Here is a 144,179-nt window from a genome sequence, read left to right as displayed (position 1 = left end):
TATCGGTGGAGACTCACACCCTACACTGGGGGAAACAGTACAAAGATTATCGTGATTCAGACTTCAGGCTTTTCTCCACAAATAAACAATGTGAGATTATTGCGAACTTTGCCTAAAGTCAGCATTAAAGTAAGGGTATAGTGATTTGTTCTAGAATGTTTTTTTGTTATGGTGGTTGAAAGTCTCCTCACATCCTGTTAGCAAACACTAATTTAAAGTGATAGTTCACCCAAAAATGAAAATTCTATCATCATTTACTCAACCTCAAGTTGTTTCAAACCTGTATGAATTTCTTTGTTCTGTTGAACACAAAAGAAGATATTTTGAAGAATATGTTGATGGAAAAAAAAAATACTATGGAAGTCAATGGGGTTCATCAACTTTAAAAACCATAAAACGTTTGTCCAATCATTGCATTCGGACCTCAGTGCACCCTGCTCGTGCAGACATCACAAATCATCAGCGTGTTTCATGCGTGTATTAGATAGCCGTCAGTCACCGAGCACCGTCCGCAACCGAAACAGCAGCCACCTTTACAGTTCCCCCTGAACCAAAACAACGAGCTTATGCTGCGTTCACACCATAACTAACTGTAATGTGGAAGAGATGGAAACCTGTGACGTTATACTCGGAGCGGTTAGTGAATCGTGACTCGAATTCGTTTCAATAGCAACACTATCACCACCAAAATGAATTTGCAGCAGTTAGATGGTACAGGTCAGTGCTCTTTAAGTTGTTTAATGTTTATTATATTGTAATGTAATGTGCTTTGAGACATGAGGTAGTTTAACGCCATCCCTCATCTCGAGACGCTTTGTAAACTCTGCTGTACACGTTCGTGTCTTTTGAACGAGGCGTGGCTTTCGAGGGGGAGGGTGGGATCTTATGCTTTCAAAGCTAGCTCACTATTGCTAGCCGCTCCAAAAATTGCCTACCCTATCTATAAACGGAAGTTGTGAACGTCTTCCCTATTGTGACGTAGGCCCATATTCAAGTGAAATGGCTTCTCGGACAAGAAAAACAAATGCAAGGCGGGACTTGATTTTGTCCGTCAGGAATTAATTGGATCGTTGTGGTTTGCTATCGCTGTGATCTCATGTGAGTGACAGGTTGTCCAGCCGTCAAACTTAAAAACACATCATCAGAAAATAAAAGAGATGTCGCTGCAAGAGGGAGAAGTTATTTTGATTAATGATTACGAGGGCACATTCATTTTTCAAAAATAATGATGTGCATGGATACATTTCTATAATAAATACTGCAAAATTCTATACAAAATAAGAATTGTCAATTTTGATTTCATGGTGACTTTAATGCTGGATGGTATTTACCATGAGATTTTTTTTTAATTGTGGTAATCAAATAGGGTATTATTAATAATTTAAATATGAAAGGGTAATACTAACTATTTTGAATTTTAACGTGGGTTACGTCAAACTGGTAACTTTCTTCCCGACTGCTGAGTTATAACCAGTTCCTGTTGTGATGAAGTCAAGCCGAGGTAATGCTTGCAGAGCGTAATGCTTCTAAAACCTAGTGAGCTGCCTTAGTGCTTTACTGCCAAACTTGGCAGCTGCTTTCTAAAACAGTCGTTGAATGTGCATTTCTTCTGGTGTCAGTCGCTTCCAATTATTTTAGCTGTACAAATACGTTATGCTGTTTGAAATTAGTCACGTTTTTGGCTTTAGGTTTATGCTATCATATTATTTGAAATTATTATTCTAATCACAATAATAATAGTTTTACAGTTTACTACACTTTGTTATTCCTTTAGTTATTTACCTATACCGGCTAATGAATTCAAAGGCTTGCACATTCACAGGAAATAGTGGATAAGTAGCACAAACAAAAATTGGGTAAAATAATAAAATAAAATATAATAATCAACATTTCTCTTGCTTCAACTCCAACGCCATCTTGGAGGTTTTTTTTTAAATCCACTTGTCGTAGTGTATTCTGCGATTGCATTCTTCATAAAGGACTGCCTACATGTGATGCCGCCTTCTATTTTGGCTACAAGTTATCTTAGAAGACAACATGATTAATTTGGCTACTTGGAAGTACCTTGTTGTCTGAAGCTGCCTACAATGTCCTAAAATGCAGATTTTTGAAGCGTTTTCTTGACTCACCCAAGTGTGCGCAGGAGTTTTGAGGTGCAGTCTCTAGAGGGAACGTCTGTCCCATGCTCCAGCCCCCTATAAGGGCCTCTGTTTGCAGCTCCTGCCCAGGTGCAACCCAGTGAACAGCAGCAGCAATTCAGGATACCCAAAGTCTTCTGCCTTTCCTTTTTTAGTTTCAAAGGACTTGTTTCCTGTCACCGAGTGTTGCTCTCATGTTTCTTTCCACTTTCCAACTCACAATATTTCCAAGCTCCTCTCTTTTCTTTGAGTGGATCTCATGCCAACTACCTTTCTTTTCTTCCAGTGTCCTTCAGCCCTCCTTCTGCAACTCTCTCCACCCCCTCTCCCTCTCTCACTCCACTATCTCTCCCTCCACTTCATTAAAGGAGCTAGCAAAGCAGATCAGCGTAGACGCCAACGGATGCCTATCATTCCTTAAAGCAGAGGTCAAAGGGCAAATTGAGTGTGTGTGCGCTTGCGTATGAGTTCTAATGAAAAGCAAAGAAAAAAAAGAGCAAAGGATTAAAGGGAAGTTCTGCCAATGGAGGGAGAGATAGTATCAGCTGGGCAGACATTTGACTTTGTGGTTATGGAGAATACAAAAAAAAGAGGAACTGACATCTGAATGATTATCAAAAATACTGATTACTTAAAAATGAACACATCACGTTAGTCTATTTTAAATGAAATGTGAAATTTCACTGACATTACAAAGAAAACCTTGGATAACCTTCATTGGCCACGTACGCACTGCAAAGTATCAGTAGTGTGTGTGTGTGTGTGTGCTGAACATGACTCTCTTCCGAAATTGCGATGATTGACACCATAGCAATGTTATGGCATCTAGTATGTTAGTATGAAAACACATAAAATATGTGAATGAATTGAAATATATGACATATGTTTAATTATGAAATATTATGAAAATTCTGTCATCATTTACTCACCCTCATGTTGTTCCAAACCCGTTAAGAGTTTCGTTCATCTTCGGAACACAAATAAAATCTAAACGATTTCTGTCCCTCAATTGACAGCTTTAAAACATTTATAAAGAGGTCGTAAAGCTAATCCAAATGAATTGAGTGGAAGATACACAGTCCCTTTGCATGATGAACAGATTGAATTTAGGCTTTTATTCAAATATTAAACATTGATCAGTGAAGATAAACAGAAGCTAACCCATAGTGCAAGAACAAACCTCATTTGCTCTTGTGGAAGCTCATACGTGCTGCGTAACACACGAGAATGAACCTCCTTTTACCATAACTGATGTGTGAGTTGATGAATGTTTATATGTGAATAAAAGTGTATATTCATTTATATGAATAAGGAATATCTTCATTTGTTTTCCGAAGATGAACGAAAGTCTTACAGGTTTAGAACGACATGAGGGTGAGTGAATGATGACAGAACTTTCATTTTTGGGTGAACAAACCCTTTAGAATATATTTAAAAATATATTTAATTTATTTATATATATATATATAATTTATTTCTGTGATGGCAAAGCTGGAATTCTTCAGTGTCACATGATCACATCACATTGTGATGATTTTTATGAATAGAAAGTTCAAAAGAACAAAACTTTTGTAACAACATAAACGTCTTTACTGAATTAAAATTCTATCTTACTGACCCCAAAACATTTGAATGCTAGTGTAAATTTTAGACTTGGAATATTGTGGACAAGTTACATAAACTACTTTTATAATACTTTTGTGTCCTTCGCGAAGCTTGAAAGCTCCAATCCATTCATTGCAATTGCATTGGAAAAGAGCGAGCAGCACAGTCTTCAGCATTTCTACTTTTGTGTTCCAAAGAAGAAAGAAAGTCAGACAGGTCTGGAATGGGGAGTAAACAACTAAAATTTATTTTTGGGTGAATTGTCCCTTTAAGATTGATACTGAAGTCTTTCCCCTAAACAAACCCTCTCTTTAACTCGAACATTAAATCTATTAGTATACACTCAGTGATCAGCGGATCTGGACTCCTGCCCTCTGCACGGAGCAGAGGGTAATACACTTCAGCAAATCTTCATCCACAGGAATTCCAAGAATGCATTTTTATCCAGCAGAGTACATTAGCAGAGAACGGGAATGTGGATGTGTGTAGCTGTGTAACTTGACTACAGAAGATCGCACTCCTAATCCCATTTTCTACAGCCAGACATTACTTCTCATTCCACAGTGTATAACAAAGCGATTCTGTCCCAAACCCCTAAATTGAATTGATGTGTATAAAAGCTTCTTTTAGATGGGAAACCTCAGATATGGACCACATCCTCTCTGTGATCAAGAATACTCCAGATCTTTGGTCACCATGCATGACCATGTGTGATGATCATGCAGCCTGAGGGCATGTTCTTGTGTTCAAACACAGCCAGATGAATTGCAAAGAATATAATGATTCACTAGATTTGACCTAATTTCCTTTCAAATCTTAGGAGGATGTTCATTTCAAGAGATCAGGTGTACATTATTGGCCCTTCATTAGTTCACTTCACAAATCAATACCATCAATAAAACGCTGCATATGTATAATCAGGTGACTTCATCCACAATTGAAGGAAAGTAATTCAGGCTCCCCCTCTCTCTTTACATGACTGATGCTTTTGGACACGAGCATATAGGAAAACTTATCAGTATCTGTGCTCTCAACATTCATCAGAATGAATTTTGTTTAATAATTAATAAGGAATAATCTCGAGGATGAAAATTTTAAAACAACCTTCATCTTAACTGTCGACCAAATAAAAACAGCAACACACCAGCTAGTAGGGTTGTCAAACGTACCTGTAAAATCAGTACCAGTCTTTACAAAAAAAAAAGGGCTTGACTGTACCAGCATTTGTGTAGCACTGGTAGTACAGAGGTATACTTGTTACCCGCTGATAGACGCAGCTTTCAAACGCTCTCGTTGGTGTTTGTTTGAGCGCTCTCTGTTTTTCAAGCGTTGACCATTGTAGCCAATCACAATCAGTTGAGCGCGTGAAGGCAATGGCCTTTCAGGGGTGTAGCAAGTTAGTCAGAATCCATTAACACCGCTGAAAATGGTTTTGTTTTGTTCAACACGAGCCACACACTTGCGAAAAATCCAGTGAGCTTGCGCTTTAGAGATTGACAACCTTAGTGATTATAAGGGAGGTCTCTTATCTTGCTTTTTGTTTATTGCCCATCCACATTCACCTGAATACAAGTTTAGTTTTTCATGCTGCTTAGTGCTCTGCAAAGTTTCTGAATTGGCAACTATTTAAATGCACTATTGAATTGGAAACTGCGATGACTTGATGAATGGACGAGGAAAAAAAAAAAAAAAAAATGGGACAACAGTTTTTTCTCTGGGACTGAAATGGATACTGAGAACCACACAATTTTACTGGTTTTGGTACAGACTACAGACATTTTGGTAATGTGACAACCCTACCAGCTAGTTTATTGTTTATAGTTCAGCATGGTTACTGAAAGGGATAGTTCACACAAAAATGAAAATTGTACATTTTGTCGCTGACTCATCCTCGTGTTGTTTCAAAACTGTTTGACTGACTTTCTTTGTATAACACAATGTGACAAATGTTGTTTGGAGCCCAACTGGAAATGGAAATCCACAAAGAAATGCAAGCTGTTTATGAATGATATGAGGGTGAGAAAATGATAACAAAATTTTCATTTGTAGGTGAACTCATCCATTTTAAATATCTTGTTACAGTTTACTGTTGAAAAAACCCTCCAACTACCTTTCAGAAGTTTGGGCTTAGTATGTTTTTTTTATTTTATCAAAAGTGTTGTCCAGCATAATAGAATGATTTCTGAAGGATCATGTGACACTGAAGACCGGAGTAATGATGCTGAAAATTCACCTCTGCCATCACAACAATAAAATACATTCTGAAATATAGAGATATAGAAAACAGTTCATTCAAACAGTTCAAATAACATACAGTCTTGGTGAGTATGAGAGAAATATGTGTATAAAAGAAGTGCAACTTAAAGTGATGTGATTAGTTGACAGACCCAATGCATTGACTAGCAGCAAAATCGACTAGTTGATTTAAACTCCAGTTTATAGATGAGAACATGATGTAAAATAGGGCACTGACACATCTTTCAAAATATTTGAACAAAAAAATGTAATGTTGAGGCTTCGATGAAGTAACCAAGAACCAAGAACAAACAATCCTTTCTGCTTGTGGTGCAGGAGCTATGAAATCTCCAAACCACACGCTGAACTGGGGGCAACAGATACAGAAAAAGCAAGAGGGAAAAACTGCAATGATACAACAAAAGGAACAAACTATAAAGCAAGTTTTATAGAAGAGGCAAGCAAAAATAGCTTTGCACTACATGGTTCCGATATGTTACATAAAATTTTTACATCCAAGTTGGATAGATCACAATCACAAAAGAACTCTGACCTATTCATCTCGCGACTCATCTGTTATCTTTGCAACTGTTCCAAGATCAGCCCCACAATAAGAAGAACACACATGCATCTACACTGAAAAAAAAAAAAAAAAAAAAAATGACTCAGAGGATTGAACTGAAGCCCTGCTTCTCTCTGTCCCAGTTAAAGCACCTACACTGGGCACATTTCCAAAGAGAGAGACCGAAAGAACAGAGAGAGATGAGAATCAGCTTGCTGGTTCTGCCTAGACCCAGAACCTGACATGACCTGGAAAACAAGCTCTACGAATCTGTTCAAGGTAGGAACTGCCTTCATGACCTTCCTTAGGGGGCGACACAGGGCTCTTTACCAGCGTTTTGTTTCGCAAGAATCCCATTTTAATCAAAAGCAGTTGTTCTTCATTAAACTGCTCTCAAACAAATAACAAATGTTTGACTACAATGGCTGCATCCTAGAGTATAATTTGTGTAAACTGCGGTTTTGACAATAAACCACACACCAAAACGAGTTAAATCAAGATCACACATTGGTTTCTGGACCTTAATCAACGGCATCTACAAATGGAACAGTTTCTTTTCAATTATTCAGCATCATTAGTATCAAGAAAGAAATACTCACCTCGATTTTCCATTACAGAATCTGAGACAAAACGATAAATGGATCCTGTAATTAAAGCAAAACAAACAGATAATTATACAAACAGGTCCATCTTTTACAGAGCCACTCATTACTAATTATAGATAGTATGACATTAAAAAGATTTAATAAAGCAATAAGCCCCAAGAGGCTGTGCATTACAGTCAATTTACCACTGGTAAGGGGTGTTCTTAAGCATAATGCAATTCAAACTCCTTTACCCTTGGCAAAATCAGAATTCACTGTAGCAAATATATTTCAGACTGTTGCAAATATATTTCAGGTGTAGTGACAAAAGATTTATAAAAAAAAAAAACACCACAATATAAAAAAACTATAATAGAAATAAATAAAATGGGTCCATTAAAGGACACACATCTTTCTTGAAATCACCAAGTGGGAGCTTCAAAACAGAATTTATTCAGAACGATTGTGCAGACGTACAGTGATGAAGGTCATTGGTGGTCGTCCGTGGTGCCTCTGTTTGTCTAGATCAAGGGCTCAGACCAGCAGACAGGGTGCATTCGCTCATCTCCAGGGGTTTCCTGTAATATAGATATATAATATGTATAACTCACTTGATCGGAGGTCAGCTGAGACCAAACATCTCTTCAAATCCTCACTCGCTGTGATCACAGGTTCATCAGAGCGATCGGTAAAGTGTGCTATCCTCAAGTACTCTTATCGTTCTTGAAAGCTTCAGTCCAAGACTGCATCATATGCTGCGAATGATGCTTGTTATTTTACTTCAAGTGTAGTCTTTGCCAATCTTGAAAAAAAAAAAGAATTCTGTGGTTCCTACTTCCTACACTGATTAGTCGCAAGACTCACACCATTAAGGTAAGGCAAGAACTTTCATCCAACATTTTTAAAAAGCAGGTGTCACACCTCCAGGCTGCAAAATTTTTGGGACAAAACAAATGGTTCGTTTAAAACAGCACAGACGAGCTTGAGAAAAGACCAGAAGGAATGACCGCAAATGGAAGACAGGCAATTATCTGAAAGGCGCTGATGGAAAGGATAGATAACAGGCAAATAAAATGAGCGAATGTCTAACAGATGGATACACAAAACAGACAGGGCAAATCAGACTGTAATGGACTGTCAGTAGAAGGGGAGGATGGATGAATGGAGGAGAGAGCGCTAGAGATAGAAATGCTAATGAATATCTCCAGGGGCATTGATCGATTAAACTGAATGCAGACGGACAGCAGTCTCACAGCACTTTGACTTCTGCTTCGTCATTTCTGCTTCTGCACGACATTTACCTGAGCCCGGCTAATGTTGTTTGTGTGATATGTCTTATTTAAAAACTAAAAAAAGCTGGCACAAAATACAGTCAGCGCCAATCGTATACCAGCTAAAATGAAACAGGTAGGGGAACCATAGTGTATTTTTTATGTATAGATAGTTTTATGTACAGAGAGGGAAGGGTTGTCGTTGAAGGGTCAACTGCATTTATACTGTATGATCGAAACTACAGTAAAAACAGTAATATTCTGAAATATTATAATTTAAAACAACTGTTTTCTATTTGACCTTATTTTTTTTAATGAAATTTATTCTTGTTCAGCATCATTACTCCAGTCTTCAGTGTCACATGATCCTTCAGAAATCATTCTAATATGCTGATTTGCTGCTCAAGAAACATTTACTATCAACAATGTTGAAAACAATAGCGCTGCTTAATATTTTTGTGGAAACGTGATACATTTTTTTCATGATTCTTTGAAGAATCTTAAAGCAATTTATTTCACCCATGCTGAATAAAGTATTAATTTCTTTAAAAAAAATTGAAAAAAGAATTGATGACTCCGATATTGATGTATTTGCTCTGAAAAGGGCTTGAAAGGATTTGTTTTTAAATGCGAATAAACCATAATACTGCAAAAATGCTAAAATAAACAGGGAATGTTTTTCACATCGTTTTTCACAAAAATAAAAACACAAAGAAAAAATTATTTGAATAGGGATGCACCAAAATTAAAACCTAAATCCATTATTATCATAATTCGTGATAGTAAACCGCAATATTTTGTACACACAAGTAAATTAATTCAATCAACCATGTTGCAGTTAAAGTAATAAAGTTATTGGAGCTTACTGAGGCTCAATTATGCTGGTACGTCCCTTATAAAATATGACAGTCAGCTGAAGTTTTACAGAATTTGAATATGTACATTAAACAAGCAGGAAGAATGCAGTAAACATGAGACAGGCATTGCTAAAGTTAAGCAGCCTGCTTCAGCAATGATCATTATACCCTGCAGCCTCACATTTTTGAGGTTTCAGACACCAAAATAATCCTAAAACCATTTGGTTTGCGACTTCCTTGAGGGCTGTATGATCAAATCTAAAGCACACATTAGACTCAAAATAAAAAGAACATGCAAAAGAGAAGTCTTAAAGTGCCTGCTTTTGTTTTGGTAATTTAAGTTTTATAAAGAAGTTGGAGTTTCGTATGTACAATTGTGGTTAATTTTGATATAAAAAGCAAAAGGCTGTTCTTTTAGGATTAGGAAAAGAAAATATATTCCATTTGTCTCTTAGATAAAAGTGTATTGCTTTTATTGTTGTGAATGTGGACACGCACACTATAAAAAGCTTGTCTGCAGGGAGCCCACGCTGCCCCTTATGCAAATCTCATTGAGAACAACATGGTATACTGCTGCGACGATGCAGTGACCAGGCAGCTGGAATACTAATACTGTGCAACATGCTCTTCAATTCATTCCTGTGAAAAAAATCAAGCAGCCTTTCACAATATCAAAATTTATCTTCATAAATCTAAAGCTGGGTTCACACTCACTGATTCTAGGCCAAAGTCTAAAGTCTTTGATGCCAGTTTGACATGACAGCCGATAAATGATGACCATTGCGATCAAATTTGACCTCAGACGAAATTATGGCAGTGTCAGAAGTTTAGGCACAGTCCTGCAGTGTGGCTTCTCCTACGACAACGGTCAAATCAAAAACCAAAAGGAGCACAGACAACAAACCACCACTTGCTCCACACACATCATCTTCGTTTTCAAGAAAAGCCATGGTCAAATTAACGCTAGTAATTGTTTTTGCTTGCTAGCCCCCACTTCTATCCTGCATGTATAAATGCAGCTTACAGTCACCGAATGCGTCACTGATTGATGATGTAAAACTCTGGATTAGGCTTCCTGCGTGTGTCGGTTTTTAACGCGTCTTGACTGCCGTATAGTCTGACATTAAAGACAACTGAGATCCCACAGTGTGCTTGGCTTACAGCAGGAATTATGTTTGTACGGTCTGACAAACAACAGTCGTAAAGGACTACTATAACTCGTACAGTCAGTGTGCACCCGGCTTAAAGGTAGGGTATCCAATTTTCGCAGAGGCTAGCAATAGCGAGCTAGCTTTGAAAGCATAAGATCCCACCCTCCCTTTAGAGCGCTCTCGAAAGCCAAACCTCCTTCAAAACACATGAACGTACAGCAGCCATGAGAAAAGTGTCACGAGAGACTGTGTTAAACTAGAACATAACTTTACAATAATAATGAACAAACAACTTAAAAAGCACTGACTTGTATAACCTGACTTTTTTTCATTTTGCCGTTGATAGTGTTGCCATTGAAACGCATAAATTCGAGTCACGAACCACTCCAAGTATAACGTAATGGGTTTCAATCCTTCCATTGGCAATACATATATATTTAGACCACTTAACTTAGTGATTAGGGGTAGAACATATCGCAGTTGATCCGTGATCCGTATGGACCAGGTCCCACGGTTCGACACGCATGATTCATGGATTAACTGCTAAATTTAACCATCATAGAGTGAAAGTTTATAATTTGGACGTGTTATGTCTTGCCAATTTACACATTCAAACAATTTTAAACATAGAAGCAGCGGGGAAAATCGGGACTTGCACGTTATCTGTACACAGCCACACACACTTGAAGTGTGCGCAGAGAGAGAGAAGGGAGGGAGAGAGAGAGAGAAGGGGGGGGCGTTTCAGACAGCGCTCGAACACCGAATTGATTCCTCTTTCGTGTTACCTTGCCCTTGAATGGACACATACACAGTCATGTCAAAATACCCGTCTTAATAATACCCGTCTCGGCAAGTATTCTCTCGGTTATGTCATAAGTGAACAGTTGAGAAAGAAACCCATGTTTGTCAGTTTTGTCGGCCTTAAAGTGACAGCACACACCTAATATTCCTATTGTTGTCTGTGTCATTAATATTAATAAAACAACAAAATACAGCTTTAACAAAGATGAAACTATATTTAATTTCTACAGTAAATAGTGTTACTTTACATTTAGGCTTAATTATTCATTTCTGTACCTGAATACTAATAGACTTTGTAACTTTGTTATTTAGTATTTATTTTTTATTTTTTTCTTATTTAAATACTGACTGTTCAATTGTTTTAAATAATGTGTTAACTTTATCAGTTAGCCTAAAAAGCAAATTAACTGTATATATATATAACAACTGTTTCTTTTTATTTGCTGATCCGAAAAATTATCTGATCCATGGCTCAAAAACCATAAATGATCCGAACCATGAATTTTGTGATCCATTCCACCACTATTTGTGATTGCTATCAGGATGTGAAGAGACTTTCAACCAAAAATGTGCTGCCTTTAAGTTGCATACCTATGCTTTCATTTTTGATTTTGAAGCATGTCACCTTACATTCTTGTTTAGGGCCAAGTGGTTAGCATGTTGTGACTGCGGTATCAAAACTACAGAGTAATATCGACCAAAGCTATGCATTCATCAAATAATCAATCCTCCCATGTAATTGTAGTCTAGCCATTGCAACAAACTAGCTATGGTCTTTTAGGTTTCCAAGCCTAGGTATCTACATTAACTGTGTCTAGTCAACAGTTTGAATTCTCAAAACCACAACAACAAGACATTCTCCTCAAGCCATGTTATACAACTTTTACAACTTCAACCATACACTTGATGCCATACACTCTTAAAAGATTACCTTAAGTGAGTGTTAGATAACGGTAAAGTTTATCCAAGTGTAAAATAGGGAAATGAACATTCACAATTAAATATTCAATATCAACTGATATACAAACATTAGGCCTAACTGTAAAAAAACAAACAAAAAACAACACAGGAATAAAAATGACCTTTCAAAATAACTGATAAAAGGATGCCACTCACTGAATTAAACATTCAATTTTAATGAGGCATGTAGCATAATACTCTCATTGCATATTGTCTGCTATTTCACGCACTACTCTCATTCAATTTGAAAAAATGCTGCTGCTGTGGCTTCATGCTGATGGGGAATGGCTTAGAATATGTGCTGGAAGGGCAAAAGAGCCAAGAGAATGAATTGGAGACACTTCAGTGCCTTAACGGGGAGCAGATGTGTGTGTGTGTGTCTCAGATAAATCCGTTCTCACACCCCTGGACCAGATACTGTAAACTGGAACAATGTGCAGGGTACTTCCTTAAAAGGTGTATGCATGCAAAATTCACGTGTGTAGTGTTTGCGAGATGAATGTGAATATGACCTGAATGTATAAAAGCCACTATAATAATACGGAATTGAGAGTGTGGATGTTGTCATATTCCCAGATGCAAAGAGAGTGTCACCTCACAAACCTGACACTTGGTGATACCTAACACATGCTAATCCCTGACACACACACACACACACACACACACCCTTGCAGCTTCCCTCGGGACATGAAGTGTGAAAAAATGATGTAACTGGCCTATTTCTTCTTTGGGTGCTTAACTCCTCAGCCTGTGTCGTGCACCATTTAAGATGGGTGCTCAGGGAACTAAAATCCTTCATACTGTAAATGAAACATGGCAAAATAAGTGTGGTACCAAACTGTTTGGGTGCTGCCCCATAAATGATATAAAAGCAAAATAAAATTTGATTTAGATGGAAATACGTTGGAAGAATGACTTTGCAAGGTTATTTCACTAAGTTTTGCACATCACGTTGAGTGTTTCTTACCATCAAATTCAATCGCAGAGCAGGAAAAATCTGGAGGAGAAATATAACAGATGTTCACACTATTATTGAATCTACTCGTCTCTGATATCTCGCTCTCCTTCAGAACCCCTATGTGTGAACACCAAGGCCATTCCATGCTCTGAACAAAAATACTATTAAGCCAGAAACAAAACATCCAAACAAACACTTCATTTGGTTTCCAAGTAGGGCAGTGCAAAACTACATACATTTAAAATCGACTAGTCAGTGGTTTGCCTGGTTGACTAGACCTGGGGCTTTCAAACTGGGGTCTGGCCAGAAGAAAAAAAAAAAAAAAAATTAAAAAAATTCTAAAACTGATCATATTTCCCGATATTATTCACAAATTATATTATTCTATTGACAGATGAGATGAAAAAATAAATGATAGTGTAAACTTAAAGTGTACCATTATATTATTTTAAAGATGCCTAACTGTGCGTTCACACCGCCGGCGGCGAGAGCGTCAAAGTGGCCGGAAGCCATTCATTTTCAATGAGAGCCGGCGGCGAGCTCCGGCAAGGGCGGCGCGACGCGTCTTGGACGGCGAGAGCGGCGAGAAGAGTTGAAATCAAGTCAACTTTATGGTAATAAGCTATGACGCGGTTCGGCGGCAACGGCGGCAACCAGTCGGAATGTAGAAGTCCTCCGCCTGAGGGAATACGAGAGAACACAATTCTGTAAACTTTGGTTCCCACCACATTAGTTCCTAAGCAAAATGGAGGAAAAATTAATCATTTCTGTTGCGGGTTTCCCGTTATTGTACGACTTGTCATCCATGGTGTTGTCAGTTTGATTAGAAAAAGCTGCGCAACACTATTTATAGGCAACATTTTCGCGCTAGAACTTCTTTGAACTAAAAACGCTTGTTTTTTAAGCAGGAATGCAATTCATTTGCTCAAAATAATAATGATTTTGACCAATTGCAGCAACGGTTTTTGCGGCCCTTTTAAATAAAGTTTTTTATAAAATCACGCATTCTAATCTACGTCAGAGCGTCAGAGCGTCCCCGAATCTTTCTACGGCGTCGGTGACAGGGCGGCGAGAGCGAATTTTGCCGCTCTCGCCGGCGGCGGTGTGAACGTACAGTAATTTTGTTATGGAGGTCTCCTACTACAACAGTTTTACAAGCATCAAGGTCAAAAAACACTTTAATTTTCTCATAATATGCATTGCACATCACCACATTTTTCAAAGATTCTCAAAGTAACTATCTCTGTGGCTATCTTCATGGCAAAAACTGAATTACAAAAAGAGACATTACCATACCTGAACCTTAGCTCCGGAGGCTTCCTAAAGCTCAGAGATTGTACACATTGTAACGACAGCAACGATGGCGTCAATTTTGCCATATCAATTCAAGCACGAGTCAGACGATGAAGCATTGGAAGAACTAGTTATTTAACCCAAACCTCCATCGCAAGGACGACTTGAGCAGGACGCTACTTAGTTTGTCTTACATTATGAGATGTTGCAACTGTAATTCCTCACCATCAGCATTAAAAAGAGTATGTCCATCAACAAACCGATGTGTATATTTCTAATTTATTGCGATGAATTAGCGGGAACTGTATCATTAACTGTATCAATAACAGTGACACCAGTGATGTAACATTAAAGTTTGTGAAACAAATCTTGCTCCATCCTTTATCATTACTCAAAGTAGTAAAAACAACAGACAATCTGCATTTATGGACATAATTTTAGGTAACAGCGTGCCCACAGCTGATTAGCAGAACTATTTCCGTAAGACAGTAACATGATTTAGCTGGAGACCTACACAATATAAAACACAAAGCTATGTATTTTGAACACCCGGTAGAAAATGTATACATCAATAGTTAATCTAAATTCTAACAGGTTGTGATTCTGAGGAGCAAGTTGGTCCAAGTGGTATCCCATCCTTAATGGATAAGCGTTTAGTAAATTCCACTTAAACCTCACAGAGATTTGAGAAGCAATAGTCAAAAGGTTATACTGCTGTTGTATCGCTGTGGTAATTTAGCCTAACCACTGACTCTTCAAATCCACATCCTTTGGAAGTGTTTACACAGAGAATTTGCTTTTGCAGACCAGAAAACAGCGCCTTCTCAACATGTACACAACACGAACCACCTACGGTGTTTGAGGCGAGGGCGGGTCAAAGTAGACATTGTTAATGTCGCGTGCAGCCATTGAAGAGCAAATTTGTTACATTGTTTTGTTACATATATAAAATACGGAAGTAAGACTGGAAATACTAATGACTTGTTTGGCAGTTTAGAATCAATTCTTTTTTTGAGAGAGAGAGACAATAACTTTATTTATCGTGCACTTTGATCTTTCTTTATATATGAAAATAAATACAGAGCTGCCTTTATATTTTAGAAAGGGACATCCCTTGCAAAGGGAACAACATACATACTTGGTGACCCAAAAAAGTCTGAAAACCCGTGAACTACTAGACTAACACAGACAATCTGTCCTTTATACATAAGAAAATACATAAAAGACAAACAGCGAGATGAAATGCAACAGACTGGAACAATGCACAAGACAAGACGCTTTTTCTTAACACTCATGGATGATCCAAAAATAACATGAGATGTAATGCAGAATGCAATGACCAAAGACTTCTGTCTAAATCTGGATGGTTGCAGTTTTTTTTAGAGCACAGTCACTTAAAAAATACATCCAAAAGTACACCTACATAAGTAAATAATCCAACATTTAGATACATTAAACTTCACTGATCGACTAGTCAGTTGTTGGACCAATCCAAAAATGATGTCTGATGTCACTTAATGACTGACACAATTAAACAATGATGGAAATTGTATCAGAGCAGATTGCACGTTCAAACACATCCCCAAAGCTCGCTGTTAAGAGTGACACTACGGCACCACCCTCTCATGTACAAAACTAGGCCTACAACTTGACTGCCTAAGAATAGCTTAACACACATAAAAAAGTGGGTTTAGTGTCCTACATCAAGCTGCCTGTAGTACCACATGGTTGATTCTCCAAACTGACAGAAAAGAAGAAAGGATGACAGAAAGTAGAGTCCTCTTCTATAAACAGAACTTTCAAATCTAAGGACGAGTTCTTTAACTGGATGCGCCGATTCAATTACGTAGCACGGAAATGGGAGCAGCTGGTACGCTTGTGTGATCTTTAAATAGTCTCCCACCTCTGCGTGTCAAGGCTGGCTCGTGTGTTTAGTTTTGGGCTGAGACAGCTGCCGATGGATGAGAGAAAAAATTGTTACATGAACTGGAGGTCAATGGAGAGCTTCGATTTCACAAATTTTTGCCAACTGCGTGGGGAAGACAGTATCTACGGTGAACTTACAATTCACCAATGTAACCCAAACGCAATCTTACTGTAATTTCAGAAATCGCTCTAGAAGTTGGCCTACCTCTCTGGCCGAGACCTCAACCAGAACGCAAGAGCTCCGTTGATGGAACTATGAAGCGAGACCTGTATTTCCTATCTCCAGACCGCATTTAACACCCCTGGCTTCCTTCAGAATGACTGGGCAGTACTGTACGTTCCCATTCCGAACCGTCTGCACGTCATAGCCACGCCTGTCCCAGAAAAGCTCCGCTCACCCCAGGGACCAGTGGCCCACATTCCAAGGAGCCCAAAACACCAGTCCGAACCAAATTCTGCCCTCCTCTCATTCCTTCTTGTACATAGCCTAAGAAACTAACAACACACATACAACCTTGACCAAGTCATGTTCCAAGGAAAGGATGTCAATCCTTGTTTCCTAAAGAGAAACTTTTTTATAGAGTTGTAGAGAAGTCACTCTCCATTTCCCGCATTTAAGAACTTGTGACTGAATCCTGATAGCTGGCAAACTGCATTTAGTGAGGAGATCTCCTGGATACAAAGCAACTCAATCAGAAATGGATGATGTGTAAGTGGTAGAGCTGAGTGAAACACATTCTCATGGCAATTCGTAACCATTTCAAGTTTTGTTGAATCGGCGGCTAATTCGTATGAATTCATTCAATAACATTTGTTAGTTTTTTGTATAATCTTACACCCCACCAATGGTTAGGGACCATTGTGTGTAGAGACCAATCATACACTGTTTTACAGCTGGAGCACGCTTGGATTGGTTTGTAAGTAGTTCTTATGTTCAGTAAAATCACTTGTTTGTAGGCTTTTTGGACCCTTGGTTAATTATGTTTCGAAATAAATGGCAAGCCTACCTAATCCATTGCAATGGCTTGAAGACATTAATACATTAATAATACGTAAAAAAGGCAAGCTCACTTCATTTTTCCTTGTGTGTCTGCTGCACGTGTTTTGCACAAGACGCACACACCTCATGATGACCTTGCTTAATCGACCATCGTTAAGTTTTATCAAATACGTTATTATCGACAATTAATCGATTGTTGATTAATCATCAGCAGTCCTCCTAGTACAGATCACATTGTACAAATACATACAAAATCGACATTTTCTAATGAGATCAGGTTGGAACCACAATCAAGCCTGTTTCACACCCCATGCAAAAGCAGTACATATTTCAGTACCCATATTAAACAAAGGGGTCAAGGTTTGGCTGGTTAACATGGTTTGGCCCTTACGGTGCGTGTCCACTGGCGCGGTGCGAGCAGAGCGGAGCGAGCGTTTTCAATTCATTCCTATGGAAGTTGAGCTTCACGCTCGTGCAGTGCATTTTGGGATTGCCAGCGGACCGGAGAAAGCGTTGAAAAACGTCAAAGAGCGTCGAGAGCGTCAAAAAGGTTGGGCAGTTCTTGACTTTATGCAAATATCAAGCGAAAAACGCGGTCGGCAGCCAATTGCTGTGAGGTTCGGGATGTGACGTCTGTCTTATAGCGTTGCCAGCGGCACTGAGCGGAGTTTTGCCGCTGTAGTGGACACGCACCGTTACTGGTAGGTAGGTGTAATAACTACATCACCTGGCTGCAGAGAGATTTCTGGCAGACATAGCATGCTTAATACAGCAAAAAATATGGTAAAATGCACTACAATGCGATTTATCGAAACAATCTTTTACAATATAGGCTTTTATGAAGCAACAAACTGCTGAAGTAAACTTTTCACCCAGCCACTCACTATTCGTTACATCTGACTGACAGTTAAAAGCTACCCCCTTACATACTGGTGATGATAAATCTCAATGGCCAACCCCAGATAACCAATGTATAATGTACAGGTCATTATTTAAAAAAAAAATTGTTTAAATGTAGCAACCCAGAAATCACTTTATTTTCTGTAAAGCCACAGTGTGAGAGTACAGAACGAACCTGCTGTTCCAGTTACGCATACTGCTTGTGCATGCAGTGTGAAACAGACTGTAACAGAACTTACAAAAAAATATTTTTAATTCATCTAGACAATACACATTCTCATAAGCCATCAATATGCAAAAAGCAAATGAAAAGACATAATTTGCAACTTAAAGGAAATTTAGACCAGTCAATTTTTTCTATGCTCATGGCAAGAGCCAGGTTTAGTTATTTAAAAATAAAACCTTAAGACTTGGATTAACCTGGTTAAAACCCTTTTCAAAAGTATCAACACATTTCATCAACACGAATAAAACACGTTTCTCAAAGGGGTACAAGTATTCCAGTCCAGTAAAATATGATTATATGAAATATGATATGATTCAAACTTTGCTGAATTTTCTCCTGATAGTAAAAATGATGTGCTCCTTTCAAGCAACGTGTGTAAATGACTTAGACCAGTCTATCAACATCCCTCCCAAATAAAAACAATTAATGTCTTCAACATCTACACATCTCTCTGTAGAAACCATTTAGATATACAATCAAAAATATCTATTAGCCTACACCAAAGAGTTTAAACAAATGAATCTCAAACTGAAACATAACTATTTAAATAACTACTAAAGACAAAATATAACTATAGCCTAATCTTGTCATCTAACCACGATTTTCAACCAGGGGATCATTGTAAATACATAAAACAAAATTTTCATTACAATGACTCAAAGCAAAGATTTGTAAAGCGTACATTTGTACTACTGACGTTAGTTATAATGTTCATAATCAAAGTTGTTATAAAGAAAATAACAGTTTAATCTGTGGCTCCTGGGTTTTCTAAATGTCTCCGTGTCAATAAAAAACATCCCCGATCTACAGGATTCCACTAAACACGTTCTTGTCATCACTTGTGTCCTCCTTGAGATAGAATACCAATGCGAGTCAAATAAGACGGTCTGCATTAACCACACTGAGTAACAGGAATATTTCTTAATAATATTAGCTTAACAATAATTGTCCTTCACCCTACCTTGCAACCGGCAATCCATCTCAATCTTTCACTCATGCACACACCAGAGAAATTAGAGCTTCACTCGAGCAATGAATGAGTGAGTGATGCTCTGATGGAGCTCCGAGCTAATCAAGTCCTCAAAACGACTCGTGCACAAAGAACAAATCGGATGAGATCTTCCTGCAATGTTACGCAAGCTGACGAGATCGGTCTCTGCATGTGATAAGCATCGGACAGACACCGGCTCTCGTAAACGGTTTCGTTAGATTTTGAGTAACAATGGACAAAAAACAGGCGGTAATTGCGAAATGCTCACTGCGAGTTGACGCGCGTGCTCATCGCACGTATTTCAAATGGACATGGAAATGAGCGGTGGTACATTCAAAAAAGAATTGGGAATGTTCTGTCAAATTAAAATGCTGTATGTTTCCCTTCAGAAACCCCAGTCAACAAATACGCATTTGTAAAAACAGCTCTCGTGCGTTGCTGAAAAGTCAGCTGATCATCGTATATCTTTTCAGTACCTAATCCCAGACTAAAGGGCATTTGCACCGTTCGTATTGATTATTACATGCATTTAATGCATGGAATTTGGAGAAGAAGAAAAAAACAGAACGCAAGCGTGCAAAGATGATGGGGAGCATCACGATGAGCGCAGCGCCGCTACAACTTTGATTACAAATATTACCGCATTGTTTTTTTTTTTTTTCATAATAAAAAAACACACATGTTTGGCTGTATTTGTGGAGGGAAAGCCTATGACTAAAAAAATTGTTGTATGAGCACGAGTGCCTTTGTGCATAACACTTAAAAACATAGCAGAAAGCTGAGTTTTGCATTGAAACGCTTTCTTTCCAATGCGATTAACCTGCGCGTGCATCATCTGGTTAATAGGTAACATCTCTTACCTTACCCTATTACGTCTAAGGCACTGGCCCTCCTCTTCCCCCGTCTAGTTTCACTTCATGTACAAGGCAACACGGATACTTTTTCCTTACTCTCTTTTTCCAACCCCCATTGAAACTTTTGCCAAAGATACCGGAAATCGAAGGACAAGAAGTATGGTAATTGTAGTTTAAAGTTTGAAGAACCTCGGTCCGCTTCCATTGTCTGCCTCAACATAATTGACTACATTACCCATGAGTCGCTTCAGGGGAAAGCGAACCAATGCAACTCATTCCACTATTATAGTTTAAATGTTGAATGCATGTGAATATTTGGTGTATTTATGCGTTTATTATTTGTATTGTTGTGGTGTTGTAGTGAATTATTAATTTAGAAAAAAAATACGATATCTTATCGTTTACATTTCGGTGTGAAACCGAGTGCGAATCATTTTAAAGCAAAGGTAAGCAACGACAAGAAATTATTTTACTGAAGTTGACTTGTTCGCCCTGCACGTAATGTGTATTATGTATTCTAATAGAAATTAGCCTAGGCTACTGAGCCAGCAACCATTTTAAATATTTGTCATCAATTTACTTAGAGATGATTTCTTAAATGTAATATGAGACACGATATATTGGGGTAAAGAGAGTATAATTTATAACAATGAAATATAGTACCTATAAAAGTTCTTAATCTGTGGCTGTTAGAAGATATCCCCAAAACACAATATGCACTTCAGACTAACTTGTCACAAAACATCTACATTGTTTGTAATGTTACACAGTTATTTTTTAGCAATACTTACAACATTGTTTACAGTCAGAAGCAATTGGAACATCCATTTTGCCTGTGTATTTAATTTGTAATAAATCTGAAGTATATACAAAACAAAGCCTTTTCTATTTTTTTAATTCTCCCCTTCTGTTTTGTGTAGAATGTTTGGTGGAATTTTCTACCGCAGTGGGGTAAATCACTCATTTGAGAGAACAGGCTATGTGAAATTGGTATAGTATAGTGTGCATAAAAGTGCAAATATATTGAAATCAAATCTGGCATTTGTATTACATCTAAGAAGACGTTACAGAAGAAAAGCAGCAAGAGGCCTGATAATCATAATTTTTATCTGCATGTGTTTAAAATAGGTCATCATAATCATGGACCTTGCTAAATTATGCAATGGCACAAGATGTCAGTGACTTTTCAACCAAGTTTTCTTTAACACAGCATGGTGGTTCACATTTAACTACACCAAAAAGAAAAATGCAGGTTTTTCATGTAGCCTATAAGTGTTGTCATTTAAAAGTAATTCCTGTAGGGAATATATAGTAACAGAGTACTGCCATCCAGTGGACCCTCTGGAGAAGTGCTAATAAAATTGTTGCTGATAGTGTCGTGGGCCGCTCACTGACATCTAGCACTTTTGAACTTTGGGGGACCCTTGGCCTTTTCCTGATCCTGTCTCCCAATTTCTTTACTGTCCTATTATGATAAAAGGCAAAAACGGCAAAAAATAAATCTTTAAACTGTTGCTGGTTAAACTCCATTCACACAGGGAATAAACCCCCTCTTTCAAGGCTGACTTTTTATAATAAATAAATTAAAAGATAACACATAAGAATAATTTGTAAAATAGAGTGTTGAAATAAACTTGGAGAAAAACCCTGTGAAATATCACATGTTTCAGGGAGCTTTCCTGATTAATTTATTACAAATTATTTATTTTTTTAATCGTCAAAAGGAAAAAAACTTTTTTTTGCCTTGTGTCACTGGTGGTTCCAGCAGGAATGAAAAAAGCGGCAGGATCTATGTGCAGAAGTCTTTACATGGTTGTATCAACATTTTTCATCATGGGGGTGGGGGAACGAATTCTGACAGCTGGATTGTTCAGCGTCATTCCCCCCAATGTTTCTTAAACAAGGTGGTTCTAATATTTATCAAACTGATACTGGTTGAGCTCAATCCACATTGAGGATAGAATCAGCATCTTTTAAGCCACTACATCAACATCTGGGGAACGGATTCTGAAAGCTGGATTGTTTACTGTCATATTCTGTTCCCCCCATGTTTCTAAACTCCAAGATGTTCTAATATTTATCAAACTGATGCTGTTTAAGCTCCATCCACACATCATAGAATCAGCATCTTTTAAGCCACTACATCAACATTTCTTATCATGTGGGTGGGGTAACGGATTTGTTTGCGATATTATATTGTTCCCCCCATGTTTCTTTATCAAGGAGGTTCTAATATTTATCAAGTTAATGTTGGTTAATTGGCACTGTTAGCATCATGGGCAGCACGCTGACATGTACTGTTGTGCTTCTGGCGAACTGAGTTCAAGTCCCAGATTTTTTCTGATTCCATTCCCCTCTTTCTCACTAATTTGAGAGAACAGCTAGGCTATGTGAAATTGGTATAGTATAGTGTGCATAAAAGTGCAAATATATTGAAATCAAATCTGGCATTTGAATTACATCTAAGAAGACATGTTATTGAAGAAAATCAGCCAGTGGCCTGAAAATCATCATTTTTATCTGCATGTGTTTAAAATAGGTCATCATAATCATGGTCCTGGCTAAATTATGCAATGTCACATCAGTGACTTTTCAACCAAGTGTAGTGAGTCAGTTGAAATTTAATTGTGAGATAACCTCGGTAGTTAAAATGGTCAGATGGCTCAAAGGGTGGCTGTACTCGTGGGACATGAAACCCCATGACTCCATAAGTAGTTCATGCAATGAACTGTAAGCAATGTAAGCAAGAATGTATCAAATGTACTGTATGTCCAAATTATTAGGGCCCAAGCCCTGAAAGGGCGGAGGCCCTATTGTTTTCGTAAGGATTATTTTTTTTTTTTTTCTTCATTATTTTTTTTTTTGCCTTTTTGCCACTTTTGGGGCCCTTAACATGCTCAAAAACTCTTGAAATTTTGCACACACGTCAGAACCCGCGGCCATCAGGGCCGGGCTGAAGCTGGTACCGGGGCGTGGCAGGGGGGCTCGACAGCGCCCCCTGGAATGGGGTCCGAAAACTTGGTCCATAAATCAAACACGCTTGCATGTAATAATATGAAACTCAGTACACATATAGATCTCATCGGGCCGAACAACTTTCGTGCTCTAAGTTTTACAAAAGCCCAACAGGAAGTCGGTTATTATACGTTGTTTGGAAAACGCATACAATGGAATGTGAAATACTCCTCCTAGGGATTTCATCCGATCGCCACCAAACTCGGTGAGAATAAAGTCAAGACATTGAGGATGAATTCTTGCGAACGGATTTTTGATATCTCAAACGGTTTGGCCGTGGCGAGGAAACAAATTTATGGCGAATAATGGGACACAGGAAGTGTGTTATAACTTCTGCATACATTAACTGATCTTGATGAAACTTCAGCAGTGTGTTTGTTGTAAGAGGCCGATCACATGGATGTGACTATTGTGAGTCAAAGTTATAGCGCCACCAACTGGCAGCAGGAAGTGTGTCACTTTCAAAATTCTTTGAATTCACCCTCTTAATTTTACCCGATTTGCTTCAAACTTTATGTGTATAATGTAGACACACGGCAGATGTAGACCTGTGAAAGAATTATTGATATCTTAGATACTGTTGCCGTGGCAACGCATCAAACTTTAATATTCTTTTCGGATGCGTTTGAGACTCTTAGCATGCTTGAAATTGGATGAAACTCGACAGATACATCACATTTATTAGCCAGTAGACATGTGAAAAGTTTCAGAAACGGGCGTGGCAGGGGGGCTCAACAGCGCCCCCTTGAACGGGGTCTGAAAACTTGGTCCATATATCAAACACGCTTGCATGAATTAATATGAAACTCGGTACACATATAGATCTCATCGGGCCGAACAACTTTCCCTCTGTCAAGTTTCACGCCAGCCCAACAGGAAGTCGGCTATTATGGGTTGTTTGGAAAACGCTTGCTGTGGAATGTGAACTACTCCTCCTAGAAAATTCATCCCATCCCCACCAAACTCGGTGTGCATGAAGTCAAGACATTGAGGATGATAAATTGCGGACGGATTTTTGATATCTCAAACGGTTTGGCCGTGGCAAGGAAACGAATTTATGGCGAATAAGGGACACAGGAAGTGTGTTATAACTTCAGCATACATTATCTGATCTTGATGAAACTTCAGCAGTGTGTTCGTTGTAAGAGGCCGAACACAAGGATGTGACTATTGTGAGTCAAAGTTATAGCGCCACCAACTGGCAGCAGGAAGTGTGTCACTTTCAAAATGCTTTGAAATCACCCTCTTATTTTTACCCGATTTGCTTCAAACTTTATGTGTATAATGTAAACACACGGCAGATGTAGACCTGTGAAAGGATTTTTGATATCTTTAATACTGTTGTCGTGGCAACGCATCAAACTTTAATATTGTTTTTTGATGCTTTTGAGACTCTTAACATACTTGAAATTGAATGAAACTCGACAGACACATCACACTTATTAGCCCGTAGACTTGTGCAAAGTTTCAGAAACGGGCGTGGTGAGGGGCTCAGTAGCGCCACCTTTAGTCATAAATGGGGGGGGTTAGTTTTATCAACAGCAACAAAACTTGGTATGTGTATTGTTCTCATCAAGACGGACAACTTTCTAATTTACATTAACGATCTCTGACCAACAGGAAAAGAGATATTTTGGTTTGAATGTGGATTTTCTGAAGAATTTTCTCTCCCTCTCTCTGTGTCTCTGTGTGTGTGAGGGGAGGGGGGGATTTGACTATTGCTTTTATATTGTTAATCAAGGTTTCAGGGGCTTTTGGGGTCCTTAACGTGCTCAAAAACTCTTGAAACTTTACACACAGGTCAGAACCCACGGCCATCAGTGCCGGGCTGAAGCTGGTACCCGGGCGTGGCAGGGGGCTCAACAGCGCCCCCTTGAACACGGTCTGAAAACTTGGTCCATATGTCAAACACACTTGCATGAATTAATATGAAACTCGGTACACATATAGATCTCATCGGGCCGAACAACTTCCGCAGTCTAAGTTATTAGCTCCGCCCAACAGGAAGTCAGCTATTATGGGTTGTTTGGAAAACGCTTGCTGTGGAATGTGAACTACTCCTCCTAGAGAATTCATCCAATCGCCACCAAACTCGGTGTGCATGAAGTCAAGACATTGAGGATGCTAAATTGCGGACGGATTTTTGATATCTCGAACGGTTTGGCCGTGGCGAGGAAACAAATTTATGGCGAGAAAAGAGAAACACGAAGTGTTATAACTTCTGCATACATTAACTGATCTTGATGAAACTTCAGCAGTGTGTTCATGGTAAGAGGCCGGTCAGATGGATGTAACTATTGTGAGTCAAAGTTATAGCGCCACCAACTGGTAGCAGGAAGTGTGTCACTTTCAAAATGCTTTTATCAAAAGTGGGGGGGTTACTTTTACCCACAGTTACAAAAATTAGTACGCATATTGGTCTCATCGAGCCGGACAACTTTCTAATTTACAGTCATTAGCTCCGAGCAACAGGAAGTCAGATATTTTGGTTTGAATGTGGATTTTTTGGATATGTCAGACTCTGAGTTTTTAGTTACTCCTCCTAAGTGGTTTATTTTATTCACACCAAACTTTTTCAACATGATAAAAAATACATTCAAGATTATATATATATATATATATATATATATATATATATATATATATATATATATATATATATATATATATATATATATATATATATATATATATATATATATATATATAAATATAGCTGCGAGCAGCGATGAAGGGCCAAAGCCGGCGGCACCGCCACCCCGGTGCCTTTAGGTAACTAAAGGCATCGGGGTTGCGGTGCCACCGGCTTGGGCCCGTAATCGCTGCTCGCAGCTATATTTATTATTATTTTTTTCGGGAGCATGCATTTACTTTTGTAATAGTTTAAATGATATAAAAAATGTTTGATCATAACAGAAGTTTGAAGAAGCAACTGTAAAGTTTCCATAAGAATCCGTAGATTCCTAAGCAAGTGCTATGTAGTTGTGACAACAATTTAGTTGAAACCCACTTAAAATACAAAGGAGCAATACTGTTGTGATTAGTAGAAGTGCTTTTAAGATTTTAAAAGTAAAAATCAATTATTTTTGAATATCTGCTGACACCCCAAGGTTTTATTTAAATGGGTCATAAAATGGTACATGCACTTTTACAAGTTGATTGTACTGAAATGTGTGTTGGCAGTGCCTGTACACAACCATCATAAAATGATAAAAAATCCATCCAGTGTTTTTTTTTTAAATCTTCTTATATGTTTTCCCCTCTCTCAAATCAAGCCGTTCGATTTTGTGACGTCACAAAATCGACGTCCCTCCCACGATTGTTGATTGACAGCAGCGTTTCAACACAGACCCGCCCTCGCTCGTGAGCGAGCTGTCAATCATACTCCGTGCATCATTGTTGATACGCTGGAGCACTGTCTATGAGCAGAATGGCGTCTAAGCGATTGTGGTGTTCTGTTCTTGGGTGTAATAAGGAACACAGCAGTCATTTTGATGTTCCTAAATCTGAACCGCTGAAGACGCAGTGACTGAGTTTTTCTTTCGAAGGGAATATTCCCCACGATCAACGTCAATGCTTTCATGTTTGCGCGAATCATTTCACCAGACTGCTTTATAAACGAGGGTCAGTATAAAGCTGGTTTTGCTAAGAAGCTGCTCCTGAAAAAAGGATCGGTACCAACTATTTGTGTTCCTGCTGCACCTCCAGAAGAACTGAAGTGAGTGTAACATTTTATTAACCTTTATATTAATATTTATATTAATCTTTGCAAATCACTAGCACACTTCACGATGAATGCGTCTAAGGTTTACACTCAGGGTACATTACGGCATGTTTTCTATGTACGACGTTCTCAATATAATTCATAATCCCACGTTTATAATGAACAACGCGTTATGGTTATTGTGTTACAAACGGTGTACGCACAGAACAGAGGGGCGGGGTGAGCAAAGCTCATTATCATTTAAAGGCACATGCACTTAAACGGCGTGCTGAAAACAGCTGTTTTTGACCAGGTAAAATGAGTGTTTTCTTACAATACTAATGAGAATTTTTAATTAAAGTATATTACAAACTTTTAATTTAGACCCTAAAGAATCATATTAGCTTGTACAAAAATGGCATTATATGACCCCTTTAACACAGCATGGTGGTTCACATTTAACTACACCAAAATGAAAAATGACCTGAGTTCAAGTTACTCTGAGCTCTCTCACTATCCTACTTTTCTTTCTGTCTACATACGGTTCTATCATATGTCATAACCCAGCTCAAAGTTTATGACAAAAAAGTGGGATGCAAGAATTTAATCAAAAGCATTTTTTATGCGTGACACAAATGCCGTAAAAACTTCAGGAAAATCCTGCCTGTCTTCATCCAGCTCTTGATCTAACAAAATTTTGTCCTCCACCGCCACCGACATGAGATATCAGACCAAATCCGATCACCTGCTAGTTTGTTACCAAGAATAACGGTAACTCCTTCAATCGGCAACGCCAGACGCACAGCCTATTCTATTCTCTGTGTAGATGGAGCTTAACCAGCAACAGTTTAAAGATTTCTTTTTTGGGTGTTTTTGCCTTTTATGATAATAGGACAGTAAACAAATTGGGAGACAGGATCAGGAAAAGGCCAAGATTCGAACTCGGGTTACCCAAAGTTCAAAAGTGTTAGATGTCAGTGAGCTGCCCATGAGGCTATCAGCAACAACTAGCAAGCATCAGTTTTGTAAATATTATAACCTCAATTTGTTAGAAATATGGGGGGAACAGAATCCAACGGCAAACAATCCAGCTGTTGGAATCCGTTCCCCCACCCATATGATGAGAGATGTTGATGTAGTGCCTTAAAATAGGGTGATTTATTCCCTGTGTAGATGAAGTTTCACCAGCATCAGTTTGATAAATATTAGAACCTCATTGAGTAAGAAACATGGGGGGAACAGAATCTGACGGCAAATAATCCAGCTGTCAGAATCCTTTCCCCCATCCGCATGATGAGAGATGTTGATGTAGTGGCTTAAAATATACTGATTTCATTCTGTGTGTAGATGGAGCTTAACCAGCAAGATTTATTTTTTGCCTTTCATCATAGGACAGTATGTAGACAGTAAGCTAAATGGAAGATAAGATCAGGAAAAGTACAAGAGCCAACAGTGCTAGAAACGTCAACAGTGCTAGATGTCAGTGAACTGCTCACAAGGCGATCAGGCTTAACCAACACCCAATGGGAAACAATCCTGCTGTCGGAATGAAAACCTGGATTATACACAGGGAAACACTGGGGCTACACAGGATAATTAACAAGACATATGTGAAACACATGAGGACAAATCAAAAACCATGGCAACAGATATACTAAGTCAGAAAACTGAACTGGAAACAATGCAAATCAAACAAGGACACAACTCAAAACTAAAACCCAGAACAGAGGTGACACATTAATTGAGGAAGATCATTATGATTTTAGCATTTGAATAGATTTGAATTTGTCAAATGCCATCAACTGCTTCTCTAGATCCACATCAGTAATGAAGTGAGGAAAATGTTACATAAAATTGACATATTTTGCATTTAACTTCATTTGGTAATCTAGACACTTATATATTCAATCTTTTTTGCGAAGTCATGCATGATAATTTTGTAATTCACAGTTACCCAACATAACAAATCAAAGTTCATCTTCTAACAGCTGACAACGCCTTGTATGACTGAGGCAATAACAATAGTTTTAAACGATAATGATTAGCAAAACAAGGTGTTCTGCATATTGAAAAATGTGAAATATGAACTATGACAGATACTCCATTAATGTAGAGCTTCTTTTAAAAGCTTGACATATTCTAAGACAAATTTACTATTTTCCACCTGTGGAGGCTAAAGTGATATTTCAGAAAGTCAAAGACATCCAACTAACACATAGAATACAAACTTAACACAAAAATCCAAGGAGAAAATTGTAGAAGTGAGCACGACATCCATCACTGAACCACCAAAGCTGGAAGGGCCGGGATTTGGTGCACATCCTCAGCCATTCCTGGCGAGAGGTTGAAAAACTCAACCCATCAAACATGTTCCATGGAACTTCGAAATGATGGTCCTCTGTTTGTTTAATATTTCAGACTAGAACAATGGGCGATAATGTTAACATTATTTTGACCAGTAATAATCAACCATGAAAATGACCACATGCTGTTTTCCACTAGCTGGTGCCTCTCGTGCTACACAGCCTTTAGAAGCTGCATTGCTGTTTGCTAATTGCTTATATGGGTATTGTAAAGTCATCCAGGCTACTGGTTCTGCTCTGATAAAGGAGTACGCACTTTGCTCAGATCTATGAAAATAGGCCAAGGTAGAGGAAGAGGGAGAGAAAGAAGGAGAGGGAGAGGAAGACCTGGAGGAGGTGTAGGAGGGGTAGGACATGCACAAAGAAGAAGACAACTAAATCTGTGTAACGAAATTCATGCTACAATTGTGGTCCATGTAATAAACTACGGACTAGCACTGAGGGAGGTTGAACTGAGAGTACAGCCTAATCTAAGCAGGTACACGGTGGCATCAATAGGACATTTCATCAAGAGCACAGTTGAGAAACTTATCTTCTGTCAACAGAAAATCCATAGCTTACTACATATCAACAGCCTCGTCAACAACATATATCAACAGTTTTGGTATCTATTCCTGTATCATTTTACAGTAAGCTACATGTATTTTGTTTGGCCAACATAGGATTGAATGTCAAGAACACCAAGGAGGGAGGCTCCCCATCCCAACAGTTTGGGAATGCAAGAACAAAAATCAAGCGAGGCATGGTCCGGTCAGAAATCCGAGCTCAAGAGGAACAGAGGCGTTTGTCCAGAGCAGTGGAACAAGCATCCTAAGGAGCATGGACAATATGGGATCTACCCAAGCATAAGATGGGCACATGGGCAGAGTTGTGGAGACTGGAGCCCTACCGCATCTCCTTCCTGCTGAGCTCCATGTATGACACCCTTCCTTCACCGTCTCATCTGCACACATGGCGGTTGAGGGGTGACCCGTACTGCAAGCTCTGTCGTCAAAAGGCGACACATATTGTCAGGGTGCAAAAAATCTTTAACCCAGGATCACTATATGTAGCGCCACGACAAGGTGTTCCTGTCCCTAGGTGGCACAGATGAGAGGAAAACTATCACCTCCATCAAGGAGGGAGCCAGGCCCTTCACAACCAGGGCATCAGCAAAATCCAAACTGCTGCAAGCCACGAGCTCTTGGGAAATGAGAGTCGACGTCGGAAGGAGCCTGCAGTTCCCGGAAGTGGTCCACACAGCTCTTCGCCCAGACATTGTCCTATGGTCAGCCAAAGACTGTAAAATCCCCCTTAACGAAAACATCTGCTTCTGGCTGAAAGCTACGGTTACCTAAAGGGGTAACCGAGGAAAGCACCCAACATCTGCTTTTGCAGATGTATTCCACAATGATTAATCAATTAAAGGTGCTGTATGTAGGATCCAGCGGCCTCTAGCGGTGATGTTTCAGATTGCAACAACAGCGCTCGTGCGCGTGCTCAAACTCAAGAGCGCGAACTCACTACCGGCGGCCACACTGAGACTTTCAACACAACGGAGAAAGCATCACACAACATGCTGGAAACTCTTGTAAACTCCCACTGCAACATTACCATAATAGGCTACTTTTATCAGCTTGACGTAGAACTAATGCTCCATGCTCGTACCATGATAACGTTACATTGACTGTATTTTGCCGACATGTGGTGTTATCTAGCATTATTTCACTAACTATTCGTGTATCTTTCACAATCAGCAATGTCAACATAGGTCAATGAATGAAAACGAAAACGGTTAGTCAACTAGACTGGACAATTTCAGTGTAACAATAAGACAGTAGGAAGTAATATTACTGTACTGTACATGTCTGGAAATGTGTATTATAAACAATATGATAGTAGTGGGATGAGTGACGTTAGACAGTAGATCTAGTACATAAAATAAAAGTTACATCCTAAAGCACCTGCTTTTTGTTATCATGGAACAGTCTTTTGTATTCATTTCATGTCTTATGTATGTTATATTTTACCTTGCTATTTCAAAACGGAGGTCTCTCCATAATTCAAACGCTCTGCCTATGTTGATCCGTGTTTTCGTCGATCCGATTGACGTTTGGCCTGACGAGCTTCAGCAGATATATTTTTATATATATATTTGGAGTTTGTGTTGGAGTCTGTGTTGTGCTGGAGGCAGGTCGTTTTTTGGTGTTATCAGACTCCATGTCGTTAGCTGCAGTGCAGTTGCAATAGACTGTAGGCTCGGGAGCGCGCATGCACGTCACATCCGGTGGATTTCGCAGAAAATCCGACCCGGAGACTTCACATAAAAATAGGATTACTGGCCTTCAGAGGTAATAGCAAAACACGAAAAGTGGATCAATGTAATGTGTGATTACAACCCCTTCACAGACGGCCAATAAAAAAAGGATTCATTTTATAAAAAAAGTTACATACAGCACCTTTAAGTGATGACTTCGTTGAAATCATCTGGTCCTTGGCAGGTCTTAAAATGAGGTAAATACAACCTCAGATGAATAACAACACATGACATATTACACCGTGTCATTATTTATTTAACAAAAACTAGGCCAAAATGGAAAAGCCATAAAACCAAAAAAGCTTCCATAGGAATTAAGAGGGTAAGTAGCAGTAGGCACTGCGTGCACTCATCAGCAAGCGTGACCAATTCAAAAAAGCAGAAGTTCTGGCAGTTTGCTTGTCTGGAGCATTCAGGTGTGTTAACAAAATGCCAATGATCATAGAGAAGGAACTGTTGCTGCTATCAATCTTAGTAGGGTTATACGGTCATTTCCAAACAACTTGAATTATTCACAAGTGGAAAACATTCCAGAGTTGGTTGAGTAGGACCTTTTGCATTCGCTCGCAAAATTTTTGTGTTCTTTGCGAGTGAATGCAAAGTTTATTGGGGGAACAAAACCATTTGCGAGAGAACACAAAAGCATTTTTTCCCCCCTATATCATATTACTTTTCTTCACCATATCCCTTTAGGTGCTTCGTAGGTTCCACAGCTGATGTGTGCAGTTTTTTTTTATTTTATTTCCTCTAAATGATTTTTCTCTTGTTCAGTAAAGTGTTTTTGATTGCAGTCTTTTTCCTGCTGTCATTGTTTTCCTTGGATTTGCTTCTTAGTTCCACACAATTTTATGCTTTTCTTGGTTTATTCCATGTTTTATAGGCAACCTTGGTCATGCTAATACAGATTAGCACAGTTGGTTTAAAATTAATCCTGTTTATTTTAGTGCAGGACTCCATAGTCCAGGTGTTAGTAATCTGTAATTAATCTGTGTTTCAGAAAGCTATTTTTTAAGATACAATTAATTATTGTAGATTAAGGCCTACTCCTGGTTTAATTTAAACACTGTCAAGGAAACCGCCCTGTAGTGTATCAGATTGCTGATGTGAACAGTGTCATGGACTGCATGTGGATACTTGCTGAAGAGCCTCCTCCATTCTGTTCTATTAATAGCTCAGTAATAATGCAGTGACAGTGTAGCAAGCATAATGTGCTGGAATGTCTGTGTTTAGTGGACAAATTCTACCACACAGCATATACTTTTTTTCCCACAGATGTCCATTCCTAAAATCTGTGAATAATGTGCTCTCTAGGTCAGTTTTAGGCTTAAAAACATTATTTGACCCAAAAATTCCTCACAATGAAATGCCTCAAATCAATCCCAGATGTTGTATCCCCCTTGCACCTGCTGCTCCTCGTACTCAATACCCCAGGGTTCATGCTCCTAAAACGACAAAACAAAAAAAGGGGGATTCTTTGTGTTCTCACAGTTTGTATTTAGAGTGCTACCATATACTCTGTTTCTTATGCATCCCTCACTACAACGAATGACTGAAGGAGGTGAAGTTATATTGTTTGTGCTGTTAAGAGAAAATTAGCTAGTATGAACAGAGTTACAAAACATAAACAATGTGTCTTACACCCGATCTAAATACAGTCAAATTATTGATGACCTATTATTATACACTAGGGAGCGCTGGTTTATAATGTGAGTAATTTATTGAAGACATTACCAATCTTAACTGCCTCATATATCATGAGACATCCAAACCATGTTTCAGTTTCAGTTTTCAACAATTTCTCTTGGAGCAGAATCCTTGTGTCTTAAGTGATCAAATATATTAACATTAGCACCGGTACAATAATTCAAATGATTGCTTATAGTTGGTTTAAAAATTACTTTACTAATTTCAGAGAGGTGGAACATTAAAAGCAAATTCACATTGGTTGCAATTTTATTCATTTTTTGCTATTTCATGCATCTTTAAAAGGCACATATACTCAAAACTGTTTAGCACAAGGGCATCACTAGACTCTTTTTACTGGGACACGAGCCCTAGTTAAATAATAGTAGTTAAATAACTTCTTAACTGAAGTACAATCTATTTAAAATAAATCTAGAAAAACTGTTTTTATTAAACTGACAAAAACGAAATGTACAAAAAATGTATGCTTAAAGTCTTTATTAAAGGTTCTCTAAGAGATGTCGGGAGACGTTACTTCTTGTTGACATTCGAATTGTTGTCAAACAAAACGGAGGCTGGCTAGACCCTCCCTCCTCCTCCTCATCCCGTCGAGATCGTTCAAAATGTCCGGGATTCATGGTGCATTCAAGTCCTCCTGGGAAGTTCGTACGTACGAGGTGGGAAGTCGTGCTTATAACGACATGTGCGTTCAAGTCACTTTCGTCGGAGCAAAATGGCGGAGTACTTTCTCTTAATTAATTACACAAAAATACAATAAGGTTCTTAAACTCTTGTTCTAGAAAATGAAGAACAAAGAAATGTGCATCAGGTGTACTTTGTATTTTTATGTTTTTAATTAATTTATGAAGCCACTGCCAACTCATCGTTACATGTTGCATTGTTATATTATAATACTATCATATTCTGTGTTGGCAATTAGCTAACTGCACTGTAAATAGAAAAGCCTGACAATATCACAGCTAAATACTATAATACGTATTGTGTATTCCGCCATGTTAATCACTGACACGCCCCCAACTCGTAAAGATCGGAGCAGCTTTTGCTTTCTGCGGTCGCCATTCATTGTTTACATGCACACCTTTTGTTTAAATCTAACTGAATTCATTCCGATTGGTGAATCTGAATGTAGTGTTTACATGAACGCTAAACAAGTGATCGGTTGATGTGCGTTTTACCCTTGCTAAGAAAATTCCCGCTCCTCCGTGAGAGATGGGAGACCCGGCGCGTCTCAGTAATGACGCCACCGGCCTCGCGCCGTTCTCCCGCGGCCGTCAGCCTCGTCCTGCTCGCCACAGTAAACATGATGAATGGCGACTGTAGAACATAAAAGCCGAATCCCGGACATTTTGGGCGATCTCTAGAGATCCCTGGCAAATCCCTGGCAAACTCATAACGTAGGCTAAGTTAGCCTTGTTGTTTTCAACTGCGCTCCCTTACCGGTAGGCGTGGCCTCCTAAGGTAGCTAAGCAAGTGCATTCTGGGAGTTGTTGTCTTTCATCCACATAAGCCAAAAATACATTTTCTGGCTTTTCTCAGTCTAGAAAGCTCCAAATTCAAAAATCTCTTCACATTTCTTCTACTTAAATAACCTATTTTAAATACACATTCATCTTCCCAGAGGTGAAGTATCCCTTTAAGTTTTACTGATTCCTGATACTTCATTCAATGTGTAATGTCGCCAAGTTAGATAAATGCTTTTATATATTGCAGAACAGAATACAGAAAAAGAGAAACATTATCTTAAAATCGTTTTGCCACCTGAGGTTATAACTATATGTTAGCTCCCATAGGCCTACAAGGACGCAATGATAGCAAGATAACGTTAGCTTCGCGTTTCCCAGTGAGCATAAACAACGGCGGCGTCGTAAACAAATTTAGTCAAAGTTGTCAATAGCCTATATATGAACATTCAAATTCATAACAAACTGTGGGTGAAAACAACCGTTAACTTACACAAATTGTTGCCCTATTGTGAATTTGCTTGATCATTTACAATAGAGATTGATCGCTGTTAGAAACATACATGTTGTATTCACCAAAGTTAACGCTGACTGCCTAAATCTAGCTAATTACATCCTTGTGTTGGTTTTGCGAACATGAACGTCAATTTAGAAAGAAAAGTGGATTTACCTGTTCTGCAAAAACAGAGCAACTCAATGTCGGATAGTAGCTAATCCCTTCTGCCGGCGGAGTTCTCGCCACCTTTCAAAGGTTTTTCCGATGTAAATTCGGGACTTCGCGCGTTCCTTATCCTTGTCCCTCTTGCAAGTTGTTCTGTTCATCGGAACGTCGTCTCTTTGGTCGTGTGTCGGCCAAACTTCCCTCTTCATGCTTCTCTCTCCTCCACACCCCTTCATGTGTACGCGCACAACCCCCAGACCCCACCCTCAAATACTTCTTGCCAGTGATTGGCTGGAGCACTGTTTGTTATGTTTCGTGGTGCGGGTGAGCCCAGTTTGTTTTTGTTTCCGTTTGTGGAGCCTATGGTGTCAAGAGAGACCCTGTTTTTTTACAGTGTGTTAAGGGGACAGGCAGCTAGCGGATAATGAGGAGATGTTTGCTCTATGTGACAAAAAATGTTTTGGCCTAAAAAACGCGTGACATGACTTAGAGCACCTTTAGGGAAAACATAACACAAATATTAAACCATGAAGTAAAAAGCATGAATGAAAGCATACAGTGAGCTGGACAGCCCCTGGTCACTAAATGCTTCAATTGTGTGGTAGGGAGCATAACATTTCTCTTTTTGTGTTCAACAGAAGAAAGAAAATCATACGGGTTCAAAACAACAAAAGGGTGAGTAAAGGATGACAGAATCGTAATTGTATTCCTTTTTGATAGCTACCGATAAATTAGCCTGCTGGTATGTTTGCATAGAGGTGCAGTAGTGATTTATTGATAGTCGGTTCATTTCATTTACTTCAAACCCTCAAGCATTGCAGGGCTAATAAAAAAGAGAGATATTTCATCAGACACCAGACAGTACAAATTGATGGAAAGGTACTTACCTGAAAGAGAACTCTGTAATTAGGAATAACTGTTTGTTTGGGTTATTAAGGAAATAGCAACTTCCTGTTGTGGAGACTCACACATGAGCGAGAAAAGTGAAAGAGGGTGATTGAGGCCAGTGCCACAGTATACAGTATAAACACTGGCTTTGACAAATGTCCCAAATGCTTTGGAATGATAACTTGGCTCCTGCTTCCCAAGAGGGACTGTCAAACGGGGATCTGACTAATGATATATCTTAGGCAAAACTGTACCATAGGGACAAGCGACGGGTGTAAGCAGAGTCTAAAATTTTTCCTCATCTGCTAAAATTACTGGCAAAATGAGAAAACTTACTGCCATGAAAATGTTGCATCACTTTAATATATGAGTTCAGTATGGCTGTAAAAAAAATAGAAAAATAAAATAAAAAAATAGCTAAACCTCTGACAGTAAAGTTTCCCCTGAACAGTTCTTTGTGACTGAAATGAGTGACTGAATGGTCATTTCAGTTCTTCTATTATCTGAATGCTTGTGACAGTTTACTTTATGGCAATCTATGCTTTTTATTTCAGTATTTTGAAAGGTCTTCAACAATGATGAAAAGATGTAGAGTATTTTTGGTTAGAAATATATGAGAGGCTATTCACAGTTTCCACAAATATTAATTCGGCACAATTGTTTACTACATTGAAAAAAATAAGAATAATATTTCACAATTTGTTTTACTTTATTTGTGATTAAATCACACAGCCTACAACGTCGCCAATGGCCTGACGGGGAGCTACACCGGCCAAAAGAACGAAATGGCTCATAACTCCTAAACCGTTACGCGTAGGCTCAAGTGTCTTATATCATTGGGATCCTTAGCTCAAGGCGGACAAACTGCCTTGGATTTGCTCGCCCTTCAGGCTCCATTTTTGAGTAACTTGAGTTTTTTTGTTTTTAAAAACTACTTTTATGAACTACTCCTAGGTTTTTGGCTTGATTGGAACCAAACCACTGCAGAAATATTCTCTGGAGAGTGACTATCAATAATCACCAAAAAAAAAAAAAAATCTAAATTTCAATTCACGGTTGCTAAGGGGAACCAAAATATTCGATTTGACCGGGGCCCCACTTTTACTAAAACGGCTATAACTTGTGAACGATTGATTGGCCAATGGGTGGCGCTATAAGAGGGAAAAAAATCATGAAAATGGCTATAACCGCACCCAACCGTTAGTCCGATGAAAATTGGCATGCAGTGTCTTTGTCTAGAGTGCCATGATAGTCTATGAGAACATTGGTGTATCTCAAAAAACGCATTTTGTGCCATCGGCACAATGCCCTGAAGGAGCCTGAGAAGTTTCAAGCCAGCGTTTTTCACGGAAGTGGCTTCATTAGACTCCTGAATCCTTGCCGAGTCCAATGATACCGAACATGCCAGGTTTCGCCTTATGGTTTGTGTAACGGTGTCATTTAGCGCTTAAAAAACTTGCGATTATCTTCAAAACCGTTTGTCCGATTGAGACAAAACCACCACAGGAAATTTGAAAACATAGGTCAATAGCTAAACAATAATGGCCAAATGTCAAAATTATGATAGGAACTGACAAAAAAATCTATGTCGCCCATGGATCATTTTTATGCTCTCATAAATATGAAAGTATCTAAACTTCAAAACGAAACAAGATATTTACAACAAATTTGACACATATGTATGGGCACACTTTGAGGACACCTAATAAAAGTGGTGGAGACATGGTGCTATAACTGTCAAAAAATGTATTTTTCCTTATTAAAATTGCCTGCATTGGCTGTAAAATTTGTGTAAATGGTCTTTTCCATCTATGATCTAAGTGTATTTGTTTATTTGGATCCCCATTAGGCACTACCTAGGCAGTGGCTACTCTTCCTGGGGTCCCAACAAGTAAAAAATACAAAACTACATTTAATCAACAACAATAAAAAGTCAAGTCAATGAAACATACTAACCCAACATTCATTCCAAATATCAAAATCAATAATTGACTATATATTGTGCCATTAAATGTTCCTTTAAATATATTTTTTTTAAACTCATTTTTCTTGTTAAAAAATTTGTAATATCAATGGTAAATCATTCCATATTTTCATTCCTCTATACATTACAATCCGTTGTTTTGCAGTGGTTTTCGAAACAGGAAATAAAAAACATCCCTTTTATGCATGCCTGGTGTTAAAATTAGGACTAGTACTACTATACAAAAGTTGAGAGTACAGGACATTAGGAACTCTAGACACAGAAATAAAGCAGAGAGACAATCCTTCACCAGTGCATTCTTATTATATTAGCCCTTCTATTACAGTTTAAAGTGAGTCGTGTCGCTCTGTTCTGGACTATAATTGTAATTTTTCAATTAGTTATTTTTTTTGTCTTTAGACTACTTGATGCACTCGACCACACCACTGGGCAATAATCTAAGCAAGAACCATTGTTTGCACGATTTTAGAAATACAGTGTTGTGGTAAAAAGTTTATTTTTATTATTTTTGTGGTAAAAGTCTATTCAGAATGACTTTTGAGCAGCAACCTTTTGATTTTGGGTATGTCATGTATGCATCACTTGCCAAAATTGGGGCTGACTGGTAAGTTGTTAATATCTGACAAACCTCTTCCCGTACCTGTTACCATATTTTCTATCTGTTTTGACCACTTCAGCCCACTGTCTAATATAACTCCAAAAAGTTTTATTTCCTTTACCTGTTCAATAGGCACACTCTTTACAGACATATTTAACTCTTGATTGATGCAATCAACTTTTGATGCAAACACAATGCTTTTGGTTTTTACATACATACATACAACTGCACACTTGCACACTTTAAAACAAGAGGAAGATCATTGGTCTTAACCCCTTACCAGTCAGCCCCAATTTTGGCAAGTGGCATACATGACATACCCAAAATAAAAAGGTTGCTGCTCATAAGTCATTCTGAATAGACACATAACCAACATATATTTAGAAAGCCAACCCTTGAGAGTTTACAGTTCAAGACTCAAAATGAATCAGACTGTTATTAATATTGAGATATATAAGCTCAAACATAAAAACAAAAACAACAAATATTAAGAATATATTTATTAAATGTATAAAAACATTATGTGAATGTGAATGTGAATCATCAAAGATCACAGACGGCCCCAGATTATTGATGTTCAACATTCATTACTCGTTAAAACATCACACTCTTAATTTGCTCTCTAATTTTCAGCATTTATATTGAGAGAGCACAGATTGATGACAATAACTTAGTAGCAGTATTGTTAGATTTTAGCTCAGCTTTTGATGTACTGGATCATAAATTATTGCTGGATTAACTGAAATGTTACAAATTTACTTCTCATACTCTACATTGATTTAAAAGTTAACTGTCTAATGGGACAATGTGTATTTTACTGTATAATGGAAGTTATTCAGATGTGAAAGAGTCGCAATGTGGTGTGCCTCAAGGAAGTTGGAATATTTGATAAAATGTTTTATTTCTAAAGTACCTTCCTTTCACAAACCCAAGGATGCTACAGACATACCAGGAAATAACTGGATAACTGAAACAGGGACAAACAACACCATAAACAAATGTACTTAAAACAAAAGAATATAAAGGAAATGAGGGACAAATTGATTACAATACCAAGTCAGTATGCATAAACTTTTCAATAACACTGAGTAAAAAGATGGGACGAAATTCAATTAAAGTGACAATTTTGACTTGTGGTCATTATTTGTTAATTTCTTCTCTAACTTCAGGAACATCTACATCATCATACATTTCCCATGAATCAAACTGGTTCATTTAGCTGCTGCATATTGAACAATCTGGCACAAGATCGTCATTATGGGTATGTAACTGGGCATTGATCCCAGTAACAGCCATTAGATAAAAATCACATAGAGCTATAGCCTATAAGCAATTACTGATATCACGTTACTACGTAAACACATCACCTGATTATCTGGTTATCTCAATACAGTCTTTTAATCAGAGTTTTTGGATACAGAAAATTGAACCCCAAATTAACCAGGTCAGAAAGCTTCTATGAGATGCAGGGAATTAAAACAGCCAATTAAGAACACAACATTTACATTTTCTTCCTATTGTTCGTGCCTGCAGCTGTGAGAGAAAACGTGCCAGTTTTTATGCTTTCCATGATCAACCGCCGTCTACTTCATTTTGCTTCCTCTTATTTACCTCTGAGGTGCCTTTCCTGACATTCTCCTCACTCTTAATGCAGTGGCAATTGGGATGGAATGTGTAAAGGCATCCTGTTTTTCGAGTGGGAAAGACATTGAAGCTGAGCTCAAGGGAGAGATGGACGCTACAGCGGCTGCCATTGTTTCACATGTCACTATTGTTGGAGGCATAAACCTTGTGAACTTGTAATTTATTATTTGTGTGTTCAAAAGAAATGGCATCTCGGTCAAAATAAAATGAAATAGACAATTTTGTAATAATTTACTCATAGCTGCATATTAAGCATCACAAAAGTATCATAATAGTGGTTCATATTTTGTGCTGCCGCACCTTTATTCTGTGATAACTTTTCCATTCAGTGCACGGTTTACTGTTGCAACCATATCATGAGTAACTCAAGAACTAGATCAGTCCGATTCATGAACGAATCATTCAGACTTTTAGCTTTCATTCAGCTTTTGTGAAACGAATCAACTGATTAATTGAAAAGATTTGACACAAATGAATTGTTGGCTCATGAACGTGCCAAGGAGAGATGGGTAGAAGCCAAGTCAAGATTTACAGTGAATAACTTTCAAAAACCTTTGTTTGTCACATAAATCTATCATGTGACTTCAGAAAACTCGGAGTATAGTGTATGACTCATAAGAACTATTATTTAGGGCTGTCAAAAGATTAATCGCGATTAATCGCATCCAAAATAAAAGTTTGTGTTTACATAATATATGTGTGTGTACTGTGTATAATTAAATTTGTATATATAAATACACACACATGCTTTTATATATTTAAGAAAAATGTGCAATTTATATATAAAAAATTATATTTATATATAATATAAATTATATATAAATATATACAGTATGTATGCAAATATTTCTTAAATATATACATGCATGTGTGTGTATTTATATATACAAAATAATTATACACAGTACACACACATATATTATGTAAACACAAACTTTTATTTTGGATGCGATCTTTTGACAGCCCTACTATTATTATTATACTTGTATAAAAAATTACTTATATTTAAACAAGTGTCCAGTAGGAAAAAAAAAAAAACATGAGGGTGAGTAAATAATGACATCAGCTTTTTTATTTTTGGGTGAAATGTTCCTCTAAGGCAGCTTTGCTCTTAAAACATATCAGGTTCTTTTACTTGTGTTGCTAATATTTGACGATTAAAAGCAGTTTTATAAGGCTTCTCATACCAGCACAATGATGTAATGTTGAAATATACGTTTTTCTTGGTATTGTGCTCAGTTAAAATGCAGGTTATCTCACCATCAGTCATTGCGGCCCATTTATGTGGCTGCATTTCTCACACATACTAAACGCATTTAAATGAGCAGACATGGCGAGAGACCTTGAGGCAATAAATGTTGTACATTTAAATGTCTGGATTGGTATGAAATGCCTACAGCAGACCTGCAGACATAACAATGAAGTGTGCAAATGTATTTATTTTTTATTTTTCAACTTAAATGAACCATAGTCTTAGACTAAAAATAAGAATACCATTTGAGAATAAATACTCAGGATAAGGATAAGGTCTTAGATTTTTGGAAACTAGCCTTATGTGCACTGTTGGCCTATATAATCTATCATGACAGGAAGATGGAAACCAGGACTGTTCTCGCATTGCTATTGTCTACACTGTTTCTTTCCCATGCGCCTGTAGGCTTCCTGCCTAATTCACCTGTTCCATAAGAGTCTATCTTTCACATCACAACAACATGTCAATGTGTTCAAACTAATTAATTTTCAACCATGTACACACCCTTTGAGTTTTCATGCCAAGATCTTTTGTAAACCAAGGAATAGGCAGTGATCCAGGGCAATTATAGGAACCTACGTATGCAAGAGATAAAGCCAAGGATGTTTTAACATGAAGTGTAATTGTGGGCTATTTCTTTATTTTCACAAATTATCTTATAATGTCCAACTCCTGCAAATGAAACAAGACTGCAGGGTTACAGAGTTCAGTAGGACACATAATTAGGGACAGAAGAAAATATAATAATAACAGGTATTTTAAAATTAGCATTTTTTGCTAACAACAAATCTGATAGGTCATGTCAGAAAACAATTCAGAGTATATTTGAAATAGAATAAATACATCACTTATGGAATATATAAATTTCATCATAATATAAAACATTATAACAAAACCATATTGCTGATATACATAGAGGAATATATCTCTATTCTTAGCAAATTGAGTAACTTATAATGATAAATTATAGAAATGATTAAATTAATAGCACAGAATTAATCGTAAAGTTCATACATCTTGTGTACATTGTTAAATGTGCTAATGCTATTCATTAAATAGGAAAGTACTCCAGGAAAGTACTCCAGGAAAGGTTTTTTTTTTTTTTTTTTTTTGGCAAGTTTAAATCTATTGTCTATCTTGTGTTCATAACAACAGATTGAACAACATTACTTGAACAACATGACTGTTAAAGGTGTGTAAACAAGTGCACAGTCCATACAAAGTGGTCAACCTTTATATGCGGTATTCCCAGAAAAATCTCATTATTATGTCGACTTTAAAAAAGCTCCATGCAGGAAACACAAGTATTACTGTTGACCAGTATATGTTGTAATTTGCATGTTGGTTCCTAGCATGGAATGTCAGCTTGCTCTTTTTAAAATGCTCTTCCTTTTTTTTTGTTTTTTTACCAAGACTTCTGTGAGCAATCAGCTTAAACAAAAAGACTATGCTGGTCAACCATCTTCACCAGCTAAGATTTGCATGGTTGTGCAACCAGCATTAACAACAAGCATTATCCAACCTGGCCAAGAAAAAGGAAAATTACTTATCACACCCTCATATATTTTCGTTGATAACATTCCAACTTAAATGCTCCTGAATGGGTTTGGTGTTTAAAGGGATACTCCACCGTTTTTTCATATTAAACTATGTTATTCCCTTAACTAAGATGAGTTGATACATACCTCTCTCATCTCAGTGCGTGCACTTAATCGCTCAGGCGCGCGGTGACACTCTGATAGGACTTAGCTTGGCCCAGTATATTCAATGGTATCTAACAGCAATGAATTTAGAAATGACCAAACACCTCCACATTTTCCCTATTTAAAAACAGTTACACGAGTAGTTATACGACCAAGTATGGTGACACAAAATAAAACGTGGCACTTTTCTAAGCGGGTTAAAAAGGATAACTATAATGTATGGCGGAATAGCATTTTTGGGAGTACTTCGACTCGGCGCAGTAAAAAGACACGCCTGATCCTCTTCCTCTAGTGGGGAAGCTAAGCTAAGTCCTATCAGAGTGTCACCGCGCGCCAGAGCGATTAAGTGCACACACTGAGATGAGAGAGGTATGTATCAACTCGTCTTAGTTAAGGGAATAACATAGTTTAATATGAAAAAAAAACGGTGGAGTATCCCTTTAAAACGCATTTGCTGTATCCCAAGATTCCACCCATTATGGCATGACACTTAATTTATATCTATTGGTTGTCTCAGGTAAATATGTAATTAACCCATAGATAGGTCATCTTTTGTCTATCCTAAAATATTATATATATTTAATATATTATATATATTTATATATATAGTTAGCTCCAATGGTACAGATAAATAGTAGAAGTACTGCAGTTTCTCACATTCTGTGCCCTTCCAACAAAATTTGAATTAGCACTTCGCCTGTCTCTTTTATCTCTGACTGTTCAAACTTGGTGTTTTGGACTAGCAATGATCCTGTCAGATAGCTTTAGCATAGCCACTTAGCTAACGTCCTGTTTGCATTACAGGACTTCCAATAACACCTAACCCTCTTTTGTGCAGTCCCAGTGTTCAGGTCTGACTTGCCCTCAACTCACAAAGATCTCCTTCACATCTCACAAGCCTTCATCTCTCCTATTCTGTCTTAAACATGCTTCAAAGGCTCTGTTTCCACAGTACTGTCCATGAGGAACAGCGCTTCCAGATCGCAGCGTATATATGTTCTGCTGCCCCAGGTTGCACAAGGGTCATCTTTTGTTCATGTGCTCGCACTCCTATCTCTCCTCCAGGAAAGGACCTCATCTGTAGCCAGGTTTGGATGTCTTTTCCAAGGCCCTCGCTCTAGCCCTAACCAGGTTCCTGAAAAATCAGATGAATTTGCTGTAAGTAATGGTGCTAATGACGACACAATCACAGCTCTTTCAAAGAGTAAGGTGTGTAAACATGAATTACATGATTTGTGCACTGTGGCCTTACCTAAGGAAGGTTATGACGTCTGACCGAGCCCCAAGGGAGGAAGACTTCCCTAAAACCAGAACTCCTGGACTAGCATTTGGGCCGGTCAGGTGTTCTGATTTGGGTGTTTCCTGTTTTTCATGCACAGGTTCAGATGGGTGCACCAGCATGATGGCAGGGTTTTCAGAGCTTAGAGAAATGTACACAAAATTTGTCAAAATACATTCTTTGCTATAAAGGCTTCAAAATAAATACTGGATTGTTTTAGATGACTGCTATAATGGCTAATAAATCCATTTAAAAAGTGTTGAGGAAGCTACTTCAAACCGTAGCTACAAGCTAATCACAATTTACAAGCTCTTTACTATCTTTCTGGGCCTTGAAAGTGGTAATTGTGTAGGCTGTCAATGGAGGGACAGAAAGCTCTCAGATTTCATAAAAGTTCATTTGTGTTCCAAAGATTAACAAAAGTCTTACGGGTTTGGAACGTCATGAGGGTGAGTAACTAATGACAGAATTTGTATTTTTGGTTGAACTAACCTTTTAAGAGGTAAATTCATATAACCAGGACTTTCCAATGCTACATATGAACATTTACAACATTTCCTCAGTTCGCTCGGCAACAAAGTTATGTGTGCAATACAATATGACAATAACAGCACATGGTGTAAAATTTTGTCTCACTCCATTTTTTTATGTACAAAAAAATGCTATTTTGAAAACCGCTGAAATTGCTATTGAAAATCTAACAGCATTCCTATTTTTAGTAGACCAGTTCACACCGAATAAGAAAACTGTAACAAGAACTATAACAATAAAGTTTTAATGGTCATTCTAATTCTATGAGAATTATTTCCCAACACTGTCCTACGCTGGTTGGTTATTCTTACAGTAGGTTTTTTGTGGCAAGATCAATCTATCTTCTATCTGGTTGTCATATCAACAGATTACAACAAAACAACTGCATAGTTTATGAATACATGACAGTGGTTAAAAGCTGATAATGCATGAGACTGCTTTATTGACTATGCAGCCTATCACGATGACAAACTTTTTTTTTGCGAGTTCAAATAGCGGTCATAGCCTGAAACCCTTTACTAAAACTCTGATTCATTAGATGAAACTCTCTATCTTAGTAACTCCAATTCAAAAACACTTCACTTGTCATATCATCTGGATTCTCCAACTGTGTTTGTCTGGTATCACCTCACACCCTAATGACAACTCCGCACCCTATAAGAGCACACCCTTACAGTAAAAATAGCCTATAGTTCCCAGTATTTATACGATTAAAAATGGTCTCTGTCTCATATAGCCTTGTTATTTGTACACGCTGTGACTATACAGATCACAACATGTAAATAGGAAAATGTTTGCATTATTATGTCACTTATTGGGATTAGTATGCTACCTTATCCATTTACATCCAGTCTTTGTGCTAAGCTAGGCTAGTGGTGGGTGCATCAAATAACACTTACAGAACGCACAGAGATGAAAAAGGTATGTATGGACTTATTTAACTCTGGGGGATACTGTGAATAAGCTAAAGTCCCAAAAAGTCGGAGTGTTCCTTTAATTGACTGCATGTTATGTGGACATGAGATGGGGTTTACCTGTAGTAGCAGAAGCTGTTGCATGTCCGATCTGCAGGGTTGGCGCAGAAGCAGCGGCCTGTAGACCTACGGCGGCGAGCCAACGGATTGCCCATTCCATACACTGTGGTCTTACTGTGGAGGAGACACCCAGAGAGCATCCAGTCATTGATTAACTCATTAGAAAGGAATAAACCACAATGGGACTTTGTACTGTTTTAAGAATGAAAACTGCAACCAGTGTCAAAAGTATTCTAGATAAAAAGCAATAAAATGCTCAATAACTCAAAAGTGAATCTTTCTGAACTATATAAAAGCATTCTCAAGTCACAAAGGTGCACTGGCCATACACAGATATGTATTCATATGTCCAGGATGTTTCTTTTCACACATCGGAGCCTCTAAAGTGTCTTTGCACTGGTTGAACTTCCTTTGTGGTTTACGTAGGTTAACCCGTGCATAGGTGAGCACTCACCTTGGCGTGTTCACCCAGATGATGTCCAGATGGCAAAAATAATGGCATTCGGAATCCAGCTGGTTGTTGCATGAGCAGCGTTTGCTCCTGACCCGGTGGGTTTCAGACGGGTCGCTCTGGTCAGTCTGGGGCACTAGAGGCAACCCCCAGCCTATAGAAAAGGAATATAATGTGGTCCATTAAACTTGCCATAATCATTCTGGGCCAAAAAGCTCCAGCAGAGACTATATTTGGTTGAGTCTCAGAGAAATGATGAGCCAAACCACATGTTACTATTATACTTTTATGATTTTGATTTATACCTCAATGCACTGGTCTCCGTTATCTTATAACGAACACGGTCTCAGACATTTGATCTTAATGAGTATAGGGCAATTTTAAAGTTCAAAGCTATTCACACACATCTGTGTTGAGTTGTCAATTTTGGCTTTAATTGTCAATGCTGAGATGACTGATTAGTACAAAATGAATATGAGCAACTGACTGTGTTCGCATATTGTTAGACAGATGTTTAAAATCAGAACTGAATTCACTATCACTGTCATTTATTAGGTGTTTACAAATTAGAGTTTAAATGTTTATTCCAAACTGTCTACAAATAAATGTACAAACCTAAAGATTTTTTTCTTAGAATGAAAATGAAGGTAGCCAACTTAGAAAATACTTAAAATTTCAAACCTACAGGTTTATAATCAAGTACATCAATTTAGAATTGAACAAATACTTATTTAAATGTATATTTAAAAAATCACTAATTTATACATGCCATATCTATTCTACTCTACTTTTGTGTTATCACTTCATTAAATAAATATATATATACACATGTAATAAATCCCCCAAAATATATAATACAAACACAAAAATGTTTTACCTTCTTGAAGAGTTGTGCACAAGCTAAAAATGAAGATCAGAGTAATTCTTGATTCCATGGTGCACATAGGTTTCAATACGAGGAATACAATACAAAGCAATTCCAATAGATCTCACTCTGCTGCAGGTGCTTCTCTAATGTTGAAATGTCCTGTACTGTCCCGTACTTATAGTGTATGATATGCACCACCCCCTTTGCACCCTGCACACACAAGAATCTCTGCTGCCTCCTCGGACGGCGGGATCACTGGATTGTTTGGGATGAACAGACCCGAGGTCCAAGACAATAATGATTGAGAGTAAAAAAAAAGTTCATCTTTCTTGCCTCGAATTAAACAAAGTGGATCTAATATGACTAATTGGACTTGGTGAAGGAAAAGAGGGGTCACAGAGTATATCAGCAGATTTGCTGCTTTGCATGAATTCTGTTGCATGCACTTCGCAGGGAAAGACAGTGTCCCATGGAAAGAAGGAACGTTCTGGTGGGTAGCTCCTGTCTGTGAGGTCCAGGTGTGGGTAGACGGTGGAAAGTAGCTTCCTGTGCCCTCTGGTCACTATTTGTTTCTGATTACTCAAATTAGTCACAGATATGAAAACATAATTCAAAATTCATTTGATTATTTTGAGTTGCCGCATAGAGGGCCAGCATTGACCAATACATTTCCTTCAGATATTAAATAGCTGCTGTGGCACATCTGATAAAAAAGAGAGATACATTTATGAATCAGCCTATATTCAAATTAAAAACAATTTAGTGCCACTGCACTGTCAAAGAAATCTGCCTTACGGGAACTGAAGGTGAGCAATATTCATCAGTAGATGAGCTGTTGGGTTTCCGTGATGGTTTGCCGTGACCCGTGCAAAGATAAGACATGGGGCACAGAGCCTCGCAGGTATCGGACCGAGTTTGCAAATGCAGCCCCCTAGCGTGGGATGTGCTCACATTGTCCATTGACAGCACTTTTTCCCAGCACATGTGTATGGAGAGTCACCAGTCATTGTGGCTGATGCAAATGCATCATAACATCATCTCACCACATACTTTGATTAGCATGTTTTATCTTTTGTATCATAAAACAGAGATTCGAGTTTGCTAAAGCACCTCTCTCATCGCTGCATAGAAAAGTCCCTTGTGCTGATAGTAATATCAATATGGAAATCTTATTGAATTAATCAGAGCTGGACGTACAGATTGCATATTATCCCACACTCAGATGGAAAGATTTTAGGAACTGCGACTAACTGCTCTCATATATGTTATGTATAAGCTTTAGCAGACATATGCTGAAAGTTTTCTTCTCAGCGCTGCCAAATCATTTCTTCTGCAGATGGATGAAAGAATGTGCGACACTGTGGAGGAAGTCACTGCAGAGTGATAGAACACATTCCTCTGCATTCCACAGACAGAGGAAATGTGCTCATCCCTCCAAAATCCTATCGCGTTCTTTCCGGTCTCTTCCTTCAGCTTATGTTCATCAGAGCTGCTCAGAGGAGTGGAGCGGAGGGAACTGTGATTAAAGACACTTGTTACATTTTTAGCCTCTTTACCATCCTTGAAGAACTAAGCAAGAGCACTTAATGCAGAATATGAACATTTTAGTGCACAGCTCTTTGGAATACTTGGCCAGTCACGGTATTGCAGTCAAATATTATTTATTAACTCAAATTATATAAACATTATAATGACAGCTTAAGTGATTTTCTTAGATTGGTGTGATATAGTTGAATGTCTCTCAGAGCATTTTTCAGTCTTTTTCTTCTCATGTAATCAATTTAATCTCGAATCAGTATTTCATGTAATGAGCTTGATAATATACATAGGCATTAAGTAAGGGAAAATTACTACACCATCCTTAACTTATTTACATTGATGAATATGCCATTCAAAAGGTTGTGGTCGGAGATTTTTTAAAATGTTTTTGAAAGAAATATTATAAAATATTATTGCAATTAATTTTATTATAATATATTATATGGCAAAGCAGAATTTTCAGCATCATTACTCTAGTCTTCAGTGTCACATGATCCTTCAGAAATCATTGTAATATGACGATTTGGTGCTCATGCAACATGATTATTATCACTGTTTAAAACAGGTGTGCTGAATATTTTTGTGGCTTCTTTGATTAATTGAAAAGAACAGCTTTAATTGGATATAAAAAGTCTTTACTGTCACGTTTAAATCGGTTTAATGCATCCTTGCTGAGTAAAATAGAAATAATCTTACTGACACCAAACTTTTGAATGGTAGTGGATATGCAGAATCTACTGCGTGTGTAATATTTAACCTGTAAACAGTGTCAGTGACAGTAACACTTGCACAGTTGAAAGGTTTTGGCACTGCTATTATCAAAGTAAACAGGTTAAAACACACTTACAGCATGTCAGGATATATAATGATTAATGATTAAAAATATTTATGAAACCAGTGAAAATGTTCAGTGACTAATAAAAAGTGATATCCACTGTAATTTTATGTCAAAGCTATTGATACTGCTTCACATTTATTGATTAAAAAATCCATTTGCACTTGAACTTCCTGTTCAGTGCATTCATGCTATCAAATAATCAGTTTTATAGAAAAAGTAGAAGCAGATTACCCTGAAAACAGCAGGTACTCCCTCATAAACACACACAAGCACATCAGACTGGCAGTGCGGAGGGAGGTGTAGTATAGCACTTAAATGCTGTTAGAGTGTCTTTGTCCCCTCCTCTCATAAACACTTTTGTTTGTCTTTAATTAGTCTTTCTCAACCCTTTGACCTGTCCATGCACATTTAGCTCTGTTCTACACTTTCCATCCTCAAACTCCCTCCGTAAGAGATTGTCATCATAATATATACAGTACCAGTCAAAAGTCTGGAAACGTTACTATTTTTAATGTTTTTTAAAGAAGTCTCTTATGCTCATCAAGCCTGCAGTAAATGAACTATTATGAAATATTATTACAATTTAAAATAATGGTTCTCTTTTTTAATATACTTTAAAATGTCATTTATTTTTGTGATGCAAAGCTGAATTTTCATCAGCAAGTACTCCAGTCTTTGGTGTCTTATGATCCTTCAGAAATCATTCTAATATGATGTTTTTTATTTATTTTTTAACTGCAGGCTTGATGAGCATACTTCTTTCAAAAACATTAAAAATAGTAATGTTTCCAAACTTTTGACTGGTACTGTATATATATATATATACATATATATTACAGTATTTTGAAAAGTTTAGTAAAAATGAATAAATTCACAAACAAAGCAGTTTTTCTATATATAAAGTAACTTTCTGTTAACAAATTGACTGGTTTTTACTTATTTTATGAAAAACTTGTGTAAGAACCACACCTGCATAGCTTTGTGCCTATATCATCCAGTGTTGCATAAAGATAATCCCGAGTGTCAGACAGGCTTTCGCAAATACAGAGACTAAAAGAAAGTAAAGTATTGTGCCATGCATCACTTATAGGTTAATGTTTAGTCCAGATTGTATTCAGAGAAAGTGATAGCGATAAGGTCAATAAAGATACTGGGATGGCACTTATACTCCACCGGGGTTGAACAAGATTCAAATTTTAATCGTTTGACCCATTTAACCTGTAGATTTCCATAGATTTATGATTGTACTAATTACATTTTTGGCATGACGTGAGCATGACAATTACACAAAGGCATCCTGGCGGGATTATTTCACTGAGCTCAAGATCATTGTTTCCATTGCATTTCTCAATTGAGAAAACCAGATTGAACATCAGGTTGGGAGATGGAAAAAATCCTAGAACATTGCTGGTTTATTGTCTGATCCTCAGTAAAATTATCCATAGAACCATTTATCTTTTGCAAAAATGTGTTTTACTAAATAAACAATCTATTATTAAAATATTGTTGACTATATATATTAATTAATAATATGAATGATATACAAATTATTTTAATGGTAACACTTTAAAATAAGGTTTAATTTGTTAACATTACTTATCTACATTAGTTAAACTACAGTAACAATAAACATTTATTAATCTTTCTATTGTTGATTTCAGCATTTACGAAAACATTATTAAAATCAAAAGTTGTATGTTAATATTATTTAATGGACCTGAGCTAACATTGAATAGTTGTATTTTATTAACTAACATTAATAAATACTGTTAACGATATTGCTTATTACATTAACTAACGTTAACTAATGACACCTTACTGTAAAGCGTTACCGCATTATATTTTATATTATATAATATATATATATATTATAAAATTAGATAAAATTAGATTTTAGATAAAGCATTTGATGAAATGAGAGAATAGCTTCCAGGTCTATCACAAACACAAAGCAAGTATTAAAGTCTTAAGAATAATGAACTAAAAAACCTTATGACACTTCTGAATTAGTTTCGGACCAACCGCTTTTAGGAAGTGAACAGATGATCTGCCACGTATCGGGCTCAAATGTGTTGTGCTTGGGAATAGAAATTCTTGAGGAATCCCAGATAATTGACTCAACACAGCTATTACATTTCTCCTGGAAACATGTTTTGAACAGGCCATGAACGCCTCCCACACAGCTCACATAAGTCCGCCTACTCGGGTCCCTGTGGGATAACTAGAAAACGTGAATGAAAGTCACATGAAAGGACAGACTGCACCATCTGCTGGTCGCAAAACACTGGACACCATCATAAGCAGGTTTAGTAATTCCTGGTGTACCTTTATTGGTTCAGAAATGCAAAAACTCTGTGACAAATTTGGAGGGCATTTGGTCCATCCTGAACCTCGGCTATTGACCGACTTCACTGAAAGCCTGTCCAGTTTATTAATTTCAAGTCTTGAGGTCATAACTAAAAAAAGTAACTATTAACAAAAAAAGTGTAAAGAATAATAAAAATGACAATAGAAATCCCTTTGAAAACTAAAGTAAACAAAACATAGGCATTTTCATATTTTCACATGGCAATAAATATGGACCATAGACTTTCTATCTGTACAGAGACAATTTATCTAATCATTTAATCACTTGTATTATAAAAAATATGACTTCAGTGCAATTTCCCTGCAAGGCTCTTCACCGAAACCTTCGTCTCTTGTCTCGTTTACCCTCATATACAAAGAAAATCTTCCCGCTTCTTTAAATGCCAGATCATTTGAAACAAAAATCTATATTCATAAAAAGAATTCACAGCCTTTCATCTTTGACACTTCAAGCAGTAAATCTGGACAGAAAAAGGCACACATCACTAGAATTTGCGCAATACTGGACAAGAGACGAAATATTGGAATTACTCTCGATTTAAGTTTTCATCTTGGTCACTTAGAAATGTATTCATATCTATACTTAATGTTTTACAAGTACAAGTATTTTTTTGTTTTTTTTTACATATACATATTCAAATAGATATATTAAGATTGCAATGTCAATTAAGATACAGGAAGGACAGACGTGATCGATTTACAGAAATATTTTTTCCAAGAAAAAAAAAAGTGCATCATATTACAATCTTGAATATTGCAGAACAAACATTTACCAAGTTACCAATAGTATTGAAAATGTTGTATATAAAAAATAAGCGCATTACAAAACAAAACAATAGTAGTATTAGCAGTAGAAAGCATTTCACCATTGTGCACAGATGCTTTTAAGTGCTATCTGGATCGCCTTCCTGGCTCTGAGGAGCACTGGCAGATCCTGAACATCCTTCTGAAAAAGAGCCACGTCCCCTGAGTGGCGCCGCTATAGGCTTTTCTGTCTCGCGCAGCTGTCTGGTTTCACGTGAGGAACTCGCTCCTTCCCCCTGCGAGATCCTCTCGGCTCCTTCATCGCTGTGTGCCGCAGCTTTTCTGGATGTTTCGGGACCCAAGGTGTTAGTCTTTGTGGCGGAGCTCAAGTCACCATATTGCTTTCTGACCTTTGTAGTCAGTTGCTCCCCTATACCTTGCTGTAAAGGGGGGAGTTTGGGTAACGTCGAGCTTGTACTGGGACAAGACAGGTCAGACCGATTGGCTCCCTCGTCTTGGCTTTTTGTCCTGCTGTCCGCCAGAGTTCTTTGCAGACTGGTTTCTGGAAGCGAGATCCATGGGTAATCCCTCCTGGCGAGAGAAAAAGGGGAGTCCTCTTTGGGAGAGGTGGGCGAAGGGGTGGAGGATGACTGTCGTTCCAGTTTAGGGCGTGATCGGGGTCTAAGCTGCACCATTTGGATGCCCCCAATGGGAATCATGTGGTAGGGCATGCGGGCTTGATCTTGGGAGTGTAAAGGAAGGTGGCTAAACATGCGGTCCACTGTCCGTGGTGTCAAAGGAGCGGGAGGGAAAGGCTCGCTTGGAGAGAAGCGTCGGGATGGGGAGAGCAGGATAGGATCTGGGGGCATACGCTCCTGTAGAGCTGGTTGAGTAGCAGGCTTGTCCTGTAGGGGGAGACATGGCATTCCAATCAAACTTCCATTCTCAATGACGCTTCATTTTTACACTACTTATGTCATACTTTTTGGTCTTTTTATGAATATTTTGTCATGTAGAGTAATACTCTAAAATGGCTTCTAGTGACGAGAATATGTAAAATTAAACAAAAGATTCAAATATTTCATATACACATTTTAAAATCAACCTTGTTGAAAACGGGAACATCTGAAATAACAATACGAGTACACTATTGTGAAAGAGTAATACAATGGGGGAATTCATTGTTTTAAATATTCATTTTCTGTGCGTTCATGTAGTGCATTGTTATGGAAAGAACGCATTTACAACATAACTTAGACATTTTGACTGGGTTGGACCGGATTCTTTTATTTGAAACATTGTTAGTGCATTGTTTTGATGCATTGCAAGATTTTCCTCATCAGTATATATTTAATTTAACAGCTTTAAAATAGTTTAATTATCATAACTTTCTTTTTGTTGACAAAATCCAAAAAAAAAAAAAACTTCTGTTGACGAACAGAACAACTCACTGACACTGCCATTGCCATTCTTAAGCTAAAGACAAAAAACAACAACTACAACAACATATGCCTATTGGAAAAACCTGCCTCTACGTACATTTTTGCACAACTCCAAAAGCATATACTACCTATAACATATACCTAATTCAATGCATTACCAGTGAAAAACACTTATTTTCATGCAGTTCCTTGCACAACATTCTGTATGTTATGACCTCAAACACTTTTACCATAGTGCATGATTTCTAAACTAATACATTTTGATGTTTGCATAACATAACTAGCTACATATGTGACTTGTGAAACTTGCTCTGTAGCTCAGCTGGCACTTGGGATATGGAACACTCTGGTACGAGTCCCGTGAAACACAAGTCACAATAACAGAGCTCAAAGACTGAATGAGCTCAAAGCTCAAATGGTATGGATGGTTTAGCAAATGCGTTTATATCTTACGTTTGCCTTTGCTAGGTAGGGTTTAGTTACGTATAGTAGGTGGTACGCTACTTTCAAGCACGGTTTAAAACTGTCACTTTGACCCACCTTTAGACCCTCGGTAGCTGGTGAGCCAGGCTCCCAAAGGAGCCCTGCGGGTGAGCTGTGCGGTCGATGCTGGGGCTTTAGAGGCGTAAGAGAGCAGAGAGCTCTGGCACTCCTGTACCGCGCAGGGGATACTGGCCGCAGAGGTGAGAGGGGCCTGAGAGGGGAGAGGGCTCTGATGGGTGACGGGCCCCTCTCTGGGGAGGGAGAGAGATGACGGTTAGGTGAGGACAGTTTAAGCCTGGGAGACAGGCTTCTAAGAGGAGAGCCCTCACTGCTAGGGGAGAAGTTCCTCGGGGAAACCTCCCAGCCCTTGCGAGAAAACAACGCCCTCTTGCTGCCTGGAGACGCGGCTCGCATGCCAGGCCAAGGCCTGTGGGGTGAAGAGTATTCCTCTTTTGCTTTAGGATCAGAGGGCTCAGTCTGTGAGCCTTGGCCACTTTCAGAGAGGTCACCTATGGATTGACGAGTATCAGTGGAACAGGCTGAAGATGGTTCATCGTGGGAAGAGAACTCCTCTTCCTCATCATCTTCTGCTTCAGAATCTTCAACATCAGAGAACTGGTGCCCCTCCTGGTCTTCTGAATCACACACTTGCTCCTCACTGCCCCCTGTTGGACAGAAATGGATGTGTTCATTTAGCAAAGGAGTCAACACACAAAAAAAATAACTAGATACAAACTCAAAAAGACTGGGGCTAGTTGTCAAATTTTAATCCAGTGAATATTTTTAAGGGTAGATTCATTTTTGTATAGACATGTACATTACCATTCAAAGGATTGCCAAAAGACAAAAATACAGTAAAAATTAAGTAATATAGTGAAATATTTTAATGTGTAATTTATTCCTATGATTTCGGCAGCAATTATTTCAGTCTTTAGTGTCACATGATCATTCAGAAATCCTTCTAATATGCAATTTTGGTGCTCAAGAAACATTTCTTTTTAAAGTTGAAAACAGTTGTGCTGCTTAATATTTTTGTGAAAAAAAAACAAACATTTGTTGCTTTTGATCAATTTAATACAACCTTGCTGAAAAAAAGGTATTAATTTCTTTAAAAAAAAAAAATCTTACTGACCCCAAACTTTTGAATGGTAATATTAAACATTTAAAAAGGCATGCGGCAACTTTTCCCAATTTGACATTTATGAAAAATTCCCTTATCCCCGAGAACACAATTCAACCCATTGGTTAAAATACATCATTATATAGTTGACATTTGTCTGAATGTATAGTAAATGTGGTTTTATTGTGTTCAATTGTTCATCAAACAGCTACAGCAAAAATTGACTCGAAGCCCTTGTGACAACTTCCCCATATGACAACTAGCCCCGTCTCCTCTCATAAACTGTACATAATTATATATTATCCCGAAGGAAAGCTATATATGACACTGAAATGCAGCGGAGGGGGGGGTGGACATTTGTTTTGAGTTGTCTTTAATTCATCAGCTACATTTGAAATCTAGTGAATGGAGTGCGGCTGACTGAAATGTCCTTGGAACTCTTAGATGCACTAAGAATGAGAAATGTCAAGAAAGAGAAATGTCGAGAGAGAGAGAGAGAGAGAGAGAGAGAGAGAGAGAGAGAGAGAGAGAGAGAGAGAGAGAGAGAGAGAGAGAGAGAGAGAGAGAGAGAGAGAGAGGAGGCAATTTTCACTTCTGCTTTTATATAAACACGATAAAATGGAGGTCAGTCTTGCTTCTCTTTATGGCAAACTATTTTCATTGGCAAGTCTGAAAGTACACTGAAAGGTTGACATCACTTTTGCACCAATGAAGCAAAGATAATATATAAAAAAACATAGCTTCAAAATACATAGCTCTGGTAGAACATATTCTAGAAGAAGTCTGTCACCAAAAGGGAAAGCAATCTCAGGGTTTGAAACGTATACTGCGCTATTAACACAAGCCGTTTACATTTTTAATGTGTGAAGCATTATATGCATGTAGTTCATATGTATGTGCTGGACCATGCCTAAATGTAATTTCTCACTCATGTAATATAAGGAATCCTTATTGAGAAACGTGAAAGATGCTTTGAATGATCAGTTCACACACCCACTGTCCATCAAACCACGTCTCTTTTTGGCAACCCTACCTGCTTCCTCAGTCTCCAGCTCATCCACAGATGATTCGGACACACCTATCTCCAGGCATTTCTTACCGTGGGCCTTGGACTTCATGTGTTTGGTAAGGTTCCCTTCAAGGAAAAGGTATTCTCAATGACACAGAATACAAAAATGATGTAGAAAAATGAATACAAGAATTTTGTGATTAAAAAGATAGGTACGGGAAAGTAGGAGTTTGAAAGAGATACGTGCCTACCTTTGGTTTTAAAGGCAAAGTTGCAGTGTTTACAGACGTAGGGACGGACATCTGTATGAGTGCGAATGTGCTTTTTTAGCATGCTGGGTTTCTTGCAGCGAATCCCGCATTCCCCACACACGTATTTCCCTCTTCCCCTACCCCGAACATACACATAGTCCTCATTTGACTTATACCTGCTCAGGTGAAAGAGAGAGGCAGACAGACAGACAGACAGACAGAGAGGTAAATAAAAATAATAGATAAAAGATTTAAAAGGTTAACATTCAAGACGACGAACAATATAAAGATAGTCTCTTCACTTTGTCAGGATCCTCATGAATTTCCAAAACAATGAATCCCTGTTTATTAGAGGTATGGACTGACAGTATATATTTTAAGCATTTGTTAGTCCACCGATGGTCTAAAATAATTCACTCTCTGGCTCAAACTAGGTGTTTTTTGCTGGCAAGACAATTCCAACTGAGGTCAGAGAGCTAAAACTGGCCATATTTAACAATACATAAACTCCATATTAAGCATTTACTGTAGGTCTCTTACATAGTTTACACAATAAACAATGTACTGCACATGAGATTTCAGTTGTATTTATTTGAAACAAAAGGACATTATTATTTATTCTAAAACAATCAGGAATTAATAAAACATAGCTATCAAAAGTAAATTAGGTTAGAACCAGAATCAGAGAGATGAGAGAGTAAAAGAAATGTTACATTGAGACCAAGTATGCCATCTAACAAACAAAAATGAATTTGGGTTATTAATCTTAATAATAATAATAAATCATTTTATTTTGTTGCAGTGTTTGTCTTGTTGCTAGGCTGCTTTTTATGTTGTACTGGACTATTCTTCTAGAGGAAACATTAACATAATCTAAGATAATAAGATGATGTGAAATTAACATTTAAGTTTATATATTTATTTATCTGATATAAGCAGCCATTTGATAAGCTGTAAACTGTAAAGCCAGTCAGTTAAAATAAACCCCTTTTAGGTGATATAAGTCAAATGGTAAAAATAAATGACTTTATTTGTAACATTTAAATGTAAAATGTATAATAGATAAAAACAAAGTATTACAAAATAAAATAAAAAAAGATATAATTTTAAATATGATAAAAAATTATATTTATTTATTTTCTATTGTGTCAAATATTATAAATAAAAATAAGTATACACATTTTAACATTGCAGACAGAGAGAACATATTAAGGTAAAACTGCATTGCTGACTGATAGAGTCTGAATCCTCATCTGTTTTATAAGCCTGATGGCAGCAGGATAGGATGTGTTTGGGTAGACAGCATATTCATTTTGAAAAATGTCTGTAGGCTTTCATGAAAAATGTAAAAATGGATGGGGTGGAGAGAAAACCCACTTGCTAAACATCGGTTTCTAGGTAAATCAAAAAAATCTAATACACTCCATTTTACAGGACCCAGCCTTCATTCGGGATACAGCAATCAGAGTGACACCATTAAAGTCTTTTAATATACGAACACACCTATCGACTATTTTTAGAAAGGTATCTTTGAAAGGGGGCTGGTGACTACAGAAAAACCTGGTGCCTTTGATTGTCCTTCAGTAGCATTGTGTTCTACTAATGAGGAAGAAAGCAAACAAATACTGTTATGAGAGGTGCAAAGACAAAAGGGTGCTGAAGGATGTGAAAAGTTTTGGAGACAAAATGGAGTGTGTGTGTGAGACAGAGTGCAGAGTCTGATGTGATTAGGGAGAGCGTGGGTGTGCAAGGCGGAAGAACCGTATGAGCAAAATAAAGGCAGTGAGAGAGACAAAGGAAGCAAGGATAAAAATGCAGGCTGTGGTGAGTTGTTGCCGCAGTTTAAGCACTCAACCACATTGAGAGCCCCGCATAAGCAGATGAATGCAAGACCCAGCTAATGAATCCAAAGCTTTTGATGTTTACAGGTCAGCTCTCCTGTTTATTATCTATTCATCCATCAATCCGCTGTCCTTTCATTTTTATACTAAAAATGATATTGAAAATCTTGGACTGCACGATTGTGACAAAAATCATTGTTGATTATTTCCATTGATAATGTACACATGGCTATTAATTTTTATTAACAGAATTTACATTAACATTTACTTCATGTGATATTTTGATGATCTCATCCAAACACCAAATGAAGTTATCACTGCAAGTTTTCACTTTGATGTTGCAATTCAGCACAAGTACATGAACTCACAAAACATCAAAAAAAAAGCTGTCTATACATTGCAAAACCTACAAAAAAAAAGTGTTATTTTTAATAGTGTTTTTTGTCAATAGTGTTTTTTTTTTTAGTGTTAAGTAGTGTTTCTAATGTAAACAATAATTTTGATTAGTTATTCTTATCATTCAAGGTAAAAATGTTGTTTTACTCTTTAACTGTGCTATGCAGATATAGTTAGTACAACACTAATGAGCACCCGCCATCAAAAATCAATCTGCAGAGCTACCAAGTTATCAGCACTCTTTCTCTCTATACACTCCATCCAAATTCATACCTTTGAGCAAGGTGTGAATTCAGCAGACAACTGAACAAGGCAGGATAAATGAAGTCTCTAATGGTTCGTAGTCTTACCTGTACTACCATGTCTTTGTCTCTCACACAGCAAATAACAAACAGAAAAGCTCAAGCTGAGAGGCAACTGTACTATAATTGGCACTAACAAAAATGCAATTTCATGGCGGGGAAGATCATGAACAAACTGCACTTTTAGTACTCTTTAACATGAGATATTTATATATTATTACATATATTTAACATATCTTCACTGTAGGGTGGAAACCTCATATCTCCATTTTTTCAATGATCATTATTCCTATTGATCACCCAAATATTTAACCGATGAAAATTATTAAAAAGAGGTATTAAAACTGTCAATAAAACCTCATAACTCCACCCCGCCTCTATCGTGAATTAAGTGCCGCACTAGGTCAAATATTTTCAAATAGTACACTTCCAATAACAAGCTATTTCTTCCAGTAAGCATGAGTGCAGCATGACAAAATGATTCATTGTTATTTATGTAATATGTTATTGCTGGTAGTTCATAATGTAGCTTAATTACATGTAACTCTTAACTACTGTATCTTAACTGGACAGCTACAGTTCCAAAATAACTCATAAGAATTTACTCACCCGCCTTCAAAAATGCAAATACGATTTCGAGCTGCCTCACTTTGTTTCGAGGCAGCGGGCACGTCATCAGCACTCGTCTTATCCTTTTCCCCTCTTTCATTTGGTGGTTCCTCTTTTACTTTGACGGGTGTGTTGGGTGGAGAGGCACATACCTACACTCCAGACAGACAGGCTAATTTACCAACACTGTAGTACATCAACACAACACTTACAAAACACATGCTAGATATCAAAATGCATGCACTTTCAAACTTTCAATATAATTTTTCGTATATAATTGTATCACTGAGATTTTTTTTTATATATTTTTAAATGAAAAATTACAGTGATGTTTACCTCTGACACATTGGTCGTTTTGCTGTCAGTAGGCACCAGCTTGTCAGCCGTTGGTGTTGGAGCTGTAGCCATAGTGTATGTCTCAGCACTATGTTTCTGTTTGGAGCGCAGCAGAGAAAGTAATATTTTGGTGGACAAGCCAGGTATATTGGGGTTATGCATGCTTACACTCCATGAGGAATAGACAGAAGTTGAATTTCTATGTGTAGATGGGGTGGGCTTTGTGTAATTTAGATAGCACCAGCTGACAGATGTAGTTGTATGCAAACTGGGGTAAGAGGGTTCCACAGATCTCTCAGGACTTGTTACCCTTGGAGTGTACCGGTGTCCTGCCTCTTTCATTCCCTCCTCCTTTATGTTTTCAGTTTTCTGTTGGGTTAAGTCCTGCTTGCTAAACTTTTCAGTTTCTATTACTTCTCTTGGATCGTTGTCCCTCCCTGCTGTCTCCATGGTTAGCCTCTGCTTATTTTTTCCCTGACACACCTCCTGAGATTTCTTGTTACATTTGTTATCATCATTTTCATTGTCATCCTCTTCTTTCTCCTCCTCCTCCTCCTCCTCCTCTTTCACCCGTTTTTGGTGCCGCTGTGCCTCTAAACTGAGTTCTAGACTGCCTGCAGGTGACAGCATTCGCTTACTTCCTCCAGCAACGAGCTGCCCAGAGCAGTCATCAGATGATGTTCCTGCTCCATGCTCAGGAGGCAGCGGCAAGGGAATATAGTTTTTGGGAATAGGTGAGGGAAGCCTAAGGTAAGATCTCTGAAGCTTGTCTTCCTCTAGCTTACCCATGACGACCATAGCTGTGCAGCAGACTGGATGTTGCGTTGTGGCTAAAATTTGTGAGATGGTTGTATACATGGCACTAGCATAGGTGGGAATTTGTGTCTGTAAGCGCACAGGCACAACAAGAGACACCACTGGCACAAGCTGTTGAAGGCAAGGAGCAATCACAGGATGGGGACTGTGGCGAATGGCTAGCTGCTGTTGTGAATGACCGGGACTATGCAAGGAGGAAGGTGATGACCTAGACTCCCTGAAAAGAGGCCCTGAGGGGACCTGAATAGTCAGACCACCTGGCATGGGAAAGCAAACATCCTGAGCAACATCACTTGATTGTAGTGGGAAAAAAGTGGTGAGTGGCTGAAGGGGTAGTCCAAGGTGTTCTACATACTCTATGGGTCTTGGATGTAGCAGAGGTGCCTCACTGTGAAGGAAAGCTTGCTGAAACATCTGGGTGGAAACAACCGCAGAAATTGCTGTAGTGACTGGGAGGAATCTTGTGAGCTGACTTGGGGAACAAAAATCAGGATTTGCTTGTTGTAGGGGGAAAACGGCTGGTGGGAGGGCAAGAGGAGATTGAAAAAGCTGCAAGGTCTTCCCAATATGCTCCGAGCTAAGCCTAGAGGTCCTGCCTCCCATTCTATGCTCTGTGATTGTGAAGGGAGGATGAATTGGGTATGACTGGCAAACAGCAGAGACACCAGGTTTAGTAGATGGCTCCTCCTGGTCAGGCTCACCAAGGGTTCCATGCTTCACCAAGAGACATTTCCTTCTCTCCTTCCAAGTAGCAGAAGTACGCTCTAGAGAGAGGGAGCCATAGTCAAATGACTTACTTCTTGTTTCTTCTACATGTGCATGGTGTGAAGGACTTGCAGATGCTTGTTCAGACGTTGAACGGCGCATTTCTCTGTGAGAATGATGGTGCTGATGGAGACTTGATGGAACGGTCAGCATGTGAGACCCTTGGGAGCTCCAGGTACCACTTTGCATCTCAGAGTCTGGCCTTCCTGATTCCTCAAAGGATGCAGATCGACTGGAGGCATGGGCAACATTGCTCTCTTGGCTTGGGCTATGTGGCAAGGATACTGACTCAAAGCTAGATTCTCCTGATGATTGGGTTGCCTCGGCCAAACGGAGGCGCTTCTTCTTTGGCGGTAGCTTCTCTGCAGGGAGCTGAGACAGACTTTGGCTACGCTGAGGCCACTGGAATTCCTCCACCTTCTCTGGTTCTTTTAAGATGTACGTGTTCACTGGATGAGAGACTGTCTCTGTATCTGGCTCCTCTGTAACCAGAATTTCTGGCACTTGAATGTTGGGTTGACGGATTAACCGTGATGTGAAGGTTGGTTTTGGCTCCTGTGATGGCTCATGCTCTGGCTCTGCTTCCTGATTTGCCATTGAGATGTTTTCCTGTTTTTCAAAGGATCTGGTATGCTGGATAACAGAAATTTCTTTCCATTGACTCCTCCCTTCTAGTTCACTCTGTGAAAGACCACAAGGTGCGCCCTGATTATCAATACTGCCTAGCATCAATGGAGGCTGGGAACTGAATGACACAGCTGTTGGACCTGGACTGGGAGGGTCTTCCTCAAGACTTTCCTCTTTTTTTTTCCTCTTGCGCACAGCCATGGCCATGGCTTTGAACTTGTAGCTCATAATCTGTGGCTGATTCTCAATAAAAGAACTGCCTTCCTCACGCAGGCCGTGTGGAGATTTACTCATACATGCTAATCTGTGTTCTGCGTAAGAGTCATGCTTCTTCAAGCGAGCATCAGACATTTCATTCTCATAAAGGTGGAATTCCTTTTCTTGCCGTTTTCCTGATTCTGTTTCTTTCAAACTAGAAGAAGGATCTACATTGTCTATAATGAGGTCCACCCCAACTGCCACCTCAATAGCAGGTTGGCGTCGTAACATTCGCTGATGCGGCCCAATCCTCATTTCAGCTGCTATGGCCTGCTGATCATCAAAAGAATGACTGAGATGAAAGTTGTGTGAAGGTGTATCTGAAGTATTACCCGAAGATGGCACTGATTGACTCCTATAGAGAAGAGCACTGGAGCTCTGACCAGCCAAAGTTTCTATTTGAGCCAAGTATGAGCCAGGTAATTCACCAGCAAAACTACCAGGAATAAGTTGAACAGCAGAGCCACAAGAGCCTGGGGCATCCACTTTAACACAGGGTTCTTTGGGTGAAGAGAACTTGACTGACTCAATGCTACTTCTTCTAGAGAGCGAGGAACGTCTTGGTTTGACACTATCAATTTCACTTGTATCCACCACAGCTTCATTTATAGTGATTAGATTGGTTATATGCTCAATGACTTGTGTCTTAGGAACAGGGAAAGGGATTGATTTTTCCTGTTGACCTGAAGATGATGATAATTGCAGTTGTTGATGTGGAATTCTTTGTTGTTGTCCTAGTCGTCCATACTTTCCTAAAATTATCTCAGCATATGTTTTAGCACTGGCATTTGGCGGGCTCACTTGGGAGAGCTCAGCACTCCCAGAACTGGAAAAATAGCCAGATTCTGTGCTCCCCTTACTACCAGGACCCAGTGAGGATCGGGTTTCATCTGAAGATGTTCTGGGAGCTCGCTTCCTCTCGCTTAGTCTCATTGCTAGCCTTTGCTTGACTGCCTGTGAATCCTCAGTTTGGGGACCCTCTTCTATGAATGACAATTCCACTTTGCAACTTTTTTTCAGAGTTGGCCTACCATGTGAGGTAGATGGTTGGTGTTGCCCTGTCTCGTCCTCAGAACCTGTACTCTCTCCTTCTGTACCCTCTTCTTGATCATCTCCCAATGCTCCACCTTCTGGCTCAATAAAACTGGTCTCTTCACGACTCGAGGCCATGCCTGCTTTTATTCGATGTGCATGAGATTTGCGGTGTTTATACAGGTTGCTTTTGGTCTTGAAGGAGAAGCCACATGGAACACATGGATAGGGTCTCTCTCCTGTGTGGGATCGGATGTGTTTTTGGAGGACGCTAGGCTTTGCACAAGGACGGCCGCAGTATGTGCACACATATTTCCCTGGTTTTTGGGGTTTGCGTTCTCGTCTACATGGGGTGCCTTCCTGTACTTCAACACTAGGCAGAGATTGAGTATGATGAACATTATGAATCTGGGGAGATGGCTCTTCTAGGGCAGTACAGCTGCTTCGTGAAGGACCAGGTACTTCTGAAAGCTGCCAAGATAACCCACTCGCCTGTGACTGATGCTGCTGCTTCTGCCTTTGGAGCATTTCAAAGTGTTTTGGCTGCCTGTGTTGAAGGCGGCCATGTGATCCATGGACAGATTGCGAGGTAGCTTGTTGCTGTAAATGAGGCAGCTGTGCTGCTAACAGAGACTCTGACAATGGCTGCTGTTGCCCACCAGACCGCTCCACATCGGTCGACTGCTTTTCCTCTGCCTCCATAGGATGTGGGGAGGAGGCCTCAAGGATGCTATGGGAATGCTACTTTGAGCAACAATCTGATAAACATCATTGCATCAATACTCTTCCGATAGGAAAAAGTCTTTACACTCGCTTTAGGGGGCTAATTGTATTATGCCATAATTAATGTAAGATAGCGGAAAGTGTCTTAACTGACAAAGCCATAATTAAGCAGTGTCAGTATGCAGCCGCCATAAATGTGAGTGCTGGTTGTGTGCTAAATGTCTCCTCTCCTGTTCACAAACAGGCTTGGTGAAATTCATCATTATGTGTCTTTTGGGCTGATGCCTGGCAATGGGGCTTGACAAAGAATGTCTCAAGATGCTTTTGAGGCACTTTCTCTGCTGACACGTGAATAATTATTCAAGACCTATTTGTCTCCCGTCTTCAGCTTGTCACATGTTAGAACTTCACTAGCCCTGCAGAGGCACAGAAACATAAAAAGAAGTGGTTAGTTGTGATAATAAACAGTATTGAGTTAGCTACTGTATACAAAAATGATTTCTGAAAAGAGAGAATAATTTGCAAATCATATATCCATATTCCTGATTCTAAACTTCTAAGGAAAGAATATTGGAGAAATACTTTTTTTTTTTTTTTTACAATATTTTTACAATAAAACAATTTTTACAATAAAACAAATATATTTTTTTTACAATAAAACAAGCTACTTAATTGATGATAAAAGCTTTGAAAGTAAAAATCAACATGATTTTATAATAACAACAACAACAACAACTATCCCACCCTTACCACCTTGCTGTCACAAAATCTTTCAGAATTCTACTGAAATGTTAAAAACACAAAATCCAAACAACACCAATGAAAAACAATAAATTCTGAGCTCTGAGATTGATAGTCTGAACAAAGCAAAGCTCTAAGTGTAAAGTGATCCAAGCTGATGTAGAGCCAGTGATTTCAAAATGATCTCATAAGCATAAACAAGGAAATTGCTAAATTTCATTGACCTATAGTATTTCTCTTTTAAACTTCCAAGCTGTTCCTTGCACACACAATATGAGACTGGACATCTAACCGTAGCTTTGTAAAAAGCGGTTGTGGCAAGTTGTTGTCATCCTTTCAGCAAAAACAAAAACAGGAATGAATAATAAAAAAAACATAGATTAGAAGCTAATTTTGTCTATGTACATAAATCATACAAGAGACTATAAGACATCAGAAGTGCTAGGGAGGGGCCATCTCTTAAGTGTACTTCATAATGAACACTGTTCTTAAAACTGGTCTAATTCCTTACTTGAGGGACAAAACACTTGCGCCTTTAATCTATTAACATGATGTCTTGAAATGCACTCATAAATAGCATTGATGTTAATCTGCCAGAGGGAGTTCAATGAGCAAATTAGACCATATTTTAGGCTACATATTCAGATGGAAAACAAATCCATAAACAGTAGTTAGTATGGTTTATTTTTTAACATTTTGCGATTTCTTAGCACAAGAAAGAAATTGTCAGAAAATATGATAATTTTTTTATATATACAGTACCAGTCAAAAGTTTGGAAACATTACTATTTTTAATGTTTTTGAAAGAAGTCTCTTATGCTCATCAAGCCTGCAGTTAAAAAAAAAAAAAAAAAAAAAAAACAGTAATATTATGAAATATTATTACAATTTAAAATAATGGTTCTCTTTTTTAATATATTTTAAAATGTAATTTATTTTTGTGATGCAAAGCTGAATTTTCATCAGCAAGTACTCCAGTCTTTGGTGTCTTATGATCCTTCAGAAATCATTCTAATATGATTATTTGATACTCAGTTATTATCAATGATGGAAACAGTTGTGCTGTTAATTATATATTTTTTTGGAATACTTTTTTCAGGATTCATTGATGAGTAAAACGTTAACAGCATTTATTCATAAAAACAGCATTTATTCAAAATAAAAACATTTCTAACAATATAAATCGTTACCATCACCTTTTATCAATTTAACGCATCCTTGTTGAATTAAAGTACTAATTTCTTATTAAGCAGCACAACTGTTTCCAACATTGATCATAAATCAGCATATTAGAATGATTTCTGAAGGATCATAACACACCAAAGACTGGAGTACTTGCTGATGAAAATTCAGCTTTGCATCACAAAAATAAATTACATTTTAAAGTATATTAAAAAAGAGAACCATTATTTTAAATTGTAATAATATTTCATAATATTACAGTTTTTTTTTTTACTGCAGGCTTGATGAGCATAAGAGACTTCTTTCAAAAACATTAAAAATAGTAATGTTTCCAAACTTTTGACTGGTACTGTATATAATTTGGCGTTTGAGTTTCTGATTAAACTGGCAAATATATTTTTCTAAAATAGTATTTGAGTAGTGTTGAGATCTTTTCCAGATAAAATATCTTCAAGTTTATCCCATCATTTTTAAAATTTTGTGAGATTTACGATTTAATGAGTTTGCCAATGAGGTAAAAAAAAAAAAAAAAAAAAAAACACTTCATTCAATATATATTTATATTAGTAGCTTACACAATTTTACTTCCAGTTTAATATTAGGATTTTTAATTATTTTTTCTGGAAAACATTTTCAGCGAGGTGCCTTACATATTTTCCAAATATATATATATATATATATATAACCTACAGCTTCTTAGCTTTCATTTCTTGGTGTTCACTATGGAAAAGGCAGTGAGCAGAAAACAAAAAAACTGAAAAAAAAAACTGAAAAAACTTGACAGATTCTTGACTGAGTTTGCTTTCTTAAACAGCTGCTGCTGCTGGCTGAGTGATGCGCAACAATTTAATGAGCTTTCTCAGAGTAGAGGTAGGCTTTGGTTACACAGTGTTTTATCAACAGCAAGCAATTATTGAAGATACAACACTAAGACCTTCATCATTATCATGACATAGGTACATATTTGACTGCAAAAGGACTGAACCACAAATTTATAATGAATGCATACGATTTGCACAGGTTTATTATTGTGACTGTGGCGTGCAGTGCATTATAGAATTACACTGCTTGTTTGCTGGAATTTTCATCTGGATTGATACATACAGATGTAAACTAGAAGGGCACAGAGACAGGAGAGGAGACAGTGTTGTTATCACTCCATAATGGATGTCCATACGTCAAAGATCAGTGTGAGACACAGCCTAATGACCTCTGACACGGTACTGATGTGGCTCTTAAACAGGGCGATTAAGAGGGTTTCGGATGGGAAGAGCACTATGTGAATTATTCATTGCTGTCTATGCACAATGTACTGGACTAAGGGGATGCCCAGGCATTACAGCATTTTCAAGTAGTCTATAGGAAATACTGAAAGGAAGTTCACACAGGCTCACACTCTCACACACACTCTCTCTCTCACACACACTCTCTCTCTCTCACACACACACACACACACACACACACACACACACACACACACACACACACACACACACACACACACACACACATCACGAATCACTCAGATCAGACTAGTCATATTTTCATAATTCATATAACTGAAAAAAAAAAATATTAATTTAGTTTACTAATGATTAGTTGAAATACAATTCAAGTTTATTTCTGTAGTGCTTTTCACAATACATATTGTTTTGTACATAAAACGGCTGTTTCAATGTTACAATCAGGAAGTTATCAACCAGAGATGAGAGTGTCAACGTAATGTCCATATGGCAGTAATAAACAGCTATAATATGTTATGTGGTTAGTTAACATTATGTAACGAATGATCATTCCCACTTGCAAACTAAAATTGCAAATATATACAATGGAAATGATCTGCATTAGAAAAGTGACCTAAAGTCAACAGGAACTGGCGATTTCCGACTTTATTCCATATCAGGAAATAAGTATTGTATTAATTGAATATTTGCTTGATTATGTATAATCTCACTTGAATTGTAATGATGATAATTGGCACAACAGACAGAGAATGATAATGAATCTGTGACATAAGAGAAAAGTGGAAGTGAAGGGCTTGGACTGTGCTAAGCAGAAAAAAACAAAACAAAATACAAATGATGCTGGAACTTGAATATTGGAAATCCCCCAAAAAATTTGCACTACTTTTTGTAACAGGCTCATGTAACATCAAGAAGAATAGAGAGAGAGAGAAAACAAAAACCAGACAGAGGTCAAGTGAAGAATGAACTGAAGGCACAAGGAGAATGTGACAAAAGATGATGCAAGATCCTTATTCTCTCGCTCTCTCTCTCTCAAACATATGGAGGAAGAGGGAGTATCGAACAGCTGGGACGTCCTCAAACTGACATACAGACCCTGCTGTACTGACACTTCGCAACTTCCTGTTATGTAATTTACATTCATGAAAAAGTTAGTATAAAAATAAAGTAAAATAAGATAAAATAAAATGACTTTCACTTTTGCAATTAACTTTCACTTAAACAATGAGATGTATTATTTTCACTAGTCTAAGGGGCCGTTAACACAACACCATTTTCAACAAAAAACTTTTGATGCAAGTTGGCCACTCATTTACATGACAACTGCGTTTTGGGGGGCTGAATTTATTTTTTAATTTTTTTTGAAAAAGGGTTTCAAAGTGCAGGCTTACAATACAATTACAATACCTATATTGTCTCCGTGTAAACTACAAAAATGTGAAATTGCAAAAACGGAGACGTCATGCGCATGCATATTACGCGTTCAGTCTATAGGTGCAGAGTTTTTCTTTACAAAGTGACGTATAAAAAGCATAATCCAGCATTTTTAATCATTTTTGTGGATCCCTGTCAACACGAATCGTTTTGACAAGGTGGTTGTCTGTACGCGAAAAACAAAGGAAAAACGTTTCTGTCTTTAGTACATTGTTAAAGACATGTAAACATACCCTAAGATAAAACACAAGTAAACAACCACCTACACTCTTAAAAATAAAGGTTCCAAAAGGGGGTTTTCACTGTGATGCAATAGAAGAACCCTTTTTTTTTTGGTTCCCCAAAGAACCAGAATTTTTCTCAAAAGAACCATTTTCTTTTTCTAAACGTGAAGAACATTTAAAAAAAATCTAAAGAACCTTTTTTGGATTGAAAAGGTTCCGTGAATGTTAAAGGTTCTTCATTGAATCACAGATGCCAACAAAGAACCTTTATATTTAAAAGAGTAGCAACCAGCTAACAAATCCCTATAGCACACAACACACTACAATGATGATGGTTTTGGCCCGGCAGTCACCCGTCACATTTTCTTAAAGGGTTAGATCACCCAAAAATCAAAATTCTGTCATTCACCCTCATATGTTGTATTAATATTAAACCCGTAAGACTTTTTTTAAATCTTCAAAACACAAAAAGATTTTTTATGAAATCTAAGAGATCTCTGTCCCTCCAATGACATTTTACGCAACTAACACTTCGACGCTTTAAAAAGTTCATAAAGAGATTGTAAAACTAAATCCAAATGAACTGAGAGGATTAGTCAAATTTTGTTCTGAAGAGACAGATTTGCTTTAATTTACAGATTTAATTTAGGCTTTTATTCACATATAAACCAATATAAACGCACACAGCAGATACGGTAAATGGAAGCTCAAGCAAGTTCGCTTGACGTGTGAGAACCAATGAGGTTCATTTGGATTTAGTAAATCCAACAAGTTTTGAGCTTCTGTACTCGCGCATCAAGCAAACTTATGGTTGAGCTTCTGTTTATGTTCACTGATCAATGTTTATATGTAAATAAAGCCTAAATTCAATCTGGTTAGCATACAAAGGGAAAATTTGGACTAAACCGCTCTATTCATATGGATTCATACGATCTCTTTATGAACATTTTGAAGCGACAAAGAGGTAGTTGCGTGGACTGTCAATGGAGGGACAGAAATTTCTCAGATTTCATTAAAATATCTTAATTTATGTTTCAAAAAAAGTCTTGCGGGTTCGGAATGACATGAGGGAGAGTAGACGATGACATTTTGTTAAAATTTTTATTTTTATTTTTGGGTGAACTAACCCTTTAAAGTGTAGTTAGTATTAATCTTGAACAAATGTTTAAACACAGCAAATTGCTCTGAAATTCAAGGAAAAATTGTAATTTAGGTTTGGTTTCACTTTCAAGATTTGCTGACATGGATGAACTAGTAAACCAGCCCTCGTATGCAAGTCTCACACATTGCGCAGAGAATGTAAAATGAGTGTGCTTGAGACGAGTATATAAAATAACAAAAACGTCGAGCCATCTCTTAGAATAGCCCACAGAAGCTTATAGACAGGAGTGGAAAAACACATTTTAAAGCTCTCCCATCTTTTTGCCTTTTTTTTCTCTGCCTCCTGCTGTCCCAGTGACAACTCGCCAGATTTCATAACAGAAATGTCACCTTGTTCGTCGTATGTTAATTGCACCACCAAGAATGATATAAATATCTCCCGACTGGATGTGGTCGGCTCGGTTTTAGTGGTTTCCAGGTGAGCTGACCCTGCTGCTGTGAAAAAAAATAGGTTCTTTAATGGAGTTGAGAGTAGATTCAAGGACTCTAGAGGCCACATGGCAGCGTGTCAAGACTGTAGTAAATAAGGAGACCAAGGAGCTAATTTTGTCTAATGCTTGTATAATTACAATACAAAATTGATGGCAGTGTTCTGGCTTTTAAGTGATAATAATAATCCAATCATTCTGTATAAGAAATATTATTCATTGTCTTCATCATGTCAGGTCCATTAAAATGGTGTTTTTTTTATTATTAGTTGAGCAGAATGACGGATAAAGAGTTTGTGCTTCTCTTTCCAGCTTTACTCTTGGCAACCTGGCTCCGGTTCCCATGGAGACAGTCCTACAGCTAGCCGCGGCAGATGGAGGGTGAGCTGGAGGTCTAAATTTGTCCCCCAGCATCCTATCTGAGTGTAGTGGCACGCCGGCAAGAGGAAGTAGATAAACAGGCTGACCTCCGCACGCCAGTGGCAGCATCTCATGACCCCACGTGTCCCCTTGCTGAGACCTCAACATGTTCATCAAAGACAAACCGGAGGAGGCGGTGCCGCTGGCCCATGCAGCCAGAAGGCCCCTCCTGAATGTCACGCCGCAGGAGTCATAGGCACACCTCACCACCCCGCCTGTACTGGCACAAACATCAACATTCAGCAAAGATCATGGGGGGAAAGACATCACGACCCCTCTGAACCGTGCTGGTTATCGTCCCCGTCCAACACACAGGAAACATACCTTCCTTGCGAAGGGATAATCACTAGTGACTTGCTCAGTTATGTGCCAGAAACAGCTATGTTTACAGAGCAATGGGCAGCTGATATGAATATCATTTGCTTATGCAAAACAGTCAGCTAACGCAATCTATTTCTGTACAGTCGACTGTAAAAGCATAGAATTACACCTTGTGACTGTTCTCAGAACAAGGACCTCACATGGATGTCCACATGCCCACACCCTGTCGCAGGCCTGCTGTCTGTTGGCTCGGGGAAGTTTGTGCTTGTGTGGAAATTGTGATTGAATTACCACAAAAAAAGTGTTCGCTCTAAATCTGAACAAAGGCATGAGCTTTCCAATTTTGTGTCCAAAATCAAAGCTGAATTTGGATAAAGGAGTAAAGCAAATGAATTATGATAATGATTTAAGATAATAAAAAGAGAAAAGGAACAAATGCATTAATAGCTATGTAATAAAAAAAAAATCAAAACCAAAATATTATTATATAAATAAATTATTATGCGGATACTGTACAGTACTGTTCAAATGTTTTTTTGTTTAAATATTTTTATTCAGCAAGGACACATTAAAGTGCTCAAACATGACAGTAAAGCCATCAAAGTATCTTGACAAAATATGTATCAGTATCCACAAAAACATTAAGCAGCAAAACTGTTTTCAACATTGATAATAAGAAATGTTTCTTAAGCATCAAATCATAATATAATGATTTCTGGAGGATCATGTGACACTAAAAAATTCAGCATTCAGCATTCAAAATTTTCACAATATTTATGTTTTATTTTGCTCAAATAAATGCAGCCTTCGCGAGCATGACTCTAAACTTTTGAATGATAGAGTACATAGCCTATATGGTGGTATTTTCATAGTTTCATAGCCCTCCATCCCTTATATACATTTCAAAGCAGCTACTTTTAAATGTCAGGGAAGGATACAAGCCCAAGTCATGTCACATTTATTTATATAGCGCTTTATACAATTCAGACTGTTTCAAAGCAGCTCCACAGTAATCAACAAGAAAAATAGTATTAATGTTGCAACAGAGCCTTAAAATTTGGGGCTGCACTATTCTTAAACTATGCATCACAAGAAAGACCACTTATAAAGCACTAACCCCCCCGAATAACTCCATGAACTATTTGGTTTACCTCACAGATGTTCAGATGCTTACAGACAGACTTGTGAACGGGAGTTCAAGAGGCTCTTTGTGTTTACTTTGATTAAGGAGCAACCAGGGCAAATCAGGTCAGCAGGTCTTCAGTTTCACCAGCCCAAGGTGCTTGTTTCTGAGCAGGTATGCGTATCAGCAAAAAAAGCACAAGCCATGCTGGATATGTTTTTTTTTTGTTGTTGTTGTTGTTGTTGTTTTTGTTCAGCCTCACCTTATTTAGAACAGAAATTAACTATTTTAAATGAATAGTTTACCAAATGTACTAAAAATTTTAACTACAAATACGGTTTTCCTGATGCTTTCAAGCTTCAAAAATGTATGTAAAGGCACTATAAAAGTATCATAAAAGTTCTATTCAATTCAGTTCAAGTTTTTTTGTATAGCACTTCTCATAACACATATTGTTTTAAAAGCAGTTTCACAGATAATAAATGTTTTAATGTTACTTGTGCACTTACAGATCAGACAGCTTTGTATGAAGAACAAGCCAAATTTTTTTTTATTATTAAAGTCTTGACATCTGTCCTAGCATTTATTCGGTGCATTCATAGAAGATCAAAAGAGATGCTGAGATGTCTGATTCATGAATCATTCCGTCTAAATGGCTCACTCACAAATTGGATTGATATGGCTCACCGACTGGTATGGACTGATATGGCTATGACTTCAGAAGACTTGAAACAGTACAGAAGTCATATGGACCACTTTTATCATACCTTTATGGTGATTTGAATCCTTTTTAAAGCTTAAAAGCGTCATTGCACATTTCTTGCAATTGTATAAAAAAATTGTCTACAAAAGATCTAATTTTTCATTCTATGTAAGAAAGAGAGTCATGCCAGTTTAGAACAACTGAGTAAATAAAGAATTTTCTTTTTTAGAAGAACTACTTCTTTAAAAAGATTGGTAAAAAATATCATAAAAATCATAATAAAAATAATCGAAATAAAAAAAAAGGATAATAAAAAAATACTAAATGACACATGCCTACTTCAAGCGTACTGCTAAACACGGCCACTCAGGGCTTCCATAGTAACCCGAAACAAAGAATGAGAAAGATGAGCTGTGCGAGTTTCATTCATTTACATTCACAGAGGAACAAGTGGAACGGCTCAGTCTTCCAAGCCACCCACAACATCGTGTTCACGGGCCCGTCAATCACCTCACCCTTCAGGCTTTCATAGCACAGGGCTGATAGGAAAATTCCGCCCACATCAGGAAGTGAATCAAGCCGAGTCTCTAACGGGGAGCGACGGTGAATCAGATGGCCCCCAGAACTCTAACAAGCGCACGGGCCGCCCCACACAGCCGCCGCTGAGCGCTCTGATATGATTAGTCATACTCTGGCTGCATTTCTGAGCTTCTTTATTCCCTCGTTACCGCCACCTCTCAGGTCTCTCCTGACTTTAACCTTCCAAAATCAAAGCAGCGTTAATGAGGAAGCCTCTCTGGGCTTTTCAGAAGTGCACTTTACCTGTAATACACATCTTCTTCCTGATGGAGAGATTCTCTAACTAATACATGGAATATAAAGGCCTTGGACACCACAAAGAGCTCTAGCTGGCCAGCTTTGACACACTAGCACGGAGTTCAAGAAGCAATGTTTCTCGCCCTAAAAATCATACAACTCACACAGCCTCAGGCGGCTTCAACTCAGCAGGTTCTTACAACTGAAATGATTAACTGAAAATAGTTAAGAACAGCTCAAAAACACTTTAAAAGCTAGTTTATGAGCTGTAGAACCGATTACATGTGAGACAAATGAAATCTTTGTTTACAGAATGACTGAGTCATTTGTGACAAATTTCCCTTCCTGTATGTACAGTTCATGTGAAAACACCGCAAAAAGTCTTTATCGCAAATTTTCTTAGTCAGTATTTTAGAATTTTCTGTAAAATAATCAAGATGATCAATTACGCAAGTAAAATAATGAATTGTATTCTTTATAATTATTCATAGAATTAATTAATGCAACCCGTTATACACACACACACACACACACACACACACACACACACACACATACATATAGTATATATATTATATATTAGTGCTGTCAAATGTATTAATCATGATTAATCGCATATAGCAAAAAAAATATATGTTAAAAATAAAACTTGTTATATGCATATATGTTATGTTAAATGTGTTATATACATAAATTACTTTAATTTACTCACATTAATGCCATTTCAAACCCGGTTAAATCTGTTTCAAGATATATAATCTTGTCTTAAATTGACTAAAGAAACAAAACAACATAAGATACTATCTTGTTTTAAAGATATTTAGATATCTTTACTGGAAAACGAAAAGAAAAAAACTATTTAACTATTTACAAAATGCTTTTTGCAGTGCACACACACACACACACACAAACACACATACACTCAGTCCTGTGTAACGTAACTCAGATGCCACATATACACAAAATGTGATGACATCAAATTTCAACGCAGTTAACAAAAACAGTCAAATACTCACTGTGAAAGCTGATCCCCTTATGTCTTTTAATTCCAGTTAGTGTCCGTTCTCCACACATAACGGAGCATACAGTCGAATAGAAGGGAGGCAGTGCCGTCCATTACCTGAGGAGTTCTGCCGCCTCATACTGCTAAAGCATGAATGAAAGCCACCAAACTACACGGCGGATATGAATGTTTGTGTGTGAGTGGGTGTACTTCTGTGAAGTGAGTGAGGGGGAGGAGGGTGAAGAGGGGAGAAAGACAGAGAGAGATGGGAGGGGGAGAGTAAGAGTGAGAAACACAAGGAGTAAGAAAGCGAGTGGGTGTGAGAGAGACATGGAGACACATGGCGGGAACGAGGTGGCAGAAAAGGTTGTGTGAATGAATAGAATAACAGGCTTCTCTTCTGTGTACAAGGACAACCAGGAGCGTTCTCGTTGTGATAGCCAATGATGCAATCTGGCTTTGTCAGTTGGTCAAGTACTTCATTACAGGGCCATGAACTCCAGAGACACTGATGGGGACACATGTCTCCTCTTCAGTATTCGGAATAGTGGACTAATTGATTGAACGAATCTTAAAGGTTTACTTTTAGTACCAGCAAATCTTAAATATTTGGTTATATTCATGGCTTATTCATATTTCAATTTACAAATAAAACATGGATTATTGAGACTTACAACAAAAGATGATTTCTTACGTAATTTATCTGTCATTCCCTTTTAAAATAGCAACATTAACTTAAACTGGAATCAGAAATGATAAAGAAATGTTAACAATTATACCATTTAAGTTTGTTTTAAACACCTTTAAATCAGTTTTAAAATGAAATATTTATAAATAAATATATATATAAACACACTACCGTTCAAAAGTTTGGTGTCGGTTAGATATTTTAACTATTTTCAAAGTCTCTTATGCTCACCAAAGCTGCATTTATTTGATTACAAACACAGAAAAAAAACCCATTAATATTAGGAAATATTATTACAATTTAAAATAACTTTTTAGTATTATTTGAAAATGGAACATATTCGAGTGATTGAAAAGTTGAATTCAGTATCACATCAGAGGTCATTCTAATATACTGGTTTGATTCTCAATAAATATTTCTTATTATTGGTAAAAAAAAAAATGTTGTGCTGCTTAATATTTTTTTGTTGAAACTGTGATCTATTTTTTCATGATTCCTTGATGAATAGACAGTTAAAAAGCACAGCATTTATTTGAAATAGAAATCTTTTGTAACATTATAAATTATCAATTAAATGATCCTTGCTGAATAGAAGTATTAATTCCTTTCCAAATCATCTTACTGACCAGTAGTAAACATTGGGAAATATTATACATGATACATTACATATTGTTTTGTCTCAGTACATAAGAATCAGCGACTAAATACTGACCTCCACTGCGTTTATCAGGGTAGGTCATATTTATTTATTTAATGTTTTATTTGTATAGGAACAGATACAATAAACATAGATAAAACTGACATCAGCCATCCAATGCGTGTATCACAGTGCTAAAGCTAATTTGCAACACTTGTCCCTAGAAGGGCTTTTATAAATTACAGTTACAACAGCAAACAAATCCCAAAAGAAAAGTTGAGGGGAAAAAAGAAGAAAAAAAAGAACGTTTTGTTCAGGTCACCTCAGTTTGGCCGCCTTAACATCTACTGTTCAAGTGAAAAGCTCAACATATTTGGATGATGACATCATGACGACAGCATGATTCCACAGTTGAGAACTCCACCCAGTCAACGGTGGAAGCACATATGAGTATGTGAACGTGTACAAGTAAGCATCTGCCACTATTAAGAATTAGAACAGATTTTGAGTTAAAAAAATATGCTCTAAAACTTTGGAAGGAATTTGTAAGTAGATATTGAGAGCTACTATGATTTTGGGAAAAGCAGAGTTTGATATACAGTACTGTACGAACGAATCAAAGAAAGCTACATACTATAACTGACATATAACTACAGTCCAGCTCTCAAGTATTAAAACAATTAACTTTTAGTTGTCCACACATATCCACAGGTGCACATGCTGGATATTTCACAACAGCTCTGAGTGTGAATGGAGGTCACAGTTAAAGGAAATTCCTCCAGGAATGTGAGCTGCAGCACACAAATGTTCCCGTTGCACAAACAGAGAGCTGTGATGATGCATTGTGGGCCGATAAATAAACACACTCCAAAATGGGGCTTTCCCATTGAACGGATGACATGAGCACTAAGAATCATGGGAGAATTGAACTGTTTTCCTCTTGATTCCAAAAGCACTGAACACACTCTTTATTAAATGTGGTTTTATCAATAGGTTTTTTCCTGATTCTTGATTTAAAATGCATGCCACCATGTTCTATTCTGGTTTCCCAAACTACCAAATAGTAAAAAAATAAATAAATAAATAAAAATAAGTAGCCTGCAGAGTTGAATCAAAATCTATTGAGAAAGTATGGAAATGAACAGCTATAGATTTTTGATCTCCCCTTTTGTATTCTACAGAAAGGGTCATAAATTTCAAACTATAGGGACTAATAATAATAAAGATATTTAAAATGAAGCAGCAAAATATGTAGCTAATATGAAACTTTTTAATAAAATAAAATAAAATAAGCTCTTAAAGAACTAAACAAAAAGATTCCAATCAACTTTCATTGAAATATTTGACATGCACCATATATTTTATATAAAAATGGCATCATATAAGGTCAAATTTTGACCCTGGAATTGATTTTGATAGACGTAATTGCTCCTAAAGACTAAAGATAATATCTTCCTACACAATATTACTGTTTGTTTTATCTTCCTCGTTTCTTTCTCTCTCTCTCTCTCTCTCTGTTTTATCAATCATCCTAAATGATTGTGTGACCTTCAGCGTCATGTGGAGTAGGGCAGTGTTTGTGGCCCTGGGGCCGTGCGTGTATTGTGTCCGACTGAATGTGATCTTTGTGGCGATGGTCAGCCTATTTAGAAGGGGAGGGGGGGGCTGTGGCCAGGCATTGCCCATACTGTAGCCCTCTGGGAGGGGAACTCACATTTCCGTCATCTCTTTGTCTTCTGTTTTTCCAAAAAGAGATGGGACAACAGAGGCTCTGTAAATCTGATCAACATGGCAAGTGCTATACAACAATGGCATGACGGATTGTCTTGTTAGAGCGAAATCTCCATTACTGCAGCATGCAAAGAGAACTAGGCCAGTGTCCTTGGACCTTGTCAGCAAATACAAGATACAAAAAAATAAAATAAAACCTGCACTGAAATTAGAAAATGATCCGGACTGTCAATACCAGCTCAAAACAAAAATAACTGGATATCATGAAAGCAAGAGATTACATAAACTAATCATCAGTGTTCTTTCTACAAACCGAAACTGTTTCAGCCTGAGGCTCCTCATAGTTGAGGCATCTGTATAAACATGAAAGAGTGCGTAAGCACCACTACCTTACCCGGTGTATTTGCTTCTCACAACCTTGTACGCCAAGAATTCAATGGAGTAGCATGACGACACAACAAAGATTCTGCTTTGTCAGCCCTCATGCTAGGGCCTTGATGGTGCCAAGGCATTTTTATGTAGTTGTTCAGAGGGGTCTCAGAGGAGGCACTTTTGGCCATTTCTCAAATATTCACGCTCCCCTAACCCAAAGTGCGAGCAATAGTAATTACGCAAACAAGCACTACTACTACAAATTAGCTTTGTGTGGCTGCTCAAAATCAGGAATTGCATTTCCTCAAGGTGGAATGACAGAAGCTTGCCATTAGTCTATACCTCCAGGGTGACATCTCCACATGACTCCTGTTTGTTATTCTCATTCAGACTCTTATGCAACTAATGAGTCTTCTCCGGAAATTCAGCTCCAGGCACTAAAGCAACAGTTTAAACAGGTAGGGTCCTGAAAATCTAAGCACGTCAGTTAATTTACAGAAAGCGGACGTGACTCTCGGTTTTAACAATGTGTCCCCTATTCAAAAGCTAAAGTTGCTCTTTAAAAAGACGTCAATCTCTTATCAATGTCATTAGATGCATACACATTTAGAGGGATTTAAAAAAAGATTATTGGGCTGAAAATGCTGGCGCTATGGCAAACTTTCCCAGCTTTCTCAGCAAAACACTCACTTCTATTAGTGTTCTCCTGCAGTGGGAGTGATGAGGGGTTGTTTTTAGAGCGAAAGCGATATAGGAGGCCTTTGTCTCCTTGGCTGTCACCAACCAGTCTCTCTCCAGAGGGGAGATGGTTGAAGGTGGGGGACTGGAAATCAAAAATAGCCCGATCCCCAACGATAAAACACCCACACATGAAAAAGTGAATAACTCACAGCCAGTGACACTCCCTCACACCCCTGATGGCAAACAGAGATGGTAGTTTGGTTTACAACAAGCATCCACAGTGCCCCTGGTTGTGGCAGTTATGTGCCCCCTAGGTAATTCAACACTATTTTCCACACAGGGTTATCTGTTACAAGTTATACAAGCTAAATCAGGCAGTGTGATGCAATGTGTACATATCAAGCTTTACGATGCACATTTATGTCATTCTGGCCCTATCCTAGACTGTAATTTAAATCAAATTAGCGGTCTTGGACTTTGCAGACAGATGAAATGTATTTTTGCACTGCCGCCCACAAAATGAGGACCTATAAAAATGGAAAAGGGAAAAATGGTTTTGCTTGTGAAAATATTTGCACAGGGATTTCAAATGGCAGACCAACTAGACAACACTGTTTTGGAGTTCAGGAAAAGAACAAATCAACAGTTCAGCTATTCCTTAATTTATTGGGTGTGATAGACCCATTTACATTTGGCAGATGCTTTTTCCCACAATGATGCTGGTGCAAAACTTGGATTTCTTGAAGTTCAGATCTTCAATTACCCCTAGCTAGAACTGATCTTGCAACTTTTGTAGCTATACTATAGTTAGGGGTGCACATGTAACATAACTGGTGCGCATACTAGGTACAAATAAACAACGCGCAGCAGAAAACATGGAGGGAGTACCAACAGTTTTGCCATTTTTGGGGACATGGACACGTTTACTTACTGGAGTAGGATTTTTCTCCATCTCTGGTAAGATAGCAATCATGATAATAAGTGTGTTCATTAATTGTTAGGGGAATGGATCGCAGTTGATCTGTACGGACCAGGACCCACTGTTCAGCACGCATGTGAATTGCTGATTAAGTGCTAAGTTTAACCATCATAGAGTGAAAGTTTCTCAGTTGGACATGTTTTGTCTTGCCAATTTACACATTCAAACAATTTTAAACACGGAAGAAGAGGCAAAAATTGGGACTCGCATGCTGTTATCTGTGAGCACGCAGAGAGAAAGGGAGAGAGGCGCAGTTCAGAGAGCGCTCGAACACCAAATTGTTTCCTATTTCGCCTTTACTTGCGCTTGAATGGACACATACTCACAAAATTATGACAAAATACCCGTCTCGGCAAGTATTCTCTCGGTTATGTCATAAGTGAATAGTTGAGAAAGAAACTTGATGTGTGTCAGTATATTCGGTCCCTACATTCCGTCTTAAAGTGACAGCAGCCTAATATACCTGCTGTGGTCTGTGTCATTAATGTTAATAAATAAAATAAAAACAATCATCATCATCATCATCATCTACCATGGTCAGGAGAAAATAAGATGGTGAGGAGAGCAGTCAGCGGGAAAGTGATGACGACAGCTTGAATGATAAGTGTGCTACGTAAAGTGTGAGCACCAAGCAGCATCTCCAGGTGCTCCCTTGAGAACCAGACCAAAAAGATTGTGTGCACAACTGGTAGAGCATTGTCACAGCAAATCGTTTTCCATGAATGTTTGGATGAGTCACTTTGGATAAAAGCATTAGCCAAATACATTAAAATAAATGGCATACTAATTAAAGGGGTGGTATAATCGTACCTGTCAACACTCCCATTTTTCCCGGGTTTCTCCCGTTTTTTTAGCCCTATCTCCCGGACCCCTCCCGGTTTGTTATTTCTCCCGGGAAACTCCCGTAATTTGCATGGCCCAAACTCCTTTATGAATAATCAGACCAATATGTTTGTCTAATGTTGACCAGTTGCCAGATCTTGTATTAAATGCATTATATTCACACAATCCACACACCATATACAGTTTCAACCCATTTGTCACCTCAACCTGGCAACCTATAACCCAGTTGCGCAGTCGTGGAAAGTTTAACCCGAAAGTGAGCCGATAGACATGGCAGGTGAAGGCGGTGTCCCCACTAATAAAACCGAAGTACAGTTGTAAATTTCAACGATGTTGGACGCAACAATTTACGTGCATCTTACCATTTATGGGTATTGCAATGTAAATAATACACTTAACACGCGCAATACACTTAACAGCATGAGCCTACCTCTTGCTATACTCCATTTTTAGTCTGTCAATTTAAATGCAAATGAGCTGCTGCTTCCGGCACAGAGGGCGGAGCTTCAATAGCTTGTGTCCTTTTCCCTCACACAAACATACACTTTTAGCCTTTTATGCTCAAACCGGAGTCAGATGATGTCAACGGAGTCAATGATGGAGAGACTCAAGAAGTAGTGACAACATGTAGAATGCAACAGGACGTTTCTGAATGGATAGTTGATAAATTTATGTAGCTTATGTGTAGTTATATTCTAGTCATTGATTAGCATATTCTGTTTCTTATTTCTATTTCTTTAACAGAAAATATCTCCCTTTGCTTTGAACTTTGAGCGTTGTAACTTTACAGATGTTGTTTATACTCAAACAGCAACATTACACACTAACTAAAGTTAGAAAAGTGAAATCATAATCAACCACCCCTTTAAAGCACTTACAAACAATAAATAAATAAATACATACATTTGTGTGTTTATTATTTAAATACGCAAGCATATAAGTATTTATAAGCACATTTATAAAGTAACTCAGTTAAGCACACAGACAGGTGCACCTAGATACCTCGCACTCTCATGACCTAAAGTGAATGAGGATCCTGATGGACTACTGCATGCAAGTCCTTTTTGTTTTATGATCGATCAATAAAGCTGCTCTTTGGCTCGGATACGTGATCTGATTATGTCTGTGGAGTAATCCTAATTCTGTGTATAGTCTGCATTGCATTAGAGTGCCAATATCCCTCACAACTCTCTCTACCCAGCTTCACTGAGCTACGCTATACAGAAAAGCAAAGCAGCCAAAAATCCCTCAAAATCATGGGCTTGATTCCAAATTTAAAATACACATCTAGACTGTTCAAACTCAGGTGGCATAGTGCAGTTCTGCAGCTTGAAGCTCTCATCAGAAGCATGAGTAGGAGTGAAGCTCTCCGGTGTTATGTGTTGTGTAATACAGCACTTGTGCATCCTCCCCTATCATTTACATTATGTTTATGCCTTTGGCAGACACTTCAGTGCATTCAAGATAGGCTACATTTTATTTGTATGCGTGTCCCCTGGAAATGGAACACATGACCCTGGCGTTGCTGTGCTCTACCAGTTTAGCTACAGGAACTACTATCAGCATCTTTAGGTTACAGTTTTGGTGGTATTGTCAAGGTGAGGGACATGAACAAGCTCTCTCTCTGTGAACAAACAGAAAAAAATAAGAGAGATATAAATGTGAGAATGTAAAAGGACTATAGAACACAATGTTCAGAAAACAACTGTAAAAAGTACGGGGACATCTGTGAAAGTAAAGGGACAAAATGAGACACATTCTGACAGAAACTTCCAGCTGTCATGGCAACAATCAGAATCTCAAGTTACTTAGCGGAAGAAAAATTAAAGAGAGCAACGAAGGAGAGAGAGACAGAAATGAGCATGACATGTCATGGGTAGAGAACAGGAGCGATAAAAATAGAAGAAGGATGTCACACTTTTAGAAGCCGCCCACTCATTTCAAAGCCGACAAGTTTCACTCGTCATTGCGTGGGTGACAAGTCTCAAAGCACAGGGAAACCACAACACACATTCTTCTACAAAGCAACAACCTGAACTTGCTGAGACATGACCGACAAGACCAGGAAGTGGTCAGTGAGCCAGGAAATGACATTGATGAAAGAGAGGGCATTAAGAATAAAAATGGTTTCACTTGGACTAGATTAAAAACAAGGGGATCTGAAACTGGCCTGCATAAACCGACTGCTGAATTTTTGATTGTGAACTCCACTGGTCCTTTTGTATTTTACACATTAACTCCTTTCAAATAAGTAAAAAAATTAATTAAAAAAAAGATCACTTTTCATGTGCCAGTAACATATTTAAAGACATCAACCTGACCATGATCAGAGAGAAAATATGTCACTGTAAACACAACAAAAGCAAGTCTGATTTCTAACCTGGCACAAGAACAAAGCTTTTCCAACCATGTGTAAAGAAAAACAAACACAGCCGAGCTCACTTTTTTGACAGCAAAACATATACACGATAACTAGCAGAACAGATTATAAAACCATAATTTGCATGCACTGCCTCCTGTGCATCAAGAGCACTAGACTGACACCGTGTCCTACCTAGATGCGATGCGATAAGATTCCAGCGACAAATAATTTGTCTGTCCACACTAGACGTGACGTGACTGTGAGATGCATCAAAAGCAATCAAAACCCACAGCCAATCAGAACAGCGTGTGGGCGGGCTCTCGCAGCAAGTTACCAGAGAGTAACTCGCAACTCGGCACTCGCAAGAAAATGGATAACTAGGCTACATAATCAAATTCACAAATATTACACCATTTGAACATTATTAAAAATGCACAGGCTACTGAGTTACTTTACAATCTTTGTCAAATAATACACTTGTTTGTTTACAGTTTGAACGTTCTTGTTTCCATTTGTTTCATTTCAAGATCTGAGGTGAATTATCCATTGTTGTTTTTGCAGCTACAAAGCTGGGAGCACTAAATGATATTCAAAGTCGCATTACACGCTTTTAACATTAAATAAAGCACATAAACAGTACCTAAGATTATCATTGTCACACTTTGTGTTTGTTGTTCTAGGTCGACGTCGCAGAAAAATACAAACTATTTCTAAAATTGAATTGTACGAGTTGCCGTCGCGGCTGGTTAGGACAAAAACTCTCATTAACTATGGCGTTCCGATCGGCTCTTTAATATGACCTTGCAACATGCACTCGTCTCAATGAACGTGACGTCTGCATCTGGCTAATGAAACCATTTTTTATTTTTTACAACAGAGCAGTTTTAGCGGCTTTCTTGTTAGCGGGTTAATAAAGAGAGTCATATGATAACTTTAAAATCAACACACAAAAGCCTAAAATTGGGCTTAGAATCAGTGACTTTACATTTATGGAGATGAAACTGGCCACATAGTTAGCAGTTTTAATCTGTCGTCCATCTCTTTTGACCCAGAGTACCAAATCAAAAACAGTAGGCTACATTCTTTATTTCAAAAATAAAAAGTTTGTTGTACAAGCAAAGAACATAAGCCAGGCTAACTCTTTCAGGAACTCCTTTGCATAATCACATAATGAGGTCAACTTTCAGTATAGCATTTCCTTTAACATATTTTGTTTCCCAAAAAATTCACATCGGACATCCGATTTGCGGAGCCAGGACTGTTTGCATTATGCATGATAAATAAGTCATATTACACTAGTAAAACCTTTGTAAATATAATTAAACAATGGGCTAAATAAATTAAATGTTCAATAGGCTAACTCATATCTGCTGAACATTTGGAATAAAAATATGCTGAAAACCGAAACAATAGCATATACAATAGCAATAGTTTATTATGCTGACGTTACAGAAATTGAACAAATGAATAAATAAATAGGGCTAAATAAATAAACAAACAAATGACAAACTACAGTAAAGTAGGCCTATAGCTGTTTTGTGTTTATAGCCATAGTTGTTGTGTTTGCAGATTGTAGTTGTATAATTTTGTATAACGTCTGTGTCACGTCTTAAATTGAATGGAATAAATAGCAGAATAAAAAAAATAAAAATAAGACGTTGAGTGAGACGTTCATTGAGACGAGTGCATGTTGCAAAGTCATATTAAAGAGCCGATCGGAACGGCATAATTAACATGGAAAAGATACCTTCTATCATGTGTCACGGCATTGCATGTAGTTAGGACACGGTGTCAGGGCACTAATATGCACTCTACAAGGTTAGAGAAGGTACAGTGGGATAGCTTTAGGGCACAGCCCCAGAGACAAGCTAAAGGTACAGATTTTTTGTCTTTGACAGAGCATCATCATATCAACTTTTAAGGATAGGGTTAGGCTTAGGTTTTGGGTTGGTGTATGACTTACAGCTGAGGTTAGTGGCTGAACAACATTCTTATCTGGTTGACCATGTTTATATCTATAACTAGCCTACATCTATAAGGGTTGAGTGAACAAAATCTTTTAGAGCATTGGGTCAATATGTTAGAATACCAACACACTACTGCTCAAAAGTATGGGGTAAGTACTTTTTATTTCCTAAAAGTATTTTAAGAAAATGAATACTTTTATTTAGCAATGATGCAGTAAATTAATAAAAAGTGACAGGAAAGACATTTATAATGTGACATTATAATGTATAATGTAAATGTTCCAGCATATTAGAATTTCTGCTTCCCGTAGTGACGTTCGTGCTGTGTTTGCAAAACTTTATCACAGATCAAGTGAATTAAATGCAATATTTATACTATGTACTGCTATACAGCGTGTGTTTGTACAAGAATAAAGTTCCCACACTATTTAAATACTGTACCAATGAAGTGGGGTCTATGTTTTTGATAAACATGACACTATATAACATCACGACTACATGAAAATAGCTTTTACTGTTAAAAATACAGATTTGTGAGCTTTAGTGGAACTGAAGGTGTCAGAATAAACAAAACACACATGCAAACATGCGGTGAATCCAGCCAATCGTGGAACATACGTGTCGTCATCAGAGCTCTGGCGAAGTTGTGCCGGACGAGTCAGCCGTCTGCTCTTAAATCGCTCTCACGGTACTTTGATAGCAAACATCACAGTGCATGTGGGGGGCCCCCTAGAGGAACGAGGTCCACCCACCACAGTTTCACAAAATCCTGCACACCTAATGATTTCTGAAGACTGGAATAATGGCTGACCAGACTGCATAGCCAAACCTCAATGTTGTATAAAGAAAATTAATGACTTCCTGGACAAATTTTTCCTCTGCCAATCATACATACAGCGAGGGGGTCGCCTATGGCATGCTGCAGTCATCTAATAGTTGTCATTTTAGAAGTGCAAGTCACTCTCAGCTTTAATACACTAATGCATGTATTTCGATTTGCCTGCACAGCTGTTTGACCAGCATATTCACCATACGGCTCTCGTTCCTAGGGCCATCTCCGTGTTTATGTTTATCAAACACACAGAAAAAGAGCTTGAAAGACAGCAGATATCATCTCAAAAAGGTCATCAGACATACAGTTGTGCACCATCTGCTGTCCATCTCTCACGCATGGCAATGATATTAGGGACAGTGCAGCCAGTCGCACATTAAATTACAGCTGTCAGCCATCAGTGCAGTGCAGCTCCAGTGCAAAATCACTGCAGTTTATTCCTAAATGACTCTGTGTGCAGATAAACTCCACATTCACGCCCAACAAATGACTGCCTGAAAAAAAAAAAAGCAAAGGAAGAGCCACAGACATAAACAAGTTAAATGGAGGAAAAACTCTCATCTGCCCATTGGTAACGCTTAATTAGCTTTCAATAAGGGCACGATGGTTGGGAGTCAGTGACTTGTTTGTAGTTTCTATTATACAAACGTTCTGAAGAACAAAACGAGGCTTAATTGACAGATAGCTGTCAATCAGAGACACATTAGGTCAGGGTGGTTTACTTTACGTTCTGTGGTTTATGTTCCTGGTTGCGAGCCGTCCCTAGGACTCTCCCCTGACACCAGGCATCTATTTCTATCCTCTCTTGTTCAGGTCTCCTGGCTCACTATTACAGCCTGCACAGAAACAGGGGTTTGACTGTGCTCGATCTCTACTGCAGACCTCCGAGGGGAGCGTACGGCTGGCACACACACACACGCACGCACGCACGCACGCACGCACGCACGCACGCACGCACGCACGCACGCACGCACGCACGCACGCACGCACGCACGCACGCACGCACGCACGCACGCACGCACGCACGCACGCACGCACGCACGCACGCACGCACGCACGCACGCACGCACGCACGCACGCACGCACGCACGCACGCACGCACGCACGCACGCACACACACACACACACAGACAAATATCATTTAAAAAGGTATTTCTCAAGTAGGGGTCTGAAGAACACCCCAGGGGTTGCTGGCAAGCAAACTCATTCACCACCAGAATCTAATACTCCATTTTATAGAAAATTCAAAACTCCTCTTGTAGGCAAATCAATCAATTATGATGGTAAAAGTGAAACAATGTTTCATAGTTCAGATTAACTAACTATAGGTCATTATTCTAAAGGGGTGACAGCGATTTGCAGTTACAAAGCACCCGGATGTCATTCATTTTCAATCAGACTAAAAGATTTGAGTTATAAAGTTAATAAAGTAGCCTATGGTGGTAGGAACCACTCTTCCATACAGCTTATAAAAATGTATACAATTGACCCTTCGCAGGGAGTTTGATTGACAGGCGATATGACCAATCATAATCCGCCATCCGCTGAATCTGCCATTTTTGTCCGACAAAGCAGCTAGGAGAGTTAGTAGATTCACGTTGGAGGATTTGAGCTTGAAAAACGAAGTGTACTGATGACTTTCCGCGGTTAAAACAACATTCCTTCTTATGTTGTTTATTTGATGCTATAAATTAACTAGAAGGAAGAGATGATCTGTTCATGAGCAAATTTAACTGAGACTCTACAGCGATCTGTCAGACACAGTATTTATTCAGACACGGTCAGACACGGTATTTATTGTTTAAATTTCTTAAAAAAAAAAAAAAAGACCAAATTTGAAAGTTGAGACTTTGTTTCATATCAAAAGTAACCTGGTACCAGCCCACTTCGAGCACTGAAAATTATCAAAAATCCTGGCGGTGGCTTGCAATTTTTTTATTTATTTTTTACGCTGGCGGGGAAAGAGTTGATACATTTTTAAAATGTTAAAATTTATTCCTGTGATGGTAAAGACGAATTTTAAGCAGCCGTTACTCCAGTCGTCAGTGTCACATGATCGTTCAAAAATAATTTTAATATGCTGATTTGCTGCTCAAGATTTCTACTTATTAATGTTGAAAACAGAGTGCTGCTTAATATTTTTGTGGAAACTGAATAATTTTTTAGGAGTGTTTAATGAATAGAAAGTTCAAAAGAACTTTGAAATATACATTTTTGCAACAGTGTACAAGTTTTTACTGTTACTTTGTATTAATTTACTGCATCCTTGCTAAATAAAAGTATTAATTAAAACATACTAGCACCAAACTTTTGAACTGTAGAGTACATAATCTGACTAAATTACTCTGTACATTATAATGATGTGATGCCTGAACTCACTTATAGCATTTTTAATTTATTCAGACAAAATAGCAGAACATAATTTGTGGCTTAAATTGTATGTATTGTGCACCCTAGTAACTTGTTCAACTTTATTTAAAAGGTGCAGAGACTTCCACAGTCTGAAGTTGCTGGAAACGGCGGTCAAGTAGGAACAACTACTAGCAACCAACAATAGTGGCTTAGCACCTCCAGCGAGGTGTGAATGCACGTTTACAGAAGTCTGTTGGGACCAAAGCACAGTTAATGGTTGAATACTGCCTGGCAACAAACACAAATAAGTTAGCCTAAATAAAAGAATGAGGTGGCTAATGGCCACATCAGACATGAGAACGAATTAAAAAGAATTAACCCTCTGTAGCATGAGTGAAAGATTCTACTCAATTACAAAACCAACTGGCCCAGTTTTCCACCATCAACAAGGCAGAAGTGTGTCAGAGAAATGAGCCGGGCTCGCTGGTGGTCTGGAATCAGGTCAGAATGGACTCCTGGGATGTGGTCACACACACCTAACAAGCAGCGTTATCTACCTTATGAGAGGGTGGATTTGTAGTCAGATTGGAAGGATGAGTGGTTGGGGATCCCTTTCACGGCTGAAGCAGAAACCCTGATATACTGTTCAAGCTGTTATTTCAAATAACTGCTGACAGGGCAACTTTAGCCTACATCTTCATACTATGCCACATGTGTCATTGAGAAGCTGAGGCCGGGTTAGCTCGAGTAATTGAGGCAGGGGTCACATGACTCTTGTCAGGGGGATTGGCACCACACTCCGGCAGCTGTCATCAACTCATAAAAATCTGTTGAGGGGAAATCTGACCTCGCTTCCACCATGGCTCGTCGCTCCCAGAAGCTCTCAAACAAAAGCCCTAGGATCTCATCTTCCCTCTCACTTTGACTAGGAGCTCATGGGGAGGGGGCACATATAAGTGTCTCTGGTTGATGGCCTAGAGCTTCTGTTGTGTATCGATTTTGTTCTTTCTTTCTCTCTCATTTTTTTTTGTGTGTGTGTGAGTCGATGTGTCAACCAATACCAACACAAGCGGGAAAAGGAGAGTACTTCTTGAACACTACTCAATCTCCTGAAGATCTACCTTTATGCAGTTTAGTTTAACTAGCTGGTCCAGTTGCTGTTGGTTAATCAAGTTCTACAGAGTTCACTTGAAATGTAAAGTTGGAACCAAATGCTGCATGTAGGTAGAACAAAATATATACACCATCTATAGTTGAGTAACTTCACTTTCACTAACATTATTTGATTTATTTATGCATTAGGGATGCACAATATATCTGTACCATATCAGCTCCTCCAGTTTTGTGCAATTCCACGATCGCCGAATACAACACAAAATGACGAATTTTTTGCGACCCATAATTCGTCATTTCACAGCAAAATAATTGAATTATCCCTAATTTAATTAAAGTTGTAATACATTATTTTCACGAGGATACAAATGTCCTGCATTAATATTGTGCATATTGTGCTTTCCCAATTCAAGTAAATAGCAACCTTGAATTACACCAAAATAATACAATGGAAAGGATTAAAGAAATAACTTTTATAACTTTTTTTTTTTTAAGTGACTTCTTGTGGTAGCTGTAGCTTCGTATATTGCTACACTACTGACAACAGGCAATGGACTGTTAAGACTAGAGCAAAGATGCTCTTAAAATTTCACCCAAATTTTGTAAAGGTGACCTTTAGTTTGGCTAGACTGATGTAAAACAAAATGAAATTATACAAAACTTAAAAATCAGTCTCCTTATACTTCAACAAACCTGTCTACAGTGAAAGCAGTGATGTGACTCAAACACAACTTGATGTCCGTCTGAACTTATCACATTGCATGCACAGCAGATCCAGTCCATCTGAAATTAAGTTGTTTTATTACAAATACTAAATGTTAGCACCATTGCTTTGAATTCTATATATTAGTCAATACGTTAAAATACATATTTTTAACATTGCAGCAAAAACTGCTCATGATGGCAGGATATAAAGTATCATATTGAGTTACATCATTGCTCACCTTTCAAGTCAAGCACAAAAGTAAATTAATTTCATGCAAAGGTAGCCTGCCAAAAACTTTACTTGTCCACTGCCAAAACTCCATCATCTCTCACCTTTAGGCCAATCACGATGTCATTTAAGAGGACTGGATGAAACTCAAGTGAACTAGAAATAGCAAACAAGGGTAGCAGCAGCAGTGCCATGTCCTTACAATAAACCTTCAAGTGATAAATGGCATCTCTATCATGTTAATCTGAGTCTTTGTTATCCCGACTAGCCACAACTGTCAACAGAGTTGCACATCAAGATGTTTTGACAGATGCTTGATTTCTATTTTTAACCCCCCGTGCTGGATAATCCCACACACGATGATGCGTCACACCTAGTTATGAGGAAGATATCTAACAATTCCAGAAGTAGCATCTCCAAATTTAACTGTGAGAGGATACAATCTGTATTCAGCAAGGCATCCTTATTTTTCATACCACAGAGACAAGGACAAAGGATAACAGCTGTAGGAGGATGTCAGTGTTACGGCACCCCGGAGAGATCGTTCCAGCCGGCCCAAAATGAGTTTAGTTGCAAAAATGTAATGCATTGGGTGCAACCTTTTTTAGATCCTATAGCAACATTCACATACTGTACTGTATGATAAAACACCTGAGGTTTATTGTACAGTCTTTAAGGGTCCTTGGGTTGCTGTCTTTGGCCTCATGCTGCCAAACAGATTTAATACCTGTCAAGCACTGAGCCCCAATAAAAGACGCTTTACAATTTAAAACACTGCATTTTGTGTCTCTGATCTACCCGCTGCTTGAAGAGCAGTGATGTGTGTGTGTGTCTGGAGGAAGTGTAGATGAGGAAGGGCTCTGAGCCACTGAGTCAGTCTTCATTATACTCTAAATGTGCTGTACAACTACATCCTGCTGTTATGGGGCCAAGAGTGACATAGTCACAGTATTCTGTCTGAAAGCTGACATAATGCTTCATTAATCTTTCCTGATGATCCACAGGCACGTCTGAATGATTCTGATGGGGTCTAAATGGTACATGTGCACAAATAGCAGTCATTTTAAAAGGGATAGTTCACACAAAAATGAAAATGGTGCCATGTTGTTCCAAACGGGTATGCATTTCTGTAGTACTGGAGTGATGGGCAATGACTGGTGGGTAAATTCCTTCACTTCCTGAGGGCACTTACAGTCAAATGGAATGCACTATTGGTGTTTTTGTGTGTGTGTGTGTGTGCGTTTATATTTTGTTTTGTATGGACCCCACTGATTTTCTAAATATCCTCATTCTACAAAAGGATGAAAGTTATACAGGTTTGGAGCGAAATGAAGCTGAGCAAATGATGACAAATTTCATTTTTGGGTGAACTATCCATTTGATAATGTATGAACGTGTGATGAAGTGTGAACCAAAAATAACAATGTGGATTGATGCTTTTATCATTTATATTCCTGGAAAACACCAGAAGCAACTTCAAAAATGCTTCAAACTTGCTAATGATTGTAATCTTTTTGTATAACCCCTAAAAGCTCAGTCATTTTTAACAACACACAATTTTCTGAGTAAAGTGAGAGAACCAATATAGGGAATGCAAACCACAATATCTAATATCCCAGGGCCTCTATCTCTAGATCACTCCCAATGACCTCAGCAGCTCCAAGCTAGAAATGAGGAGACAAAGAGAAAAACATTCTCTCTCTCTGTCCCTCTCTCTCTCAAACTATTCTACTTGTGAATTGCCACAGAATGGTAGCTGGCCAAGGCCTTCAACTCCAGCACTGCACTCAGAAATCGATATACAATGTGTATTGAGTTTGGAGAGCACACAGAGGAAGCAGAGATCAAAACTGTTTTATCGAGCACACCAATCTTGGATTCGAGCCAGAATCTTTTTATTCAAGGAACTGATCAACTTCTCTGATTTAAAACCAAACTGCTGTATAATGAGACTAGGGGGAAAGAAAGAAGAAAAAAAAATCTGGTCTTCTGTGAGGATGAATGAAAGATAAATTGTGAGTGCTTGAATACAATAATATCTGACCTGTGTTAAAGGTCTTTTGATTGAAATGCCAAACTTTTTTTTTCAGTAACAAATAATGTGTTCACAATAATTCATTTTTAATAATGTGATTCAGATTAAATGTCCACTTTGTGTGCAGATTTTGATTTTAATGGCCCTAACATTGCCGCCGATCTGAACAGTCCCACAGGCAAGTAAACTGCTAGTTTGCTAAAATTATTATGCAATTTTTTTTTTACTGAGACTAGTAAGACCTAGTACGTTTTAGGTAATGGAACAATTTAGCATACTGGCATACAATGAGTTTAAACACTTACATTCAGTGCATTGTATTGCATACTACACTCTTTACAAGTGTAATTTATGATTCCAAGAAGAATTCAATTTGTTGGCATCTATGATTCCATGAAGAACCTTTAACATTCGTGGAAACTTTCCATTGCACAAAAGGTTCTTTAATGGGTTATTTAGAACTGCTCAATGAAAGGTTCTTTGGGGAACCCAAAATGGTTCTTCTGTAGCATTGCTGTGAAAATGTGAAGGTTTTTGTAGGAAGTGTAGGAAGAATAACTCAATCAGTGAAGTGTAAGTTACCATGTTAAAACATTGAAGCTTTGGAAGTGACCACTTATAGCCAAGTGGCAGCTCAAGAAAGACCTTATCTCTAATGAAAAGGTCAATGTGTCCTGATACTTCACAGACTCCCCTTTATTGAAAGGGTATAAAAATGATTTGCTAAACCAAGTCGCTCTACAGATAAATGAATAGAGTAACCATTAAAATAATGAAAAAAGAAGAAAAAAAAAAAAAACTCCCACTGAAAAAACTGCGACTGAAGACCATGATATGATACAATATTTTCTCCTATCCAAGTCTAAAGGGCAGAGACAATTATACTATTAGTAGGCTATATATTATTTTTGCAATTCATTTGGTGAGATTAAACACTTTTAAACAGACGTTTGCATCCTTGCATAAACATTCCATTCACAATGGAATAGGACGAGGGCACAACAAAAACTAACCCAAGGGATGGTACAGTGTTGTTGTTATTGCTAACTAAAACTATTAAACATTGCTTTTGGCAATTTAAATAAAATAAGATATATAAAGTGAAAAATGAACTGAAATACATTTAAAGTGCTAAAATGACTAAACCTAAAACTGAAATTAATTAATTAAAGCTATAAAGAAAAAAAAACTAATAAAAAATGACAAAAGCACAAAATAAAATTAGTAAAACGTAAAAAAAAAATAATAATATGAAAATGCTAATTCAAAAATACTATAATAGTACATAAAAATAATACTAAAATAACACTGGAACTGTGAACACAATACAAAAAGAGGTCAAGACACTCAAATTATGGAATACAATATTCCACAACACACTATTTGGGAGGGGCTCAAGAGTCTGAGTAGAAAGTGTGGCGCTTCCTACTGAGTGTGAGACACAGGCAGACTGTTGCAGAACAGGGCTGCATCCTGTCCTCTGGCCCTCATCCAGTTACACATACACAGTCACCCTCCCTTACACTCTGGCACACATATACTTATCATCCTTAATCTTATTTACTGGTAAGCTGACATGTCCATTTTATGGGTGTTAGCATGGCTGTAAGGGGTTGAGCTGGGGAGGTCTCCTCCAGGCAGACTGAAGGCCTGAGTCAGCTCTAACAGACACAGGGCCGAGAGCATGATGGATAGATCCAGTCACGTCCAGAACATCAGGAAACAGAGGGGCCCCTGGGTCAGTTATATCTAGTCCACACACTGTACAGTGCCTGAACTGCTTTTGGTCTAAATGTATTTAGTTATGGTCACAAAACTACACAAAACACATAATAATTTTAAAAATATATACTAACATTACAATTCAAAATTTCACATTTATCACATTTTAGACTAAATATGAAAAATTTTAGTAATAATATAATTCAATATTTGATACTTGTGGGCCCTTTTCACTGAAGCATTTTCAGTTATTAACATCGTAAATCTAGCAACTTTTTTATTTTTCATTTTTGAAAAGTTGAATGTACATTTATGACACTACTTTATGTTAAATTGCCTTGGCGTGAAATTACAGACAAGTAGTTAACGCTGCTGCATGAATATTTCTCATACAACAGCAGAGGAAGTGATCTTACACCTTTCTTCTGACAGACATAATCAATCGCTCAATATTTTTTCCTCTTTTGACAAGTCATAAAAATGCTCTTGTGAATTGTTTCTTTCACTACGTGAAAGTAAAAATTTTACCCATGACGACTTATACTTCTCAAAACTTTGGAAATGTGAAAGGGGTCCACCAAATGTTTTAGATGAATTATATTTACATTTATATGAATTATTTTCCCCCATAGAATCTCAAGTCTTCTAAACAAAAAGGCTACACCAAATCAGCTTTTACTTTGTAATTACACATTTTTACAGCTTAGGTTAAGGTAGGCAATTGTTTCCATAAACACTTTTTGTTGTTCAAGTTGAAACTCTCTTGACATCTTGATAGCAATCAATGATAGAAGTGGTCTACATATATAAAAATAAAAAAAGTACATATTGTCTGTGGAAGTCTCAAGACAAAAAAAAACTCTTGTCTAAACATTGCATTCGGACTGAATGTCCTACATCGTACGTTGTCCTACCTGCCTGTCAGTGTATGCATTTCCATACCTCTGTGCACCCTGGTTGTGCAGACATCACACATCATCACAGACAGACACCGAGCATTGCAAACAAAAGCCGCCTTCTTTTACAGTTCTATGTAAGTTCATTTGTTTATAATATTATAAATCAACCCACTGAACCTGATTGCTTCCTAGACCAGGGGTGCCCAATCCTGCTCCTGGAGGGTCACTGTCCATCAAAGCTTAGCTCAAACCCCAATTAAAAACACACCTAAACCAACTAATCAAGGTCTTATAGGCATATTAGAAATGTTCAGGCAGGTGTGTTGCAGGACAATAACCCCCCAGGACCAACTTTGGACACCGCTGTCAGCAAGTTAACATTACCCTGGTGACATATTTAAAACAGCTAAAGAAAACAACAAACACCATATGCTTAAGTTTATAAAGCAAAAATGTATATGACCAACAAATGTAAGACCTTTTAATAACAGCATAGTGCCAAAATGTCAGCATGTCTGAATGAGAGTTCGCCATTCTCAGTTGAAAAGTGTTGTTAAACTGAAAATTGCATGGACCAATTTGTAAACTAATCATACAGACTGATTTTGTGAACCAGATCAACAGATTAATTGTAAAAGGAATCCATTCTTCTTTCCTCGAGACTGGGCGAGTCCCAGCCAAAACAGAGCACAGAGAACGTGCGTAAATAGCTGGAATGAGAATGGAAAAAAACCTTTACAGTGACTAAGCACAGGCGTTCCAGTACAGTCTTCCACAGACTTCTGACACAGCCCAGCTGCTCCAAGTTGAGAAAACGGATGGAGTGAAGGAAAATAATGGATGTACACATCCACTCCGCTCCCTCCTGCTGGCGGCTGAGAGGAGCTGTCACAGCCTGGCAGGGTTGAGGAGCTTCAGACGAGAGGAATCTGCATGATGTCTTTACAGCATGCAAGCCTGTACATCCCAATGCATACACACAGACAAAGAAAGGCACTGTCAGACATTCCGAGGTGAATGTGCTACACCGCACAATTTCCTGAAATTCAAAAGCATTTAGATAAGCTCAGAATTTAATACGGAACCCACTTTTGATCTCGTAACGAAAACAGTAATAGGTGTTTCACTGGTAATACTGCATCCTGGTAAGCTCTGTTAGGTCAGATAAGAGGTGGGAGGATGAGGCGGATACAAACCCATCCATCGTTGTGTGCAGAGGGAATTCCTCACAAAAACACATGCTATTACAAATGGCCTACTAGGTTGACCATCGGGGCTTGAGAGAGTATAAATCGCTTTTAATGTTCCTAAAGAGCTGCAAAAGCTGATCTTGAGAGGCTAAAACAGTGTACTGGCCAAAGTGGTAACGCAACAAATGATGAGCAATAGGACATTTACAATTCCAATTGGTTTGGTCAGTGCCAAAAGAAGTCATCAAAATTATCAGTATTTTTGTCTAATTTTTTTGTGTGTAATATACACATTTTTAAATCAAGAAAATGTTCTTGTGAAGCAAAAAGTATATAAGATTGCTATAAAATGTTCTTGTGAAGCAAAACGTATATAAGATTGCTATAGTGTAATCAAATAAAAGTATTAACAAAATTGAGCAGAGTTTTGCATAAAACAAGAAAACCATTTCACCAATGGGGTAAAAAGAAAAAAAACTGAAAAAACAGTAACTGAAATTACTTTTGCAGTGTGTCATGTGTGTAATATGCCATGAAACTACAAAACAAAACTGTAATGGACTGGCCATCTATGAGAAAAATAAATTAACAAAATTATTAACCTTAAACTAAAAAACTAAAACTGAAAATATAAAAAATAAATCACTAATTTAAAATGTAAAAAATACTAATAATACATAAACATACTAAAATAAGACAAAAACAGTGTAGGTTGTTTCCCTGCCTTCAGCTTGAGTAGCTGGGATAGGATCAAGCATCACTACATGGGACAAGCAGTTTGGAGAATGGATGAATGGACAATAAAATAAAATTGTTTTTCTTTGCACCAGTTTCTCCTGTGAGACTGACCCTGTAATAAGTTCATGGTGCCATTCCAGGGCTACATCACATTAAAGCTCATAAACCATGAGTGTGTTCATGGAATCTCAGAACTGGCGAATGAAACAGGGTGAAATTCATTTCTGAGCCAAGCGTCAATGACTGGACTGAGCCAGATTTGCTTTCTTTACACCTCACAGACTGTAAGGTCTGTCGCTGACCCAGCATACACTCACGACTAGTCATAGGTCTGTTGAGTTTTAAAGTCATTAACCAGGCTCGGTCAATATGCCGAAGGTGCTTTGGGTTTGGAACAAGAGTCTCCGAGTCTCCAGCAAGTGCCTTGTGTCAGTGCTCACTGCCAAAACATTCAACTGGGTACTTCACTGACCTTCCAAAACAGTCTATTTTTCACAAGTGGGAACAGTTGGGACCTGAGCCCGAGTTAGAGTTATAGAGACTTCCAATGTGTTTCCATGGTTACTGGTTTAGCAAGTGTGTCTGGGTTTTCATTTCATTTTAGGTTGCTAAGTTTAATGTCAGCACTGTAAATGAAAGATAGAGCATAGATGACGCCTGAAACTAATGTGACATTTGTTTAACATTTTTCCTTTATTTATATTATGATGCTAATTTTTTTTTTTTTTAGATTGTCATAGCCAAAAAATGTGCATATGGGTAAGCAGAGCATATCCTCCATTTTGTCTTAGAGTCCTCCTTAAAAACATCTTAAATCAGAGTAAAGAGCTTTGTTGGACTTAACCCACAATGACACTGCAGAGCACTTCAAGCAATTAAATACTACCTAAATATCATGTAAAACTGCATACAACAACAGTTCACAATCTGAAATGTGTCAGATAATAAGTTTGGCAGGAAATCATTTCCGATTTGAAACTCATAACATGCAAAAGACAACACAGTCAATACCACTGGTAACTGTTTCAGATTTAATATTTTACCAACAATCCTCAACATGTTTAGGTAGGTAGTGGGTACATATCATACATCAAAATGTAATACATCAGTGTAAAATGGCAATTCTAGAGCAGGAAACCAGCTTAGATTGCTTCAAGATGGGTTTTAATCAGCAGAGAGAGCAACTTCAACCTAATGAAACTTTCTGTCCCACCTCACTAACCTGAATTACATATAATAGGTGATCAAAACTTTCTTCCTTTGTCAATCATATCCCATTTTCAAGCACATGAAACATGACAAAGTCCTCATTCAGGCACCAAAATGAAAAGATGAGGAACAAAACTACACATCTTCACATTTTCGTGACACGGGAGATGGAGTCTGAACATTCACAAAACCTGACCTATACAAACGTTACCCACAGGGTGACAAACAGACTTTTTCATATCCAGCCGCTTACTATAAACACACAGTCAATGCCACATGGTCTAGCATTAATCTACGGTTTATTTTCCCAATTACAGCAGCTTATTTTACGTCAGTGGGCAGAACAGGGGGGCACACATAAGCGTCCCTAGGGGTCTGGAGGATTTCCTGAGGGGCCCATAGCGCCACAGTGCGAAGACCGTTTAGAGATATACACTAATCACAGCATGAGGCCTAAACAGCAGGGACCTCATGTATAAAACTTTCTGTAGACTTCATCCTAAAAGTGTACATGCGCACCAAAGCTAGATTTTGCATACGCACAAAAGTTTTCAGATTTATAAAACCATGCGTATGCCAGAACCTGTGTAAAATTCCTTTATAAAACCCATTCAGCGGAAGATTGTGCGTACATGCATCTCCATCCCGTCTCCTCCCCGAAAAACCATATATGGAGCTTACAACGCCTAGTTCTACTATGCATACCGTCATTTTCATGCATATTGCCATCTACATGATATTACGTTTAACGGTACAACTAAGACATTAGGAAAATAATAGATACGAACTGTGTGCCGTCACATTGCATTGCTAAAAATCATATCCTTGCTTTGTTTTATAATAAATAAATCACAATTGTATAAAATATATTTCAGAGAAAGAAAATGAATGCAATTTTGCCTTTAAAGTAAACATACATGTTAATATTTTTTGGATTTGATAGAGATAGGCTTTATTTTTTGAGGTGTAAATAATTGTCTGACTCAGCGTGTCACTGACAAAACATTTTAAAAAATAAAACATGCATATACCTTTTCCTTCAAATTCTATCCTTCAAATATGGTATTTTTCATAATATTGGGAAGACCACGAAAATGGTTATCAGGCTACTGTCTGTCTGTGCAAGACATCAACAGCACACCTGCGTTCAGCACAGGTTGTACAGTAGCTACTGTGTCATCAGACTTATTCAAACTGGCCAATGGACCAATCGATCACCGAGCGAGTCCTTTGGTGTCTGTCATTATTATACCGTCCATGTTGCTAAACCATCTGCTTAGACAGAGTCATTATTTGCACAAAAATATATTCTCAAATCCTGTTCTAAATGGCAGAACTCATGTTTTAAGTTAGTTAAAACATTCAAACACAGAAAAATGTTGTAACTTCTGGATATGATTTCATGATATTTCAGTGCTTAACTCCATTAATGAGAGTGGTATATTTAATCTAATGTGTATATTAGATGTAAACAGAGTTTAAATCATTCTAGTAAAATTCAAGTAAATTCAAGTAAAATAGTCGGTCTAGTAGAGTGTCCGTACAGTGCACACATATTTACACCTAGTTTATTTTTTGTAAACCCCGACATGTGCATGGAAAATTGCGTACACACATTTCTATGCCCATTTTGTGCGTACGCAACATTTATGCATCAGGCCCCAGGTCTGGAACATGATTACCAGCTCAATGTTTGCTACATGTACAAACATACACACACCTGGAGGAGTGCTACAACCCTTAGTATGCATACAGGGCACTGAAAACACACATTATGAAACTATTCAAGTGCTTAAAAAAAAATATGGCATTATCACTGATTGGCTGTAATATGCAGCACTTCAGCCCGATATCAAAACGGGTCCCTATCTTCATTGGCCTGAGGGAATAGCAATGAATTTGACGCTAATGGCGGGCAGTTTAGAAGCTAACATCCATTCCATCGGCTCATGCCATACAATGTGATATTATGGCAGCACTGAAAATAGGTGCTGTTGTAGAAAGACGAACTGTGAGAGAAGCAGAACAGAGACATGAGTAGGCGTTCGTTTGCCAGAATATTTCTTTCCATTGAAATACCACACGGGTGTTGCATAATACAGCGCGGGCCATTATTGGATCTCGGGGTGAATCAGAGGAAATGAGCTAGTGCATTCAAGATTCTGTTTTACAGGTAAAGTGGTTCATGCAGAGCAGGGGGAAAAAAATGATTGGGGTCTCAATTCTTCTAAGAATAAACATTAGTGTTTTATTCTATTTTTGAGCTTTTTGCCACTTTTATTAAAAAAAGTATAAAAAAAAAACAGGAAAAGAGAGAGAGGAATCGGGACATGATACAGACAGGGTTTAAATGTTTCCACATGAGCATCTAGCTCAGATGAAAAGTTTGTTAAATCTAACAGAGTATTTATAAGCACTGCTAGCCTCTGAGCCTACAGAAATATCTACGTTATAATGATTCAGTAATACTGAAAAACTATTAGGGGTGGACGATATGACCAAAATCATATCACAATATGAGTAATAATATCACAATATTCGCTGCAAATAAGGTTGTTACGATGAAGAACTTTATAATGACTTAGAAATGTAACAAATATGCATTCTACACAATACTATACTAGCCTAACTAATATAAGTAAAAGGCTCAAGCTTACTGAGGAAGAGTAAACAGTCAGCAATAAAAGAAGAAGAAAGAAACCAAATGCAAGCAACAGGACAATAAATACAACAGAACAAAGATTCATAAATAGAAAAAGATTTGTGTGTGTGCACATTGAAAATCGCCTGTCAGAACAGCATCCTATTGCACTTTAATGGTTTGAACGTTTTTAATGGGCAAAGCTTAATGCATGAATAAACAATGACGACGCAATACTGAAAAGCAGCACTTCTTTAACAACACAGGATTAAATTACTTAAAGCAAGTTCTTCACTTATATAGCATATACTCTGAAAGTATGCAATTTCGGGAATGTAAGAATGATAACATTAATATGACAGGCGATTCAAATCAAACGACATGCTAATCGTCTACTAAAGAACAAAATCGGGACACTACTAAATTGTTTCTCTTCTCAAGTTTCTCTTCTCCAGAACTCCAGTACGTGGAATAATCATCATATTCAGCCACCATATTGAAAATATGAGGAACAAAATCACTAGCCTATATGTCTTAGATCTGACTCAGTTCATATATGATGCTGCGAGTGTATCATTAACCATTATGTACCTTTTCTCTTGTCATAAATTTGCAAGAGAATAGCTGCATAATCTCTATGCAATAGGGTCAAAAATGTAGGCCTATATTTTAATAAAAAATAAATAAATAAACAGTTTTAAATCCATGGCAAAACATTTTTTGCATTGCTCCTGCAACTCGCCATTTTAGCATATGACACAACATCATCTATTTGATAAAAACAAGAGGATGCTAACTATTTGGTTATAAAATCTGTTGTTGTTGTTTAGCAGACGTGTAGATCCAAATCAGGTTATTTTTGTAGTCTGGCACATGCGAGTTGGCACGAACGAGTTGGAAAACGGGCCCCCTCTCACTCTATTTTGCTCACCGACACAAAAAAACCTCAGACAGTACAGCTGAGAACAGACTGTACTATGTCAAGAGACAGGTAGCTCTCACTTAAGGAAACTCAATGGCCTCACACTGCAGTCTAACTTGACGCATTCCCTGAGTTGTGTTTACAGAGGGCTGGGGCACAATGGCAAAACCAGCATAACACAGACAAAAAGATATTTGATCTCTGAATGAACACCATAAAGTGCACACTAGTGTAAATACTCAGACAAATCCAAGTCATGAGTCTGTTGTTCGTGTGACCACCAAACCACAAAAAAACTGATTTGTATTTACCTTGTATTTATGTTTTTATTTACTTTTTTTTTTTTAGAAGCACCTGGAAGCAAAAGATACGTGATCCAAACAACTTGTGAGCACTATATTCCAAATCTTATGAAGTCATTTCATAGCTTTGTGTATAGAAACAAAACAAAATGTAAGTTATTTTACAGAGAAACTTCCTCCCTAGCAGTATTTTTATCGTTAACCGATTTATCGTTAAATCATTAACTCGTTTTAAGTTAACTGAAATAAAAATTAAATAAATAAAATGATAAATATTATATGAACTTAAATTAGACAAAAATTTGAAATGTTGCCTTGGCAATTAACTGAAATGAAAGTACTAAAATTACTAACTGAAATAAGACAACCTAAAACTGAAATAAATAAAAAAAATGCAACTATTAGAAATTAAAAAAAACTATTACTCGATTAAGAGAGGTAGAATGGATGTCAAAATTTAAAGTCAATGACGTAAATTTCAGTCCGTTTCTCATGCAAAGCTATCATATGAATTCAGAAGTGTTTCTGGGCCGATAACACATTCAAAAAAAGGCATGAAAGTGTGACAGACTGGATTGTCAAATGAAGGTGTAAACTCAGCTTCTGTGCGATAGTCAGCTTCTGTTGGACAGCAAAGATATTTGGCAACTCTCTGACTGCTGGCAGCTGTGCAGACAGCTGCAGTGACGAGCGACTCGCTGGACGTGTGGTTATGTAACCATCAACATGGATTCAGACATGCAGTTTAACATCAGGGGCTGCACAACCAGGACCAGCACTAGCACTGACTGACATGATACAAATATGCAAAGGTGGTCCGAAACACTCCAGCAATCTGTGCAGCGAACTTTGCTGTATATACAACAAAAAAACATCATGACCTCAGACAATGTACAACTTGTTCTGCACTTTGCAATCCCAACCATTGTCCTCCTCAGTATCACGTTTGTGCACACAGCAAAACTCAAGCCCCTTGAGGCTTAAAAGGCAGGCAGAACTCAGAATCACAGGTGCGGGATATCACAGCTAGATCACTCTGAGAGGCCCGTTAGAGATTTAGGGAATTGAAGCAGCCCATGCTAATGACGGATCTGATGCCAGAGATGCTTTGCTGGAGCTCAGCCTGGTGCTGTTGATCCCCTCTGCGCCTGGGGATTTACCAGCCAAAGCCCCCTAAACCCCTCCTTCCATCTGAGCAAAGAGAAAAGAAGCAGCTTCAGTCACACGGCTGATTGCCAGGCCCATTTTCATTGAACTGAAACACATTATTTAATCAATCAAGTTCTACATATTCCCCACCTCCTTCATGTTTGATTATAAGCTATTTTGGCTAATATTACGTTTTTTAGCCACCAAAAAGAGTGTAGTGCGTTTAATCATGTTTAAGTCCACTCCCTAGAATTCCAAAGATTTCTCGTCCAAAATTTCGTAGGCCTGGCGATCACAAAGACTCAGCTTTCAGTGCAAACAAAGTATCACCTGGACATTGGGTGGAGGCGGGACAACAGGTACACTCTAAAAAAAAAAAAAAAGTGTTTTTTTCAAAGTTGTAAATAAAACAATAATTAAACAAGTATGTTTTACAAGAAAGCACTATTTCAGTCTTTCTACTTAAAATGTAATGTTTAATTCAATGTGTAAATTTCACAAATTATCACAAATAAATGACAAGCAATTTCTGACTGAAAATAGATTCAAAGTAAATCCTACACCAAATTTCTTCAGTGTAGGACAGGTGTGTTGAAGCGACTGATTGGAAGCAGTAAGGATGGGTCATGATAAGCGACTATTCAACTAGTTTTGATCATTTTTTTTAGCAGCAGTGCTGTAATTAGCATGTCGAAAGATAGATTTAACTGTTAGATAATTTGCATAGAAAAAAACATGCACTCTAAAATGTTGCATAGCTAAAATTCACCTTTACCTGAAATCACCAACGTTACAGCCATTCACATTCAGGCAGACGTCCTTGGCCATTGTCACATTTAACAATTTATTGAGTGTCTTGCATCATCAGCATTGTGGATGGCATGTCAAGTTAAAAATAGTACGACTTTTTAAAAGAGTCTCAAGATGATGTGTTCTATTCACTCAGATGCACATCATCCACTTTTTTTAAATGCAAGAATGAGTTCTACAGTATGTCCTATGTGTCTAATGCAATAATATAAACAATTTAGTTGGACAAATATTTTGTGGATCCGTCTGGTTTTTGCAAAGTCAAACTGAAGCCCAAAGTATAAGTCGGCATGGTGTAGGCTGTACTAGTATTGTGACCGCTCACTGGCCGCTTTATTTGGCACACCTTGCCAATACCGATCTTGACCTTCTTTTGCCTTAATTCTTTGTGGAATAGATTCAAAAAGGTGCTAGAAACATTCCTTAGATATTTTGGTCCATATTGACATGATTCATCATGCAGTTGCTGCACATCCATGATGTGAATCTTCCGTTCCACCACAGACCAAAGGTGCTGTATTAGATTGAGATCTGGTGACTGTCAAGGCCATGTGAGTAGTGAACTCATTGTCATGTTCAAGAAACCAGTTTGAGATGATTTGAGCTTTGTGACATTGTGCGTTATCCTGCTGGAAGTAGCCATCAGAAGATGGTAAACTGGTCGGATGGATATGGTCAGCAACAATACTCAGGTAGACTGTGGTGTTTAAAACGATGTTCCATTGGTACTAAGGGACCCAAAGTGTGTAAAGAAAATATTCCCCACACCATTACACCACCAGCAGCAGCCTGAAACGTTGATACAAGGCAGGATGAATCCATGCAATCATGTTGTTTACACCAAATTCTGAAATCGAGACTCATCAGACCAGGCATTTTTCCAATCTTCTATTGTCCAATCTTGGTGGTCCTGTGCGAATTGTAGCCTCAGTTTCCTGTTCTTAGTTGACAGGAGTGGTACTGGAGTGGTCTTCTGCTGCTGTAGCCAATCTGCTTCAAGGTTCGATGTGTTGTACATTCAGACATGCTCTTAAATACCTCGTTTTTATAGAGTGGTTATTTGAGTTACTCTTGCCTTGCTATCAGCTGGAACCAGTCTGGCCATTCTGGCATCAACTGACCTCTGTCATCAACAAGGCATTTTCACCCACATAACTGCCGTTCACTGGCTCAGTTTGAACTTCAGCAGATCGTTTTGACCATGTGTAGTTGCCAGTTAAACAGGTGTAGCTAATAAAGTGGCCGGTGAGTGTACATCCAATTGAAACGGCTTCTTGAACAAGAAAAAAGAAATGTATACGGGACTTGATATTGTCCATCGGGAATTTATTGAATTGGTGCAATTTGCCATTGCTGTGATTTCATGTGAGTGACACTCACGCTGAAAAACACATCATCAGAGAAGAGATGTCCTTGCAAGAGGGAAGGGAAGTATTTTGATTAAAGATGAGGGCCAATGAATTAAAAAAAAATAATGATGTGCATGGATACATAATTTATAATAAAAACTTTCAAATTTCATAAAAAAACAAGAATTGTCCATTTTGATTTCATGGTGACATTAAGTTAATGCAAACTCTAGCAAATGTGTCCAGCCAAACATATAGCCTTTCAGTATATTCAATTTCTACACTCCATTTGATAGCGTGCCTGAACACAGGCGCTCAGCACGTGCACTAGAAAGTTCCATCCATGTCCAGTGACTGTACCATTTCTCTTCAGAAGTTTTGACCAATCAAAAAAGTCTTACTCGTTTAAACTAGAGTTGCAAGTATCTCTAAATTGCCAAATTTTTGGGCCATTCTACAGAATTGGTGCAAATTGCGGACCCCCAAACAAAAAACACAATTAAAAAGCATTTAAGTATTAAAATTATAGATTTTTACTATTCTATTCTATTCTTACTTATCTATTGAATCCCACAATAATATTTAAAATATAAGTAAGCTTAATATATATAAAATCATAATTTATTGGGTACTTTCAATTGGGAGGTGGCTGTCCCGAACCCCTAAATTTCAACTTGTGAAAATGATACTGAAATGTTTTTTTTTTCATAGTAAAAAAAAAATAAAAAATCTTTTTTTCTTTTAAAAAGTGAAGTTTAAAAAAAAGTTTATTTTTAAATCATAAAACTTTATTTTAAAAAATGTGTCCCGCATATTCATGTCACTACCGAAATGGTGTGTGTTTTAGTCCATTGGCTGAAACTGATTTTAACCACACCCCTATATTTTTGTCCCTCTCTCTCATAGCCTCTCTTTCATTGTAGATAGGTACCATCATTTTGAGGGAAATGTGTTCAAAAGTCTGAAAATATGTTGATAACTTTAAGGAACGTCACTACCAAACACCTTTTTTTCTGCAAGTAAGCAAACTTTTTTGGGTGTTATTCCATAAAATTTAGTTTTTGTGTGTGTACAACTGTTCAGAACTGTGCTAGGTAACCATGTGCTGGTTATCATCTTTGAACTAGGCTTAAAAGTATCTAAAATTGTCACTACCGAAACATGTGGTGAAGTTTCGGTTGTGACATCATGGTTATTTGAGCGTTATTCGAAAAAAATTTGTTTTTGTGTGTGTACAACTGTTCAGAACTGTGCTAGTTACCTATGTGCAGGTTAGCATCTTTGAGCTAGGCTCAAAAATATCGAAAAATGTCATTACCGAAACGGTCATGACCGAAACATATCATCATTGTTTTGGTAGTGACAAAGGAACACATAATTATTTATTTGGGGGAAATAAACTAAATTTTAGTACAGTTATGCAAATTATTAGTATCTTAGTATGTTTTAGTAGTGTTTTAGTATGCGAGTTAAAATTCTGTAATGTGATCGATACCAAAACATTACAGTCACTACCGAAAATGTGCCGTCATGACCTAAACATGGGATGTTTTGTCTAAAATAAAGCATACTGAATTATCATCTAGATGTTATTATAGTGTTTGGTTCAATGAATATTCATACTAATGAATCCTTAACTTTGAAATCAGTTTGATTAACTTAATGTCTTTTACAAAGAAAAATTGGATTCAAAATACAACAAATCTTATAAATTACACTTGAAATATTGTTAAAATTGTAATTGTTATTATTATTTTTTAAATAGCAAAAAATATATTTACAAGGTAGATGTAAATAAAATATGAATAGGTCAATAATAAGCCTTCTTATTTAATTATTTATTATTGTGTTTCGGTAGAGCATTTACTCCTTCATATATTCAATTATGCATTGTGTCAGGTATTTTTTGACAGACAAATGAAGCATGCAACTTGAATAAAAAAATAAAAAAACACTGTAGCTCGATTATAGCTCGAGTAACTGTGCATGAAAATGTCATTTGTACTTTGCCGGTTTTTGAAAATACATAGTTTACTGCATCCCTACTAAACCACAAGGGATGTAGAGAAGAGGAATGTGTGTGTGAGTGAAACAGACAGTGAGTGTCTGTCTTTGACTGCTGAGCTCAGCCGTGTTCAAGCATCTCACGCTCTCACACACACACACACACACACACACACCTCTCCAATATTCAGGGAAGAAGTTAGGCCAGGCCAAGCGTGAAGACACATGCAGATACACATGTTTTCAGGGAGGAAAGGACGAGAGGGGGAGAAGTCTCAGACCGAGAGTAGAGATTTTGTATCGGCTTTCCTTGGGGTGGAGAATCTTATTTCTGTATGACGTTGAAGTAAAGAGCTGCTCCTGGTTGTCAGCACTCTGATTCTGGGAAATTGTATACATTTGACCCTAAGAGCAATGAGATAAGACAGTTTAAAATATCACAGTACAACAGCGTAGACCCAAAAGAGCCGAGTGTCCTCCTCTTGTTCAATACGATCCATTTCAGAGCGGTCAATAATTATAAAAGTAAACCACAAACATCGCACAGACAAATGTCTTTGCATGCCAGCAAATCTCACAGCTGTGGCCAATCTAAATAACCAAAATGTTACTTTTGGATGCTTGTACACAACAGTAAACAAAGTTGGTCTGGAGGAGATGTCAAAGTGCATCACTACAAAAACAGCCCTATTAGATTGAACTCTGTCCTGGACAGAATTATATTTAAAGTTATACTTTTTAAAAAAAGTTTTTCTCCTAGATATCCAGACTACATAAGGGTCAACTGAGCAGCTAACCACAGGTATAATATAACCACAGTGCATATTAAGTTGTTACAATAAAAGAACGGCCCAAGACGGCCTCTGACAAATGGAAGTCATTTGATGTCTTGAAACTGTACAGGACGAAATACGAACCTTTAAAAGAAAACCAATAAAAAAACACATCAGTAATAAAAAAAGAACAAGGGACCTTAGGGAAGAGTGAGGAAATATGACTCCTACTTCATTAACTCCAAGCTATAGTAATACCTGGTCTAAGTCTGTCTGTTTCAATAAACATGCAACACAAAATATAGAAAGGAAAGATATGTTATGTTATTGTATAGAGGCTGTCATTAGTGTTGGCCATGCCCATAGTTATTTGCATTACGGAAGTTAGCAATCCATGCCAGTACCAGAAAAGGAAATGTAATCCTCGTCAGTAGTGGTAGCCAACATTCCCCTGGGATCATGCCAGATGATGTTCAACACAACTGCACAGTGCAAACAAACACCTGACCCAAATTTTGCACTATAAGACATGACTAAATGGTATGACTAAAGGGTACTGCTAATATGATACAATTTAAAGTCATGAGATGAATAATTCTATTGTATGTTTATTATAAATGTACAATTATTATAATTGTCTATAATATTATATAGACAGTTTTGTGTTTTTCATTTGCATGAAGTTAAACTTTTTCACAACTTTTTCCAAACCGGTGGGTATGCCTACATTACAACGCCAATGGTCACTAACTCTCATTGATAATGAATGGCCTTAGTTTGTTTTGTCAGATCAACATATGAATAAGAGTCACATGGGTACTTTTAAGATTGTGATCACTTGAAATACTACAATAGTGTTCATCTAAATGCTATAAAACACTAAATGGAAGATCAACAAAAGGCTCTAAGGCTACGTTCACACTGTCAGTCCAATTGGAATCTGATCTAAACCAATGACTGTCCACATTGTGTATTGCAACAGATCTGATTTGTGTTTCAATGCCGCTCTTTTGTTTTCCCGTCATGGCAATGCTGGTAGATGTATGCCAAAAACAACAACAACATCTGCAACATGGAGGGGTTTGCAATACAGATGTTGTCTTATTTACAACATGACAATGTGTAGCAGCCACACTGGACTACTGCGTCTGATGAGGCAGTGGCAGAAACGTAGCAGGCTGGTATGGGTGGCTTTATTCCGTGCTGTCGTCTCCACCGGTCTCAAAACACGTCTCCTATATTGTAATTTTCTGCTCGTCTGGCACTTCGGAACAACACAACTTTGTTTTTGCAGCAACTTTCAGCATGTTTCCTATAACAACGTCTGACGTTTACATTTTATGTGGCGTGAGAAAGTCACATAAACCACGCCTAGCTGGCACCATAGCTGGTATGTGGAACTGTTGTGGAAGGACTAATGATTAGCCCATTGCAGCTGTTGGGACAGTGCTTGTTCACAGCAAAGTGTGAGGTAATTGTGCATAAATGGCATCGTTTGGGGTAGACTGACCAAAAATGTAACAAATTCATAAAGGAAAGAAAAAAATTACTGGCCATGTGAAAAAGACGACATGCAAAAATACAGTGAGCGAGGTCCAAAAAAAAAGAGACCACTAGTGAAAATGCTTCTATTTTGCATTACTTTTTAATAAAAAAAACTACATTTTCCTCTTATTATCAAGTTCAACTTATATTATCATATTGTGCTTCAACGGATTATTTCATTTTATTTTTGTCAAATGAAATAAAGCTGAACAAAATATCAAATAAAATAAAAAATATTAGCGGAAAAACTTTTCGGTTCACACGAAGCAAAAAGCAGAAAAACATCCTTATTTCAACATTTTCAAATTCTCTATACTCTTGTACTTAAACAATATTAAAACAATTTTACGGTTAAATTAAAATTTAAAACCATTTTAACTTGGTTCACAAACTTTTGGGCCCAACTGTATGTGCTTCGCCAGTAACAACAGTAACAAGAATGCTTTCATGAACAGAATGCCAACATGAGGGAAGTGCCAGACTAGATATGATAGTGACAATCACCTCCTGTTCTCTTGCTATTACAGTACTACACCAGAAGCATCACATTCTTCTGAAAGGGCGAAAGACAAAAAGTTGTTATTTCCGGCTCCTGAAAACAAGAGCGAAAATGCTCAGCACCTGTGGGTGTGAAAGGTGGGGGATAAAAATGAGAGGCCAGTGATCAGTGGATTTCCCAGAGCTTTGCTACTCATCAAGCAGTAAATCAAAGAGCAGGGAGTGAGCATTATGGTGTCATTACTGATGGACGACAAGGCACATCAGGCTCATTCACTATGGAATTATAGCACCTGATGCCCTTTGCAGACATCCCCCATTCATTTCGCCTGTCTTCGCAGGCTGCCTGTGCCGTTGGCGGACTCTCAGTAGGGAGCGGTGTGGCGTGATGACTGGGCATTTAATCAGTTTGGGTTGTTTAAGATAACGGCCAAGTTCTTATCTTTCTGCAATAACATACCTGACAGGATGATGATTCTGTTTTTCCACTGCGATGCTGATACGGTGTCCCTAAAGAACACTTTCCTACATTTCAGATATTTGACACATTTCTCCATAAAATATAAACTGTTAACAAACCACCCAGGAGTCTGCATATTAACCACCCAGAGTCCATATTTTGAGGGCTACTGTGGAATTGTATTGTTTCGCTTTATCCAAATTCCATCATAAACACCCAATTTTCAATATTAGCATACTATATAATTTAAAACATTACATTCTGAAGAAACATCTAAATGAATCTCTCTCAATACAATATTAACATCTTTCAAAAAAATTGAGAGAACTCAAAAACATTTGACAAAATGTATTTTTAAACAAATAAAATAATCTACATACAAAGTTCTGTCATGAAACTCTAGATGATTGGTCCTTAACTCATTCTGCTTGCAATCACATAATTGAGCCAATGAGCTCGCGGCTCAAACTTCAAATAGTTGGTCAGCATTTGCTATAGAAGCTGCAGCGCACTTTCAGAAACCCTCCCCCTTCCCCAGCTCCACCTGTATAGATCTGCTAGGGGTCATTCATGTATGCTATATTGTACAGCAGCAGCATGTCTTATTGCTCACAGCAGCATGTTGTATGTATTGGCAGTAGCAAGTCCCGTACTTGCTCTGCAGTTGCAGCAGCGTAGCAGATCTATTCCGCCAAGACCAACCATATCAACATTAATTTGTCATTCATTGCCATGCCAAACACTCAGAGAGCAAACAGCGAACTTGATGTCCAACCGGTCCGTTTATGTTTGTGAATATGTTCAAGGATGAGGTGGAAAGGAGGAAAGAGATGCAGTGAGGGTTGATAAGGACAAGGCACTGGGCACATACTGTGATCCTTCAGATCTACATGCCATCCGCCACTGATGGGGCCTGTGTGGCATGCAGGCATGAAGCAAAGCACATTAACATCAGCAGAGAACGTTATTATTTTTCTTCACAGTGTGAATTTCAATGCCTCAGAATGCCATTGTTTAACTGAGACAAATCTTTCATGTCCTCCATTTTGCATGTGAAAGAAATGTAAATGGAGCAGTTAAGCCAGGGAAAACTTCAAGATGAATTTCAGCCAACAGCTCATTAGTCTGACAGTTACAGCGCACCACAGGTGCTGCAGTGTCCTGGCTAACGAGGTAAGCAATGGTCATTAAAGATTCTCGCGCACTGACTGGCGACACGCGGACGTTAACCTTGCTAACCTCTGTGGATTTCAAGAGAGTTTGACGACGAAAGTTACAAATGTTTTTTTGACCTTGCCATGCTCTTTTCTAATGAAACCATTAGAAGGAAGATACGCTATTAGACTTCGGTTTCTTTAGAAATAAAGTTAACTTCAACATAATAGGGCCATCTATGAGAATTATGAGGGATAGTTTAGCCAAAAATGTATATTCTTTCTGTCATTATTCACTCATGTTCATGTCATTCCAAACACCATCCAGATATTTTTTGCTTACCGTTTTATGAAAAATGTATTCAAACATACACTGTAAAAAATTTGCTGTAGTTTTGCAGCTGTTTGCCAGTAACTTACTGTAGATTTAAATTTATTTTATTTACTGGCAACAGTTTGTTCAAAGTTAAATGAACATTAAACATTAACAAGTCTTTGTCTTTAAAGAATAAAATTATAAAATAACAATCTAATGCAAAGCATTCTGGGAACCAGAAATCTTCATCAACCTTTTTCTGTTTTTTTTCTTCAGATTTTGGTTCCCAGAATGCTTTGCATGAGGATGTTATTTTAGTTTTATTCTGTAAAGATAAAGACTTGTTAATGTTTAATGTTCATTTAATTTTGAACAAATTGTTGCCAGTAAATAACATCAATTTAAATCTACAGTAAGTTACTGGCAAGTAGCTGCCAGTAATACTGTAATTTCTACAGATTTTTCTAACAGTGTACTGCTCACTTGACAAACAATTTTTTGCATACTATATATAACACAAAGAGAATACTTTATAGCATGTATACTATATAGAGGGGAAGTAGGCATATTGAAATGAGGGGATACTCACATACTCTCTTGAGTAGGTACTTATTTTGAATAAGAAGTTACTTCACGACCGCTAAAAAGTATGTTCTATATAATTTGTATGAATGTAATCTGGACGTACTACATTCGCCATGCTGTCATTATCATGTGACCTACCAGCGTCAGTTACGTGGCTTCTCTGCCATTCATGAATCCTTTCTTGTGGCCTCATGGACACTTCATCATATGCACACTTAAAAATCTCGACGGAACATGTAGGTCATTCGGGTACTTTTTGCCTACTGAGTGCTGTGAATTTCAGACACTGAGTAAAAAACATGGGGGTGAACAGAATCTGATGGCAAATAATCCAGCTGTCAGAATCCGTTTTCCAACCCCTATGATGAGAGATGTTGATGTAGTGGCTTAAAAGATGGTGATTCTATTCTGTGTGTAGATGGAGCTTAACCAGCAACAGTTTAAAGTTAAACATACTTCTTTTGTTACATACTGTTTTTAGCCTACTATATAGTAGCGAAGTATGCCATTTCAGATGCAGTTTCAGTTTTGAGTCAGTTCTTTTCAACAAATCAGGCTGAACTATTTATTCTTGAATCAGACTAGCTGCATCAGAGCATCCGAATATGCAACTAGGAATACTTCCCTAGTAAAAAAAAACAGTAGGCCTATGTGAAAAGAATTGCATGTCTGAATTCAGAGAAGGCAAAAAGTACCCAGATTACCTACTTCTTCCATCAAGATTCTGAAGTGCGCATCCAATGTTTGTGAAGCGACAAAACTGACGCTGGTAGGTCAAAAGACAATGACAACATGATGAATGTTGTACTTCCGTATTATATGCATACTACATATATAAGATAAGATACATAGGCCCAGGGGCGTAATTTGTTGGGGGTTGGGGGGGAGATAACCCCCCCCCCCCAATATTTAAATCTATGCATTACAACCCCCCCAATATTTATACCATGATCACATGAAAAATATGCAGACCCAAACTTCAACCCCCCCAATGTTCAAACCAAATCTACGCCCTTGCATAGGCCTATATGAGATACATATAATAAGAACCTACTAGTATGCAATTTCTGATGCAGTTACTCAATGACTTGTTTACAAATCTTGGTCATTCTGCGCTGTTTTTTTATTATTATCATTATTGAAAACAACCATAAAGACTTTCATAAATCCACAAGTACTCCACAGGAAAAGGAATGACATTGGGAGAGTAAATAAACTGTAATTTTATGGGTGAACTCTAAGTTTTATACATTTTCACATCACATCAGCTAGCAACACATCGTCACTGTTGCCAAAAAGTCACTTAAATATAAAATTCCAAATTGCAAACAAGTATTCGAAATGAAAATGAAAAATGGTCTAACACAATGCACTGCATAAAGTGCCATTTGGAAACAATGAGTAATTTAATCTCTCTAGTCCATTTATGGAAGACTGAAGCTGATTTTTCTCATTCTAAAAAGATTGATTCTTAAATGCAGTCTGCAGTGGAACTCCAAATTCGGAACTCGCAAAAAAATCCTGAGTATCAGAGATACAAACTGTCTCTCTTTACAAAGGTGTTGCTTATGATATAGCCTAATCAAACAATTGTGACATTGTGATAAATAAAAAAGGCCAATACCATTCCTCCATTCACATTCTGCTCAAGCACTGTTGCCGCTTAGTTCAAGCAACAACATGTCTCATTCGCACAGTTCTCCGCTTTGTGCTGATACACTCAAAAATAATTCATCATTCATCATTAAGCTCTCCCTCCTCACCACCACACACTGCATTAAAAGACACTAGCTCTAGCCAACTGTGTCTGAGGCAAACAAAGCCAAATTTTTCATGTTACTTGAGATGATGGAAACTTAACTCCAAACAAAACTAGCCTGAATCAAATAGTCGATAACAACAGTGTGAAACACAAACACTTTTCAAATGCATGATAACATTGACACCAGCAAATTTATGATTCGAATGGTTTAGAACAAAGTCATGTCTCTCACGGCGGATAAGAATCACCTAGTGCCTGTGGTTGACGACTGATGACTGTGATCATATGATTGTAATATGAAAAATTATCATAACAAAAATATGTAGGCTAGTTAATTATTATAAATTTCATAAGCAAACCTCCCAGAGTATAACACTAGTTTTTAAACCAATGTTGATGTTAAAGGTCCCATGACATGCTACTTTTTGTAGGCTTTAATATAGGCCTTAGTGGTTCCTAGTACTGTATCTGAAATCTCTTTCCAAAAATTCAGCCTCGGTGCAGAATTATAGCCACTGTAAGCCAGTCCAAGAATGAGCTTCCTTCAGACAGGCCGTTTCGGTGTCTGTAGCTTTAAATACTAATGAGGAGGAGAAAGGCGGCGCAAGGTGGAGGGTGGGTGTGGCCTTGACCATCTTGCGCAACGGTACCGGTCCGTGCATGTTAACGTTGGATATAGCAATGGCACGAAGACACGCAGTCGTTCAAGCATTTCAGTTTGACCCAGAATCTGATCCGGATGGAGAAGCAACAACTCAGCAGCTCCAGCAGGACGTTTCCGAATGGTTAGTTTAAAATATTATGTCTGGATACGGTACTTTATTCGGATGGTTTACAGTTATTATCATGTAGCTAACGCTAACCTACTGTTGCCTTTTCATGAGAGATCTGTAACATCTGTAATTTATCTTATTACAATTACATCATCAAGCTCTAGCTGCGATCTTGAAATGCGGATATCGCGCGCGCCGTATAACCAACAGGAAAACGGTTATCCAAAGAAGTGAAGAAAGAAATGATTTTCCAAAGAAATAACAAAGAAGTGTACAACACTCACGTTACAGTGTGTGTATTCACACACATAAACTGCATAGCTAATGTGACAGCCACATTCTACGTGTAACAGTCTAGGTAACCATAAACAGTAAAGCAACACACTTATATGTCATTAGTTGACTTACTTGTCCGAGTTGTGTAGCTGAGCCAAAGAGAGTGATCCAGACTTTAGTTTCAGACGTTCAGCAAGCCCAGCTCTGTATAAACCCTTCGGTGTTCATTTGTAACGTTACATCCAATTATTGAGCAATTGTTATGCTTCGCTCGCTCAAAAGCCATGATATCTCTCGTGGACAAACTAAAATCGCGCGCGTGCGTTCCTACTTCCTAGCTCATTTTCTCATGGGCGGAAAATATTCTCTGGGCGGGCAAAGCAGAGAAAGGGGAGGTAACATTCCTCCTTATAACGTCATAAGGAGGAGATTCAAGATCAGCGCGTATGAGCCTCCATTTTCTCAAAGGCAGAGAAAGATAGCAAAAGCTCGATTTACACCGATTGAAATTTCTAGAAACTTGGGGACCATATACAGGCTAGGGGAACTCATATTAATGTTAAAAAACCTCAGAAAGTGAAAATTTCATGTCATGGGACCTTTAAAGTCGCGATGAAACTGATTATTATGAAATTTAAAAAATGTAGGGCGGGGGACCTATGCATCAGTTGTTGATTGGATTTTGACATGTGGACGTGATGTGATGTGGAATGTGAAATCAAAAGTGGAGGAAGATAAATGTGAGCTTGGAGGGGCGGAGTTTAAGCGGACTGAATGATTGGAAAAGTCCTGCATTATGTCACCTGTCATTACATGCATTTAGAAAAAAAAAAAAAAAACAGGGTGAATTTTCATTTCATGCCGACTAAGCTCAAAAAAGATTTTTAAAGAGTAGTTCCTGAAAGCAGATCAGGTAAAGAATTGTTCTTTAGAACCAGTTATTTTCAATGAAAAGAACTCTTTTCAGAGATTTTCAGTATACCTTAATTTAACATCTTAAATGTTGGACTTCCTTAAAAGCTATCTAAAATATATATATATATATATATATATATATATATATATATATATATATATATATATATATAAGGAAATTAGCTTAGTTCTTCTAAAAATGCTGTTCCAACCCTGTGTATGACTTCATGGCTTCCAACAGGATATGTTGAGGAACAATGACACTCATTTTCACTGCATGAAAAAAAGGTGACATGAACGGTGACTGAAAGTGGAAATCGCCTTTTGTGTTCCACGAAAGTCGTGTGAGTTTGACAAAACACGAAAGTGAATAACAATTTTCAGTTTTGGAATGAACTAGCCCTTTAAGTGCGGTTTCTCACTCTATGAGCAAATGTCCAGTGATCCCTGTATAGCCTACCACACACACGGGGGAACTCCGTCTCTGTTCTGTCATTTCCAAGAATTAGGAGAGAGAGTCAGATTCCTGCGTTATGAGGTTTGCCATGTTACACTAATGCACTGTAGCAAAACGTTATTCTTGGCTGACCGTCGGGACAAAACCATAGACTGAAATGTGAGTTCGCGCTACATTTCTCAACTTGCTTGAACAAACAAGACAGCTAATTTGACTCGTATTGTTCCGCATCGTTTACAAAAAGTCAGTCTTCATTTTTTACGTATGAAAAGTTCATTAGCTTGTACGCTGTCAACTTAAGACAGTGATTTCGGCAAAAAGCCATGTCTAGTTTTACTAAAAGACTTCATAAAATATTATTTGTGCCGAATCAAGACTTCAAAGAAAAATATTTGCTTACTAATTCACCAAAATCAATCTTCTTTATCGAATAAGACATACATGTAGAAACATAAAAACATTTACACGCGGCAAGACCATACCTGACACAGCTGTTGGCGACGTTGATGTAGCCATTTACTCTCCAGGGCAGCGTGCCGTGGTCCGCATCCCATCGCTTGTCAAACGGAATCGCTGCTGACGCCTCTCTCTGCGTTATTTGGACGCTCGCGAGCCAACAGGGCTTCCCCTCCTGCTTGTCAAACTGGAAGCGCAATCATGCGTTCAGCTGATCAGGGCAACAACAACAGCCACAGTGTCGCGCAACGCAAACAGTTCACACCGCACCACCCTGCACGCGACGCCTCGAGGGCCCCGCCCCCTTCCCATGCTCTCGCAGTTCTCAGGGTGATTAATAATCATGAGGTAGTATCCTCCCGCGTCGCCTATTGGCCGAAGAAGTACCTTAATTTTTAGCTCCCTCCTCACTGTCAGGATTGTGAGGTGACGTCATGGAACATTCCAAAAATTCCTTGTCCCGGTATTCTTCATTTCAAGGGGACCCTGCAAAACTTGTTGTGTGTAGATCATTTTACAACCAATCAATACTTTTACATATGTTTTTACAGGGATAGTTCACCCAAATTCTGTCATCAGAACCGTATTGTATGGGGAAAAAGTGTGGGGTCGAAGTATTCCTTTACATTGGCCCTAGGTAGCCTGCACATGTATAATTATCAGTTAAACTGATATTTGTAACAGTCATCATAACCAAACCAAAATATTTAATGGAATATTAGGGTGAGAACCCCTTAACACATCCAGAGCAAGTGTTTCACGAGCAGGCCCATCTGGGGGATGCATACTGGGTTGCTTATGTCAGCACAATTCCCACAATTCCCTGACTCAGTTGTACTCTTTAGCAGAACTGAAGCTTCTCAGTTGCACTAATGATAGCATGGCCCACATGAGGACTATTAGTGGGGTTAACCATCAGCGTGGACTTTAATTCATTTTACTCTTTCCCAGGAGCATGGAGGAAAAGTAAATCATAATGTTCAGTAAAAAACATTACTAAACTCCCAAGAAAAGTGTGGTTATTCCTTAGTATATTATAAACCAAACCCGACGAGTAAACTATCACTTATGCTCTTTGTTTCCCATTAAATTTCCAGAAGCCCTAAAAAGCTTAAAGTTGTACCAGTTCTGCTGGGAATTGATTGATTCATTGATTCATGCCTTTCCCTGTTGGGTTTATATTTCCAATCAGATTATTTCCTAACTGGCCCACCTTTTAACAATGGCCGCAGACTTGCTCACAACCTTCAAAAATTCACAGACCATGTAAGTTGAGTTCTATCTATTGTGTTGTTTGTTTCTGAATATACTAGTGTTCGTGACACTCTTATGAATCTAAACACAGTCCCCCTGACTACCATATGACAAACGGTTGACAAAGGAATGCTTTGTTTAACAGATGCAAATGCAGTGCTGGGTCGATACCCGAAGGACAGTTTAATTACTGGGCATAAATATAGCTTACCAAACTCCACGCCTGCTGGGCCTCCAACCTGTTATTATGCTTTTTTTTATATTTATTTTACAAGAATCAAATTACTCTTAAGGAAGCTGAAGAGCGGTGCTTGAGAAACTGAGAAAAACTTGAATGTGCAAGAAGGTCACAGTGGGGTCGATTAGAGCAACATTGCGTGACAAAACCAGTGTGCTATTGTTCATTTTCCCACCGTAATGCGCAACGGTGTCTTGCTGTTGAATAGGTCAACGAGTTGGCTCTAAAATTAGCAAAGAGATAAGGTGAGACTCTCACCTTCTCTGTGGGGTCAACGCTGTGTATTTAGAAGGCTTAGATGGACCACTGTAGACTCTTCCGTGTCTGGTAAAGTTCACCTGGCATTTAGGTGATGAGTCATAGCCTACAGCTGCCTGATCCCATCACTGGACGCCACTGTCGTTCAGACTCCCTGTGGAGAACGAGACGGTTGCTGGCTCCATCGTCATGACAGCCGCCGTCCTCGGCTGAGTCAAACAGGACACCTGACTGCATGTGGCTGTGAGGTGCGTGACGGTCGAGTGGTTGGGGGTTTAGGCCATGCAGAGAGGTTTGTTTTGATTGGGTTAACCGTGATCGCAAAGTTCACGCTCTTTGAACTGCATTGGAACACACTTTTGTTGGGTTTTCTTTCCCGATAGAGAGAGAGAGGGAGAGAGAGAGAGAGAGAAAGAGAGAGAGAGAGGGAAGCACAGTAGCAAGGACACTGCGTTGTGAATGCTCCACAGTGTGACAATATGATCCTAACAGGATTATGTAACAGGGATGCCTGCATGCTCGTCTTCCAGCAGACAACGGCTGCACCGACTGTTATATAACTAGATCAGCCTCCCCACAGAGCCGGGCTGCGCCTGTGCATGGCATACAGCAGCCTGCCAAAGATAGGGAGAGAGCGAGAGAGCGAGAGACAGAGACGTAGAGAGTGAGACAGAGAGAAACAATGCCGCCTGCTGCAGGAACACAAAGAGAGTCGGAGATGATGCAGGAGTGTAATGTAAAATATATTATATTTGGTTAATCCAAAACTTTCTGTTCATTTCCAGGTTTAAAGTCACCATGAAATCAAAATGGACAATTCTTGTTCCATAATGGAATGTTGCAGTATTTAGTATAAAATGTTCTGTGCACATAATTTATAATGTGCCCTTATAATCTTTACTCAAAATATCTTCCCCTTCCTCTTCTTGTCTCTTCTCTGATTAATTATTTATTTAAATTTTTTTGGCACGAGGGCGGGACAACCTGTCACAGCAGTCGCAAACCACGATTATCCAATGATCCAATCAATTCCCGATGAACAAAATCAAGTCCTGCCATTCATATTTTGTTGTTTGTTTCACTCGGATATACGGCACAATAGGGAAGAAAAGAAATTGGAGCTTCCATTTCATGCCAACTTTAAATCACCAGTTTTTTTATTTAACTTTAAATTTTATTTCAGTTTAATTGTAGTACTTTTTTAAGATGACATTTTTCATTTATTTTACTTTTATTTGAGCTTCATTTCAGTTTATGGAAATTATTTTATTTAGTTAACAATAACAACATTTATACCAGCATGGTATTTCATTTTTGTAAGGGATATGGGATCCTCATACTGTATATGTATGATCTTGATACACATGCAATATAATAGCCCAGAGTAAAATCAATAGGTTGAAATATATCTCACTCTGTTGGCAATGTGCACCATCACCCTTGTAATATCGGATTTTTCGGTTACTTCCACTACCACGTACATCTGATCCTTCCCCCATTACATGGAGCTCATGTTTTCAAATACATTCCATAATGGTGGACAAAGATTAAATCTGAGATGAAATCTGATGGTGGAGGAAGATCTTCATGGATTTAAACATGGTAAAATGTGTTATATGGAGGTGATAAATATCTTATATAGCCATATAATCAAAATATTGAATGAACACATGCAAGTGGGGAATGTTTAGTGAATGAAATCTGTAATTTTATTTGGGTGCAGATTCTGTTTGGGCTTGACAGCGAGGAACTACACAGATTATCTGGTGTTTTCATCTATGACCTTTTTATTCCCTCATAAGTTTCCTCTCGTCTCATGCCCATGTGGATAATTAATGTAGTATTTTTGCATAGAGCAGCAAAAGCTAGAAGCGGTTTCTTGCTCCTGGGCTTCAGAGCAGATAAACCCAACCGGGCAGTAAGGCATCGCAACCCTCTGCCACTCGACTTCCAGACTCTGGGCCTTGTGGAGTCTAATGGGGTGGTAATGTTGGGTAAATGTTTCCAGCACACATGTGCCAGCAGGACCAAAACTCAATTAGCTTTGCTCCATACTGCAGTGTAATCCAATGTGCTAGGGTTTTACACTTAAAATGCAATTACACCTCTGACAGCTGCTTTCAGTCATTTCACTATAAGAGCAGCGCCTGCAAATCGAGTACAGTTGCTCTGAATATGATTTTTTCTCTCAAAACGTTAAAGCTGGTTTTGCAGACTCTCAAATGGTCACATAAAACAGGAACTCCCATTAACTAAAATGACTGTTTTTTAAACTTCTTTAGGGCTTGTGGCACAATTCCACGAGCATGTTAGGAACACAGTAGTCTCGCAAAGCCAATCAATGGGCCAAACTGCAGCTTATCCTGGTGTAAACCACACACTTAGACAAAAAAAAAACTGACTAATGAGTTTACTAGGTGTGTAAATATGTTTACAGTACAGGTTTTTTTTTTTTTTGGTCCCTGAAGACTTGAAAGATACAATTTTAGATGGATGGATGGGTAGATTTTTTTTCTTGGTCCCTGAAAACTTGAAATATACCATTTTAATGATGCAGGCAATGAGTAACTGATGCAGAATTTCTTCAGCACAACTGTTGTTGTTGAAATGCACATCTGGACATCACATCCCATTGACAGCAGGTTGAGTATCAGCATTGTGATTTCATATTAGGTTAAAGGGTTCCCTGGAGATACACTTACCAGTCTGGCTCTGGGAACTCAGGAGCAGAGAGGGTCAAAGCAGAGACAGAACATCCTGCAGCACTGCTGAGTCAGTGTGTGTGTGTGTTGGTGCTGAGGGAGTGAGATCATTTTGTTGATGTGTCTCTCTCTCTTGTTCATTGTTAGGCGAGCCTGCCAGAGAGGGAGAGTTTCCAGACAGGAGTAAGTAGTTTATATGAATTGATGAGGAGAGTTATTTTTCTTTTATGCTTCTTCCAAAGTTTGTTTCTCATATAGCAATGAGATAGTGTGTGTGTGTGCGCAACTCCGAGAGAACAAAACAAGCCTTTAGATGAAGAGTGGGCTGGGAAATGATACAGTGAGAACACATTACTGTAGACTTCAGGGAGGAACACTGCATTATACAGACCCTGGTGAATAAACAGCGTGGTTTGCTGGTTTTAGGTAGTTTACACTGGTGCCCAAAACTAAAAACCACTAAAACCATCAAATACAGTATACCAGTTGGTTAACATAATTACTAAAGAAAACATGAAAGACATGCACATTTGGGGACAGTAAGAGTTTTTAAAAGTCTCTTATACTCACCAAGGCTGAATTTATTTGATCAAAAATATAATAAAAACAGTAATGTTGTGAGATATTTTTTACGAGTTGAGAGGCTTTTATAACTATGACCAGCAAAACAGCTTAAGCAGTTTTTTCCCCTGCAGAATTTCATTTTAGGGCATTATTGTGACATTAAAGTGATGAAAATATTCATCATTTTCGTAGTAAAATAATGCTTAATCTGATTTCATCTTATACCATGTTTGTTTTAGTCTGGCATGGAGAAAGACAGCTGCAAAGCTCCATTTGAAAATTATGGAGAGACACACATACCCTCCCTGACACATTTATTTTTCTCCAACCATGTTTTCATGCGGTTTTGAGTTGGCACAAGGTTCATTGTTCTTAGAACCTCTGTTTCATTCTAGGCAGAGTCCCAAAATGCTGGACTCTAACAAGAACAAACCAAAGGTTTCTGGCAGCAGCTATGAGACAGACCTGATTAAAAATGAGGACAAAGACAATGTGAAATATTATACTCCACTACAGCAGCCAAAATCAACTGTACATTCCGGTAGCCAAACTGAGAGAGAGAGTTCTGTGACACAGCAGCTATGTGGATCAAGAGTAACGTACAGCATGTTCAGTCAATATCTCATCGCTAATTAGGAAGCTTTATCTCTGCAAACACACATTAGCTCTCTGTCTTTATTACTCAACATCAGAGTCATTATCGTCTCTCCTCATTGGCTGCTAGTGTTGGTAAAATATAGCCATTTCAATCCTCTATCTCTCTGTAGTTAATTTAAAGTCTAATGAAAATAGACCCACCACTCATTTGACTTTGGTAATGACTGTTCATAAGATTTTTTATAAAGTGCCCCCTTTCATGTTGTGAGTAATATAGCTCTAAGTGAATGAAAACATCCTGCAAAGTTTTAAATCTAAAAGTGCACCATATACAAAGTTATTGTCTTTCAAAAGTAAGAGTCGACTCCGAGTCAAACGAGTCATAAGCTGTTTCGTTGTGATGTCAAGACGAAACATTAGCATATTGCCCGCCCACTTATTGCGCGCGCAGACACCAGGGATAACTTCAGCCTCAAACCTGCAGCTGATTCCTGTGGATACTGGATAGCATCATGTCGATAAGACGCTGTGCTCTACAATGTGAAGGTAAAGCCAGTTTTTTTCACTGCTCAAGGACGAGCATGTGAAGAATCAGTGGTTAAAATTCATCTTTACCACGATACCACAGCAGTATAATCCTAAACTTTTGCTGTGTTCCCTTTATTTTATGACGACTGCTTCTCAAATCTCAAACTTTCAATGTAGGATTCGCAAACCGCTTGCTCTTGAAAGATGGTGTTCAAAATACTTAGTTTTGAGTTTTACATTGTGTTGGTCTCCTGCTAACTGGTTAACTAACATTATTAATACTTCTGCTAATCAGTTGTGGGCCAATATTACCTAAAACGGTGTCTATTAATGCAGATTGTATGTCGTTCTCACTACTCTGAGGAAAGATTAAGCATGGAGCGAGATTTGTTTTTACCAACGTTTATGTTTCATCAGTCATTCACGCTAGAGCTCGGCTAATGTATATGCACTGTTATTGATACAGTTTCCACATGTTCACCACAATAAATTAGAAAAATACTCTGTAAATAAATGAGTACAAGTAAAATAATCAGTTTGTTGATGGACATGCACTTGCTAATGCTGATGGTGAGGAATTACAGTTGCAACATCTCATAATGTACCTCAAACAGAGTAGTGTATCACTGAGAAACGTCCTGCTCGAGTTGTCCTTGCGATGGAGGTTCGGGTTGAATAACTAGTTCTTTCAATGTTTCATCATTGGACTCTTGGACTCGGATTGAGATTTGAGATCCAAATGCAAGTTTGCAGTCAATTCATTAGTTAATGTTCATCCAAATAGCTAAAATTTTAATACTTCTTTAAGAAAATTTAATGTTTTATAACATAAGTTCTCCTTCATGGACCCCTGGTTGAAAAACCTATATGGGCGTAGACTTTGTGGCTTTAACATTATTTTCTCTGCCTGCAACTTTCATAGCAGAAAAGCAAAGTACAGTAGTACAGTAAATTGCTTTTTTTAATTAAAAATGACGTTTTTGATATATACAATGATATATACACAATAAGACCAAGAACATATATTAAGAAAGTAAATTTTGCTCCAAATGCAGGTTATATAGCCATATAGTATGCACTTATTTTCCTCTCTTTAAGAACAACTGATGCCAGAAAATCTTACACACCATTAGCTAGTGTACTAGACCTTGGGTTAAGAGCAAGGCAAATCCTAAAGATTGCATTAAATATCAATTGGAAACATTCATAAATATTTCAGAGTATATGCCATTCAATGTTTAAACTTCAATGCTCTCATAAAACCACATGAAACACCCCATAGCCTGCCCACAGAGGGAAATAAAGTACTGCTGAGCTCTTGACGTCGACTCATGGGTTTGTAACACACCCACCTGGTTCTAAAGGAAAACCACAGAGAGTCATGGAACCCTGACCTACAGATACAGACCTCAGCCGTCTTTCTGCTGCGCTAGTGTTACACAAGTGTGCAGAAACATACTAACACTATTAGCAAAACACTATTGCATAAGCAGGCATTATCTATGCTTAGTCAAGCTGCCAACTGATAAACCACATTTGAGAAGAGGGGCCTGATTTTCAGGGCCCAAAAGCACTTAACATTCAATACCTTCCTTATCCACAAGCCACTCATAACATCTCCAGCACTGAGAGGAATTTACGAAACACGTTCCCTTTTGGTATCGCTGCTTTTGAAACAGAGTTTTTGACCTGTTTTTCGTAGTTTTCTCTGGCAATAGTGAAGTAACTTTTTTTGCTGCTAATGCTGCCAAAGGCTACACAGTTGTGAGCATGATAATTGCTTGTAACTCGAAGAGGGTTTTATGGTCAGTGAGGCCAGTTTGGGGCACTGGGACTAAATTGGGTAAACGAAAAAAGCATAAACATGGATGGAGAATGAGGAAACCCGGCACTTAAAAGATTCATTTACTGATTTAATTATTGTTTTTACCTCTGACAATGTGTCATTTGAAAACTATGAAAACCTGCTGACATGAAATTGCAAAACTGGAGTAGAATCGAGTAATTAAAAGGCACATTGTTTGAAGAGTGATGGCCATCAGTATTGAGAAATGCATGTTCCCCATGATTTAGAGATAAAATCAGCAGCACATCAGTTCCACCTGGTGGGCAGACAGCAAATAAAAATATAACCTTCTCATTTTGTTCTATGAGACTTGATTTAAATGGTCAGCAATGTTTTGATGTTTAAAGGGGTGGTTGATTATGATTTAACTTTTCTAACTTTAGTTAGTGTGTAATGTTGCTGTTTGAGCATAAACAACATCTGCAAAGTTACAACGCTCAAAGTTCAAAGCAAAGTGAGATATTTTCTTTAAAAGAAATGGCTTTTTATGGACTACAACAAACGGCTGGTAGGGACTACATGACATTCCTCCCGGGTTAGTGACATCACTATCCCTAAAATTTACATAAACCCCTCCCCAGGAACGCGGTTTAAAGATTATCATGACAGAATATGCTAATCAATGACTAGAAGATAACTATAGCTACCTAAATTCATCAACTAACCATTCAGAAATGTCCCGTTGCATTCTACGTGTCGTCACTTCCTCTTGAGTCTCTCCATCATTGTCTGACTCCGTTTTGAACATAAAAGGCTAAAAGTGTTTGAAATTTTCAGTGCATGTCTGTGTAAGGTAATCGAAGCTGCTAAGGACACAAGCTGTTGAAGCTCCGCCTTCTGTGCCGGGAGCAGCAGCTCATTTGCATTTAAAAGGACAGACAAAAAAAACGGTGCGTTTTTGCTCACCCTCAAAAAGTGACAATTTTAACATGCTATATAAAAATATCTCTGGGGTATTTTGAGCTAAAACTTCACATACACACTCTGACTTATTTTACATCTTGTGAAAAGGGCATCTAGCAAATACTATAATAATAATAATAAACACTTATGTGGTGGGGCCTGTAGGGAAAAAATATTTGTTTATTTATTATTTCATATTATTTATATATTTGTTGAGCCCTGAACAAACTTCAATCAATAATCTGACAAATTCCACATCCAAAAATCATGACTTCTAATTTTGATAGTAAATTATCAGTCAGATCAATACGGTTACAAGATTCGACTCTGGCAAACCAACCCATTATATGAGTTTATTGAAATATATACAGCATACACACTAATCAAACAACACCAGATCACTAAAATAGTACATTCACAGAAAAAACTGAAAGGGCAATATTGTATGAAAATGAAATGTTATAAAACAGCAAAGGCACTTCTCCACAGGTCTGAAATAAACCTGGTCGCTTTTGATAAGACGGGTAATCGCTGAAGGCACATGGAGAATTACTAATCTTGTATGTTGCTCCTAATAATAGACTACAGATGAACCATCATGCTTGTGTTAAACTGTTACTTTGGAAAAAGGTCAAATATACTTTATATATACACACTACATACTTCACAATCAGTTTCTTCCAATGTCACAAGCATAGCACGAGCAATACCGAATGACTTGAGGCAGACACACCTACAATACTTAGTTAGTAAATTTCTTATTTTGCTTTCATAACACACAATGTTTAACTAAATTTTAACCATTTTTGTCCACAAAATCTTATGTAATTTAACTCCAGCATGTGCTTACAAGAACAAATAATAACAAAAATAAGTATTTTAGTCATAAAAAAAAAAAAAAAAGTGTAGTGTCACAGGCAGAAAGCTTAACAAATCAATTTTCGGGAACAACATCTACCCATTAAATACAGAAATTATTAACATATTAACCAGCCCTGGGGTGCGTTTCCCGAAAGCATCGTTGGCCAACTATGGTCGCAAGTTCCGTCGTTACCAATAGAGTTCAATGGGCATTGCGATGAACTTGCGACCATAGTTGGCCAACGATGCTTTCGGGAAACGCACCCCTGAACTGTTCATTTATATGTAAGTGCTATTTAATTTTTTTCCCACACTAAATTACCTATTGCCACACTAAAGTACATTTTACTTAAGCATTCTGCCAAATGACAAGCTAGATATGCTAACATGAGGCTCTGATGGGTTGGCAGCACCATATTATATTAATTTGAATCAGTGAGCTATATTACAGCACAGCCTGTAGTTCATGAAAGTGCTGAAGACCCTGGTCAGCGTGTGTGACGTCACGGTGGAGTATGGTGTAGTAAGCTGTACTGGGGAAGGGTGTGTCATATTGGGCTTATCTCCTGGATGCACACGTTTTAGGGGCTCTACAGAGGACCTGGAGTGAAAACAATCCCCTGTTCCAGCCCCTCAGTGCACGTGGGTTCCCCACGATCCTCTCTCCCAGTTACTTGAGAAAAAATGCGCTAAATCAGAGTGAAATTGTATATTACAGAGAGTCTATTGTACAATGCATTGAAGAAGACCCTGATGTTGAAATGCTATCACTGTAAAAAAGGTTTCCTCTTCAGGTAGAGTAGGTTTCTAGCAGCAGTATTATGCATATTAGTATTCGTGGCTGACCACTACATCTTTAGGATAGTTATTGAGTTTATTTGTTGCACTGGAAATGTGTGGCGTCAGATTTGAGTAGCATACACCTGTTAAACTGACGAGTAGTGCTGTTTCCTTAATGCAATACAAAATAAACTAGCACTTTTTTTTTACTTTATAAAACACACTTATAGCAATATTGTGTTTGAAATGACTGCGAAATAACCCTTAAGGATCATGAGAAGTGAATGATTGAGGGTATCGCCAACACAGTAGAAGCAACAAAATTTATATAAACCATTTCCTTCACGTATCTATCATGGTTGGGACAAAAACTGGTGTGCATCAGGTGTCAAGCCTCAATGAAAGTACTGAGAAGCACCCAAAGTCAGATAGGAAATCTAATGATGAATGGCAACTTTCTGAACAGCAGTAATCCTCATGTGTCGTGTCAAGTTACTGAAGTGTCATTTTTGTACTTTTTTTTTTTAATACGTCACGGAATCAAATACTTTTGTTTTTGTCCATGCAATTTTATAAAGTTGTAAGTACCTATTAGCCTTATGATACTAGTCACGAATGGTCTGTTTCAGATTTGAATTGATTTCAATCATGCTATTTAACGCTTTTTGGGATTGTAATATTTCGAACACAACACAAACACAGACAGTTTGAAGGGGTGAGCGAGTCTCACCCACTCAAGCTCAGTTGAAGTCTCGATTGGAGAATATGAGAGGAGCCACAAGCGTCCACAGGTAGAGCCCCAGACTCAGCCAGCTGGAGCAGATCTTCACCCACACTGCAGGCATAGTGCTCTGCATGACCTGAGTGGTTATATCAGGTCTAAAGATGGATGTAAGGGAAAGGCAAAAAAAAAAAAAAAAAAAAAAAAAAAAAACAGTATTTAGACCTGAGCCAATTTATAATGCAGTTCTGTTCTATTCATTGTAACTGCATGAAATAATGACTAGTACATGGAACATGTGTTCCACCAAAGACTAAAGGTATAGGATGACACGATGAGTAAATATTGACAATTTCCATTTTTAGGTGAACTATACCTTTAAACTATAATAGGATGTTTTTTTTTTTTATTACACTATATCTTCATATATATATACACTCACCTAAAGGATTATTAGGAACACCATTCTTTGTAAACCCTAGAAATGGTTGTGCGTGAAAATCCCAGTAACTGAGCAGATTGTGAAACACTCAGACCGGCCCGTCTGGCACCAACAACCATGCCACGCTCAAAATTGCTTAAATCACCTTTCTTTCCCATTCTGACATTCAGTTTGGAGTTCAGGAGATTGTCTTGACCAGGACCACACCCCTAAATGCATTGAAGCAACTGCCATGTGATTGGTTGATTAGATAATTGCATTAATGAGAAATTGAATAGGTGTTCCTAATAATCATTTAGGTGAGTATATATATATATATATATATATATATATATATATATATATATATAATATAAATATAAATAAAAAGATGAACTCACTCCAGAATAAAAAAGTTAAAGGACGAACACTTACTTGTACCAGTTGGTGAGAGTCATCATGATGTAGAGGGAGGCCAGAAAGAGGTGGAAGTGGAAAAAGGAGTAGTTGTATGTGACGCCTTCCTCTTCGTTATCCACAACTCGCCGCAGACCATCTTCACCAATCTCCTCTCCTCCCACAGAGCCCTTTCCCTCCTCTGTCTGCATCAGCCTGTTCACCTGAGCGTTACTGGACGAACGAATGCTGAAAAGAGAACATACACATGGACAATAGCATGATAATGATGTTCCCTTCCCTCACATTAATATTTATTTGTTGATAAGCTAGATTGGGGGGAGAGTTTAAAGAGAGAGAGGAAGTTTTTCTGATGTGGTGAAATATAAAAAAATTAATATAAAAAACATTTATGCCATATAGTGTTATACTTTTTGAAAGAAATTAATCCTTTTCAAATAAATGCTGTTCTTTTGAACTTTCTATTAATAAATTAATCCAGAATTTGCTTTTAATATGGTTTCTAAAAAAAATTTTTTTAGCAGCACAACTCTTTTCAACTTGGATAATTAGAAGAAATGTTACCATAGCACCAAATCAGCATATTAAAATGATTTCTGAAGGATTATGTGACATAATCAGTAATATTAAAATATAATAAAATGGAGAACAATCATTCAGAATATTAATATCTTACAATATATTTTTTTTACTGTGTTTTTGATCATATAAATGCAGCCTTGACAAGCACACACACACAAAAAAAAAAAAAGAATTACCAAGCCCAAACTTTTGAACGATAGTGTTTATATTAGTGCCACTCAAAATTCTGAATGAAAATAACCAGAAATCTGTGTTTGAACTGATTCTGAAAAACCTAAATAAACGTTGATACAAACTGAAAAATATTTAAGATTCTGCACCATTTCTAGTCACTACTCAAATAACAGATTTATGACACTGAACATGTTGAAGGTTAAAGTTACCATCTAACTAACATTTTTTTGCATTTACTTGCATTTTTTTACATTTACTTGCCAAGGCAAATTTGTACTCACATTTGCTGCTTGGCAAATGATAATTATGAACCTTGCCTACAGGTGTCCACATCTGACACCACTAATCAATCAATCCATCTCTGGTGCATAAAAAAATATATTCTAAGACACTCACACGGTTAAACTAAAAAGCCTTTAATACGCTGGGCTAATTCATTAAAACATTAAAAAGGATGATCAATGCGTTTTGACAACAAAGAACATCCAATTCAAGATTCTTAAACTATTAGCAACTAGTGAATCATCAAAACAGCTGGCTTAATTATAATGTCAAATTGTAGTGTACAATAAATCAGCATGGAAAACACCAGTTAACTACAGAAGCTGATGTAGAAATGTAGATGGTCTTTATGCATTTTAATAACAAATACTAATAGTAAAGAAGAGCTCAGTGAAATATGCAAAAATGTAAAACATTTTTTGCTTAATTTACCTGGCATAAAAGGTGCAGAAGAGGAAGATAACCAATCCCACAATGCCTTGAGCATCCCACCACTGCACCATCCCAGGGGAGCTTGTGGGCATTGCCTCAGTTGTGCTGATATTGGACACCAGGCTGAGCAAACTAGGGTTACATTCACGATCTATGGGTCGAGTCAGAAAAATGAAAGGTTTAAAAGTGAACATACTAAACCAAACTATAATATAATTACGGCAATTAATCACATACTTCACTACTAAACACTGTGATTAAACACTACACCCATAGTGGTCAGCTAATCACATTTTGTAATGCTTATTTGGATTGCTAATAGGTATATTTACTAGATCATAATATGCATACTAGACCATAACAGAATGTAGGTAAAGAGGGATAAATTCGTAATCTGGATTCTAACGGGTAATTTCGGCTTTATTCGGCAAGGAGGCTATAAAGGTTGAGCATCTGATTATGACACCACAAAACTCACCAAAAAAAAAGCATCAACCTGAGTAGGTTCATAATGAAAGCTCGTAAAATGAGAAGAGGGACCAAAGTCAGATATTTTTTCCCAGAACATATTTTTTTTTAGATTTTCTTGCGTGACTTACTAGGATTGTTGGTCATGGCGGACCAGGTGACATACATAGTGTACAGGGTAATAATAGAGGACTGAAGCAGACCAGACTGAGGTGAGGCATCCTGCAAACACATGCAAAAATAAAAAAAACATATTTAGTTAAGTACACATCAGATTTGGTTAACACCAGTGAAGCTTGTATGAAATTACAGAATCTAAACTACAGATTTTCACAGTGAAGAGAGCTTGTCTGTTGTGGCAGGCCAGCATTGATATTCTGAATGCAAAGAAGGGAACAAAGAAGTTTCCTTTAAAAGACAAAAGCTGGAGGCTAATGCAAACAGTAGATGACCTTCAGTACAACGGAGAGACTGTTTTCTTATGCACATTATAAATCAGCATTCATGTCAGGATTTGTGTACTGAGGCAAGATTTTACATATTTCGAACAGCTAGTTAAAGCGGTTTTGTCATTTCCTGTATGTTGCTTCACATTCAAGGTCTTAATGCTGCTTAATATCTTAAAGGGGATGTCTAATGCCATCTCATGCATTCTGACTTGTTTACACTGGTAAAGAGTTGGATTATGCTAAACATGGCAAAAGTTTCAAAAAAATAAGTTGGTATTTCTGTGCCAAATACACTCCTAAAGGATTCGTATAAATTTCGGAAAGTTTTTTCCGAGTATGGCCCAGTATGACGTCATAAAGGGTGTAATTCCTTGTATGGGCACATCTCCTGGAAGAGCGCGTGATACACATCAACCAGAGCAAGAACAACGCCCATCAACGTGCTTAGATCGGGTTACGGAAGCCTCCAGCGGTGCTGTCATTTTGTTTTTAGACCATGAAACATCAACAATGTCACCAAAGAAGTGTTTTTTTGGTTGTGAGGGAAAGATAACCTTGTTCAGCTTGTTCAGCAAGCACAGCTTGTCTCCAGGAGCTCGGCTGTTTTCAGAAAGAATCGGTACAGCTGTAACTGTCTTTTATAAATCTGATAAAACTAAAGACTCTTCCGAGATATGAGGGATGTAATACTACTCTATAGGTCCTCAAGATTAACATGAGATTGGCAGAAACTGTGTGTTATGTCAACTTTAATATGTTTTCTTGGCCTTTAAAATGGCCTTGGTTTTTAAATTTGAGGGAAACATCACAGAACCCTGCTTGCCAAATGGACCTCATGAAAATAATCCCAGAAGGTGCTCTTAGGTTGGGTCTCAAACATAAAAAAAAAAAAAAAAAAAATCCAAAAGCACTTCTTTTAGTACAAAATGTTAAAAAGACTTTTTTGGCTAGTCATTTACCAAAAGTACACACTGATTTCACCATACAGCCTTCCTTATGCTGGGTTCAGACTATACGATATCAACCAAATTTTGGAACAATCCGTTTGACGTAGGATGTTGTGGTGATTCGTAAAAGACAATGGCCGTAGAGACTAAAGAACCGATCATTTCATTGTGGAAGAAGTTGGCATGAAGTTGGCATGAAGTTGACCAATAGGAGCACAGATGCTTTTCCGTATACAGCTTTTAAACATGGTGAAACAAAAGAGAGATGATGGTATTGGTGCTGCGAGGTAGAATCATGCAATGGAGGAAAGGTTTGTGGATCTATGGCAACAGTACTCCTGCCTTTATGATGTTTCGAGTGTCTACCACGACCGAGTGAATAAAGATAAATGGCGAATGATAGCGGAGGCTCTACGAAGCGGCACTTCAGCAACTTAAAGCTGCAGTCGGCAAGTCTGGCAGATTGAGGGGACTTAGCCAAAATTTTTTATGTTTACAACTCTCATGCCCCTCCCCCACTACCACTGAGCACCCTCCCATCGAGTTCGTGCTCGTCAGTGCGTGTGCACCAGAGTTTCTGTGAACGCACCCGTCTCTTCAGCATCGAAGCATCATTTTCTTTTCCTTGGTTGTTTTGGACCTCCTAGCTCTGGTTATTAACCGAGGAATTGGAAGCTTGTTAGTAGATTTCCTCTCCGCCATCACGCTTCGTACAATCCAATACACCTGCGAATTTCAGGCGTGTGCATGTGATATTGTAACATGCGCCAGGAGGGATCTGTGGCGTGTGCACGAACTGTGATTGACAGTCAGATCTCACACAGCCCTACGCTGATTGGACCAGAAGAACCGGGAGCGGTGGATTTTTGCAAAACAAATAACAGGCTCCAGGTAGAGGTAGAAGCGCGGGTTTTTTTCTAAAACTGGCTGATTTATGTTGTTTTGTCGGAGCATAGTGTCAGTTTCAGTGAATATGATAAAAAAAATCTTGCCGACGGCAGCTTTAATGTTTAGCATTAAGATAACATGCCGCGTCAGTAGTTTGTTTACGCTCTTGTTTACGGAAGTCGGTCGCTAGTTCCGCCTTCTCTATGACGTCACGCACGTCGATAAAGACGGCAAGCGATGATTGGTTTAGAAGCAACATGTAGTCTGACATGTTTCTTGTCCATGACATGACAAGAATTTAGGAGTCAAAATCGCATATTCTGACGCATTTATTTGTATGTTTTGACATTTTTTTGTGGAGGGAATTTTGTAGAGCAGAAATGAGACAGAATGAAAAGTATTCTGACATGTGCTTTAATACTTTACCTGCACTTTTGGCAGAATGGAAACCACAGATATGATGACGCAGAGAATAAGGTTGAAGCTGATAAAGAACTTGTGTTCGGCGCAGTTGTCGGGTTTGGTGTAGTATAGATAAAACAGCACAATCGCAGCAAAGGCAAGGGCGTAATGCAGGATTGTGAAGAACAACAGACCTGTAGACAGGATATAGTCTCATGTTACTTTCTCGGAAAAGAGTAGATTGGGACACACCTCTTTGCAAGCCTATTGTGATGAACATGATGTCTTACTGTGTATCTGCTCTCTACGTACCTGAGAACCAACATTTGTTGTTGCCCTCCTCAGCATTCCTAACCCACACCTCATTCCAGGAGTGGGCAAAGTCAATTAGGAGGATGAGCTGGATCAGGATGAACAAGAAGGAGCCAACAATACCAAAGTAGAACCAAACTGTAATAAAAAAAGAATAAAAGGAAACAGCTGGAAACAGTTGTGCTTGTGGAAATCGCGTACATGCGCAAGCATATAGACAAAAAAAATTAACAATAACAACACTGGGATATTTCTCAAAATATTTTCTTTTGTGTTCTGCAGAAGATAGAAAGTCATACAGGTTACTCAAATGATGGTGAGTAAATGATGACAGAATTTTCATTTTTGGGTGAATTATCTCTTTAAACTATTTATAACTAGGCTTAATAAAACATGCTTCTCTGAAGGGCCCATTGTTTCATACTTAGATTCACAATGAAGCATACTAATGTCAAGATCTTGTTTTGGAAGTTACCAATGATCTCTGAACACAATGTTCTGCATCTTTAATTCCACACCATGAGGATTCTGGCAAGACAGTAACAACGCATTCTCCCTGCTAATGTAATATGCTATGAAAAAATAATAACATCCTATTCTACTTTCAATACCCATCTTTTCCCAGGCATCTCAGAGCATTCAAAACAGTCATTAAAAAGTAATCGACTTTTTCTCAGGAGAAAACCAGGCATTTTCTGCATCCCTTGAAATCGAGCCCTGCGTTTCTGGCTTCCCAAAATAACATTTTCATGTTTTTGCTGCATTTAGAGCTTAACATCATTGTAATGCTGTCATTGCATTTCCCTTCGCGGATATATGAAAATTGTTTTATTATGTACTGTTAAAGGAAGAGTTCAACCAAAAATGTACCATCATGAAATGTGCCATCCGGGATGAAAAAGGCTCCGACAGTGATGCCAACTAGGATCAGAAACTTGAAGAACCAGAACCTGTCGACAAAGCATTTAATGATAAAATCAAGCTAATTTAAATTCATGTAGTAAATGTTACAAAAAAATCAATAGCAGAATAAATGAATGGTCATAAAGTATAAGTCAGACTCACCCGTTCTGAATAGCAGCACGAGGGTCTTTGCTGCTTTTTACACGAATCATGATTGCAGAAAAAAGGAAAAAGAAGCACGCCATAGCAAAGCACATGCGGTAGACTGATTTGTAGCCAAGAATCACGTCACAGTTAACATGGTTGTCAATCCCTGGTATTGTGGTCCCCCCTTGACAAAAGCCAGGAATCTGAAGAAACATTTAAAAACAGAGAAAATCAACACAATGCATTGAAAGCACACATGAAGTGAATGCGCACTGACGTTGGACCCACCTTGCGGAGCTGCGTCTCCATGCCCGGCAAGATCATGATTACAGACACCAGTGTCCCCAGCAGGAGGAAGAAAGAGAAGACCAGCCGGGTGACGGTGGAGTTGTTGGAAGAAGGACAGCAGCCACAGAGCAGACATGGAGCAGAGCCACACAAACATGAGGCCTGTAACATGGAAAGAGTAAAAGGAAGACCAATTATATCACCAGTTAACATGGGGTAGCATATTGATTAATTACCACAATTTGCCAGAAATCACAAACAATCTGGAAAACATTTAAAAATAGATTATCTACAGAGTACACATACATTATCAATCTAAAGTTTGTGGTCAGTGAGATTTTTTAAAAACGTTTTTGAAAGTCTCCTATGCTCACTAAGGCTGCATTTATTTAAAAAAATATATATAGTAAAAACAGTAATATTTTTTAAATATTATTACAATGTATAATAACTGTTTTCTATTTGAATGTGTTTTTAAAATGTAACTTCTTCCTGTGATGGCAAAGCTGAATTTTCAGCATCATTACTTCAGTGTCACATGATCCTTCAGAAATCATTAAAATATGATGATTTGGTGCTCAAAAGACATGTCTTATTATTATCAATGTTGAAAACAGTTGTGCTGCTTTATATTTGCGTGTAAACTGTGATACACATTTCTTTTTTAGGATTCTTTGAACAGAACGTTCAAAAGAACAGAAGTTATTAGAAACAGTAATTTATTTAACATTATAAATAGCCTATCTTCAGTCAATTTTGCTGAATAAAACTACTGACCCCAAACTTTTTGTATCAATATAAAACATTAGCATTAATCACAATCGATTATAGTATATCTAACCAATCTATTGTGATGTCGTTTGATTTATTCTGTTTTCGATCAATTTAGCCTACTACTTTTACTTCAAAACAGACTGTAGACTAAAACACTTGTATTTTAAGTAGTTTTTAGATATAAAAATAGTTATTTTAGATATAGAAATAGTTATTGTATTGAATTCATTTACTGGTATACTTGCACAAGTTGTATGATTATGTTTGTGTCTTTAGAAGTAAAGATACTAAATAAATAAAGTACACAACCACAAAATAATAATGTGTTAGGCACTTTGACACTTTAAGGGTTACTTTGCTAAGATTTCATTTATAAATAAAATGAGGAATATATATGAATATATATATATATATATATATATATATATATATATATATATATATATATATATATATATATATATATATATATAGGCAAGGCAAGTTTATTTATATAGCACATTTCATACACAACGGTAATTCAAAGTGCTTTACATACTATTAAAAATAATCAGAAGAAATAAGAATATACAAAACAGTTTAAAATAAAGAAACAAGAAAGAACTAAAAATAATTAAAACAGTTTAGAATAAAGAACAGTTTAAAATAAAGAAACGAGAAAGAACTTAAAATAATTAAAACAGTTTAGAATATATATATATATATATATATATATATATATATATATATATATATATATATATATATATATATATATATATATATATAAATTAAATTTCAACGTCAGTTTGAATGATTTTGTAATTATTTTTGAGCCTGAATAATTCCTTTAGTGAATCAGCTGCAAAAACAATTCACACAGCATGTGCAGATAAACATTACTTTATTCTAAATGAATTATCCCCATGAAAGTATGAAAGATTGAAGGATTTTATAAAATGAATGCATGTTTTGACTGTTGCAAACTTAAAGCATCTTTTCATGACATTCATGAATATATATAGCCTAATGTATAAAAATGACCAGAGAAGGAAGGATTTGTTTACTCTATTGAGGCAGGAAACAGTCAGAATATCATTGCTAAAGACTTTGACCTTCATAAATCCAGTCATGCATATTGTATAAAAGTTAAATTAAGGAAATTCAACACATGACTGTTACTCATACTTAAAGTGTTGGTCGACTGAACACCAACTCCCCAGCAAAATTATTACAAAAAACATTATTGCCACTCATTTCTATATTTCTCAAAAAATACTTTTTAGACTGAACTGGAAGACTGTATTGAGGACAGATGAAAAAGTGTGTCTTACTTCTACAAATATTAAGTGTCAAATGAAAACAATGCTTTTCCCAAACATAACAAGTAACCCATCCTAACTATAATATGAAGTGTTGGGAATATTGTTCGGCTGTACTTGGAATAGATTTGGCTGTCATGCAGTGTGTGTTTGTACCAACAAGTAGGCCTAGTAGAATCAATGTCAGTGAAAGAATCATTTGTTAACCTGATCCTAAAACCAGCAGTTCAGTCAGTTAACATATTCAAATAAATCTCACTAGTGTCTATCTACAGGTCATAATTCAGCCTAGTTTTCCCCCCAATTGTCACTAATAATGTTCAAGTAATGTTGGAAATTCAATATGTACAGATATTTTATGTACTTTATGCATGTAGATACTAGCTTTTCTAACATATTCTATCAGATCTCTTTTATTTAATAGCACATTTCAGCTTCAAGTCCTTTCTTTCAGCTATAAGGTTAAGGTACACAGATCTGAGCCTCATTTTTATATATTTTTATTATTGAACTGAATTGAATTGCAAATTAATTCTTAATGTGTATGCTAAGTTTCAATTCTGTGAAAATGGGCGTTGAACATTACAAGTACTGGTGAACCCAATTAGTCATTCTGACAACCTGTATAACCTGAACTACTATGAGCAAATCATATAAAATAAACCCCATCGAAACTACAAGAAGAATAAATCTCACCGAATGGTTCATTTAATCGTCCATTGTTATTTTGTTATGAAGGCATGTGGTAACGTAACTTGATATAATAGATCTCAATGCAAATATGAACACACTTCCGTGTTGATGTTTTTCAGCGAAAAGCTCTCCGAAATTACACATTTTCCATTACGTAATTTTTTTTTTTTTATCAATACGTTTTCTAAGTTATATTAGTCTGTGTTTTCTGTTCAGATAACGATTTAGCGACGCTGTCATGTCAAGTGGCAGCTCAGTTAGCTAAAACGTGCAAAATTAAACAGAATACTTACACAGCTCGCAAGAGAGCACAACGCCATACAGGCTCCCATTTTGTATTAAAAAAAATAAACAACTCCAAACCGTCAGAACTCAGAAGATGAATTGACAGTCAATTACAATGTGGTGTTTCTCTTATTTGGTCAAATGATTCTGGTTTTTGAAGCTAGCTATTGTAACTGGCATTTGACAACTTATGATATTTCATAATAAAAGTTCCTCTTTTTAATATACATTATTAAAATTGTGAATCTTAAGTGCTTAAGTAGTTTGATGATACATAATTCCAGGTTTTTAAATAATAAAAACATCGAAGATTTTTGTAAATTACTACATTTATATGTTCTCCCATAAACTCGTTTTTATTTTTATATAAATGTATGCTTCAGTGTAGTGTTATTTTTTTATGTAGTGGTTTGTTTATTGTATTTTAAACGATGTATATATTACGTATGATTGTCTTTTACATTGTTTACATATTAATTACATATGCATACTAGTAAGGTATCTTTATATTAACTTTAAAATTTGAGTCCTACCATATTAATTAAATGACATTGTCTATTATTATGTATTTTTCAAATCCTATGTTGCTGTAAATAACCATAAATACACAGCCTATAATAAAGTAATATAAAATAAATTGATATCTTATTTACATTAATGTGACATGAGTTATGAATGTTATACTGAGATGACTTCAACAACTTTTATTTTGAATCGTGAGCTCAGCAAAGGCGATGATCTGTTCAAAGTCTGCATTTGAAAATAATTTTATTCTGAAATAAATTGAATTTGTGATGTTGATTTTTAAATATATTTGATCATATTCAATGCTATAAATAGCTTATTATTCCATTGATGATATCTGTATTAAAGTGATAACATATTTTGATGAATTGGGTCAGATATTTCACAAACCGAAGTAATCAACCTACATTGGTGTTTGTTCATTGCAGTGAGCATTGAAGTGAAAATGCTATTGGATTTATGAGTGCGTATCTGGATGAATTTAGATAAGAATGGATTCCAGACCTTGTGTCAGAATCTGTCAGAATATCAGCAATTTTGAACCATAACAGTTAAGCATAATTTAGCATAATAGCTTAATCCTTCATGGTATTAACATAATTATGAGTAATAGCAACTTTTTTTCTTTTTCTTTTTTTTTATAGTGACAGACAGGGGCGGATCCAGCTCCTGCTTTGCCATATATTACACATACAGTTTGGTGGTGCCATGGTGGGTAGGCCTATCTATGATTTATTTATTTTTTCATGAGTTTTTATTAGATCCACAAAAATACGGTTATAAGATATATATTTCACTCTTATAGCTTAGGTTACACATTTTAATTAAGTGACTAATTAAAAAATCTGACTGGAAATTATATAAGACATTTTGAGAATCCAATAGGTAATGGTGACATTTTAAGCTGATTAAAAATATATATTTTATTGCTGTAGAGTGTGCTTAAAGTAAACACTGGGGGCCCACCTCTCAGACTTGTTGAATCGACCTAATCCAATTAAAGAAAAAACATATATTAAATAAAATTAAATAAAAACAGCAACCAGAAAATCTTTATTTTGTCATTTTAATGCTTAAGTTATGTGAAATTATAACGATTTTATTCAGTATTCCTTCACGCTGCAGTGTACCGTCTCCCCTACGGATAATTAATGGTATCTTCCTCTTTGCCCCTGTCAATCCATTGAAATCACGATCGCAAACGGGAGCCGAGATGGTGTCAAACCTTAGGACCGGGGCAGGTGCTTTCAAAACACACCGTCTCCCGTGGAAAAGGGTGCAATAATTCTTCAGTACCGTGAAAATCAGCATCAGTCAGGGACTGTGGATATCTGTCTACACCGCTGGTAAGTTCTCGCCTCTTCCTTATCCTAACGTTACCTCGAGCTCGGTATGAGCTTAATCTTCAATCACAGAGTATGAAATTCATTCATTATCGTTATTAAGGTGAAACACGGACACGTTACCCAAATCTTTGCATTAACGATCACTTGCACTGAAATTCACCCAAGATAGACAGTAGTATAATGACATATCGGGAGAATGGACACCCCTGTTGTTGATTAAAATTAACCAAGGATGATAATATAATCATACAAATATAAATAAACGCTCTGAATAGATGGTTCTCTGTAAAACTGTTGAATTGCGATATTTGAAGGTGACAGAGCAGATCTGAGGCATCAGGGGACTTGTGCAACATAAACGTTTATAGCCCATGGGCTTGTACTGCTCAGATCTATTTCAGCTGTGGCACGAGGGCAACTTTAATACATTCACTGTAAAAATGCTAAAGTAAAAACCTGTTATTTGGCTAACTATTAGTTACCCTACCTTATGCCTAAATTATGTTTTATTTGTGTGTGTGTGTGTGTGTGTGTGTATTAAGTGCTTTACTCTCTCTCTCTCTCTCTCTCTCTCTCTCTCTCTCTCTCTCTCTCTCTCTCTCTCTCTATATATATATATATGTATACATACATATACATAGATAGTATATGTATATATACATATAGACATTTGTTTACAGCAAAGATAACAACATTTTACAGCAGAAATTATATATACACACACACACACACACACACACACACACATATATATATATATATATATATATATATATATATATATAATTGCTGCTGTAAAATTTTGCACAAATGTTTAGAATTAAAAAGTATGAATTATCTTATAATGTATGATAACATTTAGGCCTAGAAGGCAGAGGAATGCAATGCATATAGTACGCATTTCTCATTTTGTTAAGAAATTCCATAATTCCCTGCTTAAACTTTTGTCAAAAAAGTATTAAATATTAAACAACACATGTTGTTTAATATTTTATTATCATGTGCAACCTTATTTTTTTATCATCTGTTACCTAATAGTGTTTTGTGTTTCTAGGTAACACATGCTCTGTTTTTATTTTATTGTTGGCTACAATTACCGTAGAGGCCTATTTTGAACTTTAAATCATCATGTGGTCTTTCACTGTCCCACTTGATTCATCACATATTTTTATATTAACAAAAAGATTGTAGTAGTTTGTATATTAGATTTACATTAAACACCGTAACAAACTGTAAAATATACAGTCAGTATACTGAAAATTGCTGCCTTCGCTGACAGAATTTGACAATAGGAAGATCAAGTCATGTCTGAAGCCAATATTTGCGTATCATCCTGTTTACTCCTGTTTGCTTTCATCTGGTCAGATTCTGAAGGCAGCATACTGTATATGCATGAGACCTACAATCCTGTGCTTGCAGTTCAGAGGAATGGTGTCTTATTGGAGCAGCTGAAAGTGAACTAATTTACAACTGTCCATTGTTTAATTTATGTTCAACTTATGATTCTATAGTGAGAAATTTGTTCCAGATCATTAAACGTTATGGTGCCTTGGAGGTGAAACCAGTCTCATAAGAAAGTATCTTCATACACAAACATCTGCCTTTGCTTTAGAACTGTATATAAAAAACACAATTGACAGGATTAACATGACATCATCTGCTCCAGTTTAGCTCTGAGTCAGGTCCTCACTCTGATAGGGTTAAGATCAATTTTCTAGAATTAAATTAAATACAATATAAAACTCAAGGTTAAAATATTATTATCATTACTTTAATCTAGACAGTTGATGATAGGGACATGAAGCAAAAGAAGAAACTATCATCTCGAGAATGATCACCCGACAGTTCTTAAGATCACTCTTGTCTCGTCCCATGTTGTTGTCCGATTATTGCCCTAATGCAATTTCCAAATGTGTGTCTTCCAGATTGATAGACAGTATGAGGTCATCCCCAAAGTGTTCTGGAGTTGTCCAGTCTGAATGCTTCGAGAAGTGAAGTGACCCCTGCGGTCCGCCTCTATTTGCTTACATAGCCTTGTACGTCTTGTGCAACTCTATCTCTTCGACCCTTGTTGATATTTTGCTTTTCTGTGGATATAGAACAATCACGAAATGAGCTATGTCAACAGAATGTAATATCAGTAATCTAGGTGCACTGTCTCGCCTCTAACAGAATTAGGTTTTCAATGTGAAGGTCGTTGCTTCCAGCTGTTGTGTGACCGATCATGTGAGTCTAATAGAAAAACAAACACATCAATCAAAAAGTGCATATTACAATATACAGCAGCATGCCATATAATGTTTAACGTACAGCAGGTTAGATTATGTTTCCCAAACACAAATTGTGTCTTGTTTTTATTTGGCTATTTGTGTGAGAAAGCAAACAGGTACAGATGGTATAATTTTGCACAAGCTGC

General features: G+C 37.6%; 4 protein-coding genes across 11 annotated transcripts in view; all 4 read right to left on the bottom strand.

Moving 5' to 3' along the window:
• phactr4b (phosphatase and actin regulator 4b) overlaps positions 1-20,425 on the bottom strand; it is a 47,689-nt gene extending 27,264 nt beyond the window's left edge. The window contains exons 1-3 of one of the 6 annotated variants that reach the window (XM_081389720.1): positions 20,324-20,425; positions 7,602-7,702; positions 7,140-7,184 (exon numbers count right to left, since the gene is read on the bottom strand). In XM_081389720.1, the coding sequence (XP_081245846.1) occupies positions 7,140-7,152 (13 nt within the window). In that variant the 5' untranslated portion in view covers positions 7,153-7,184; positions 7,602-7,702; positions 20,324-20,425. Of the gene's footprint in view, positions 1-2,129; positions 2,433-7,139; positions 7,185-7,601; positions 7,703-16,546; positions 16,609-20,318 lie in introns of those variants that run through there. The other 5 variants (XM_081389724.1, XM_081389721.1, XM_081389722.1 and 2 more) reach the window with 5 other exon arrangements.
• Positions 20,426-44,419: 23,994 nt separating this feature from the next.
• On the bottom strand, positions 44,420-47,813 carry LOC308704002 (uncharacterized protein; the record flags this gene model as incomplete). Its single annotated transcript, XM_081388051.1, has 5 exons — positions 44,420-44,718; positions 44,836-45,003; positions 46,428-46,541; positions 46,882-47,032; positions 47,756-47,813. 5 exons carry the CDS (start codon positions 47,811-47,813, stop codon positions 44,658-44,660), a joined length of 552 nt encoding a protein of 183 aa, XP_081244177.1. The 3' UTR covers positions 44,420-44,657.
• Positions 47,814-52,424: 4,611 nt separating this feature from the next.
• Positions 52,425-118,787, bottom strand: hivep3b (HIVEP zinc finger 3b). Its single transcript, XM_081389706.1, has 7 exons — positions 118,502-118,787; positions 61,024-65,660; positions 60,688-60,839; positions 57,540-57,715; positions 57,313-57,414; positions 55,217-55,824; positions 52,425-54,139 (listed from the first exon to the last, which is right to left on the bottom strand). The coding sequence occupies exons 2-7, from the start codon at positions 65,221-65,223 to the stop codon at positions 53,375-53,377; spliced, it is 6,003 nt and encodes a 2,000-aa protein (XP_081245832.1). The 5' UTR covers positions 65,224-65,660; positions 118,502-118,787; the 3' UTR covers positions 52,425-53,374.
• Positions 118,788-127,704: 8,917 nt separating this feature from the next.
• Positions 127,705-140,087, bottom strand: serinc2l (serine incorporator 2, like). Of its 3 annotated transcripts, none has more exons than XR_014031815.1 (11): positions 139,901-140,087; positions 136,840-137,001; positions 136,567-136,754; positions 136,372-136,451; positions 135,502-135,639; positions 135,214-135,383; positions 132,635-132,725; positions 132,036-132,186; positions 130,584-130,793; positions 128,487-129,885; positions 127,705-128,394 (listed from the first exon to the last, which is right to left on the bottom strand). XR_014031815.1 is itself a non-coding variant. In XM_081388980.1 (10 exons), exons 1-10 carry the CDS (start codon positions 139,937-139,939, stop codon positions 129,747-129,749), a joined length of 1,368 nt encoding a protein of 455 aa, XP_081245106.1. In that variant the 5' UTR covers positions 139,940-140,087; the 3' UTR covers positions 127,705-129,746. The 3 variants fall into 3 exon arrangements, 1 of the variants encoding a protein (XP_081245106.1); XR_014031816.1 differs by having other exon boundaries at positions 128,499-129,885; XM_081388980.1 differs by having other exon boundaries at positions 127,705-129,885.
• Between the last annotated feature and the right edge of the window lie 4,092 nt (positions 140,088-144,179).

The sequence above is a fragment of the Scardinius erythrophthalmus genome, assembly GCF_964197995.2.
Source record: "Scardinius erythrophthalmus genome assembly, chromosome: 16".
NCBI lineage: Eukaryota > Metazoa > Chordata > Actinopteri > Cypriniformes > Leuciscidae > Scardinius > Scardinius erythrophthalmus.
This window is presented reverse-complemented; position numbering and strand designations above follow the sequence as displayed.

Excerpts from the sequence above, each read along its gene's own strand:
- hivep3b (XM_081389706.1), bottom strand. The coding sequence starts at position 65,223 with ATGGAGGCAGAGGAAAAGCAGTCGACCGATGTGGAGCGGTCTGGTGGG. Across the intron at positions 60,840-61,023 it reads AAACGACCAATGTGTCAGAG|GTATGTGCCTCTCCACCCAA; the intron begins GTAAACATCACT and ends TCTGGAGTGTAG. Across the intron at positions 55,825-57,312 it reads GCTGGAGACTGAGGAAGCAG|GGGGCAGTGAGGAGCAAGTG; the intron begins GTAGGGTTGCCA and ends TCTGTCCAACAG.
- serinc2l (XM_081388980.1), bottom strand. The coding sequence starts at position 139,939 with ATGGGAGCCTGTATGGCGTTGTGCTCTCTTGCGAGCTGT. Across the intron at positions 132,187-132,634 it reads CGCCATGACCAACAATCCTA|ATCGTGAATGTAACCCTAGT; the intron begins GTAAGTCACGCA and ends CTCGACCCATAG. Across the intron at positions 130,794-132,035 it reads TTCTGCACCTTTTATGCCAG|CATTCGTTCGTCCAGTAACG; the intron begins GTAAATTAAGCA and ends TTCTCTTTTCAG.